This window comes from Choloepus didactylus, chromosome 1, assembly GCF_015220235.1.
Source record: "Choloepus didactylus isolate mChoDid1 chromosome 1, mChoDid1.pri, whole genome shotgun sequence".
In the NCBI taxonomy this organism is placed as follows: Eukaryota; Metazoa; Chordata; class Mammalia; order Pilosa; family Megalonychidae; genus Choloepus; species Choloepus didactylus.
The window spans coordinates 88,626,667-88,770,845 of NC_051307.1; the positions used below are offsets into that span (position 1 = coordinate 88,626,667).

At 40.9% G+C, this 144,179-nt stretch overlaps 2 protein-coding genes across 7 annotated transcripts; one reads left to right on the plus strand and one right to left on the minus strand.

Moving 5' to 3' along the window:
* Positions 1-6,319: 6,319 nt before the first annotated feature.
* ILDR1 (immunoglobulin like domain containing receptor 1) lies at positions 6,320-38,756 on the minus strand. The gene is given in 8 exon segments (XM_037836652.1): positions 6,320-7,254; positions 7,256-7,815; positions 8,028-8,159; positions 15,197-15,343; positions 15,587-15,706; positions 19,390-19,539; positions 20,922-21,092; positions 38,648-38,756. Coding segments are annotated over 8 exon segments (1,734 nt in total). The 5' UTR covers positions 38,742-38,756; the 3' UTR covers positions 6,320-6,894.
* Positions 38,757-56,989: 18,233 nt separating this feature from the next.
* CD86 (CD86 molecule) lies at positions 56,990-121,360 on the plus strand. Of its 6 annotated transcripts, none has more exons than XM_037836671.1 (7): positions 56,990-57,113; positions 92,283-92,332; positions 106,239-106,577; positions 108,861-109,169; positions 111,834-111,998; positions 119,503-119,548; positions 120,923-121,036. In XM_037836671.1, exons 1-7 carry the CDS (start codon positions 57,100-57,102, stop codon positions 120,972-120,974), a joined length of 975 nt encoding a protein of 324 aa, XP_037692599.1. In that variant the 5' UTR covers positions 56,990-57,099; the 3' UTR covers positions 120,975-121,036. The 6 variants fall into 6 exon arrangements, with proteins under 6 accessions (XP_037692599.1, XP_037692617.1, XP_037692636.1 ...); XM_037836689.1 differs by lacking the exon at positions 56,990-57,113 and adding an exon at positions 78,913-79,003; XM_037836681.1 differs by lacking the exon at positions 56,990-57,113 and adding an exon at positions 79,525-79,640 and having other exon boundaries at positions 120,928-121,360.
* Positions 121,361-144,179: the final 22,819 nt, after the last annotated feature.

The window sequence follows — 144,179 nt, forward strand, 5'->3', positions numbered from 1 at the left end:
AGAATATTGAATATGTCAGGTCCCTGGGGAATCTGGTTTTTTTGGTTTTTTTTTTTTTTAGTTATTTTGTCTCTGGTGTTCAGACTGAGTGAATTCTATTCTGTTCTCAAGTTCTCCGATTCTGTCTTCCATCTTCTCCACTACAATTGAGACCAAATTTTTTATTTACTATATTTTTCATCCTATAATTTCCATTTGTTTGTTTTTAAAAATAACTTCTATTTCTTTGCTGAAATTTTCATTTGTTTCAAGAGAAGTAGTAATTGATTATAAAAGCATTTTTATGATAGCTGCTTTAAAATTCTGGCCTGATAATTCTAACATCTGATTCGCCTTGGTATTGGCATTGGTTGATTGTCTTTCATTTAAGTTGTGGTTTTCTTGGGTTTTGGTATGACCAGTGATATTTTTTATTGTATCCTGGACATTTTGTCTATTATGTTAGGAGTCTCTGGGTCCTATTTAAATCTTGTATTTAACAAGGAGTTTTAGGCTTAGCACATGGAGTGTAGCCTACTTTTGTGAACTGTGGTTCCAACATCAGTGTAGTTTTCAGAACTCTTGTGATGTTATTTTGGTCTGCTTGGTGTTTCCCAAGCACTGCTGGGGCTCCCATTGATCATGCTGGTACTTCCTGAGGTGGCAGTAGGAATTTAGCCTTCCTGGGTCACCAGGTATTTCTCAGGGGGAGAGGGTTGTGGTGGAATCCTACTGGTACTTCCCAACCGCCCCAGCATCTCTGAATCTTGGAGGGGAGTCTGGGTCCTCTGGGGACAAAGTGGCTTCCTGGACCTGGGCCCTTTGGTTGTAAATTGTATCCCTCTTGATGTTTCTTGGTGTCTCTGGGGAGTCTCAGGGCACAGGATGAAGAGGTTTCTGAACTGGACAGTCTGCTTTATTTGGGTCTCTCTTACTGGTTCTGCCTGCTCACCTCAGCATCTCTCCATGGGAAAGGGGAGTGTTTGGGCCAGCAGGGAAGGAGAGTGCTTCTCCTGGCAGCTTGTTTTTGAGGGGGTTCCCAATCTGTCTCCCTTGCCAGGAAATGCCAGTCTGGCTGTCCTTCTGTTGATTGAGGGAATCTAAGATGCCCTACCTCACTGTCCTTTTTGTCCTGAGTTTCCAAACCAGTTTGCCTGCTTAGTACCTTTCAGAGTTCTCCTTTGGTTGTGTCTTATGACATATCCCAGGTATATAATTGTGCTTAGTGAGGAAGAGCTGGGAAAAACTGATTTATGCCATATTTTCCAGACAAGAAATTCCTCTTCTAGTGAATATTATGTCCACAATGTTTTGCTAATTTAGACCTAGTCAACCATATGGATATCAAAAATCCCAAAGTAACCTTTGCCCAGTGCAGGTATTTAACCAATTATCTCCACATGTAATTGAATTAATAAGACTGGTGGGAGGGGGCGGTGGATGGATGTGCCAATATGACAGGATCTAAACTGAATTTAAGGCCATACATGTAAGGGTTCTGGTAAGGACTTCACATACACATACATCTCCTTTCAATCTTCTCAAGAAGTGTCTCTATATTAAGCACAAATGGATTTATCAAGCCACCGGGGGGGGGGGGGTAGGGAAAATGGGAGGGGTTAGTGAACCTTTTTATAGGATTGGTGCAGCCCCCTCTCCTGGGGCCTGAGTGGTAAGACCTAGTCTAGAATGCTTCTGCTTGGAAAATCTCAATTCTGAAAGTGGTGCCAGAAGAAAGGTGACTTTAGAACTGCCCAGGATGACCCGGCTCTGCTCTGAGCTTTAGGGGGGCAAAAGGATTAATTTAGGCAGGTGCACCCAAGTAGAAAAGCAGATGTTTATTTGGGGCAGAAGCATCAGCCCAATACATTGTCTTTCTTATTTATGTATATACTGTGTTCTTAAGAAGCATTTTAAGCGGTATTAATGAATACAAAATGTAAATGAGATGTAGGCAAAAAAGATCAAGAAGAAACCAAGGAACAGGAATAAGGCTGGTGCACAGAATGTTTCTCTGATTTTCTACACCTGCAGTAAAATGCTCATGAGAGGGCATATGGCTGGAATTTCAAGAGTGCTCTAGACTTGGCATGGAGGCTGCAAGGTAGACTCCTAACATGGTGATCCCTTGACAAATGGAATAAAGATAAGTTCCCATGGAATATTTCCCTATAATATTCCATAGATTTCTTGTCCTGAAATATGTTTGATTTCTTCTTAAAGGTTCCTGAATTCTCAATTTGAGAATGGCCATGGTCCTGAACAGTGTAGCCTAGTTGAGACGCAGGCTACTAAGTTCTTGAGGGATCACATCCCAGTTAGGATCCTGTGCTGGCTTGAAACTGTTGTGTACCCTAGAAAAGGCCATGTTCTTTTAATCCATTCTTGTAGATGTAGACATTTTGTAGGTGGGACCTTCTGATTAGGTTGTTTCAATTAAGATGTGACCCACCCAATTCAAGATGGGTCTTAATACTTTACTGGAGTCCTTTATGAGAGGATAAAAAGACAGAGAGCTCAGAGACAGAGAAACACCTACAGAAACTGAAAGACCCACTGAAGCCAGAATCTAAAAGTAATGAAACCCAGGAAAGAAGGACCAGCCAGACACGGCCATGTGCCCTATGTGACCGAGATTTCCCAGATGGTCAGCACCCCTTTTTTCACGAGAACGTACTCTCTGTTGATGCCTTACTTTGGACATTTTCATGGCCTTAAAAAGGTAAAACTGTAAGCTAATAAACACCCTTTGTGAATGCCAACCCATTTCTGCTATATTGCATTTCAGCAGCTTTAGCAAACCAAAACAGGTCCATTAGCAGTCAGAGACTATATAAACATGCAGAGAGAGTGCACCAAGGCAAAAACTATAGTCATTAATTCCCCAAACTTTTTTTTTTTTTTTTAATTCTTCTGATTTTTAGACTCTAAGCCAAAGCTGTAGGTACAGACCTGCTGAGTCCCTCCCAAGTTAGCTGGAAATCTGGGTGATGCTGATGGACACACGGAAGCTGACAAGTAGCCTAAAGTGCGTGCAGGGGACTAAATGACCACACTCCTTCCACTATGTGAGCTGTTTTCTCTCCTGGGAAATAAAACACAAAAAAATCCAGTCAGGAGGGGATCTATTATCTATGCAATACAGTGCCTAAAGGTGGGCTTGATTCCAGTGCAAATCCTGGGTAAGTGGCAGCTGCTGCGACAGCAGCTCTGAATCCAGAAATTTTTCCTTGAAACTTTGTAAAGCCAGTGTCTCCCTTGGGCTTAGGTTCCCCCTCTTTCCTTTCTCTCTGGATCTTCCCTCAAATACTTTTAATTCCTGCAACTTTCTTATAATCTCATTCATTCCGTCTCTCGCTCTGGGTTTCAACATCTTCACATCTCCCTTAAACTAAAACCAAAATACCCTGTTCCAATCATCATTCCATCTTCCAATCATCTCTTCATGAAGATATGGCCCAGTTCTCCTTTTCCTAACTATTTATATTCTCCTGATGCACTCCTTCCCAACCCCTTTCTAAAAAGTTTAGCTTCATCTCTTAGTATTTTTCTGAATACATCTCTTAGTATTTTAAAATATCACTAATTACCTCTTCCTGGGTGAACTCAGTGGCCTTTCTTCAGAAATTATTCCTCTTAATCTTTGCGCCTCTTCCACTTTATCCGTGAGGGCAAAAACTATGGTTTAGCTTCTTATTTTTCTTCAAGTATGTAATGTAGGGGCTTGTTATATTTATTTTTTATATATCTACAGCTATAATCCACGAATGTGACCTCTCTCGTTGTATTTGAAATAGGAATATAAGGTATCTGTCCCAAAACATACTGTCCAAAATGTTACATTTATGAATGTACATTCATGCTGCTATAAAAAAAAATTCGGGTGTCAATTTCTCAGGGAAAGTGAGTTCCTGGGTCAGGGATTTAATGAAAATATTGTAGATGAATGCTCTCTGAGACAAATGAAAAGCAATGAATTGGGGCATTGCTAAAGGAAAACCTAGACATGATCAAAGAGCAGACATTTTATTGAAAGTAGAAGATTAAGAATCTTGTCTAAAAATTTTTTTTATTAAGTTAGAGTCAATAAAGGAAAACAAAAGCTGAGATTTTCTACAGAAAGTTCAAATATAGCTTGCAGAGGGAAGAATGCAGTGGTTTCCTCGTGCATTAGAGCAGGTGTGTACAGGCCAACTTTGGAACAAGCCAGAAATGCCTAGTGAAACCCTTTCTGTTAGGGCAAGATTGGAAAGAAGGATAATCCATTTGAAAAATGCCTGAAACACAGGGGTCATTCAGTCTGAAACCACTAGCGTCAAAAACTTGAAGCTACTACTTATATTTCTGAGGCTGTAGCTTTGGTTGGAATGAAAGTCTACCAAGACTGAAGTGAGATCTCTGGCTAGAGTCCTGGTTCCCTGGGGTCAGGTGGAAGATCCTTCAACAGAGCCTCCATTTTCTCATGGGTACTGTGCAGAGAATAGCTCTTACCTATTTTGAGTTCCCAAGAGGGCATCTGCACAAAAGCCCTCATTTGTTGGTACTGACTTGTTTAACATTATTCTTGAGAAAGAAGGTTACATAGGAGCCAAAAGGTTTCTTGTTTAATTGATATCACTTTGAACACTTAATAAAATATTCTTAACTATTTTGTAAAAAGTTACGTAAAGCCGTAACTGCGGAAAGCCTGTTTCAAGGATTACGCAGAAACTTCTAGTTATACACAATCAAAGATTACCATCTAGTGGTCCAGTTGTATTATAACGTCTGAGCTTAGATGCAACTGCCAACGACTTGAGAAGTCAGGCAGAGTGAAGCCTTTGGAACTGGAAACTTTATGCTCTGCTAAACACATTGCAAATTTAAGTTACAAACAAAACACAGTGCCCTTCAAACCAACCAATCTCCTAAATCAAGCTTTGGTCCTGGGCCTCTGGCCACTATCAGAATTTGAGTGGAAAGTTGAATGGGATATAAAGTAGAGTGATAACTCTTTGAGAGATGAGCTCAGAGAGACCCCAAACAATGAAGCCTTTAAAAATCATCTGGAACAAAATCTTTGACTCTCAGAAGCGACTTTGTAATAGAAAATTTGGTTAGCTTGTGGTAGTATTATTGGTCTGTGATACTTTCAGAGAATGAGAAAGAAATAGTCATCAGAGAACATCATTACCTCGTTATGATTGTCTTCTCTCTTTTTAAGGAGGCAGCATGGATTACTGCCAAGAGCGCTGGCTTGAGAGTCAGAGGGCTGTGTACAAACTTTGGCTTCACTCCCTATTAGTTGTATGACTTTGGGCATGTTACTTAACCTCTCTATATACCAGAGGGTTGCAGTGAATATTAAAAGAAATAAAGCTCGGAAAGGGCTTACCACAATGTCTGGAACATAACTGGTATGGAAAAAAAAATTAGGTCTCTTTCTTTCTCTTATTCTCCCCTCACTTACATGCAGCCCCATAACTTAAAGAGTAGAAAAAAACAAAAATAGGATTTAAATTTTTGGCTCCAAAATCACTTTTAAATTACATTTTTTTCTGTTTAAATGAAGATAAGAGATATAGTTTAGTCACATATATGAGTAAAGTAACAGCTGTTCCCCTGGCTTTCACTGATTCTGTTTTCTTTCAGGATATAATTTTCTTATTGATAACATGGAAGAAAGAGTTGTATCATCTGTAAAATGAGAATAGTACAAACTTCACCAGATTGTTGTGGATTAAATGAGATGCGTAAGAATTAGCACCACTTAGCAAAGGATCACTATTTTCAGTATTTCTGGTCTTTGTCTCTCTCAAAGGACATCTGTGAGAATATAATGTAATTGCCATTGATTATTTCAGAAATACTTGCTGGCCTTCACTATTTTTCTCACCCATTGCTCTCTCACCAAGTTTCTGCTCTATAAAGAGCAGTGCTTGGCTCTCCTGAGGTTCCTGTTCCTTTGCACATACCAAGCACATGTCTGGATTTTAAACCTATCACAGCAGAACTTGTACATCAGTGAGTCATATCCTTCAAAGCCTGTTAGTGACTAAAATTCTTGTTCCTGTAATTGCCCTCTACACTGGGAACTTCCTTCACAGTCTGCTGCATATCCCTCTGGTTATCTCAACAGAAGCAAACGAAATAAGGATTTTGGTCAAATAGAGAAACAGGTTTTCATGGGTAGCTTGTAAGTTGGCTTAGAAGGCAGTTCATGAAGGTTTCTGAACAATGGCAGCAAACTGCAAAGCAACAGCATTAAAAGAACACCATCATATGTATTAATTATAAAATGTTTTTCAAAGGTCACATCTAAAAAAAAAAAAAAAAGACAAGGGCCTATCTACAGAGGCCCAAAAGGCCTGCCAACCCTAGTGCTCCCCTTTTAGTCTGGTAAGCTATAACTGGCACCTACAAGCACTGTGTCTGTCCAATCCTTAAATTTTGACCCATATGTGGGATTTTGGGTTTTTAAAATCAGTTTAATTATCCTTTCTAGGAAGTCTCAGAGGGTGTTCTTACAAACACCAGGGCCTTGCAAGCTGGTTTGCAGTACCAGAAGTGGCACAAATGTCCTTTGTCAGGCCACATGCTCTAATTTTGGATATGGAAATATGGTTGCTAAGTAAAGCAAGGTAGCTATGTCAGGAGATAAAGCCCCAGCCTGTTTCTAGTCCTAGCTCCATTTCACAAGTACATAATCATTCTGAGTCTCATTTCCTCACCTGTGAAATGGAGACCCTACTTGGCCTGCCTCACGGGACTACGATGAGGGCTGGAGTGACACTGGGGATGAGAAGGCCCTCTGAAAGTATCGAGCCCTTCCCCTGCACCGACTAGCTCCTTTACCCACTAGGTCCCTTCCAGCTCTAACAAGCAGTGGCTCCCAAGCCCACAGGGAAGTTCATACATCGCAGGGAGGAGGTGGCCTCAACCGTGGTCTGTGAGAGGATCCGTGTCAGCTGCAGCCAAGGCTGGCTGGGGGGCCCTTTCTGCCCCCACCCGACCCTCAGTGGGGGGCCCCAGGCTCACCGAGCGCCTCTCCACACTCCCTTTTTTCCTGCCGTTCTTGCCTGGAATAACATCCAGCGAACGGTAGCTGGGCGGCTTCTCCTCGAGCCAGTTTCGGGAATCAGGGCAGCAGCGGCGGGCTCCCCAGCTCTGGGGGTGTCTCTCCTTCTCCTCCTCAGAGCTCCAGGAACTGAGGCCCGAGGGCAGTGGTGGGGAGTAGCTGCGGTGCCTGCGTCTCCTGTGCCTCTCGATGCTCTCGCGAGAACTGGGCCTGCGGGGGCCTCTCGGGATAGTGGCTTCTGGGACCCCGGCGGCTGGGCCGCCAACGGCCGTTGTTGGACGAGGGGCCATCGCTGAGGCTGTCCCTGTCTGACCAGGGTGTGGGCGAACTGTTTGGCCTGGAGCCGTGGTGTCTTCCACTCCTTGAGTGATCCAGCTCCCCGCGCTCCAACCCCCAGGGCCTTGACCTCCGGTCCTGGGGTGCCTGGTAGAAATCAGAGTAGTGCTGCTGCCTTCTCCCCTCCCTCAGCTCCCAGGGTCCCACGGGAAGCTGGGCGAGCCACTGCTGGTGTGAGGAGTCGCTGGTTCTCCGTGAGGACGGCAGGTCCCTGGTCAGTGGCGGCAGGTGGATGATCCTGCGTTCCACGACCTCGGAGCCCAGGGAAGACAGCATGCTGCATGGATGGCCAGATCTGGCTTTGAAGTCAGGGGTCAAAGGCTGGGCCGGGTTGAGGTTCCGCAGTTCTTTCTCCAAATACTCCAGGACACCACTGGCAACGGGAGGGTAAGCGGCAGCCTGGGACATTGGCATCTGTGGGACGCTGGACTGCAGGGACAAATCTGGATGGAAAGAAGAATAAGAGCATGCAGAACTGCTGGCCCCAAATAATACTCCTGGGAATCAGGGCACTAAAATGTCACACTGTTTAGCTCGACTCCACCCCCTCCCATCCTCAGTCGTAAAAATGCACACCATATTGGTCATGGAGGCCCCACTGCAGTCCATGCTCCTACCCTTGCCTCCCCCAGCCCAAGTCTCTGGCAAGCTTTACCTCGCTGGAGCAGCGGGTGCATTGGGTAAGATGAGACCTGGGAGCTCCTGTCCGCCCCCCAGTACAGGGGTTTTTCCATCATCTGAGGGCCTAGAGCCTGCACCTGCTTCATGTAGCGGTGGCGGGCCAGGGCTGCAGGGGAAGAAGGAGAAATGCAGACCCTTCAGCCAGGGCCAGCCCCACACCTCCCCACTTCACTTTTCTCCACTTAGAGGCCTTGCCAAGAGACCAACTTCTCTCTTCCCAGTCCATTATGACCTATCCAGCATGGGAGTAAAATTTAAGGGAGTAGTGAGTCAAATGTCCCTCTGAAAAGGAGCTTGGAATAAATTCCCTAGACAAGACCAGTTCCTGTACTTTAGGAATATATATTATTAAAACTTGAATTTTAGCCCCCAAAACATTTCATCATCCTGCCCATTCCCAAGGTCATCTAAATGCATAGATAGCCACATGGATACTACAATGAAATTACGGCCATGGGCCAAGAAGGCCCTATGGCACAGGCCAGAAATAGAAGGTACATCTGGGAAGGGCTTAGAGGAGGCTGTGAGTCAGGGGCTTTAGGGGGCTGACAGGGAGGCTCAGGGCTGTCTGCTCAGAGTGGAAGGGCATGGATATGCAGTCGATGTCGATGGGCAGCACTACTGATAAAGACAGGAAGACTGAAGAATGTGTCTCTAGCTGGTACACAAGCCCTGAGTGGGAGAAAATCTGTGGGAAGAAGGCAAAGGAATGCAGAAAGCTGAAGCAAATTCCAGTGGGTCTTTTCTACTTTTCTTCTCACCTATTAAGTGTTAGGGTTTTCCTCAACTGTGGGAATTTTCTATGGGGTGGGGACAGGGAAGTGGGGAGAAAAATACCATTTCCTTTCAGTGTCCAGTCGGGACAATGAAAAGCTTATAAAAAAGCAGCACGAGGGATGGATAGAAATGTCACTTGAGCCCTGTGTAAAAGTGAGAGCAAATTAAACACAATAGCATTTAGTTGTTTTCATTCATGAATTTTTATTTTGAGGTCATTGTGACTGAGTGCCACAAGTCTCCCAAGGTCTCTGCCTATTCATGCATGTAGGAAAGTACTTGCATATTTAAATGCAGGAAGTACCTGCCTTGGTTCTAAATGAGGCCCCAGCCAGGCACTCCCACCGCGTTTGTTCCCCAAGCCCTGTGGCTGCCTCTGACAGCAGGGCTCTGCCTGAGGCTCCCTTCTGATCTAGTAGGAGGGGATGGAAGGCAGGCATTCTGAACCCAGCTATGCAGGGTGGGAGATCTGTAGAGTACAGCAGAAAAGGGGGCATCTGGAGCAAAACACTGCCAGTGCAACAGAAGCAGTTGCAGCAGAGCTTCCAGGTGTTTGGCCCCAATGGTGAGTCAAAGCCCAGCCTTGAGGAAATCAGAGGCAAATTTTGCAGACGCTCACCCAGCTGTCACACCTTCATGCTAACCGACAACCCTCCAGACTCCCTCAAAACAAGTTCTCATGTTCAGCACTTTCTTCTCCCTCTTGCTAACAGATGCTTCTTCCTGGCTCCCTCTACCGGCCGCCATCAATACACGCAATGCCCTGTTTAATATGCACCAGCCAGTCACTTTATTATGATTCCTTATTATGGGAATCAGATGAAGAAGAGATCCCAGGTCCTCCAGTGGTGACTGGCAAAGCCAGGAAGTCGAGCTGCAACTGCCTGATGCCCACAACTGTGCTCTTTCTGCCAAACTACCAAATAGTAGCAACTTCCAGACTCCTTTACTTCTGTGTAATGAAGCTAAAAACCTTTCCCAGGAGTAGTTCCTGATCAGTTTATTTCTCTCCAACTCAGTTCCATATCTTTCAAACCCCACTCCACCCTAGCCCCTGCCTCTAAGGCCTATGGTACATCTGATTCTATTCTGAACAAGCCTATCGCACCCCACTCCCCCTTAATTGAATCCTTGCTTCCCCCAAATGGTGCAATTTCCTTTTGGCCATTTTACCTTCAACTCTCCCAATTCAGTAGGGGAGAAAGGGAAAGTTGAGCTTATTTACTGGTCACCAGTGGACTTTTTTCCTACAAGGGATCTCCTACACAAATAACTCCCTGGAGACTCTTCAGCTCCTATATTAGCTGTCCTGTTAGCTCCCTGCATTTTTTCCCCATGCTCCAGAGATTGATTAACCCATCTGCTCCCTCAGCTGCCACAGCCTTCTCACCAGGGTCCCTCCCTTCCCTGATGCACTAGAACTGATGGGTCAGAGTGGAAGGCACAGTCCACGACTTTCACTTTCACCCTTGCCCCTCCTTTTCTTAAAATAGCCCCCAAAGAGATGTCTAGACCATCTACGGGTTTCTTTTGCTCACATAATGGAGAAAGCAACAAACCTTCAAAAGACTCCCAATAAATTTTATTCAACCCTCAAATGAAATAAAGTCTGCCTTCGTCACCTGTAATGAGCTTGTTAAAAATACAGATTCCTGGGTCCCACTCCCACAGACTCTTCAGTAAGTCTACTGTTAGGTGAGAGAATCTGTGTTTTCAACAAGCTCCCTGATTCTAATGTAGTTGGTCAGCTTGGAATTGACTGTTGAGGATTCTCAACAACACTTTGAGAAATTTGCTCCTCAGGGATAGATGGGTCTTTGTTAAAATACAGGCTTTGAGGGTCAGATAAACTTAAACTTGAATCCTGGCATGTATTAGCTGTGTGACTTTGAGTAAGCTGCCAGAATCTTTGAGCCCTAGGCTCATCGATGAGCTAGGGATAATAATATCTATCTCACAAGGTGGTTGTGGTTAAATGAAGTCATACACATGAATTGCCAAATATATGACAGTCATTCGGTAGTGGATCCCACAGGAGGAGACAAAAGCACACATTTAGAGACTAAACAACAAGAGACACATCTTCATTTTTGAAGAAAACCAGGACCCAGGACATATTCTTTAAGACCTCCCCTTTGTGACAAAAATTATGCTCAACTTCCCACCAGAGGGGTGACAGAGGAACTTCAAAGTCCTTTTAAAAATAACTTCTTTACTGAAGTGAGAGGGAGTCTGAGTTGTCGGTTTCTAGAAAAAACCTCTTAGAGAATTCGGTACCACTTTCACACTCACTGGGCAATAAACTTTCCATTTCCATTTCCCAAGTTGGGAAGGAAGGGGATGGTTCAACTTAGCCATCCCCCTCCTTATTAAGGCAACTACCATCCTCTCAGAGTGACAGTACTTGGAAACTCATGTTCAGATTTTATCTCCAACTCAAACCATTTTGGGAAAAAATGACAGACTGGGACTCTTCAGAAACTGTTTCTGAAAGAAAATGTCCCTCCCTTATCCCCATCCTTAATTCGTAACCTGTCTTATAACAGGCCATCCATTTTTGTAGCAAACTTTTCAAAAACAATTACAACCTTGTCCCATCTTCTAGGGCCTGGATCTGCATACATGGCTGCAAGAACAAAGTCAACTTTTACATAGCCTGGCTAATCATGGAAGTATGTCCAGGTGTCAAATAGCTCGAGTTTTTTTTTTTTTTTTTCTTGGCAGAGTAATGTAAAATTAAAATGGGAAAAGATATTTAACATTTAATACAAAGCTTTAAAAAGAAATCTACTATCATTGCTATGTACCTTGATGAAAAGACCATGATGAAAATTTTAAAAAGTACAGAAAGAAAAAAATAAAAATAGCACTGCAATGGCACCCAGATAATTTCCAGAATGAGGAAAAAAAGAAAAACGCTGAGAAAAAGTTCACAGACATAGGAGCTGCTGAAGAAGTCCTCGCTGATCCAGAAATGAGGAAAAAGTATAATGATGGAGAAGATCTCTGGATGCAGAGAGCCAATAAGGAGGTGGTGGCAGCCTTTTCTACAGAAGCTGGAACACAGGGTAAGGGTCTAATTGCTTTAGCTCAGGCCAACCATTTAGATTTAAATTTCACTATAATTAAACTAATTTTCTGTTCAAAAACTACAAAAAAAAAAAAAAAAAATGATGCTCAACCCCTCTTCACACTCCTCCAGCGCCCTGTGCGTCTCCTCCCCTCCCCTACAGCCAGCATCATCTGTATGCATCACCACGCAGAGCTGGTTGGTACCCTGAAGATCTCCAACTGTGGTTGCCCATACTGGGTTACCCTTCCTTACCATCCCCTCTCCCTCTTTGGGACCATGATCAGTCAGCCCTTCCCCTTTTTCCCATACTCTCAGGCCCCTCTGACTTTACTAGCCAGCCATTTCAATGACAACCTCAGGAGCCCCCTAGAATCCCATGCCCTTTGAACTCCTGCCATGTCTCAGCCTTAGGGAACCACCAGCAGAAACTTCCTCCATGCTGGCTCCAGGCTGACAGGGCTCACTGCATATTCAGACAACCTGCCTCAGATAGCCCTCCTGGCAATAGGGCAGTCCTCCATTGATCTTCTGTTGACCTTGCTTTCCCTCCTCTGCAGCAGCAGGGTAAACATTCCCTACATCTCATGTTCCCCCCCTCCCTGTGAACGTTCAGCTGATGTAATCATCTTTGTGGAGGAAGAGGAACCAGACCTCAGACCTGGACATGGAGTCAAGTGACCTGGGTCCAGTTCAGAATCTACCACTAACCAGCTGTGTAATTGTGAAAAAGTCTCTCTGGGCTGCACTTCCCTCAGTTGTGAGGAGGTGGGGGTTGGAGGAGACCAAAGATTCTCAGTGTAGCTTGAGGTTTATTTAGAATGAATGCATTCTCAGGGTGAGCCTAAAGGAGTCTCTGAGGAGGAGGCCAGTAACCTAGATCTCGGGTTGAAAGCTGTTTCTTCTGTTCTCACGGGAAAATGAGGACAATTTCAAAAAATTCATCTTTAAGTTCCACTGTGGCTTGTTTATTAGATAAGTGAATTATCAAGAGTTACAAAAATTTGGTGTCATTTTCATTTTTCTCCTCTCTAGTCCTTTATTAACTCTCACTGGAAAATGAAAGCAGGTTGGGGAGGTGGGCTGTGGTCAGAGAAGTTCAAGAACCAATGAATATCATTCTTGAAGCTCCTTTCTAGGTCTGGAATTTTGCCTTGCTGAAATCAAGACAGGCTGATATGAGCTCTTCTCAGAGCCTTAATCATTTTCCACATTTTAATGACTTCCTCTCTCTCTTCAGAGGTTAGGCCCCTTTCCCTCTCCTCCCCTCCCCTCCCCTCTTCTTTCCTTTCCTTTCCTTTCCTTTTCAAAACTAGTCCTTTCACTGGGGGCCTGGTGCTACTTCCACTGCTCCCAACACCCCTCTGTGATCACCCCACTTATTTACTAAAGCTTCACTTTACTTGATTCTTACTGACCTTGGTTCTTTCCCTACAAATACGCTTAGGGCTCCCTTGTTCTAAAAAGCAAACCCTCCCTTTTCCTCCCCCACCCCCATAAAAGAGCTTCAACAACTCCTGTCCCTTCCATGCAATCTCTTCTTTTCACCAAGCTTCTTGGGATAATCTGTCCTAGTGACACATTTTGAAAGTGCCTCATCTGCTCAAGTCTTGATATGTGGCTTATATTTCTTTATTTCACTCGTTCTTCTAAATGAACTCTAACCACTTACAAAAACCACTCTCTCCAGACCTTCTGTTTATCAGTTTATGGAGAATGGATGCATTTATTATATGTGCTGACTTTCTACCCAATCCTGCCTATATTTTGTGCCCCACCAACCTAGGGACTCTAAGAAGTCACCCTGAGAAGGTGTTTCTCATTTTATCCTGCATATTACAACTCCAGCAACAGTGAGTTCTCCATGGCACCTTCTCCCTGATGGCCCTGAAAAGTAGGGAGCCCCATGGCACAATATTGAGTTCTCTGGGGTTTTTCCCTTCTTTAAGAAATTCAATGGTATCTCAACCAATTCCACAGTGATCTACACACAGAGGTCATGGCAGCCCCTGTTGTGAGAAATGCAGGTACTCACAAGACAGATGAACATAGATTCAAACCCTGTACTGCTCCTGCTACTTACTAGCTATGTGACTTCTTTGACATTCAGACTCCTCTTCCATTAAGTAGGGATGATACTTGCCTTCAAAGGTTGTTGTGAAGATTCAGTGAGGACATGTGAGTAAGGGCCTACGCACAGTAGACATCTAATAAAACTTAGTTCCTTTTTCCTGTAAGAAAGCAACCTTGGTGCAGAGTCTAAAACGAGACTCAGTTCACTGACCTTCTTGACATTGTAGATTAGATTTGTTTATATCTTAAGAGGTAATTTCTTATTTTTACATAAAAAATTTCCTTCCAGATAGACCAAAATGTTAACAGTGGCTATCTCTGAGTACTCTGATTAGTCTTTACATTCTCCTGTATTTTTCAAATTTTCTACAATGTAGTGCTTTACTTACATCATCAGGAAAAGGAAATATTATATTTTAAAAACATAGAATGTCCTCCATTTAGAGCAGTTGTTTCCATTCCTTTATGTGTTTACTAAGAAAAGATCTTTGTAGAATAATTTAAAAAAAATTTCTTTCCATCACCATGAAATCTGTAGCCAAATTTTTAGGACATATTATAATTCTGTTTTAAGGTGTAAAATTTCAGCCCCAAAAAAGATCATGTTAAGAGCAAGATCTTCTTCTGCTCCCTCTTCCCTTCCTTCCTCTCCTCTCTTTCTTTCCTTCCTCTCACACAAGTGTGGCATCCAGACTGTCAGCATCATGTCACCTGGGAACTTTTGAGAAATGCAAATTCTCAGGCCACACTGCAGACCAACTGAATCAGAAACTCTGGAGATGGGGCCAGCGATTAAGCCATACAGTTTAAGATCTGCTGCTCTAACATGTCTTCTCTGATCTGTTTTTTGCAAGTTACCTTCTCTCTCACTGCTACATTCAAACTGCTCCTTTTAACCACCTCACATCCAAGTAAGGTCAATGGATGAGCCAATACCGGAAAATGGGCATATCAGGGCAGCTGAGGAAATTCCATTGGTAGACAGAGGTATCTGAAAGAGGCCTCATCTGGCAGCCAAGGAAGCAGACAGACAGCCATATTCCATGGGATCTTTGTCTTCCCCAAGCACCATTTTCATGGCTATGCCTAAAGTCCTCTGGGCCTATGATGTGAGAAGGGCATGGAGAAGAACCTGGGAGAACCCAGGATTTTGACCTGGGCATGTGAAGCCAATATATCTGGGGCTCCGGCACTGCCCTATCCCACCACTCATCCCCTCTCACCTTCCTCAGGGCAGCAGCAGCGAGCAGGACAGCAGGGGCAGCGGATGTAGCAACAGCAGTACTGAGGACAGCACTGACACCAGCACACTCCGATCACTAGCAAGAGGAGGAGGGCTCCCAGAATGATGAAGATCACGGTAAGCCAGTCTGCAAAGAAGAAGCCAAGCAGGGCTTGAACTAAATATTCAGGGGATGCTTCCAGTTCTAACATTCTAGAGGTCCAATAAGTACAGCTGTTGACCTACAGGTTGTTGAGCAATAAACTGGCAAACCAACATTAGCCTTAATAAGGCAACTTCAGAGGTTGACAGTACAATGACAATAATTTTGTCTGTTTTGGGGTATTCAGGGTGCTGAGGTGGCTGAATAGAAAATTCCAGAGTCACTTACGCAAGACAATGAGCTTCACCTCCTTATCTGGATCACCAGATGTGTCGCCCGGAGCCTCGATGGTGCAATAGTATACGCCATGGTCCCACCACATCACTTCATTAATCACAAGATCGGCTCCTTTATAGGAAAGGAGAGAGGAAGTACCAGTGGTCAGAGGAGAGGGCACTGGTTTTTAACTCACTGTAGCTTCAAGACACTAGCATTATCTTTCTGTATCCTAAGAGGGCTCCTGGTCATACAGAGAAAAATCATGATTCTGTCCCATGAGACCCTCTTCTTTCTCTAAATACCATAATAATGGTAGAACCAACCATCCATTGATACCTACTAAGCACCTAGAAAGTAATTTGAATACACTGCCTCTTTAATTCTCACAATTCTGTAGGTGGGTGTGGTAGAGATTACTGACGGGTCTCCCAGTGTCTGTTCTCCCCTTCTCCCATGCTCATAGAACTACCACGCAGAATAAAGTCAATATTTCCCATCTTCTATTAAAGATGGACATGTGACTCAGTTCTGGCCAATGAGATATAAACAGGAGGGTCACATGATGGCTCCTGGGAATCCCCCCCCCCCAAAAAAAAAGCTAGTGAACATCTTTGCATTTTTTCCTTCATCTCTTCTTCTGTTCTGTTATCTGGAAAGCAAATGTGATGGATCTTGGACCATAAGGAAGAAGAAGACATGCTTAGTGAGATGGAAGGAGCCTAGGTCCTTGGGGACTTAATGGAACAAAGCCACTGTGGTGACTGAATTATGTACCCCAACTTAGAAATGTTCTTAATCTTAATCCACATTCCTGTAGGTATGAACTCATTATAAATAGGATTTATTAATGTCACTTTTAGTTAAGGTATGGCCCAAGTGAATGAGGGTGGGTCTTAACCTGGGTTACTAGAGACCCTAAAAGAGAACTGGAAAGTCACAGAAGCTAGAAGAAAGGAAATGACATGGTCATGTGACAGGAAGCAGAGCTAAAAGCCAAGGAAACCTTAGGTTTGCCAGCACTCAGCACCAGATTGCTACGGTCTTCAGGGAGAAGGTAAGCCTTGCCAATATCTTCATCTGGGACTTCTTCTAGCCTCAAAACCATGAGCCAATAAATTCCTGATGTTTAAGCCAAACCATTGTGTGGTATTTGCAAGAGCAGTTCTGGCAAACTAAGACAGTCACCACACTCATTCTAGTCTATCTCTGAATTTATACATGAGAGAAAAATAAACTATTTCACTGTTTCAGCCACTAATATTTTGGGCTTTTGTTAATTCATAGGCAAACTTAATCCTAGTTGACATAGTGGGTATGATTATTAGCTGCATTTACAAATGAGGACATCAAGGCTCAAAGAAGCTAAGGAACTGGCCTAACAACATACAGATACCACATAGCAGTAGGTTGAAATCCATGTCTCCCTGCCTCAAAGCTGGTGTTCTTGATCTCTAAGCATCTCTGTCCTCTCTGAACTGGGTATTCAACTCTTGGCCTGGATCCTTTACCAGCCTAAAATGATCAGATACCTCTGGGTCTTGAAGAGACAGGTATGAGTTGAACTTGAATGAGTACTAATGAAATCCCAATGTTTTAAGAATAAATGTTACGTAAGAAAAGAATTTCAATTCTCACATGCACTGAGCACTGTTACCCCATTAAGAGAAATGAATGATAACATATATGTTCAAGTTTAACAAATTCAAAAAATGTTCATGAAAGACCTTCTGTGGGTCTAGAATGATGTCAGGCACTGTGGGAGATGTGAAGAGGAACTAGACTCCTCTCTGTCCTGAAAGGGCTTAAAATCCAATGAGAGACCTTGGAGCAGCCTCCAAGTCTCACTGTGATGGCAATACTCCTATCTTATCCACACTAAGTGCCAGGGAGCCATCTTCAAATTGTTATAGACTTGCTTTTGCTCAATTGAGTATCATATCTGAATTCTTTATTATCTGTATTTCAAGAAATATTTATTGAGGAAATGAAACAAAAATGTGGGGTCACACGACATTGAAGCTAACTCTGACTTCTGTTTCCTTCTCTTTATACGTCAATTCCTACGACTTTTTCCTACCCATGTTTTTCCAGACCCACAACCTTTCTCAGAAGCAAGCTTACCCCAGACTGGGAAGAATGGTGAACATTAACCCTCAAAGGTTAATGCACATTGTAAGTTGGCCCCAATTTTTATTGGAGACATAAATAGTATTTTAGGAATGTCAGGGTAATGAGGGTATTCAGCTCTGCTAATATTCTAAAGTATCTAAATGCTGATTTGACAGGGTCATCTCAAATGATGCAAACACAGGCACAGAAGTGTCAGAAAACATGGGTTCCAGGAAGTTTCCACACACCTGGAAGCAGAAATAAAAAACCAAAGGGAAATATTGCATTCATGTGGGAGTAAGGAGGAGGCAGGATATGATCTAAGGTTGTTGGGGTTTGGGGTTGGTACAGCTCAAAAAGAGAAATGAAGATGGAGAGCAGGAACTATCCCCTATGGGGACTTTCGTCTTTCAGAAACTGGAAGAGAGACTTGCTTAATTAAAGAGTCTTTAAATCTTGAGGGGTAAATCAGAGCTAATTCTGCTGCTCTGGAGAAAGTGAATCAGCCTGAATCCTTGAGCATGCACCAGCGGACTGGAAAAGCAGGGCAAGTGTTCCCTAAGGCTGAGGGTTCAAAAAGTCAGAAGTTGAATGTAAAATGATCAGACTTGAGTATTAGAGCCAAGTTGGAAGCAACTTTCAAGCTGGCTCCCTTTAAATGATCTACCTTTAATAGTCATAGAATATTCATTGCCTGCTGGGTGAATTCTCACCTTTCCCTTTTTCCCTTTTAACCAGCAAATATTTATTTAACACAGGAAATAAAACTCACCAGAATAGTCTCTGAATTCTGTGCCAAAAACCCATTGTGGAAACCCTGGATTATAAGATAAGAATGTGGGGAGCAAGCCTAAACCAATTTGAAAGTCTGCTGAGTGATCATAACTAACATTCACTGCACACTCACTCTTTACTAAGTGCTTTATACATATTACTTCAATCAAACCCCATGAGGTAGGTACTACTGAAGTTCCATTTTATAGAAATTGAGGCTGCAAAAGGTGAAGGGACTGGCCCTTGTTCACACATTCTGTAAGCGCTAAATGGGGCCCAGGGCTCCAACCACAACTCCCTATATCAGGCACAAAGACTAGCTATGCTTTTGACATAGCCCTCAGATATCACATTTGATAATCACTTCAGTGTGGGGAGACAGATACTATTTATTATCCCCATTTTACAGATGAGGAAACAGAGGCCAAAGAAAATAACTGATCAGCCTCTGGTCACTGAGTTAGAGTGGAAGCATCAGGACTCCAGGTGGGATCTTTAGATTCCAAGCCCAATACTCACTCTATCAATGGAAGGCTGTGGTCTCAAGGTGGCCATCTGGGGCAGAACTCCTAATTCCTTGGATATGGGCAACAAGTGGCCAAAGGTAAAATCAAGGGGCCTGGGGTTCCAGTGGACCCTGAGAACAATTAGTGGAAGGGACCAGAAGAGTCTGATCCATACCTCAAACCTGAATCTCAGGGTAGCAAATGAAACCACCCATGCCTGGACCTTTAGCCAAAGCTACAGAACACCTTGTGGTCTAGAGACCAACTTCAGATGTTGGGGCACATCCTAAGAACTGACACTTTTCCCCAAACAATGACAGTGATGAGACCAAGTAGACCATCAAAGAGGGGAAAGAAAGGGAAATTCCTAAGCCGACCCAGCCCACTATGCCTGGTGTCTGCATCTCCCTCCCCCATACTCACGGTTCTGGATGGTGATCTTGCGCTGGCGGTAATCCACCCCCAGGACAGGTTCATTTTGTCCCCGCCTCTGGGCAACGATGCGAACCTCTCGTTGGCTGTCATTGCAGTCATTGGATGGGTCCTGTCCCAGGGATAAAGCTGCCTGGTATGCTGAGGAGAGAGGACACATCTAAGTGGCAGAGCAACAAGGAAATACCTTTAAGAAAAGAGCCCTTCCTGTTCCTGGAGCAGGGTAGCTTCTCAGTTTTTAATGAGCATATTAATTTCCAGAGAATCTTGTTAAACATGCAGATTTTGTTTGGGTAGGTACAGAGTGGAGAGTCTGCATTTCTGATAAGCTCCCAGGTGATGCCAGTGCTATTGGTCCAGGGACCACAGCTGGAGCAGTAAGACTCCAGAACCCCTACTAGGCCATCCCTTCTAAATCGTGGCTGACTCTCCTCGTCTCCCATCCCACCTTTCCCTGACTCGCTTTCAGTTACCCCAGCCTCTGCTCGCATGAGGTTCATCCACCCACCTTACAGTATAAGGTTTAAAAGCTGTTCCAGCTGCCAAAGGTAAATACCTACTACCCTAGCTTCTCTCCTCTTTTCCCTCTTAACCCAGGCATTTTAAGAGTAACCCCCAGGAAACAACACCTCGATTTAGAGAAGGGTCTTTTGGGGACAATGCCAGGCTCAGTGAGAGGCTAAGACAGGCAGGGTTTGTGGTTCTACTCTAATCATATTGTGAAACATTAGCCCCAGGATTTAAAAAAAAAAAGCTGATGCTTTTCCCTTTCTTTTCCTTTTCTCACAAAGCTCACTCCCTTCCTACAAATAGAGTATCTATTTGTATTCTTAACATTTCTAAAAGGTTGTCTCAGCTGGGTGCCTTTCTGACTCGAGAGGGAGAACAGAGGTGAGCAACTGGGGAAAAACTTTGGCTCCAAACAGCAGAGCTGAGATGCGTGGGGCAGTTGTTACCGAGAGGTAGGACTTGACTAAACATAAGGGGGCATTAGATGGCACTAAGAAATATCCAGCAACAAATGGGCTGTGGGTAGGCAGGGAGCTCTCCATCACTGGAAGTGTTTAGTCAGAAGAAGAATGACTATCCACCAGGACAGCTGCCTGTAGAAGGGAACATGGCAGTGGGATCCTATGCATCTTGAGGGGCACTGGAGTCTGTTCTTGGTGGCGTTCTAAGGTGATGGGGTGACGGGTATGCATTATCATCTCACCTGCTAACAGGGAACCTGGAATGGACAAGGAGGTAGGACTTGCTTTGCCTTCCACTTAATGTCTCAGCCACTTCAAAATTTTCTAGAACAAGTCAGGCCATACATTCAAATAAATGAAATAGTATGTGACTGTGAACAAGTCATTTTGTCAGCCTGGGCTCAGTTTGTTTGTCTACAAAATGAGGGGTGATCTTTGAGGTTTCTTCTCACCATAAGGCTCTGTGATCCTAAATAATATCTACACCCTAAAGGCAGTAATTCACAGTGGTGCCTGGGACCCTGGGCGAACGAGATGGGGGAGGGCACTCACACGCAGAGTAGTAGTCAAAGATGGGATCCTTGCAGAAGGACTTGAAGCGCCACGTCACCACCACATCCTGGAGCTGGGCAGAAGTGGTGTAGTCACATTTGAGGATGACTGAGGCAAACAGGGTGACATAGCGCTCTGTATCTTGGACCGTCACCAGCAAGGACAGACACCCTGAAGCCAAGAGCCAGGAGACAATGCTGATGTCAGACCAGGTCTTTGAGGAGTGACCTACTTCTGCCATGGGTAATCAAAGCAATGCAAATAAGAAAAAATACGGTGCACCCTCCTGCCTGATTCTGGTTAGGGAGCTCACCAGGCAGAGCCTGAGTTCTTATTGTCCTAGGAAGTGGGTGGGATGGGGACTTTACTAGGTACCCTGGGAGAGATATAGGAGAAAAAGAATTAAGATGACCCCACTCCAAGCACTTACAGTCTGTTGACAGTGATCACACATCCAGCAAGAAAAATATTACATTTAAGGCTCCTTGTAATTCATTCTCCAAGAGTGAGCTTGCTCATATATTTTTTCCACGTCATAAAATGTTTTCCTATTTCCCTTAGGGTAAAGCTCAAACTCTGAAACGAGGTCCATGAGGCCTGTGAGGTGTGCCTTCATCTCTTTCTGCTGCCTCATCTTGCTTCACTCCCCACCTCACACTCAGGGCTTCGGCTCTTCTGAACTCAGTTCAGTCCTTCCCATGCAAGGCTCTGTCTCTTCTCTGGCTCTTAGTCTGGAATGCACTTTCTTATCACCAGCCACCCACTCCACTCTCTTGACTAATTATATTCATTTTTTAGGTCCTCAGCTCAAATCTCATCTCCCTCGAAAAGCTTCCCATGACCACACAAATCGGGGAGAGGGGCCTCCGCTCTGTGTATGCACCGTGACTCCTACTCACCCAGGCAGTTCTTCACACCCTTCTTGGTGACAGCCTGTTTGCTCCAGACTCTGAGAAGGCTGAATGGACCTAACTCTAGCTCACTGTTCAAACATCTGCACCCATCTGACACCCAACAAATGTTTGTGGAAGAAATGACTGCATGAATGACTAAGAATATATTAACCAGTAGACATTGATGGTACATCAGTGTTGACATAAGCATACGTCATTTGTATGTTATGATATATGTTGACATAAGCATAAAACAATTTTTTTTTTTTTAAAAAGGGTCAGACTGTGGCAACATTTATCAAGAAAGAGTTGAAGAAATTAAGAGATTTTCTTTTCTTTTTTTAAACTCTTCTCTACCCTCCAAACCTACGAATATACCAAGAGCTCCAGGTTTGCCTTGATGAGGAACCTGGTGGTGCAGAAATGTCAGATGGAGCTCTGGCATGGTCAGAGGTCTGCACATAGCTAGCCTAGCATCTTGGAATGTTTCTAGGTAAGTATCATTTCTAGGCCAAATTATAAGGGGATCCTCTTGGGGGGAGGCTTATGGCAGAGCTATAGTACTCAAACTTGAGTGTGCTTTGGAATCACCAGGAAAGCTTGTGAAACCCCAGATCATCGGGTCTCAGCAGGTCTTGGGTAGGTCCTGAGAACTTACATTTCTAACAAATTTCTGGTAGGTGCTGATGCTACTGGTCTAGGGACCATATTTTGAAAACCACTGGTGGAAACTAGATAAAAAAAATCACAGGTTTTGTAGCCAGGCACAATTGGGTTAAAATCAAACTCTGCTACTTACTTTGGCATTAGGCAGGTAATTTAACCTCTGAGCTTCTGTTCCCTCACCTATGAATGGGGATAATAACAGTGCTAACCTCATCAGGTCATTGCAAGAATGCAATGAGATAATCCAATTATGACACTTGGTACACTGCCTGTCAGATAGCGCTACTATATTAGTGTTAGTGTATGAGCGTCTTTCTGTTGTCTCCCTTATTATAATGGCCAATAGGAAAGGGATTCAAGTTGGGGTTCTCCCCAGTGAAGTTTTCAGGTGGAGCCAGCTGCATTTTGATGGAGTTACTTCCCACAAAACACATAAGTAAGTCACTGCCTTACAGAGCCAATGGCTAGGTTCGATGGCTGGAGCCACATGGTCCTGGGTCCTGCCTTACCTTCTGGCCACAGTCCTCATAAATCAGTCCTCTGAGGCCTCTGGATGGACAACTACATCCATTTGCTCACTTCCATGGAGACAGACAATGCTGCTAAAGACAGGCACTGGACCCCAGAGATGACCAACCTGTCTCCAGGGCTGGGTTGTGATGAGGATGCTCCCATAAGAGCCATGCTGAAGGAGCTGCAGAAGTGCAGAGAGAGGCTTCATGGAAGGAAGAAACATAAACTAGACCCTTAAACTCAGGCAGGATTAAGATTACAATGAGAAGGGGTGGAGTAAGGGTGAGGGGAGGGGGCGATGCGGCAGGGGCAGGGAAACTAATTATTCCAGGGAAGAAGAAAGGAATGAGCAAAGGCCCTTATCAGGAAGGGGGAATTGCTTGGGGAACATGGAAGAACCCAACCTAGCTGGAGAATCTGGCTGTACGGGAGACAGACAAGATAAGTAAGGCGAGGCTGATGGCAGGGGTGGGGGGTGGAGTCTAAATCTCAATCCAGTGTCTATTTCTAGTTAATGGATAATTACTGAAGGCTTTTCTGAAGAAGAGTAATAGTGTGAAAGCGGTAATTTTAAGAAAATGGAAAACATCCTTATTCAGCAGTGAATAGAAAAATAACATCATTTTGAGAATAAACCTAGTTTGAGGGGAAAAGAGCTGCTGTCTGTACTATCTGTAGGTTTCTAAGAAATTATGCTGCTCAGAACAGAAGGGCCAGTGACCAGCATCTAATACCTAATATAGATTATTTTGCACTCTGCTTTTTTATTCTTGCTCCCCTTCACTCTCCACTCCTTTGGGGTTTTCTGTTTTTTTGTTTGTGTGTTTGTTTCAGAAGTGACCTGAAATAGACCTTGGAGCTTTCACTTACCACAGCTCTAACTAAACAATGGAGGCAGCCACAGGTAAGATCTTGACAATGAATGGGTGCCATTGATAACACTGGCTTGCTTTGTTCAGTAACTCTGTAAAGATTGGAATAGAGGAGAAAACACTGATCTGTGGTTTAAACAAAATATTTTAAATATGATACACTAAATGTGATCACTGGGAGAAGATAAGCTCCGCCTACTTCATATCCAACAAATCTGAGGCTTGCAAAAATTAAGTGACTTGTCTGTGGTCATTTATTTTCTAAAGAGGTACTGAGTCAAGGTTCTACCCTTCAGTCCTCCAGAGCAGCTAGTAAATAATCAGGAACTCTTTGGAACAACTGCTTGGGGGATATCTATGACCAGACACATTGTATGCCAGTCTGGCATGGGTGGAATGGCTGACATTGCAGCCTAGAACTCTAAGTAAAGTCCCCAAACTGTGGAGCTACTGCCCCTCTGACTGGCATAGCAGGCTGAACTGGAACACTCCCCTTTGGGGAAAAGAAGCAGTCTCTACCAGGAACAAGGGAAGGTAGCTCAACCAAGCTCCAATTGCAGTTTTAACAAATTTGGACTACTGAATACAAGCTATGAGCAAAGATAAATCCAGAAAAAGCAAGAAAGGAACTCAAGAGGTCTCTCTCAGCAGAGAGGAGGTGGGGCTGATAGAAAAAAATAATAAATAAAATTAAATAAATTAAATAAAAAACAGAGGCTTTTGGAGTTGACTGAGCTCAGAATACTGGATAAGGACAGTGCCCCAAGAAAAGGGGTACCTAGATCCAGATATCAACTCTGGCTCCTGACTGGCAAAACTTGGGGGCTACAGACTAGCTCTGAAAGGAGAATTTCTTTTTTCTTTCTTTTTTTAAACTATTCTAAGTAGCTCAGAAAAAGCCTTCGGCATTCTCAATTGTCAATGCTGACCCAGGCAAAGGCGGAGTTAAGATAGGTCTGAGAGACAAAGGAGTCAAGTGAAGGAGATAATTCCCTAAAGGGCTTATCTTCCCCAGGAAAAGTGAAGCATGGGAACCAGCTCAAGTGGCAGCCCTCCTTCAGAGAATTCAGACCCTAGGGGCTGGAAAATAAAAAAGCAGAAACAGCTTAAGCTTGCATTCTACCTCCACCTCTGTCTCAACCACCTCCCTGGCAGAAACAGGGTCTGCTGAGAATTAAAGGCATTGCACTTCTTTACACAGGTGAGGAGCTGCAGGCTGACAAATGCCACCTTCTGGGCAGGATAGGAAAAGCACAGAGTCTAGAGGCATAACAGGAAACTCTGAAAACATGCTGGGTCTCATCCTCAGGGAAACCTGATACTGTTTACACCCTCCTCCTGAGATCTGGGCCTGTCTGGTCTGGGCAAATCTGATTGGGATCAATCATATGCAGGCAAACCATCCTCAAAAAAAAAAAAAAAAAAAAAAAAGAAAAAAGAAAAAAGAAATCCCATGTAGACAGGACAAGAACCAGAATAACAAGAGCCAAAAAATTCTGATCAGTTAAACAGAAACTATGGTAGATGTCTAGAGTAAGTTGAACTGAATGCCAAAGAACAGATAGAGAACAAAGCCAACCAACAAGAAACCCTAGGTAAACCAGTGAAAACAACCTCTAGAATAAACTAATCAAAGAAACCAGATGCCTAGACACACACACACACACACAAAATACAAGTCAGACTAGGAAAAGTGAAGCTATGGCTCAGTCAAAGGAACAAACTAACACTTCAAACAAGATACAGGAGTTGAAACAACTAATTAAAGACGTTCAAACAAACATGCTAAGTCAATTAAAAATATCTAGTCAATGAGTTGAGGGAAGATATGACAAGAGATGAAGGGTATAAAGAAGATATTGGGCAAACATAAGGAAGATCTCAAAAGTTTGAAAAAACAAATGGCAAAACATATGAGAATTAAAGGCACAACAGAAGAGATGAAAAACACAATGAAGATTTACAACATCAGAGTCGAAGAGGCAGAAGAAAGGATTAGTGAACTAGAGGATATGACACCTGAAATCCTACACACAAAAGACTAGATAGGGAAAAGAGTGGAAAAATATGAACAGGGTGCCAGGGAATTGAATGGCAACATGAAGCACATGAATATATGTATCATGGGTGTCCCAGAAGGAGAAGAGAAAAGGGGCAGAGAGAATAATAGAGGAAATAATCACAGAAAATTTCCCAACTCTTATGGAAGACATGAAATTACAGGTCCAAGAAGTGCAGCATATCCCAAACAGAATAGATCTGAATAGACCTATTCCAAGACACTTACTAATCAGATTCTCAAGTTTAAAGACAAAGAGAGAACACTGAAGGCAGCAAGAGAAAAGTGATCCGTTCCATACAAGGGAAGCTCAATAAGACTATGTGCGGATTTCTCAGCAGAAACCACGGAGGCAAGAAAGCAGTGTTATGATATATTTAAGATACTGAAAGACAATTTGCTAGAATTCTATATCTGGCAAAACTGTCCTTCAAAATGAGGGAGAATTTAAAATATTTTCAGACAAACAGACATTGAAAGAGCTTGTGAACAACAGACCTACTCTACGAGAAATACTAAAGGAAGCACTACAGGTGGATAGGAAAAGACAGGAGAGAGAGTTTTGGAGAAGAGTGTAAAAATGAAAACTATCAGTAAGAGTAAAGAGAGGGAGAGACAGAAAAAGAAAAAATAATTTATGACATATAAAATCCAAAAGACAAAATGGTAGACATATTTACATACAAAGGAATATTACGCAGCTGTAAGACAGAATAAAGTTATGAAGCATGTAACAACATGGATGAACCTTGAGGACATTATGTCGAGTGAAATTAGAAACAAAAGGACAAATAATGTGTGGTCACACTAACATGAACTTACATTAATGAGTGAACTTTGAGAGTTAACGTTGAGAACACAGATTATCAGGAGATAGAAAGAGGATAGAGATTAGACATTTGATGCTGAAGGGGTAATGAATGTTCAATGGATTGATTATAAAGATCCAGAAATGGATAGCACAATACTATGTTATGGTAATTCAATATTGTAAGTGCATTGAGCAAAGCTGAGAGTGAGTATGGTTGAAAGAGGAAGTCTAGGTGCATGTATGACACCAGAAGGAAAGAGAGAAGATAAGGACTAGGACTGTATAACTTAGCAAAACCTAGAGTGGTCAATTATGGTGATTAAATGTACAAAGATAAGAATGTTTTTACATGAAGGGGAACAAATGAATGTCAGCATTGCAAGGTGTTGAAAAGGGGATGGTATATGGAAAAGTAAAATCAATGCAAATTAGAGTCTATTGTTAACAGTAGCATTGTAATTTACTGCCATGAAATGTAACAAAGGCAATATACAAAAGCTAAATGTCAATAAGAGGGGGATATTATGGAGGGGTATGGGACTCTTGGTGTTACCATTGTTTCACCTTTTAATTTTATTTTATTTTCATTTTTTTTTCCTCTTCTTCTTTCTTTGTGGAAGAAATGGAAAAATCCTCATCTCGATTGTGGTGGTGAATACATAACTATGTGATTATACCAGGAACCATTGATTGTTTACTTAGGATGAATTGTATGGTGTGTGAATAAAACAGTTTAAAAAATAAACAGAAAGATACAAGTGCTGGAGAAAATATGGAGAGAGGGATATATCTATTCACTATTGGTGGGGAAGTAGACTGATGCAGCCCATCTGGAGGGCAGTGTGGCGGTGCCACAGGAGGCTAAGTATAGGGTTGCCATATGATCCTGCAACCCTGTTTTTAGATATATGCATGGAAGAACTGAAAGCAAGGACACAAATGGACATTTGCATGCTGGTGTTTATGGAAGCAGTAGTCACTATTTGCAGTGGATGGAGGTGGCCTAAGGGTACATTGACTGATGAAAGGAAGGGCAAACTGTGCTGAATACATACAATGGAATGCTGAGTGGCTGCAAGAAGGAATGAAGTTGTGAATGAATCTTGAGGACAGTATGTTGAGTGAAATAAGTCAGAAACAAAAAACAAATATTATTAATACCTCACAAATATGGACTAAATATAATGTGCAAACTCTGAGAATTGAATTCAAGGTTATCAGGGGAAGGCTTATTGTAAAGGATCCTAGATTGTAAGCTCTGACAGCAGTCACATCTATTCCTGAGTAGTTACGGTTATTTCTAAATTCTGAGATGCTGAGCTGTTTGTGTATAAACTGGTTGCTCCCTGGAACTCTGGGTATTTGTGTGATACTTGAGTCTCAGAGCTAGAGTTCTGCAGCTATGGAAGTCAGCATTACCCCATACAGCAACTGTGAAAAAGGCTGAAAAAGAGATCAGACTTCAATTAGAGATATGAATGAAGCTGGTCTGGTTAGGACTAAGGCAAATCAGACTGAAGGGTAAAGGACAATACTGACTGTATGTTTTAAAACTTCAACTTCTGTGTGAGACCAAAGGAAGAGATTTTTATTTGTGCAAAATTTTTATCTTCTGAAGCACACTATCTAATTTAACTTGTATGGTCAGTTTATTTGAACAACATGATTATATGGAACCCTGAATAGGGAGTGAGATCTTGTTGGTTTGTACAAGTTAGTGTGATGCTACAATACATCCCAGAGTAATTCGGGCAGAGAATAAAAAAGTATTTGCAAAGCCCCCTTAAGAGACTGGGGAAAAAAATGTGGAAATATTAAACTTCCCCACATGGGGAATTCCTGATGTTCTCACAAGTATTGAGGACTACCAATTTAATAGGCCAAGCCTTCGATCTTGGGGCTTGCCCTTATAAAACTTATTCCTGTAAAGGAGAGGCTAAGCCTACTTATAATTATGCCTAAGAGTCACCCCCAGAGAACCTCTGGTGTTGTTCAGATGTCGTCTCTCTAAGCCAACTCTTCAGGTAAACTCACTGTCCTCCCCACTACATGGGACATGACTCCCAGGGATGTAAATCTCCCTGGCAACATGAGACATGACTCCCAGGGATGAGCCTGGACCTGGCATCGTGGGATTGAGAAAGCCTTCTTGGACCAAAAGGGGGAAGAAAAATGAAACAAAATAAAGTTTCAGTGGCTGAGAGATTTCAAATGGAGTCAAGAGGTCATTCTGGAAGTTATTCTTATGCATTATACAGATATCCCTTTTTAAATTATAGTGCATTAGAATAGCTAGAAGGAAATACCTGAAACTGTTGAGTGGCAGTCCAGTAGCCTTGATAGTTGAAGATGATTGTATAATTATATAGGATTTACAGTGTGACTGTGTAACTCTGAAAACTTGCAACTGATACTTCTTTTATCCAGTATATGGAGAGATGAGTAAGAAAATAAAGACAAACAAATAAATAAACAATAGGGGGAGAGGGGATAAAGGGTATGGGATGCTTTGAGTGTTCTTTTTAATTTTTTATTCTTATTTTTATTTATTTATTTATTTTGGGGGAGTGATGAAAATGTTCAAAAAGTGATTGTGGTGATGATTGCACAACTATATGATGATACCATAAACCACTGATTATACATTTTGGATGATTGTCTGGTAAGTGAATAAATCTCAAAAAAAATTGCATAAAAAAAACTACATAGAAAGAAATTTTAAAAATTTGGCATTCTAAATAAAATCTTGTGTTAATTCTGGAAAAAAAAAAAAGAATTTACCCCTCAGCAGTTCTCTTGCCAACAAATGTTTGGTATTCATAAGCTTGCAAATAATTGGAGCTTGGGGCCACATTATATGAGCAATAATTAAAATACAACTGGCAGCAGTCACTCCAACAACATGACTAATAACTTGAACATTCTTTATTTGGCTGAATGAATAATTCAACATGTAGCAGCTTATTAAAAGGACTCTAGATAACATTACTTGTATAGAGGTGGAGCATTTGAGGTGGTGGGGGGGAAGGGGGTTGCTATGGGCCAAAAAAGAAAATTTGGTTGGAGCCAGAAGTTTCATGGCAGCTTTGAAGACTGCTGAATCTGACACCCTGAGAGAAGGGAATGAGAACAAGGGCGATCACTTTCACAATCAAATACAGTCAGCTCCCTTACACAAACCATGCTTGGGGTGACCCAATTCAACTTCAACCAATGCCAGCACTGGTTTTGCTACCTGGGTACGATTTTTTTTTTCCTTCTCTCTTCTATTCCATCCATTATGTGAATTTCTTGAACCTTAAAATATGCCAGGTTCCCACATGTTCTGACCATGTAGATGAACTAACTCATATTCTCCCTGGTTATCTGCCAACCCCACAGCATCCTGCACAGCTCTCAGACCTTCACTCCCAAACTCTCACCTGCTGGTAACACACACACACAGGGAGAGTGAAGAAAGGCCCCAGGAGAAGAGATAGTGAACAACCCAGCAAACTCTGCTCCTTCCTTCTCAGTGGTTGCTGTGTATCTCTACTGTGTACCTGGCAATATACTTACATTACCTTTAATCCTCACACAATCCTCTAGGGTAGATATCATCCCTGCTCATCTATGTGGGCCAGAAGTTCAGAGCATAATACCAAGCCCCCATGTGTCCAATCACATACGTAATAAGTCTCTGCATCAGGATTCGAACTCAGGTCTTGCTGGCACCAAAACCCAATTTTTTCCCAAGCAGGCAAGTTAGACTCTCAGAAAGCAGTAGGATTTTCCAGAATGGGAAGGAGAGAAAGGAAGTGGCAAGACATCCCATTTTAAGGCAAAAGTCTCCTGTCATTATTTTCCTTGAATCTCCAACCTTTATGTAAAACTAACCATGTTGGGTATGTACATCACTAAGCAGGTAAAGGTTTAAAGCAGAGATCAAAAGCAGCAGATTCTGGGCTGAAAACATGAATAGGTTCAAAAAGATAAATCCCCTGATTATAAATGTTCTGGTTGCATTTTTGTTCTTTTAAACGGTGCTCAACAAGTTTCCAAATTCTAAAAATCTGTTTTCAATTGCTCAGCCTTCCTTCATCTTGTGACACTTCCTTTTCCCTAGTTATTGCCACCTGATTTCCTGGGGGGACCCTATTGCTTTCTCTTGCAAATTCTAAGTCTGTACCCTGGCATCCTGAATTCAAATTCTGCCTCCACCCCCCATCAGCTAAAAGACCTGACATTATTTCTAAAATACAGTTGTTTCTTCAAATGCAAAATTGGGATGATGATGATACTTGCCTCATATGGCTGTGGTGAGGAGTTAATGAATAATAAATGTCCAGCATTTAGTAGAGTGCCTGGTACATAGTAGATACTCAGAAACATTAGCTATTATCATTTGTACTTATCTTGCATACCTTAAGAGATTGATCTCAACCTAGATCAGCATGTGAAAGCATTTTGAAAGAATAAAAATGATGCAGATACAAATGTAAACTCTTTATCACTGTCTTCTCTTTGCAAAATGGGCTAATGCATTGAGGCTTTAAAATCTGTGTTTAGGTTACCTCCTCTGTCCTTTAGGGGTAGAAAGGTAACTGCAGATGATACATTAAAGCACATGGGAAGAAGGAAAGGGTAAGGGGAATCTCTCTTTCCCACCATAAGGTACTTTCCAAGACTACACTGCAGTGCAGGGTGGGGAGTACCATCTTACATTAAAGCGGAAGGAAAAACATACCCACGAAAGAGTATTTTTACAACTAAATGCCATGTGTTCCCAAATTCATGCATTTCTTTGTACATTTATTTATTCATCTATTTTTCTTATGAGAAAGATGTTTTACAGTTTCTAAGAATATATTAGCCACAAAGCATAGGGATACAGGAGCAAAACTTGTTTTTTAACTAAGATCTGTTTCCAGAGAACTGGATGGCGTTTCCCCTCCCTTTCCACATGAAATGTCCTGCTTGCAAGGTGGCAGCAGGCAGGGAGGTAGAGCATGGCCTGTCCCAGAATGGAGCAGAGGTCTGGGGCTGACAGTGACAGAAGTTTTCGATTCCCAAGTGTTTTTCAAGCACACAACACTCCTGCTCCACTAAGCAGGTTAACAAAGAGTACACAGCTTCAATCCTATCAGAGTTTACCTCTGAGCAAGCTATCTCCCACGGTCTGTTTGCCATCAGTACTTGTAACATTACCTTAGATAACAGTGCAAATATGAGAATCAAGGGGAAGAAGGACTGGCAGTGAGTAGTAATAGAGAAGCAGTAGGGGAGAGAGAGCAGGGAAAGGAAAGGAGATGGAGGAGCGGGGTGGGGGTGGGGGGTGGGTAGGAATCACATCTAGGTATCCCATGCCTAACAAGGGTCTAGCTGAGCATGGTGTTAAGCACGTGGCTACTCTGGGAAGGGAACTGACACATATTGAGACTTACGATGTTTTGGGGCATAGTAGTGTCACTTTATATAAATCGTCTCATTTAAACTTTGCAAAAAAAAAAAGAAATCTGTGAGATAAGCCTTACTTTATCTCAATTTTATAGATGAGTAAGATCCTCAGGAAGATTAAGCAACTTGCTTAAGGTCAGACAGCTAGTAAGTAGTAAAGCTAAATTTAAACTTAGACCTCTAAAATTCCAAAGCCTACCCTGTTTCCACGATACCACAGTGCTTTCTGAATAAGTTTGCTAAATGGTTGAGTTTTAAACTCTTTAAGGGCTATTCACGAATTTAAGGAACACTCACAAATTTATTTTAACTATTTTGGATGGAAACCCTGTTTCTTTTTTCTTTAATATAAAATACATAAAAAGTAAGAAATTTCAAACGATGGAGAAAAGTTGTAAAGTAAAAAGTTCCTCGTCACCAATTCCACTCTCCAGAAATAGCTACGACTGATAAATTGGTGTTCACCCCTCCAAACCTTTTCTTATGCTGCTTTAAAAAAAAAAAAAATCATATCACTGGCCTGCAACTTCGGTTTTTTTCTTCAAACTAATGATATGTTATTATGTTTTATTATCAGTATTTATAGATCTAACTTTCTTAGTGGCTACATGGAAACTCACTGCACAGATAGACCATAATTATTTGTTCATTTTCCTAATGATAAACATTTAGGTTGCTTCTGACATTTCACTATTACAAGCAATACTGAAGTGAATATCTTTATACAAGTATCTCTTCAAATGCATATTTTTATTCCAGTAAGACATATTTCTCAAAATGAGACTGCTAGGCCAAGGGAAATAAGCCTTTTATATTTTAACAGATACTTCAGGAAAGAAATCTTTATTCTAATGAACAATGTGTGACAGTTCCATGTTTCACCACAACTTTTCCAACAGGGGAAAACGTCAATCTTAAAAAAATTTTGACAGTGTACAAGGTGGAAAAAAATTAGCCACTCAGGTGGTTTTAACTGGACATTCCTTTGGTGATTAGGGGGAGAGGACAATAAGACCTGGTTGACATGCAGATGGTCAGGGGTTTCCCAAAGTCAGTCACCCAGGTCAGTGACTCATCTCTGGCCTTATGTACTCATCTCTGAACACGTGCAAATTTGGGTTCACCAGAATGACAAATTTCTTTATGCATGGACCTTCAGGGGTTCGGCATTCATATATTTATTGAGTACCTACTATAAGCCAAGCGCTGTTCTAGATGGTGGGCATACAGCAGTGAACGAGAGATAAAAGCTCCCTGTACTCTTGGAACTTATACTGTCGATGGGAGACTCAGACAAAACACAAGTAAACACAGATAAGTTTTATAGAGTTCCTCAGAAACTGTGAGAACTTCAAATATTAAATTCTACTACAGAACAATAAAGAGACTGGACTGATCTGCATATCCAAATGTTCATGATATCTTTTCTTAGTTGTTTCAAATTCTTAAGCAAGTTCAAAACTGAAATCATCATCCTTCCATACAAGCCTAGTCCTTGCCCACGTTTTCCATCTCAGTGAACAGGCAAGACCGAAAACCAGGAATCATCTCTCCCTCCATCTACATAGACAATTGATCATCAAGTTCAATTAATCATCAAGTTCAGTTTATCTCTCAGATATTTCTGGAATCTCTCTCTCTCTCTCTATCCCTCTCTAGTATGGCCAGACAGAAAGCAATGAAGAAGACAGTGTGTGTTGCGGGGTGGGGGTGGGGGTGGGGGGTGCAACAAGGGCATGGTCCATATCAGTGGGGATAAGGATACCCAAGTTAGTGAGACCAGAATTTGTAAGCTTTAAATTCCAAAGAGCTAGTAGAGGTTCTTGGAGGGAAGAGTAAAGTGATGTTCGGAAAGTTTAACTCAGCTAGGTTAGCCAATCAGCTGGGAGGAGGATGGATGGAAACAGAGAAAGGTAGCAGGCATAGACACAAAGAGCTTAAAGTAGGCCAGTGTGAGTCATCACTGAAATAGAAGGGCAGATCCTGGGACTAAGAAACAGAACTCAGTGGTTAAACGGGCAAGGGCAACGAAGGTGGTATCAAAGCTGCTTTCTTCCGACCCCATCTTACACCAGAATTTGCAGATTGGGAGATCCAGTAATAAGGACTAGAGACAGATATGACTTGGTCAGTCTTCCCAATTCTTAAAACAGACAATTTTATTATCCCCCCTCCCCCAAGGAATTAAAATAATGAAATAAATTATTATGCTGAAAAATCCAAGTGCACTATACATTATTTACCCAGCACCCTCATTCCACTTCACTGTTGTTGGGGCAAGATGTTCAGTAAATTAGTGTTTCTTAGACATCCACGGGGCAGTCCTTCTGTTTCTATTTCTGCATGCCAGGATTCAACTAAACAAAACAAACCTGCTCCACAGTATGAAACAGGGGAAAGAGCAGTGCTCTAAGCATGAGGACATCAGGATTCTGGTGCCAGTTCTCAAACTAAGTTCACTGTGTCAGCCTGAGACACATGACTTCTTGGACCCAGCTTTCCTCATCTGTAAAACTGGCCAGGAGTGATTTTTTCCTGTTTTCAGTTGAGCTCTGGGATTTTAGGCAGGCATCCCAGGGACCACCACTGGGACAAGGGAGAAAAGCTGGGTGGGCCATCTCCCATCTACCACCCCATTACTCTTTTGCCCTGAGAAATTTCACTTTATTGTCTTCTATATCAGGGAGCTTTATCAGGTTTTATTAAGTCTTCAGTATGGTCCCCCACATCCCCATCCCCACCAGCAAGTGGGAATTACTAGTCGAATGCTCTCTAAGAATCCTGTCCTTTATTAAAGGTCAGCTGATTCCCAAAGAATGAAAATACAGCTTGACAGCTGTATGGACTTGAAAGTTAACACCTATGACCTTTAAAAAAATTCACAATGGCACAAATGACACAAAACCTTTTAGAATTTGGGCGAACACAAAACTTTCATTCCAAGAATAAACTTTGAGGTTGAATGAAGGCAACAAGACCTATCAGGCAATAATGCTAAAGAATTGAGGTATGGGGATCTGGTTGGATGGTCAAAACAGACTTTAGCCTCACCTTAAAGTATTGTTTTGTTTAAGGAGCAAGTATGCATGTACTACTTGTGTAATAAAAATTACTTCTTTGTAAAAATTTTAGAGAAAAAAAATAAAAAAACAAACAAAAAACAGCCTGCCAACAACTGATTTCTACACCGCTCAGAGGGTACAGACTGTGATAACATTACAGAACTCTGACCTCAGAGGCTTTATCTGAGGCCCCAAGCCACACCAACTAGCAACTTGTGAGTGCTCAAATCTGAGTTTCACTACAAACCTACACTTTGTAACCAGAAAATTGGGTTGACTTTTCTTTAGAAACAGAAGAGAACAAGGTCATGGAACAAAATGAACACATTCTAATACAGGGTCTTCCAAAGTGCACATCACAATCTGCAGTGGGTTTTGAGGAAATCAATTTACTGGAATATTCCATTTAATATTGCAATTTGGTGATTATTTTCTATGAATTTAAATGTTAATGGAAATCATGGTTGATGTCAATTTTGTTATTTATCAGAACTTTTAAAAGGATTTTTTGTGAACATTTTTTTCTATTTTATAAATGCGTGTGTATGTGTGTGTGTATGTGTGTACTGGGTCACAATGTAAACTATTTCTTACAAGTTGTGAAAAAAAAGTTTGAAAACACTGATGCAATAGATACTGGCAGAGAGAGGAAGCTTGATTTTCAGTCTGGTATTAGATACATTTTGGGAAGTGAAGTTTAAAAATAAAGAGGTGGAGGGAGAGGGGAGGGACCTAGCATTTCCTGAGTGGTGACCATCTTGCAGACACTGAGCAGACATTTCTTGATCTTCATTCAAGAAACAACCCTTGGCCTCAGTGGTGGTAGTGGTGGGCAGGGAGGTGGTAAGCTGGGGAGGGGCTTGTCAGGAATTTTTCCTGTTTTCTAGATGAAAGGAGTTTAAGTAATTTGTCCAAAATCACATCAGTAAGAGGCAGATTCAGGAGGCCAACCTGATAGTCACGTGACAGTTATCTCACAGTTCCTTAGCTGTAGGGGAAGGAGGAGTGAGGGAAGCTTACGTTGTTTCTTTAATGTTAGCTTTAAAAATAAAACCTACTTGGTTCTAAATAATGACTACTATTATCCCAATGGCTAACATTTATTGAGTCCTTCGTTCCAGGCACTAAGTGTTTTAAAACGTTCATTTCATTTAACCCACACAAAAACCTTATGAGATATGTACTACTGTCCTCTCCATTTACTGGAGGCTTTGAGCAGTTAATTTCTTTGCCCAGTGTCACAAAAACAACTTGGATGCAAATCCAAACCAATATTAAACAGTTGAAAAGGCTTTATTTACATTTCCTACCCATATCCAGGGGAAATATCCACTAACATACCTATTTCCCCTCAGTGTTGCAGTGAAAACAGTTAAAATCTCAATTTCTCATCTATGAAATGAAAGAGGGAGGTTAGCTATTCATTTAGGACTTTTTCACTTCAGCATTCTCTGATTCTCAATTGTGTCGTGCAGTTTGGGTTCCATTTAAAGAATGCCAGCCAACACTGCAGTCAGTATTACTGGATTTCTTCAGCATCCTGGCTACTAACACTGTATGGCTGGCTCATGAACATCCAGAGTCTGCTTTCTGAGACCTCTGCCCCTTTAGCAATTTACTTACTGTAAGAAAATACTCTTTGGGTATAATCACAGTACTTGAAAAACGTTCAGTGCTCTATATTCTTTAAAAAATTGGACAGTTTTTAAAGCATTATGATGGTGACCTAAGGATTGTGATTTATATCCTGATGGGATCTTTATGAGTCTTCTTTTTCTTATTCTATTAAGTTAGGTGGCTGCAAAGCCCTAATTCTGGGAATGGAGACCCTGAGGCAGAGGTGAGCAAAGACCTCTATTTTCCTGAAAAGGCAGCTCAAGCAGCCTCGGAAATCCCCAGTTGTTGAGGGTGAGCTGACAATGCAAGACACAGGAGAGAAGGCTGTGCAAGGCTGTGGGCTGCTTTATGAATTTGCTTTCATAGTCTATGCTGGTGACTTCTCTGGTGGAATTTCAGGCACTTCAATTTAGATGAGGTTTAGTCCATTTCTCTGTACATGGAAATGTTGGAGTGCACAACATTTAGACTTGTCAGCTTCATTAAATTTTACAGGACCTACATCCTGCAGAAAACATTGTAATCCAGAGGATCTTGGGGATTCTGATTTTCTTTACCTGCCTTTTGTCAATCCTCCCTCCTTTTTGTTCTCAGCATTAAACTTTTCTTAAGTTATTGTAGAATCCTGGCTGAATGAGATTTGGTTATACCTGAGCAAGTCTCATGTCCTATCAAGATTGTAAAAATAGAATTCTGCCTGCACCTTCATATTACATGGTTTCCATCAGAAAAATACTAAACTCAAATTGATCTGTGAGCAAACTCTGAAAAAGGCAGCTAGTCTTAAAAGAGGGCGAAAAAAAGAGTAAAACAAAATAAATTCTTTACACAGGGCTGACTTTCCAAGAGAACTTAAAAGTTTTTGTTTTAAAGTCACGCCTACACCCTAAGTTAAAATGGCTGAAGGAGCCTGCATATTCCACCACTCAGTCGTCCTTTTCTACCTGGTTTCACTCATGTGGATACACTCCTGACATATTTCCAAGAGACACACTGAGATACCTCACACTTTCCAAAGCAGACAGGGGATTTGGAAGGAGGTTAAGAGGATGAAGGAGAGGGTGGATGGTTGGCATCTGATGGGGAGATAATGAGCAAGGAGCAAAGTTGAGGAAGTGGGTAGATAGAAAGTAGAAAAGTAATACTGGAGAACAAAGAGCCACACATTGCTGGTCTGTAAAATACATTCTGAATCATACTGAACATTCCTTTTTATACCAAGGGTACATAATAAGCACCCAGGAATAAAATAAATGCATTTCTGGGCCTACTTCATCAAGTCTGAATGTCACCATATCTAAAACGTAAAAGCAAGTATCAGATGAAGGGAAAAAATAAAGAGGAATTTCAAGAGTGGCGTTTCTGGCCCTATCAATTCAGCTTTAGAGACCAACAAGTGCCCAACGACTGCAGGAGAGGGAAACTCAGACGTTTTGAGTTGCTTTCTTAGTTGCACCTGTTTCTGAAGGGCCGGGGCTATTAGAGAAAAACAGGTTCCCACAGACAGAAACTCGATCTAGTCCCCGCACCTCCGCACCTGTGCCAAGAGCCGCCTAAGAGCCCAGCCCTCCACTGCCCTGCCTGTGGCCAGTTCTGCAAGGCCCGGGCAACAATGGCTTCCTGTCTGCATGGGCCCAGGGTGAGTCCACTTTTCCCAGGGCTCACCTGCTGGGAGGCAGGTGAGGAATAGCAGCCAAGGTGCAGGCAGCTCGGGGCCCATGTCTCTCGGGCCCCTTTCAGTTTCAGGGGCTTCGGAGCACCGTGTCTTTCTTCATCAGCTGCCGCCCCAGAACGCACCTCTTGTAGAAGAAACCCCTCCGGTTTCCCCTTTCTCGGTGCAGCGCGGCGGGAAGGTACGCTGCGAGCCCCGGGCAGGTAACGCCGGGCTCATCCCCACCTGGTGCGCTCACCGAGGCTCCGCCTCCCGCACGGAGCTGCCGCGGTTTCCTGCTCCGCCCCCGGCTCGCCGAGGACCGCGGCCGCTTTTCCAACCTGGGCCCCGCCCCTTCTGCAGGCCGCCAGGTGCACTCCGCTCTTCTCCGAGACGCTGTCTCCTGCGGACAGTTTCACCTTTTCTTCCAGAAGTTCTCAGGAAATCTCACTCCTTCCACATTTCTCCTCCTCTCCTTGTTGGAATTATCTGGCTACAACTTTGTGTGTGTGTTTGTTGTGGGGGGGGGGGGGTATTGCGTGCGTTAAACTTCCATTCGCTCATGTGTGGGTGGAGAACAATTTGTTTTTCCACTAGAAAGACAATAATCTGAAGTTCACGGGTAATACCTGCTCAGGTTTTCCAGAATCTAAAGATGTAGGCATGTAGGCTATGAACTAAAGAAATAGATTTAATTTTCCCCAATTATAAAAGTAGCAGTTGCTCATTATTGAAAATTTAGAGAAGTATAAATTAATGGAAATAAAAACAAACAAACAAACAAAAAAAAACCCCGCTCCCTTTGCTCATAGATAGGCATTGTTAGTGTTGGTATATGTCTTTTTAGACATTTAAAAAATATATTTGTTTACATAGGTGTGATCATACTGTCTCTTGTTTTTGGACTCTTGAGTTTTCTCAACATTAGAAGATAACATATCCCCTTAGTTCAAAGTTGCCATAAAGATTAATTTAAGATTGTCCATCTTATGAAAGTGTCATACTTCATTTAACCATTCTCCTAACACTGGAAAACAAACAGATTTGAGTCAAATAGTTTGTATCGATAAGCAGTATATATGTTCATACAAAGTAACTTCGTTTCTATATTACAATTTCTACCCAAGTCCTAAAGAACAACTTATAAATAATGAAGTTTCAGGTACTCAACAAAGTAAAGTGACCAGAATCTACCAAAGATACTAGCAGCATTCAAGACCATCCACAATGTCATCCTTACACATCAGGTGCTTTACACACACTACCTCATTTTACTTCTCACCACAGTCCTAAAGCGATAGTTTATAACTCTCACTTCCAGATAAGGAAACCTAGATTCAACAAGGCTGATGAAAGCGGCTCAAGGACACAGGCTTACTGAGCAATGGGGGAGCAGAATTTGAACCCAGGGTTCCCCCCTCCCCAAATATACCCTGGTCTTTGGGTCTTGCATCTTATCTTATTTTTGCTTATGCCACTTTCTCTGCCTGGGAACTCCCCTATCCTTTCCAATCTTCATCTCTCAAAATGTTAGGCTTTAGTAATATGCAGTCATTAAAAAAAGAGCATCTGATATGGAAAGATGTTCTAATATATTATTGAGTGAAGTCATTTACTAACATGACCACAGACATAGGGGACTGGTGGTTTGATGGGTTGAGCCCTCTACCATAAGTTTTACCCTTGGGAAGACGGTTGCTGCAAAGGAGAGGCTAGGCCTCCCTGTATTTGTGCCTAAGAGTCTCCTCCTGAATGCCTCTTTGTTGCTCAGATGTGGCCCTGTCTCTCTGGCTAAGCCAACTTGAAAGGTGAAATCACTGCCCTCCCCCCTACGTGGGATCAGACACCCAGGGAAGTGAATCTCCCTGGCAACGTGGAATATGACTCCCGGGGAGGAATGTAGACCCGGCATCGTGGGATGGAGAACATCTCCTTGACCAAAAGGGGGATGTGAAAGGAAATGAAATAAGCTTCAGTGGCAGAGAGATTCCAAAACGAGCCGAGAGATCACTCTGGTGGGCACTCTTATGCACACTTTAGACAACCTTTTTTAGGTTCTAAAGAATTGGGGTAGCTGGTGGTGGATACCTGAAACTATTAAACTACAACCCAGAACCCATGAATCTCGAAGACAGTTGTATAAAAATGTAGCTTATGAGGGGTGACAGTGGGATTGGGAATGCCATAAGGACCAAACTCCACTTTGTCTAGTTTATGGATGGATGTGTAGAAAAGTAGGGGAAGCAAACAAACAGACAAAGGTACCCAGTGTTCTTTTTTACTTCAATTGCTCTTTTTCACTCTAATTATTATTCTTGTTATTTTTGTGTGTGTGCTAATGAAGGTGTCAGGGATTGATTTAGGTGATGAATGTACAACTATGTAATGGTAATGTAAACAATCGAAAGTACAATTTGTTTTGTATGACTGCGTGGTATGTGAATATATCTCAATAAAATGATGATTAAAAAAATGGTATGAATTATGTTCTCCTATCTATCTATATCTGTCTATCACCTAGTTCTCTATCTGGAGAGAAATGAGAGAAAGGGAGGGAAAGATTGAACTGGGGACTGGAGGAATAAAATATAAAAAGTGATCATTTCCATCTGGTGAGGATCTGTGGATAATTTTTGCTTTATTCTTTGTTTATTTGTATTTTCCAATTTTCTTTAATGGAGGTCAATTACCTTTGTAAGAAAAGGGAAAGAAAGAAAAAGAAACATCATACAGCTTTCCAGGACCAGTTGAAAGCTCTATAGCTTTCAAAGAACTTTCCTAATTATCTCAAAATCAAGTGATAACTTTCTTCTTTTAAATAATTTTTAGTCTCTGAGACTTATTGCATTCTATTTTATCCATCAGTTGAGATTTGCAATGGTAGACACTGTGCATGATTCCTCTTTGAATACTTCACAGCTTCCTAAAAAAATGTCTTACTCCTAGTAAATAAAAAATTGTTTGTGAATGAATGAGTGAATCAGTGAACAAACCAGCAGCACAGTCCTGGGATACTTCTTTGCTGTCTTTCATGCAGCTCACCAGCTCCTCACAGACCTCAGTCATTCCAAGGTTTCAAAGACTCTAGGTCTCTTTGTACCAGGCCACCCAGGCTGTAATCCCAGTCTTTCTTTCTTCTATGGCAGGAGCCCTCAGGGAGGGGTGAAGTGAAGCAGGAGAAGAGGGTATTCTTGCCTTTAGGAACCAGCCAACCAATAATATTACATTGGAAATTCACACATACACTGGTCAATGTAAATAGATGGCAAGCCATTTCATACACCTCTCCCTTATCAGGGATATCTCATTAATGGCCCTCCTTCTTCTATAACAAACAAAACTTCCCTCCCTCCCAGCCATCACCTTTTCCTTCAAGAAAATAACTATAAACATGGATTACAAACAGTTTCTGCCCCTCAGGAAAGACCCACTCTGGTCACTGACCTTGGAAATCGGTATCATTTCTCCTGCACACATCTGCCCTGCTTTGCAGTGAAGGATGCTGCTGCTGGTGTCCCTCAGCTTGCCTCCAGTGATTAACTCCTGCTCTCACACCCAGGTTCCTTGTGCTGGATCTGAGCTGAAGTCTCAGCCGAGTCCCCTCTCCCATTTTCTTCTTTCCCCTCCATCCAGGGTCTGGCCTCCAGTTCCCCTATGGGACTTGTGATGATTAATTTTATGTATCTGCTTGACTGGGATGTGGAGTCCAGTTGTTTGGTCAAGCCCTAGCCTAGATGTTGCTATGAAGATATTTTATAGGTATGATTAGCATCTATAATCAGTTGACTTTAAGTAAAGGAGATCACTGTCCATTAAGTGGGTGGGCTTCATCCAATCAGTTGAAGGTCTTAAGAGCAAAGAACTGAGTTTTCCAGAGGAAGAAGAAATCTTGTCAACTCTTACCAGAATTTTCAGCCTGCCAGTCTACCCTACAGATTTTGGACTTGCCAGCCCCCACAGTTGTGTGAGCCAGTCCCTTAAAATGAACCTCTTCATAATATTATATAACTAATATATATTATATAACTATAATATATATTATATAACTAATATATATTACTCTGTGTGTGTATATATATATATATGAACACACACTTACATATCCTGTTGGTTCTGTTTCTCTGGAGAACCCTGACTGATACAGGCCTCTTCATTACAAATGTTTTTCTTGTAGCCTCTTCTCTTCTAGAAAGTAGGAAGTAAATTCAGGAAGTGATTGGTCAAAGCCACATGAAGTCCTTAGATCTTCTACGGCAGGGATACCAGCACAGCAGTAGCAGCGCCAGGACTTACCCCTCTAATGCAAGTGAGGAGTGCTCCCCAGCCCCCTCCAGACACTCGTGCATGCTCCAAGAAACACTGTGCATGTTTGGGTGTCTATGATTTGTGTGGTTCCTGGCTTTGTGAATTGCCCTAGGTAAATTTTCAGTTCCACTATAAAAAATTGTGAGCTCTCTCTTTCCCATAACTTCCTCCCACGCCCCTCAGTCCTTGGCTTTGGTATAAAGGTCATTTTTAACATTAGTCTAAGCCAGCATTTCTCAATGTTTGTTCCATGGAACAGTAGTTCCACAGAATGTCAATAAATGGTATATGAAAACAGGGCTCTATGATCAAATAAGTTTAAGAAATGTTGGATTAAACGAAATGAAACTCTTCTTCAGAACTTGTCAACCCCTAGGGTACTACTATACATTGGAATCTCCACGAAATATGATATGTAGCATTCCCCCAAATGATTCAACCACAAATCTCTTTTTTGCTTACATATATCTTAGGGCAGATGTTGATGGAACATCTTTTGGGAAAATCCTGGTGGTTTAAATGAGACATAATTGGGGGGATAAGTTGGAGACTTCTATAGAAACAAAAATTGAGTTTAACAGAAGTTATTCCAAGTACAGTAGAATGAGAAGTTCCATATTTTCTCTAGAAAATCATTCATTAGATTGACCATCTGTCTTTGTTGTTTCACTTGTAATGAATATTTCAGTTAATTTTATTTATATCTGCTTCTCTGTCTACTACCTGTATCCCTTTTTCTCCATCATTTATTATGTACCATGTACCAGGCAATGTTCTAAGTGCCCTACATGGATTATCCCCACAGTAGCTGTATGACAAAGGTGCTATTATTATCAATCCCATTTTACAGATGTGGTAGCTGAGATAAAGAGGTAGCCTGCCCAGTATCACAAAGCTTGTATGTGGTGGCTCTATGAGACCAATTAAGGCAGTCTGATTCCAGAACTTGTGCTTTTAGCTATTATACCATAGATCTTCACTTAGCTGACGCTGTCAATGTGCGCTAATGCAGTTTCTTTCTACATGTGTCATTTAGCACTGCATACAGGAAAATTCCATTCGTCAGCCATGGGCTCTTGTGGGTCATGGCAGCATGTCATTGGTTGAATAACGGTTAGATAAAAGAGTATATATTTAACTCAGAACAACAGTCCTTTTCACCATTATGGAATTAGACAAACATGTCTTCATATATAAAGTAATAATAATAGCTACCATTTATTAAATATTAAATTGTGCCAGACACTGTTTTAAGCACTTTTGGTACTAACTTCAAGAATTCTTTCAACAACACTAAGAGGCAGGGACTATTACTGTCTCCATTTTACAGATGAAGAACTTCAAGGCACAAGTTCAGTAACTTATGCAAGGTCACCAAAGTTGTAAGCAGCAGAACCAAGATGCAAACCTAGACAATTCACAGTCAGATCATATGCCCTTAATCACTACCCTAGCCGTGTTGTACCTTTGTGTGTTAATTTGTCCAAGATCTGACCACAAAGTACTGGGCTTGTGATTTCATCTTTATAATCACCTTTCCTAGTTGAACCCATGTCCATGAATATACTTGAATAGTGTGTCTGTATATACACGTCCGCCTGTATTTGAAATCATGTAATGTTTGTTCGTCTACATGGCTATTTGTCAAGAATGGAGGAGAGCTTTTTGATCCACAGAAAAGAAAATGCAGAAACGTGCAAGTAAAAATCATACACCAGTCACTGAGAGCTCAAAGGAGGCAAGAAGTAAAAGTAGCTAACTGATGCTCACAGATTAGGACTGTATCTTAGTCATCTTTGTATACCCAGCATCTAGCATAGCTCCTAGCACATAAATAGTTTTCAATAAATATTTGCTGAGCTCTTTATCAATAGTTCTTGAAGTAAATTACATTTGAGTGGGATGTGAAAAATGAGTAAGACTTTGCTACAGCAACCCAAGCAGAAAGGCCAGCACGTGTCGAAAGCATGGGACCAGGGAATGGCATAGCTTATCTATAAGCACTTCAGTTTTGATAGACTACAGGGCAAGGTGGCGAGTGGTAGGAAAGAATGCTAGAGAGCTGGCCAGGGTTAATAAAGAACCTTGTATGACCAGCTGGAGAACAAAGACTGGACAACTAACAATGGACAATGGAGCACCAGTGTACGGTTATAAGTAGCAGAGAGGCATGATCAGACCTGCATTTTAGAAAGATAAACTTGGCAATAGTGAGAATGATGGTAGGCAGGAACTGAGACGAAGGGAAGGGAGACCACTTAGGAGACTGTTACAATAGTCAAGGTGAGAGATTAGTACTAAAGTCCCAAGCCAATCAGTGGTGTTGGAAGTGGATAGGAGAAAATGCTTTGGCAGATTTTTAGAACAGAATTGACAAGATTAATGATTAATTAGATGTGGGGATTGAGAGAAGAATATAGGTTTTGTACTATGGAGTCTGGGTGGACAGTGATACCTTTAATGAACATAGATATATAGAAAGGGAAACAGGTTTCAAATCATTTCAGATATGTTGCCTATGAGGGAATAGTGGAACATTCATATGAAACTCCCATGGATGGTTGTACACCTTAATAAGTGCAACTGACTGAATGAGACTGACAGGAGCTATATACCCGTACTGGGAAGTGTGGGTCAAGAGGGGCAAGGAACCTCATGGTTAGTGGGATTTAGAAGTACAGTTCATCTTGGAGTAGGGCCAAAGCAGGAGGTGGAGGAATCTATTGAAAAGAGTTGTGGAACAGGAATGTTCATTTGGCACTCCTATTCAATATTGTACTGCATACTCTAACCAGCACACTAAGAAGACAAAAATAAAAGGCTGAGAAGAAGAACAAAGATGTGATGTTCACAATGTTATGATTATCTACACAGAATATCACAGAGAATCTATACACTAAGTATAAGGACTAAGAAAAAAGTTTGCAGGAAACAGGGTCAATATATAAATGTAACTGGCATTTATATATACCCAGTTAAATCTGAATGGTGTTAAGATAGGTGGTATCTATTATACTATTTTATGTACATTCCTGTATTTTTGGAATATTCTATCATTTGTATTCAATAAATATTATAATTATAATATTATAATTATATTATAATTGATATTTAATTATATTAATTGATATTGATTGTGTTTTATTATAATTAACATTATAATTAATTTTTATAATTAAAAATAGTTTTGAAACCAAAAAGAGTGAACACTGGGTATAGAATCAGATGAAGTGTGTTTGTACTCTGGCATTTCCACTGACATCCTGTGTGACTTTGTGTGTCATTTTTGCCGAGAGTGTTTTTAATCTATAAAGTGAGAAACTGGATTAGGCAGTCTCCTTGGATTATATAATTCCATCTCTGGCATTCTACAGTTCAAAGGTGAGAAGGACCCAGGTTAGGAAGATGCCAGCCTCCTTTGGCAGAACAGAGGAATGCAGAACCAAAGCATTTCCTTCTCTAAAGTTCACTCATTCTAAACAGAGGTGTAAACTCCATGGTCTGCCACGGGCCACGTGTGAAATCAGGGAATTTTAATTGCGCTTACCATGTGACTCCTAAGAATCTGGTTTTCTCAACATTTATTTTAAGGAGAGAAACCAGAAATTAATGGAGGGCTGCATTTCTGAAGCTAAAGCCACAGAGAAGAGTTCAAGTACTCAGATCACAGCAACAAAGCTAGAACACCTGTAGTTTTGTCACCAAGAAGCTTTGACAGCATGAAGTTTCAAACTTTGACAGCATGAAGTTCATTAGGGGAAAACATAAGAGGAAATCAATAATACAGTGGAAAAATAGAAACACCATTTACCTAATAAGTGCTTCTTCCACTCCCTGCCTTGCTGATTGCCCTCACCTCTTCATATCCTCTTCTTGACCAAAATGCAAGAGGCTGTTTGGTGGAAATTAATTCCTTCTGCTGAATGTCACCATCCAGTTTCTCACTGAATGGGTTGACTTCAGTGATTTTCCCTTTCATTATCTCTGTGAGTACAGCCTCAGTACAAGGAGGTAGGGGGAATTTTTTTTTCTGGTGCTTCTGCCTCTCTTGCAAGACCTAGTTTGCTGTTCAGACTGGGAGCTCCTCTGAGTTGATGATCTCATTCCACAAATTTCTTGGTTGTACTCAGTAAGAGACAGAATATCCTGTTCTTTCCAGCTCACCCCAAAGAGTCTGAATCAATTATTCTATTGGAAGGCCCCGGAAGCAGTATTTTTAAAAAAGTTCCCAGGTGGTTCTAATGTGCAGTCAGAGTTCAGAACTATTAGCTGAAGGGTAAGCTGAATGAGAAAATGTCCTGCAATGACCACACAGGGAATTCCCCAGGGCAGTCCCGTAATGGGACACTTTCCAACACATTTTCTCTCTCAGCTTCTTTTGGGTAACTTCGCTATCATCTCAAATGACAAAAAGGGAGCGTTTCTGCGCCAAAGACCATGGCCCTGAGATATGTAACTTTTCTCCTTTCTTGCTTCTCCACCGGGACAGCATAGCCTACTTACAGTACATTCAGATGGGAGTGAATCTCAGGACACTGCACCAAATAGCTGTGTGACCCTAAATAAGCAACACAGCCTCTTTGAGCCTCAGTTATTTCTTGTAAAACAAGGGAGTTAGGTTTTATCAGTGGTTTTCATACTGTGTTCTTAGATGCTCTGGCATTCTAAGGAGGTACTTTGGGAGTTGCTTCTGCCAAGGAGGTACATTTGAAAAATCACTGGGCCAAATTATCTAGATGGTCTTTTCCAACATTCTACAATTATAGAATCTATATGAATAGACTGATGCAATCACCAATGTCTACCATAACCTCTATGCTTCAAGGCCTGCCAAAGATCAAATTTGTCAACCCTGGTCTAAAGCAGATATTACAAATTGACAACTTGAAGGCCAAATCCAGCACACAGACCTGTTTTATTTTTCCTGCAGAAGGTTTTTTTTTCTTTCCTTGATCTCTTTTTTAAACTTTAAAAAATTGAAACATAAAACAAGTCTGAAATATGCACAAATCAAAGGTGTATGGCCCAATGAAACATCACAATGTAAACACAACCGTGTAACCACCACTCAGAGCAAGATATAAAACAGAGTATTCCAGAAGATCCTCCTCCTCATCCCCTCAATAATTTCCTCCTTTCTCCTCCCCAAAGGTAACTACCATCTTGCTTGCTTACATTAGAGATTGATCTTTGCCTCCTTAAAAAATTTATATAAAGAAAAAAATGTAGTAAATGTTTTGTGGTGTTTGTCTCTTTTGCTCAATATTATGTCGGTGAGATTCAGCTATATTTTCACATATAGCTATGTCTATTAATTTTCACTGCTAAATAGTATTTCACTGTATGAATATACCTAAATATACCACAATTTATTTATCCATTCTATTGTTGATATATATTTGATTTGTTTCTACTATTTGGCTATTACTAATGATTATGCTATAGACATTCTTGTATATGTTGTGGGGTTTTTCTCTATAAAAACCCACTCATTATTGCTTCTGTAACTCTGGGGTGAAATTGTTTGGTTATAAAGTGTGTGTGGTGATTTTAAAAATATGTCCACAAATTCTTTGACTCTGTTCCCTTCAAAAGGAAGAACCTAAATCCATGGCCCTCATGTGTGGGCTAGACTTGATGACTTACTTCTAACGAGTAGAATGGCAGAAGTGAAGCTATGTTACCTCCAAGACTGGGTCATACAAAGCATTACAGCTTCTTCTTTGCCTACTCTGGGGGAAGTCAGCCACCATGTCATGAGAACATGTAAGCATTCCTCTGGAGAGGTCCACACGGTAAGGAACAAAGCCTCCTGCCAATAGTCATGTGAGCAAGCCATCTTGGAACCAAATTTTCCAGCTGCAGTCAAGCTTTCAGAAGGGCTGACATCTTGAATGAAAGCTATTGAGAGACCTGAGATAAGCTGCTGCCAAATTCCTGACCCAAGGAAAACAGTGAGACAATTATGTATTTATTGTTTTAGGCTCCTAAGTCTTGGGGTAATTCATTATGCACCAAGAGATAACCAACATAGCTATATATGTTCAACCTTAGTAAAAAATGCCTAAGATTTTTCCAAATTTACCTACACACCAGCAGTGGAGGAGAGTTTTAGTTGTTCTGCATCCTTGGAAAACACTTGGAAGTGTTTCAATTACAGGTCTGCTGATGGATGAGTAATGGTATTTTATTATGGTTTAATTTGCATTTTACTAATGACTAATGAAGTTGAGCACTTTTTCATATGTTTATTGGGCTTTTGGCTTTTTGGGTTTTCTTTTTTGGCCTCTGGTGTAGACTTTTGCTTATTTTTTTATTCAGTTTTCTGTCTTTTTCTTATTGATTTGTAGAAGCTTCTAACTGGGGAAGATGCCACCGTACAGTATACGTCAGTATCAAAAATCAGCTAGAAAATGTAAATAAATTTCTAAAGACTGAGTGTGGGCTAGTGTGAGACAGTGAGGCCCTTGGGGGTTCATACTTTCTTGGAGGTTTCCTTGCAGAAAACTGGAGAGAATTCTGAGAAATCTTTCCTGGCTTCCTGGGTGTGGTTGAACAGCAGTCACTGCCAAAACCCTGCCCAGATCCACCTACCCTATCTCCCCTGAGCAAAAAAAGCTTCACCTGTAGGAATAATGGAAACAAAAACCGTATCCCTAGGGTATGGTGGAAACTCAGTGTGGCCAGAGAAGGAAAATAATAGAGAAAAAAAAAAAAAAAAGTCTACCCCTGGGAGAGAGGTAGGAAGAGGTTCTAGGTACAACATTAGAACTGGAGAAGGGGCAGGGACACTAATGAAGGCTATATCCCCATAAACCAGGTTCATAATGACTGACTAAAATATAAACTTAATTGGAAATCACTTCCACAGCCACTATAATAAGGATTGAGTAAAAATAAGAGTGGTATACTTATTGGCTGCAAGAGACACATTTTCTGTGGAGAGCAGTGCAAAGGGAAGACCCAAAACCAAGCAGGGAAACCAAGCAGGGAGCAGATGTTCAAAAAAACACTCTGGCTAAATACCTATACCCTAATACAAGATATCACTCAAGAAATTTGAAGCCTATGGTACACTGAAGTTAGCTACAGCAACAACAAAATTCAAGCCCAACTCAATTCCTAACTAAATTAGTACAACCCCCCACACTAAGGACCTAGCAGAAGGCAAGGCATACTTACAACTAAGAATAAAATGTATTTACCTCAGTATCTATTATCCTCTACAACACATCTGACTTTCAACAAAAATTAGGAGACATGCAAATGGCAAGAGAACGCAAAATCTGAAGAAACAAAGCAATAATTAGAATCAGGCACAGATATGACACAGATGTTGGAATCATCTTACAGGGAATTTCAAATAGTAATTAATATGTGTTCTAGTTTGCTAATGCTGCTGGAATGCAAAACACCAGAGATGGATTGGCTTTTATAAAAGGGGGTATATTTGGCTACACGGTTACAGTCTTAAGGCCATAAAGTGTCCAAGGTAACACATCAGCAATTGGGTACCTTCACTGGAGGATGGCCAATGGTGTCTGGAAAACCTTGGTTAGCTGGGAAGGCATGTGGCTGGCATCTGCTCCAAAGTTCTGGTTTCAAAATGGCTTTCTCCCAGGACGTTCCTCTCTAGGTTTCAGCTTCTCTCCAAAATGTCACTCTCAATTGCTCTTGGGGCGTTTGTCCTCTCTTAGCTTCTCTGGAGTGAAAGTTGGCTTTCAAAGGCCATCTCCAAAATGTCTCTGTACACTGAAGCTCTTCTCTCGGTTCCAGTGCATTCTTCAAAGTGTCCCTCTTGGCTGTAACTCCTCTTCAAAACACCACTTACAGATGCACTGAGTTCCTTCTGTTATGTCAGCTCATTTATATGGCTCCAGTGATCAACTTAGACCCACCCCCAAATGGGCGGAGCAACACCTCCATGGAAATTATCCAATCAGAGTCATCACCCACAGCTGGGTGGGGTGCATTCCAAAGAAGCACTCAAAGAATTACAATCTAATCAACACTGAAAACTTCTACCCACATAAGATTACATCAAAGATAATGGCATTTGGGGGACACAATATATTCAAACTGGCACAATATGTTAAAGAATCTAAGGGAAAATGTAGACAAATTGCAAGTTCAGACAGGTAATTTCAGCAAAGAATTGGAAACTATAAGAAAGGATCAAATGGAAATGCTAGAAATTGAAAATACAATAAAAGAGATGAAGAATGCCGTGAACAGGCCCATCAGTAAGACTTGACACAGCAAAAGAAAGAATCAGTGAACTTGAAAATAGGTCAAAAGCAATTATACAAACTGACAGGCAAAGAGAAACAAAGAGTGAGGAAAAGAAAAGAACAGAAAACCCAAGAACTGTAGGAAAATATCAAATGCCATAACATACATGTAATTGGAGTCCCAGAGGAAGCAGAGAGAGAGATTGAGAGAGAGAGAGAGAGAGGGAGGGAGGGAGGGAGAGAATATGGGACAGAAGAAATATTTAAAGAAACAATGACCAGAAATTTCCTAAAATTATAGGCTAAGTTAAAAACAAACAAACAACAAAACAGAAAAGCACTCTGAGGCATATCATATTCAAACTCCTGCAAAGCAAAGACAAGAAGAAAATCTTGAAACTAGCCAAAGGAAAAAAGATATATTACCCTACAGAAGAACAAAAAATAAGAATTACAGCAGACTTTTTCCAGAAGCCATGCAAGAAAGAAGATAATGGAGTGACGTAGTTATAATTTTAAGTGCTAAAATTAAAAAAAAGTTAGCCCCAAATTCTTTACCCAGAGAAAATATTCTTCATAAATGAATGGGAAGTAGACTTTTTCAGACAAATACTAATGAAATTCATCGCAGTAGACATATTCTGCAAGAAATGTGACAAAAAAAGCTTTTCAGCCAGAAGAAACATGATGTAGGTCAGAAAATTGGATCTATAAAAAGAAATGAAGAGCATTGGAAATGGAATAATGAATGGTTTTGTTATTTAAGTAAAATAATAAAAAATATTTTTCCTTAGATTTAAATGTCCTGAAAGATAACTGATTGTTTAAAGCAAAATAGTAACAAAGTGTTATGTGTTCATAACATACGTAAGAGTAAAGTAGATGACAACAATAGCAGAATTATAAAGTTTACTGCTAGGTTTACAAAAGACTCAACTAAATAATGACTCCATTTAAAAATACAACAACGTTATTCTAGAGTGTAAATATAAAGAATAATAATCATGATTTTGAAGCAAATTTTGAAAAAAAAAATGAAGAGATAACCTTAACAGATACTGAAAGTATTATAAAGTTATTTTAATTAAAGAATATGGGATATAACTGCCAAACTGTATCTTAATTCACACACATATAAAATTTTACTATATTATTAAGGGAACATCACAAATCAGAATTAAACAAATGGCATTGTAAAAGCTGGTTCAAAGTCTTGAAAGGAGTTTATTTAGATTTGTACCCCACATTGCTAAGAGAAGTCAATTCTACATGAATGAAGTTGCATGTAAAACTACAATCAAGGAAACTAGAAATAGATAGAATAGAAAAGTTATATATCTAGTGGGAAACAGACTTTCTCAACTTAAGAGGAGTAGAAGAAATCACATGAACAAATATCCATAGTTTTCACTACAAAAGGTGTTAAACATATGTATTTAAAAACTGTCTTTAATACAAACATGTGAGAAAAGAAAATACAAAAATTAGCATCTTAATATGTAAAGAGCATATAAAAGTTAACAAGAAACATCAAGAGACATAAAGCTCAGAATAGGCAATTCACAAAAGAGAAAAGTCCACTGACTGTGTTGAAATTGATTGTTTCTTCTTTAGCTCATGAAAGCATACTTGACACAATCTTTTTGAATATCATTTGGGAAAAATGTATGAAGAGGTTTAAATAAATTTATGGCTATATTTCTCAGTAATTCTAGTTTGAGAAATCTATCTACTCTTGTGGTTGTTTTAAAATATCTTCACACTGCATCAAAGGACTTTATCATGAAAGAAAAAAGCCTACAGAATGGGAGAAAATATTTGGAAACCATATATCAGATAAAATTTTAATATGCAGAATATGTAAAGAATTCCTAAAATCCAACAATGAAAACAAAAACAACCCAACTAAAAAATGTACCAAGAATTTGGATTAAAATTTCTCCTAAAGAGATATACAATTTGATAATGGATGGAGCAGATGGTACCACAACATTGTGAATGCAATTAACACCACTGAATTGAATATTTGAAAGTGGTTAAAATGGAAATTCTATGTTGTATATGTTACCACAATTTTTTTTTTAAAAAAGAAGGTAAACAAGTGGTCAATAAGAACATGAAAAGATGCTCAACTTCATTAGCCATTAGGGAAATGCAAATCAAAACCACAATGAGCACTTCACATCCACTGGAATGGCTAATAGTAATTAAAAAAAAAAAACTGGAAAATAGCAAGTGTTGGCAAGTATGCAGAGAAATAGAAATCCTTGTGCATTGTGGGCAGGAATGTAAAATGGTGTAGCCACTGTGGAAAACAGTTTGGCAATTCCTCAGAAAGTTGCATATAGAATTAGTTTATGACCCACTAATCCACTTGTAGGTATATTCCCCAAAGAATTGAAAGCAGGGACTCAAACAGGTATCTGTATACTGATGTTCATAGCAGCATTATTCACAACTGTCGAAAGGTGGAAAACACGCAAGTATCCATCAACAGATGAATGGATAAGCAAAATATGGTCTACATATAATAGAATATTATTAAGCCATAAAAAGAAATGAAGTTCTGATACATGCAACAATATGGATAGACATCGATGACAACATTTTGAATGAAATAAGCCAGACACAAAAGGACAAATATTGTATGATCTCACTTATATGAAATTACAATAATATGTGAATTCATATAGACAGAAAGTAGATTACAGGTTACCAGGGGCCAGGTAGGGGTGGGCTATGGGGAGTTAATACTTAATGGGCACAGAGTCTCTGATTGGGTTGATGGAAAAATTTTGGTAATAGATGGTGGTGATGGTGCACAATATTGTGAATATAATTAACACCACTGAAAAAAATTGTATACTTGAAAGTGGATAAAATGGGAAATTTTATGTTATATATATGTTACCACAGTAAAAATTAAATGTGTGTGTGTGTATATATATATATATACACACACACATATATATATATCACACTTTTTTCCATACTTCTCCCTTTAAAAGATGGAGTCTATTTCCCCTCACCTTGAGAATGGTCTGTACTTAATGACTTGCTTCCAATGAATAAGGTATAGTAGAATGTGGAATTACCAGTATGTGACTTTTGAGAGTAAGTCATAAAAGGCATTGAAGTTTCCTCTTTACTCTCTCTTTCTTGGATTATTTTGGGGTATGGGGGGAGAATCCAGCTGCCACGTTGTGAGGAGAGGTACACAGGGTAGAGAACTGAGGCTTTCTGCCAATAGCCAGAAAAGAACTATAGCCTCCAGCCAACAGCCACATGAGTGAACCATCTTGAAAGCAGATCCTTTGGCCCCAGTCAAGCCTTCAGATGACTGCAGCCCCTGATGCTGTCCTGGCTGCAACCTCATGAGAGACCTTGACTCAGAACTACCAGCTAAGCCTCCCAGAATTCCTGATCCACAGAAAATGTGAAATAATAAATGTTTGTTGTTTTAAACCACTAAGTTTGCTTTTTTAATCATTTTATTGAGATATATTCACATACCATGCAGTCATACAAAACAAAGCATACATTCAATTGTTCACAGTACCACCACATAGTTGTGCATTCATCACCAAAATCAATCCCTGACACCTTCGTTACCACACACACAAAAATAACAAGAATAAAAATTAAAGTGAAGAAGAGCAATTAAAGTAAAAAAGAATACTGGGTGCCTTTTTGTTTGTTTGTTTGTTTGTTTGTTTGTTTCCTTCCCCTATTTTTCTACTCATCCATCCGTAAACTTGACAAAGGGGAGTGTGGTCCTTATGGCTTTCCCAATCACATTGCCACCCCTCATAAGCTACATTTTTATACAATCGTCTTCAAGATTCATGGGTACTGGGTTGTAGTTTGATAGTTTCAGGTATTTACTGCTAGCTACTCCAATTAACAAGAACCTAAAAAGGGTTGTCTAGATCGTGCATAAGAGTGCCCACCCGAGTGACCTCTCGGCTCCTTTTGGAATCTCTCTGCCACTGAAGCTTATATCATTTCCTTTCACGTCCCCCTTTTGGTCAAGAATATGTTCTCCATCCCATGATGCCAGGTCTAGATTCCTCCCCGGGAGTCATATTCCACGTTACCAGGGAGATTCACTCCCCTGGGTGTCTGATCCCACGTAGGGAGGAGAAAGCGGCTAAGTTTTGGGATAATTTGTTGTGCAGCAGTGGCGTCCTAATGAATACTAAAAATTCATGTTACAAATATTAATTGCAAAGCTGTTTATAAAAAGAAATACTAAAACCTACACTTTGTCCAACACCAGGAAAACAATTTTACCATAATGTATCTTCTTGATGTACTATTAACTTATTATTTCATGACTACTAAAGTTTATAACAATATGAGAAAATGCTTATGCTATCTTAACTAAAAATTAGAGTATACATCAATACCAAAAAACTGAATAATGGTTTTCTGTACCTTTAAAATTGCTAAAAAATGGAGTTTACATGGATTTGTTTTTGTTCTTGTTACCACATTTTATTTCTAGTGTGTTATCTATTTTATTTACACTCCTCTTTTACAATAATTTGAAAGGTAAAGGGTCTATTTTAAATTTTATTATTGCTTATCTTCATGTTTTTCACAAAAATATCTCAAACCTAGATGAAATCATTAAAGTTGACAAAATAGTCATTGCTCCACCCTTTTTAATGAAGATTAACAATGTGTTGCTTTTGCTTCCTTGCTCCAGTTAGCTGTGATATCATATTATTTTTAAACCTCATTAAAATAATTAAAATTTTTATTTCTAATGCTTTTTTTCTTATTTAGTATTCTGATATTCTAAACTAATTTACAACAATTATTTAGACTTGTCTTCAATATGCTTAATTGGTTTTAAATCAGCCCTGGTTCTTTCCAGCCGTGGGTTCTCCATTCTTAGGCTTTCAATCTGAATTCATTTAGTACTATTCTGGAACACATCTTTAAGTAATTTATTTAGGAGAGGTATCTTCCTGGTAGGGTTTTTGTTGTTTTTACATATCTGCTTGGTAATATATTTCCATTAACTTCATACAACTGGCAACTTAGCTGGGTAGAGAACGCTAGCTCAAAACTCTGTACATATGGTTGTGTTGTTTTCTGCCATTTAGAGTAGAGTAAGAGGCCAAACTGGATTTGGGGATTTTTTGCACTTATCCCACTTTTCCATTTTATTTGTTTTAGCTTTCTTTGTCTTTGAAACTTAAAATGTTAACAATGATTTGTCTGGATGAGAAATCATTTTCATAAAGTTTGCTTTGGCATACTGAACCCTTTCCTCTCTAGACTGTGCCCCTTTTAGCTCAGGGGAGGAAATTTCTTTTCCTCAGGTTTACTTTCTGCTCGATAAATTTTATGTTTCTCTCTCAGATACATTGATTAATTTCAGGGTGCTGCTCTTTATCCAGGCCTCTATTTCAGGAACATTATCTTTCACCAAGTTAATCTTTGGCAGTAATAGGAATGAAAAAATAAAAGCAGTTAACTGTGTTTGCCCTCCCTGGTTGTGCAGCCTTCACAGGAGGACCCCATCCTCCACCCCAAGCTCTGTGAAATCCTACATCATTTCTGTGGTGGAAATCACAGGGCAGGCTACTCACTCCCAATGCACATCCCTGGTAAATCACACTTTTTATTGTCTTACCAAAATCTATAGAATGTCCTTTCATTCTATCTTGTAGATGCAGAGATTTTTTTTTTCCTTTTAATCATTTATTTTCTAGGTTTTTTAAGGGAATTTCAAGAGGGGGGATTTTTATTCTACCTCTTCTTACATGTCTGGAACTCAAGACACTGGATTATTTTTTAAAATATATATATTTAGACTATGGTCCATGAATTTAAAAGGCATAGAAAGGGTTAAACATCTTCTACAAGTGTGGCAAAATCTGTAGAATAAAAGAGGAACACCCTTTTTTTTCTGTTACAGGATATATAGTCAGTGGAAGACTTTCAGATAAGGGGAAGGGTTGCTCCTCCTTTCTTCTGTAACACGGACGGACTAGCACAGCTGAGTGGGGTCATTCCCAGACATCAGCCCACAGCCGGAGGCAGCCAAGATGGATGCCCAACAGTAAGTGACCATTCTCTTAATTCTTTGGAAGGTAGTTATGGGATAAGTGACCTCAGGCGCAGGTTGAGGTTGACGGTGATGCTGTGATTTCTGTCCTTCCTGTCTAAGACAATGCATGTCTGGGCAAAAGCCCAGAGCAGTGGCACCTGGGAGGGAGAAGAATCTGTGCTAAGAAAGGAGAGCTGAGCTGTGAGCAGTTCTCTTTCTAGAGCAACCACTCCAGGTTGATTCCATAGCTCTAAGGCGGGGAAGCTGGGTAATTTCTTTACTTACAAAAGACTTTTGACCACCATATGTAGGTAAGATTTATTTGCTGTGCCCCAAATAGTTTATTGGTTATTTTTTTTAAGTAATTGATTTTGGTTTTATAGGTTTGCTTTTCAAATATTAAATGTTGCAGATATTGATTTTAAGTTAAGAATCAGGAAATTTAAAAATGTTTGGATAAGTATGACAAATGAGAGAGAGTATAGCATGATCAATTTGGCCTGAGGGTGAGGGACAGCAGAGATTGGGGGGATTGAAATAGAGAGGGACAGAGGCTTAGGATCAGGACATATAAGCAGAAAATATAGAACGCTGACAATGATTCACAAACAGGCCGTGGGAGATTCTGGGCAGGGTGTTACTTCACTTAAATTTTCACGTCACTCTTAGACACTGATATTATCATCATCCTGTTTATAGATGAGGTAACTGTGGCTTTGAAGAGGCTAATAAACAATTTGCCCAAAGTCACACTACTCCTAAGAGGTAGAGCTAAAAGATAAAGATCAGTGTCTTCCTTGAATGCCTTCTTTGCACAAGGTTTCTCCCTAAGGTGACAAGTACCCATGGCAGGGACTTATTGGAAGAAGTCACACCACTATCTCTCAAAGGTGGCCAGTGGATTCAGTCATTATGTGTTATTGTGGCTCTTTGAAAAGCTAAGTAATCCTCATCTACCCAGCGTTTTCTGGCTTGGGAAACAGCTTTGCAGCTTTTGTTTCAGAAGATCACAATTTAATTTCCAAGTAAAGTTTCCTTTTTACTCCAGTGAAATTTTGAAAGGTTACACATGTATGAAAAGAGAATTTCAGAATTAAAAATTATTGTGGAACTGTGGAGGTGGTGCTGTTTAATTATATAGCACTGTCTGCAAAAGACTACAGAAATAACTACATGCCATTGTCTATATTGTTCTCTATTAAGATTCCTTTTGTTTCTCAGTGCTTGAAAATTGGTCATGAACAGGAAATTTTAAAATATTAATGGTCAATAGATAATGCTTATTCTCCCAAGAAATAAAAGCAATGTAATTTAAAGCAATGAAATATTATTTTTCCTCTATCAAAGTGGCAAATATTAAATTTATCTTTTTCAAAAGAAAGAATCCTCCATGTTGCTAAGGAGAGAGGACTATTTATAGCCTTATCTGCTGATGGTAGTACAATCTTTCTGGATGGTAATCTGGTGATATATACCAAAAGACTTTAAAATGTATTTGCCAGTTCAACTTTTAGGAATTTATTCCAAGGACATAATCATATATGTTTGTAAAGATTTAAGTGATGTGGATATTTTTCTTATTGTTTCTAATAGAGAAAATCTTAGAAACAAGTTAAATGTTTAAAAATTGAGCATTAATTATGGTACATCTTTAATGGAATACCATGGAATCATTAAAAATTCTGTTGTAGAACCATTCAAAATGTGTTTAGCTTCAGAAAGAAAAAGCAGAATGTACAGTGCTACCATTTTTTATAAATAGTACATGTACACACAATGGTAATCGGGAATATAGCTGATTTTTATTTTCTACTTTGTGCTTTTGAAATTGAATCACAATTGCAGGCAAAAAAAAAAAAACTAGCTATTTGAGAAAAAGAAATCAATAGCTGGCTTTTCTCAGAAAAGCCTGTTTTCATAGAATGTTAGATACGGAAGGGTGCTGGGCGCCCATTTCCTTATTTTACTGATGGAATTGAGTAGCGTATCTGGAAGGAAGACAGTGTAGTGGCTCAATGGTGGGGCTTTGAAACCAGCCTGCTGGTTTAAACCCAGTTTCCTCACTTTCTGGCTGTGTAACCTTGGGCAAATCACTTAACCTTTGTAATCCTGTTTCTATAATGGGGAGAATAGTGATACGTCTTAAGGTGGCTGTGAGACTTTAATGAGATATTCCTTGTAAAATGCTGAGACCCTTACTCTAATAAGTACTCAGTAATTATTATTAGTTGGTTTTATAGCTATTACCATCAGGGTTAAGAAATGGAGGGGTAACATTTTGTCCAAGATTACACAATTATTTAATGGCATTGCTAGGACTAGAATGCAGGAAGGTTGTTTCTGGCAGTGTTCAGTACCCTGTGACCCTGGTAGGACAACCCCTGAGTGGGATTCCAGGGTGGCTGGTGTGAAACAGGTGGAGCCCAAGGACAAGGTCAGACACTTCCAGGGAGTGACTGATCACAAGGAAACCAAAAGCTGAGAGTCAGGTTAAAGGCAGGTTTGGGGAGAAGAGGTAACTCAGGGACCTTGCTGAGAATGGGGCTTTTCTAGGCCAACATAGGGGAACTGCAGATATAACTGTGAGAAGGTGCCTGACGGGTGGTAAATAGAAGATGAGGTGGAGGAAGCTGAGTGAGGCTGGGATAAGGAGCCCCAAGGAGCCAGGCATTTTCCTAAAGTCACAGCCTAAGTTTGAAGAATTGTAAACAAGCAGAGACATAAATACCCAATAAATACCGAGAGAGAATACGTGTGACAAGGAGATCATTTAGGAAAAGACTGGAATAATCCAAGGAGAGGTGATGAGGACATGAAACCAGGGCAGACACAGTAAGAACAGAAAGGAGAGATGCATTTCAGAGATGTGTAAGCACTAGAATTGACAGCATTTGGTTTTTGACAAATGTGGATCTTGGTGGAGAAGGAGAGATCTAAGTGCACAGTGGTCATCCTTCACAAAATGGGGAATATAGGAAGTGTAGTGAGTTTGGGTTGGGGTAGAAAGAGAACAGATGGTGAATTCATTTTGTAACATGTTGAATTTGAGATGCCTGTGGGGCAGCGGGATGGAGATGTCCAAGTAGACAGTTGGATACACAGGCACAAAGCCCAAGAAAGAAGTCAGGGCTGGAGAGAGACACTTAAGAGTTTTCAGCATCAGGACAGCTGATATCAGGACAGTTAAGTGTGTGTTGTAACCCCAAACTGTGTATCATGATGCAGTCTGTTGGCTACCATAGTTGCATAAGTTTTACGGCAATATCAGAGATCAAAGAGTCAATCAAATATGGTTCAGCTGCTGCAGTTGTGAAAAAAAAAATCATTTTAATCAGACCAAATTTCCATTGCCAAAACCCTCAAGGCCACTATTTGTGTTCTGTCTCAGGTTGGGTTAAATTTGCGCTTTTAATCATATGGGTAATTTGAAGATTTTTTTCTTTATACTTTGCTTTATTAATAAAGGATGTTTTAGGAAAAAAAAAAAAAGAATTCTCAGGGGGGTGGGACTGCTATGGAGAGGGTATGGTGGATTGAGAAGAAGCCATGGAAGGAAGCTGGGGAGACGTGACATTTAAGGAAAGGGTGAGGAAGAAGAGTCTACAATAGACACTGAGAAGGGGCTAGAGAGATTGGATCACACTGGGTGAAAGATGGTGTCATAGAAACCAAGGAAGGAGTGGGACGCAAGAATGAGACCACATCCACAGAAAAACACTGCACATTTACCAAACTCCTGCATTCTGCCAAGAAGTCACGTGAGGTACAACAGAAAGTTGGCTTTAGTAGCTAAGAAGTCATTCTTTACCTTGGTGAGAGTGCACATAGCCAGAGAAAGAAACCATGAATAAGCATACCAGAGAGGTGGGAGGAAAATCAAAAAAGGATTAGGTCACCTAAACCAAGAGGAGAAAAATATTTTGCAAAGCAGAGGATAGTCATGGTGTCAAATTCTGCAAAAGGCGAAGTAGAATGACGGAAACTGTCAGTCCAGAAGTCATCAGTGGCCTTTGCAGAGCACCACCCCCCCACCCCACCCCCACCCCCACCCCCGTTGAGTAGAGGGAGTGCAGCTTAGGGAGCTGAGTGCACAGAGACAGCTCTTAAGGCCCACTCCTGCAATAAGTTCGGTTTATGAAAGGAAACCTTGTCACTGGATCAAATCCACCTCCTCTGTTCATAAAGAGCCACATGGAAATAACCTTGAGTCAGGTCACCTAGTCCCCAACATCGTCCCTTACTACTTTAATAGTTAAGCAAAAGACAGAAAAGTCAATACTTCTGTTTCCACACAAAACTGTTTTTGAAAAGATATCAGAAAAAAAAAAAAAAAGGATTTTTGCAGATGAAATTTTACATGTTGGATTTTTTGCTACTGGAACAGATTCCATTCTGTATTGCTATAATAAAAAGTTTTTATTTGAGGCTTCTTAGTAATGAAACCTCTGGTGACTCTAGTGATATAAAGAAGAAAAGAAACCCAAGTGCAATTTCAGGGATCACTTAGAATTTACAGCAGTAAACAGAAAGACCACGGTAGAATTAGAATAGAGAAGTATTAAAGTATTTTCTTAGAAAGCCTTGAAAGTAAAAATAAATCTAAAATTTGCTTTTTGTGGTGTCAAGGATATTATAAGCCAAAACAACCCAAATGTCACAGTTCTAAATTATCAGTGATCAAATTAAATTTAACTGTACTAACAGATCTAATAGAAATAAAAAGTAATGAACATTCAGTTAAATAAACCAATTAGTTAATACTAGCCAGATGCTAACCACTAGCTAAAGCCTGAAATAAACAGCTCTCCTGAAGATACACCTAGGCCATCACCGCATCTTATAAATACTTTCAACCCACCTCAACAATAAATCTTTATGAGGAGCCTGATACAGTTTTAAGGTACTGTGGTTAATACAGAAGAAACAGCTAACATGTTATTTTTATAGCCTAACTGGGAATAAAAACTAACAATTATGAATTGACAGAAAGTAATCAAATGCAGTTAATAATTAAGTGATTTTAAAAGAAGATATAAACAATGAAAAATAAAAAACATTCATTCTCACAAAATAGTAAAGAAATGCCAATTTAAGCACTAATGAGATATTTTCATTTGTCAAATTAAACAGTAAAAATACAAACAATCCAATTAGAAAATGGGCAAAAGACATTTCACCAAACAGGATATATAGTTGGCAAATGAGCACACGACAAAATGTTCTACATCAATAACCATTATGGAAATGAAAATTTAAAATCACAGTGAGATCTCACTACATATCTCTCACATATCTTTCCAAACTGGAAGAAACCCAAATGTCCTTCAGAGAGTAAATGTTTACAAAAATCGCATTTTCCGCAAGTGAAACCTGAATCTTAGAGACAGATGTTAAGTAACTTGCCCAGGTCACACAGCTGGAGCCAGGATTCAAACGCCAATCTCATTCCAGACCCCAGCTTTGAACAGCCATGCTTCAGATCATGGGAGAGCACAGGGGAGAGTGGGGGGGACTCCACTGATAGTAGTCTTTAAAAAAGAAAAATGAAACTTAATGATAATTTAGTTGCCAGTATTTCAGATATCTGGAGAATTCACCCAAGTTTGGATTTTCAGTTCTTCTGGAAAATCAGAATACCTAGTAACACTGGGTCCACATTTCCACATGGCAACAACTGGTGGATCTAGCAGAGATTGCCCAACTTTCCTCTTCCCATGTGACTGTTTTTCATGTATTTGTTTGTTTTTTAATTAGAGAATTTGTAGGTTTGCAGGAAATACAGTTTCCATACCCCCCGCCCCCCCCACACATAATTTTCCCTATATTAACACTTTGCTTTAGTGTGGCAGCTTTGTTACAATTGATGAAACAATATTATTATAATTATACTATTAACTATAGTCCATAGTTTACATTAGGGTTCACTGTGTTGTACAGACCTATGATTTTTTAAAATTTTTATTCCAGTAACATACATGCAACCTAAAATTTCCCTTGTTAATCACAAATACATAATTCAGTGATTTTAATTACATTCACAAAGTTGTGCTACCATCATCACCACCCAAAACTTTTCCATCACCCCAAAACAGACCAGGTGGCTGTTTTGCTCAATTATATTACCTGCCTGGACCCTGCAGACACTTGTCTCAAAAGACCCTTGGTCTAGGAAGTGAGGCATCAGCAGGTGGGAAGGAATAACCCAATGCAACAGGGCCGATGAGAGCTAAGGTTGTTTGAAAGTCTAAATCCAGCAACCCAATTCCCCAAGGAAGCCAGATTTAAGCCAAAGGGTTTTTGCTTTCTCCCATCCAGACTGGGTTGGAAATGGCCCCACGATCTCTGCTTGGGGGGTTGGAAGGAAGTGGATTGGGAGGAAGGGGGACACTTGATTGAGAGCTCAAAGGAGAAGGTGGAAATTTAAGGGACACGGAGAATTTAGACAGGAGGCAGATAGAAATTTGATGAGTCTGTGAAGTGACGACCCAAGATTCTATTTGCAAGAGAATTCTGTGGCTTGTAAGTTCCATGGTTGCCATAAACAAAGGGAAAACAAACCAAAATACAGCCTCTTTAATCCCTGTAGTTGTGGGTTTTCACATGTACAGGCCAAGTGGTCCCTTTAGACACCACTCAGGTAGTGATTTGAGGGTCCCATTCAGTTCTGTGGGTCCTCAGGAAAAATCTTTTATAAACTAAAGGAACTTTTTGGGCAGGTTACTAACTTCTCTGTGCCTCAGTTTCTTCATCTGTTAGAAGATTTAACAGTTCCAGCCTTTCAGAGGGTAAAGACTAAGTGAGCAATGTGAAGGAATGTGATATTCAGGGCAGAATAGGAAGGAATAAATGGTTGTTGTGACCAGAGACCTGGCCAAGAACTTGACAAGGGTGTTTCTTGAATCCCCACAATAACCGTGTGGGTTAGGTATCATTTTCCACTTGCAGAAAATGAGGAAACTGAGGTTCAGAGAAGTTTACTAACTTACTCAAGTTACACAATTAGTAAGGGGTAGGGTGGGGAGACTCACAAAGTACCAAATCACACCCACGGCTTTCAGACCAGAAAAAGTACGCTGACATCCATCTCACATGCTAATGATATCCAATAACGTTAGCAGCTAGAAATTAAAACAGATTTAATTCTATCTTCTGCTAAAATCTTGAGGTTACTAGCTGTGTGACCCTGGTCAAGTGGCCTAACCTCTCTGAAACTCAGTTTCCTCATCTGTAAATCTTGTATGTTTATTGTGAAGATTAAATGAAGTAATGCATTTAAAGTACTTAGCAGAGGGCCTGGCTTGTAACAATTGGCTAACAGATATTAACTTTAATTAATAGAGATTTACTGTGCTCCCACTCTGAACCTGTTAACCATGTTAGGCACCAGGAATGCAAAGGGGGCATGAAACACAATCCCTGCCCTTGTGGAATCCAGGACAGGAAAGCCATAGGAGCAGTGAAATTTTAACACAATAAGGAAACTTGTAACAGAAGAATAAATAATGTGATTTTGGGATTGAGGAAGATAGAGACATGGTTAAGAGAAGGAAGGTGAGTCAGGGAAGCTTCAACTGTGGGGTGATCTGGAGCTCAAAGGAAGAGTGGAATTTTGCAGTCAGAGAAGGCAGGATAGGCATTCCAGGCCGAGGGAACAGCTTATGCAAAGGTAAAGAAGGCAGAAGTCTTGAAAGTGCCTGTTGGATTCAGGAAATAATGAGAGGTTCCAACATGACTAGAGGGTAAGTTGTATAGGTGAGTGACAAAAGCAAGAGAGAAAACTTGGATTCAGGCCATGGCCTTGTGGATCTTGCTAAGAAGTGTGACTACCAGCCTCTGAGGAACAGGAGCAGGTCTTCAAGCGAGGAATTTTCATAATCAGATTGTTTTCAGGGAAAGGATAAGGTGGAGGACTGTGAGAGGGAACCACTCGTAATAGTCTAGACAAGAGATGATGAAGACCCTACACTGGCCACTAATGAGTTGGAAGTGAGTGGTGAGGAAGAGGGGGCCTCGACGTAAACACAATGTGTGAAATCCAAGCTATGAAAATGAGTTGGTCCTTCCTTACCACGGTCATCCCAAGGGACCAAAACAAAAACACAGAAAACCCTTTTAAAAATAATCTCTTTTGTTTGTATGCAAATAGGCCATGCACAGTGAAAGTACCACTCCAGTGTGATGACAAATGCAATATTTTGTTTCCGATCGATGAGACACAAAGATCAAGTTGGCTTATCAACGCTGTCCTTCCTTAAAATCCCAAGTCCTTACCTTAGAACTGTAGCTGACAAGTGCAAGGCTTATTTAAGATTGTTTTTCATCTTCAACCAGATTTGAGTAATGCTATTTAAGGTACTTTTCAAAGAAGCCATTCCTTACTCACATTGCTGAATAGTAGGAAAAGCAGCATATTATTTTATTGGGAATGTTCTCTTTCAAGTAGCAACTGCTCTGTGTCATGATGGACATTTAGAACCTTCCAGAAGAGGTGTGTGAAGGGAGTAGGAGGGAACTGCAAAGCTACACCTCTATGGATCTGCATCACTAACTTGAAGATTTCAAATCCAAGCTGATAAACGCACATTTTAAGCATTCACACAAGTCCTATGTGCATTGCTTTCATTTACAAAGATAGACACGGGGAAGTGAGCCTCTGAGTATGTAATGCTCCCCCACCCCTGTTATGAAACACAAGCTTTAAAAAATCCAAAGTTTTCCTTTTTTTTTTTTTCTATAAGCTTAGTCATATTGGTTGTGTTCTGTATGCCCCAATCTATTTTATCTTACTTTGTGGCGCACATTTTATTTATATTCTTATATAAATATTTTGCATTATAAGGTGCTTTCACAGGTCTTCATGCTTCCCTAACTTTGAAATATGCTGCCATTTGCTAAAATGTGTTAGTTTTGTTATGTATTATACCCTCACCTCTGCACACGTAGGGAAAAAATGTATGGGCTTAACTCGTCAAGCAACTTTTACATTTAGAATATAACTTTATTTTATTTCTTCTAACTGAGGTTGTGAAGGAAACGACAAATGCCAGTTGCTTTGGGAAAGAAATGAGTTTCTCAGAATGCTTATCCATAAGCAATTGGGCCCCTTTAAGTATACAATCTTCTGCATGTGGGTTTAATGTTCCCACTGAAGAATGAAAGGACAGTCAGTTTGGTATCAGATATTTACTTTGTTGGATTCTGAATAGCAATGCCTCAAATGTTGGTAGCTTATTGGTATCATCTTTGTAAACTTGCGTCTGTATACATTCATTCATCTCGTAAAGACTCTATTTAATTTTGTTACGTGTTGAATAATAGGTCATCTTTTGGGCAGACTATCAGAGGAAATCCTGAGATTGTAAGATTGTATTGTAAGCCCTACTGAATAGCTAGGATCACAGAATTATTCAACTGAAAGGGAAGTTAAGGATCACTTAGTCCACATGTCCCGAGTGGGTTCTCCCTACCACGCCACCCGTGACTGCTGACCACGCAGCCACCACAGCCACTGAACATGTGAAGTGAAGGAAAACGATACCTCCTGAAGCATTCTATTCCTGAGACGGAGGGCCTGGGCAAAGTTTTCCCAGTCGTGACCTACACAACATAGTTAGAATCTGTGTCAGGCTCTTAAGAGAGTATTTACTCATAAAGATGTCGTACATAGTGAAGTTGTGAAGGAAAATCACTTGATGGAAAGACCTCAAGATTATTAGGTCAGCATCGGTGTCCTCCACTCACTGCAGCTCCCCGAGGGCAGGACCACATGCTGCTTTTGCCTCCCCTGGGATCCCAGGACTAACCAGACCTGAGCTCAGTCGGGGCAGGGATAAACAAGTGTTGAATGAATGAAAGCACACTGAAAAGCAGAAATTCCACATGGTAGAATTATATCTGTGGATTTTTACATGTTATTGGGAAATGGAAAATATTTAGGAGGTACAAAGATAAGTAGGAACAAAGGGAAACATAAAAATGTGTGCTTTTTTACGTCACTAGACCCTACAGTTAACTACCAGCTCCCTTGGAAGCCCAGGCATCACCCTGAGGCTCTTCACAGCTGGAGGCGTTTGTATATGTGGCAGGCAAGCAAGCTGGGAGGGGTGCTCTGGACGTGATTTGGCAGCTATAATCATGGTCTCTAGTGTCCATGGAAGAATCGTGAGCACTATCAGCTCCCCGAACTGCAGTCCTTCTTTGGCTTGGCCTTGTTTTTCCCAATCTGTGGTCTGACCGCTACTCACCCCCCACCCCCACCCCCATGATGGGCTGACGCCTTGTTGGAAATGCATAAATTATTCAAATGTCTCCTCCCACCACACTATAGATAGCACACTTCCCGGGAAGTCCTGTTTCTGTGTGTGCCCGTGCGCATCCCCGCCCCACCTCTGCCAAGTCTCCACCAGATCGGAGACCCTGGTTCCCCAGGTGCTAGGGTTGATGACCCTAGCCTCAGCTCCACCTTTTCTTATCTTCCTCCCCAGCCATACCACTCAAGTAACAGCACATCTCAAGCCTGAACCCGTCCTTGGTACAACAGTACTTTTTGTAAAAATGCGTGCATCCTGATGCTTACCCTTTTGCCAATTTTTTCCTTAACCTTTTATTATATGGAAATGTAATTTTCAATCCCAATAAATGTATTTTTCTACTGAAGTTTGGATTTGTTTTATTAAGCCACCATATGCTTTGGAGAGAAAAGGCGGACAAATCTTTTGCAGTTATCCATTCTATCCATAGGACGGAATCCTGAAAATACTTGTGTCCTTTGCCTTTATGACTTCCCCTTTGAGGACACTTAATGCAAACGTCTGTCATGCAGTCCTGGTTGCCGCATTCAGAAATTGATCGAATTCGTTAAGGAACAATCTGCTTTGCCTCTTTCTTAGCATGCATGAATGATGGGTGTGAATTTGCATCATGAGAAAGCAAATAAAAGAAGATACCCCAGGGCAGCTAGGGAAACAGAAAAAGCCAGCTTGGGACAAGAGTAGAGCCTGTGATAGAAGTTGTTAGTGTGGGGTTCTGCCCCACCCGGTCACTCACTTGTATGATATAAATATCGAGCTGCAAAATTTTGGCTCAGAGAAAAAGACAACCTCTAATGCTTAACAACATGAAATTTGCTCTGAAGGGTAAGTGAAGAATGTATCCCCCCTCAAAGAAAAAAGAAATCTACATTTCTAAGAATGTTCCTCCAGAAACATGGAACCGAAAACTGTTTTTTTAAATTGATCTGGCCCTTAGAAAACAGTGGGACTTTTTCTTTATTTTACCTAAGGAATTGACATAAAAATCTGTGATTCTGCACCAGAAAGATGCAGAGAATGTCAAAATAGAGGGCAGAAATGCAAAATTGGAAATTTTTCACAGTGATGTTGTTTGTATGGCATTTGCTTACAAGCGTGAAACATGAAGTGAACCTTTGGACTATGAAATTGATGCTAATTTTCTTTCCCACTAGCTAGAAGTTCTCTAAATGTCACCTCATGAATTTAGCTGCTTTACCAGTAATCAGTGCATGTGATTAGTGGGTGTGTGGTGTGTTTTTAAATAAATAGTCTTTATTTTTTAGAAGAGTTTTAGACTTACAGATAATATGAAGTTACCAAATACCCTCTCCCCTGCACACAATTTCTCTCATTGTTAACATCTCGCATTAGTGTGGCACATTTGTTACAATTAATGAACCAATACTGATATATTACTGTGTTAGTTTGTGGGGCTGCCTTGACAAATGCCACACCATGGATTAAACAACAAGCATTTTTTTGGCTCACAGTTTCAGAGGCCAGAAATCCAACACTGAGCTATCTGCAAGGCTTGCTTTCTCTTCGTAGACTGTAATGTTCTAGTGTTGGCTGTTGACAATCTTATAGATCCCTTGGCTTTCCTGTCACCTGGCGATATCCTATCCTTTCTTTTCCTCTTCCAGTTTTCCGCTGACTTCTGGCTTCTGGCTTTTTACAAGGCCTCTCATAATCTGGATTAAGACCCACTCTCAGTCAGTTGGGCCGCAACTTAACTAAAAATAACATCTTCAAGAGGTCCCATTTACAATGGGTTCACACTCACAGGAATGTGGGTTAAGATTAAGAACATGTCTAAACGGGGGTACATTATTTAATCTACCATAGTGATTATTAACTAAAATCCATAGTTTACATTAAGATTCACTCTTTGTGTTGTACATACAGTTCTGTGGATTTGGACAATAGTATAACGTCATGTATCCACCATTACAGTATACAAAATAGTTTCACCACCCTAAAAATCCCCTGTGCTTCACCTATGAATTCCTTCCCTTTCCTCTCTGGCAACCACTGATCTTTGACTATCTCTATAGTTTTGTCTTTTCCAGAATGTCATATAGTTAGAATCATGCAGTACATAGCTTTTTCAGAGTGATTTCTTTCACTTAGCAATATGCATTTAAGGTTCCCTGATGTCTTTTCTTGGCTTGATAACTCATTTCTTTTTATCGCTGAATAACATCTAATTGTATGGATGTACCACATTTTCTTTATCCATTCACCTATTGAAGGACATCTTAGTAGCTTCCAATTTTTGGCAATTGTGAATAAAGCTGCTTATAAACATTTGTGTCCAGGTTTTTGTGTGGACGTAAGTTTTCAACTCGATTGGGTAGATACCTAGGAGTACAATTGCTAGATCGTATGGAAAGACTATGTTTAGCTTGGCAAGAAACTGCCAAAGAGTCTACACCAATTGGCCTTCCTACCAGCAATGACTGTTGTTTCATAGCCTTGTCAGCATTTTGGTATTGTAGTTTGGATTTTAGGCATTCTAATAAGTGTGTAGTTGGTATCTCATTGTTGTTTTAATTTTCAATTCCCTAATGACATATGACATGAGCATCTTTTCATGTGGTTATTTGCCATCTGCATATCTCCTTTGGTGAGGTGTTTGTTCAGATCTTTTGCTCTTTTTTTAAAAAAATTGTGTTGTTCATTTCCTTATTGTTGAGTTTTAAGAGTCCTTTGCATGGTTCAGATATAAGTCCTTCATCAGATATGTGTTCTGCAAATATTTGCTCCCAATCTGTGGCTTGTCTTTTCATTCTCTTAACAGTTGCTGTGGTTTTATGCTTTAAGGAGGGAGGGTTCTAAAAATACACTTTTACAGCAGCAGTAAAAAAAAAAAAAATTTGTAGCAGATGCCTTATGCTCTCTCTCAGGTGGTTTCAGGGAACTGCCTTTGAACCCAGCATGGTTTCATTAAGAGGGGAGAGTCAGGGTGCCCAGGGCCCAAGGTCCTCCCCTCCCTTGGCTCTGATGACCTTGGGTAAGGCCTCCTAATCGGATCTGGGAGTGACACAAGGCATGGGGGGATAGCTAATACAGTGGATGACATACGTGGGATTCAGAGTAATTTTGATTGGCTGAACACAAACTCCATGCACTATTGGAGGCTGAGCAGCAGGGCTGGGAATAAGAGCAAGACCCAGCCCTGAGGGGCATCACTTCTGCAGATTGGAGACAGGGTCTCCTCCTTGTGAAACAGACATGAAGTCTACCCAGGTTGGCCTCCTTCACTTCAGACGTTTTCCCAGGAAAGGTTTCAACTAAATTAATAACAATTCAGGAATTGTGTCTGCAGTCAAATCTTGGTCACTCTTGCATGAATTATATTATGCGTAAGATCTGAATTTCTGCATCCAGGTATGTAAAAGATAATCACTCTCCATATTTCCTTTAACTCAAACTAATCTGACCTCTGAATCTCATTCTGCCAGTTGGACAAGAGGCTCCACCCTGGTCAAACAAGGATCCCCATCCCCTGCTGCAATGTAGTCAGAACTCAGGAATCTGACCTGGTGCCTGAAGAGTCTCTCAAGCCACTAACCTGTCCTGGTTGTCATTGGCAAGTCACTGCCTGAGCCCACAGTGGTCTCCTGAACTCTGGCAGCTCTCTGCTCCCATGCGACGGTGGGAAAGGAGAATCTCTGCTGACGCTGGGCCTGGGAGAAAAGTGCATACCCTCTAGGCATGAACCATCACCCCAGGAGGGCATGCCTGGGTTCCCACAGTTCACAGGACCCTACACCTCTCCCTTTCCCCCTCTTCTTGCATCTCAAAAGCACTATCTCTCTCCTCTCACCCTCCAGATCACCTGTATCATCTCTTCCATGGACTTTTACAAAAAAACCAGAAGAGCCTCTGACTTTAGATCGCTTCTGCTTTCTCAGGAAAGCTCAGAAAACTAACACTAACATTTCAATGAACAAGGCTGCTACAATTATTCATGGAAACTATTTTATCCTATTTCAAAACCGCCACCACCACCTAGAATACTCTTCGACTGCCTCTAGACCACTAGCAACAGGAGGACACTTATATAGAGCAACAGACAGATGGTGGAAAACTGGAAAATACAGCTGAGTATTTGAATGTTTCCAAATGCCCATGGGCTTCTGGCTTTGCCACACAGAGTAGAGCCTATGTGATCCCCAGGGGAATATCTCTTGGGCAAGTTACGTGAGGGCATTGGAAAGGTATCTGTTTCCCCGCCCCACCCCCACAGGGTCCCTCTATAGCCACTCCCTCCCTGCTGCTTCATCTTTCAGCCTTGGCCTCTTAGACCAGAGAACATCCGGGAGTGGGGCAGTGGAGGAAGCAGCCCCAAGCAGAAAGCAGCTTTCTGAAGTCACCAGTAACTTCCTCCTGACCAAACGCAAGGGACTGATCTTCCTCATTCTGCTCACTGCTCTCAGCATTTGACCCTGTTGGTCACCATCACTGTTGAGCCCTCCCCTCCCTTGGCTCTGATGACCTTGGGTAAGGCCTCCTAATCGGATCTGGGAGTGGCACAAGGCGTGGGGGGATGGCTAATGCAGTGGATGACATACGTGGGATTCAGAGTAATTTTGATTGGCTGAACAAGAACTCCAAAGTCTGACTCACGAAACAGGATGGGGATGGGGGACAGCAATCTGACTTGACATGTGAAAAAAAAATCGTGATCAGCAACCTCTCAATGCAGCCTCCTAAAGGCTAATTTGATCTTTGACTCATTAACAAAAGCAATCTTGCCACTGCCGGTGCAGCCCTCAAGCTATTCTGCAAGCCTTTTCTGCTAAGAAGAATGTCACCTAACTCAGGGAATGGGCAGGGGGGAGAGCCACCAAGTTGTCTTGGGTCCTAGACACCATGTCATATGAGGAACAGTTAAGGATACTGACAATGTTTAGCTGAGAAAGGAGACTGTTAAGGAAATGAATAATAGATTTTTAATAAAAGGGTAAATTATATATATATGTATATTCAGGATATATGTATTCTGGTAGTTCTAGAAAACAGAACAGGAACAACTAGATAATGCTTATAGGACTGGGAATTGAGGGATGGGAGATTTGGGATTATTGTAAAGAAAACCTTTTTCTTATAACTGCCTTATCAGATAGTGAGTTTCCTAACATGAGAAGTAAAAATGCAAAGGCTGGACATGCATCCACCAGAGAAGTTATCAAGAGAGTTCTTACTTGAGTGAGAGACTGAATGGTTACTTCTGAGGTTCCTTACAACCTTCTGATTCTAAATACATCGTAGAGTATGAGGATTCCATGACACCATATCGTTCCTTATTTCTGCTGCCTGCCAGACCACTCTTCTTCCTTGACTTCTATTACAGCTTTGAAGAAGGCTGCTCTAAGCAAGGACTGAAATAAGAGGATGAGAGAAGGGATCTAGAAAAGTGAAAACAACAACTCTGTGAAGAGTTAATGCTTTATTTTCTGACAGGGACATTGCCAAGCTGGAATTATTAAGAGGAGGAGCACCAGGATGGTAGGGGTGATGAATGTCTAGAAAACATGTATTTTGTAATATTTAACTCAGAGCCCAATACACATAGCACCTAGCTCCCAGAATCTGGGCAGAAAGTTTCTCTGAGAACTGAATGGAATGGGTTGTACTTAAGAAACCAGACATCTGTGTTAAGTTGGAAATTGTGTTCTGCCGACCCGTCTGCCATCCAGACACAATCTAGCTGTTTTTTCATTCTAAGTGATTGATAAAGATTGTGACTGGCTGGGAAACGAATGTGGGCGCGTGAGGTGGAGAAAGGAAGGTGGAGTCAGATGAAGGACTACACAGATTTCTTCTGCCTGGATCTAGTGGCACATTGGCTGGTGTTTATAAACCATTATTAATATACAGCATATTTGAAAGCCCAGGACAGTAACATTTTCCAGTCTCCTAAAGACTGATTTTACAAGAGACCATAGCATTCAATTAGCATAAAAGGGTTCACTTTCCTGATTTTACTTAACCCTGTGCATATTGGTTTTCCTTCCACTTTTAAGTTAGAAGCTATCAAAATGAGCTAAAATAGGACAGGTTAGCCTTGTAAGATTCGTCAGAAAGGCTTATATTCAGGGATATATCCTCCGAAGATTCAGGACCCAAAAAATTGTCCTGTAGCTTTGTAGGTTTTGCCTCGGCTCTGTCTCGCGTCCCTCCAAAATCTTGGAGGTGTTTGGCATTCTGAGGTTCTGCTGGAGAGGCCCTGTGACTTGGTGAACTGCAGCAGACACGGGACACCCTTTACCTCTGCCCTCAGCTTCTCTCACAGCTCCCAGATAGGAAAAGCTGCTGATGTACTTCTTGGCCTCAAAGGCTTCACCTGATTCATGATATCCAGAGGCGCTGATCAACTGTGTTTTCTGAGCCTTACTCTCATATTGTATGGATGGCATAAGCTTCCAGAGTTTCACTGGCCTTGCATTTTCAAATCACATGTCAACACAGACTTTCATTTTCTCCTTTAAGGATATCAGGTGAAATATGATCAAATTTGGCAGAGAGCATGGGTTCTGTGCCTGTCTCAAGAGGAGAGTGGGCCCATGTCCCCGTGCTTCTGTGATACATCTTGGACTGTTCTGTTCTGTGTGGATCAGCCATCATAATCAGATGGGTCTGTCTTTTCTAAAGCTACCAGAATATTAGTGGTCGTTTCAGGCAGGGTCCACATGGTTATCTATACCTAAAGGGGTCTCTAATCCAGACTTCATGAAGTTAACACAAAAAGATTAAACCCTACAATTTGTTGTGCATAACGACATAGCCATATACTATAAAGAGTAGACAAAGGAATTCTGGTTTAATTCACCTGGTCCACTCTGGCTTTCTCTTGGTGCTTTTAATAGGTTTTCAGTAGTTTCTATTGTTGTTGTGATTTTTGGTCATAGACTAGCTTAAAATTTCCTTTAAACACTATATCTTCATTACAAAATTGTTATGGGGGGTTTACTGGCTGCTTATTTTACCAAAGGCCTCAAGAACAACTTCTCTGAACAAGGCTGCAACCCTGTATTTGTGGGGACTGGGGAAGGCTGTTCATTCGACTCCTTGTGGCATTAATTTTCTCATTCTGATCTGAGCAGTTAATGAATTACCCCATTACCCAGAGATAAGGGTGCAGTAACTCTTTTTGTTTTATAGCATTAAAATCTGCTCCTACAGTAGCCATTCTGGAGGAGGTTCCAGGTGAACTGTATAGGCCTCAGAACTCGACTGATTGTGCATTAATTTGTAGCTGTCCTACAGGGATGATGTGTCCTGAACACAGTGATGACTGTAGTTAGAATTTATTGAGTGTGTTTTCCATGTCAGGCGCTAGTCTAAATGCCTCCTGTATATTAGCTCATTTGATCCTTATAAAAGCACTAGCGATGAGATAGTTCTGAATATGTCAAAGAAAAGACTAAGGCACAGATGGACTAAAGTCATTTCCAAGTTTTCACAGCTGGTACCTGTCAGAGCGATGAATTGTACCAAGTCCTTGCGCCTAAGCTAAGCCTCCTGAGGACCAGGAACAGGAAAGGCTCCCAGTCTGCCAACCATCATCTTGGGAAGACAAGCCTGTGTCTCTCCAGATAATAGAGTAAACACAACAATGCCAAGCACATTTGGGGCCATTTCAGTCTTTAGCTTTTATGTTGCGAAGAGAAAATATATATGAAGTCCCCATTTAGAAAGACAGTGCCTGCCACATAGCAGATGCCCAGTTAATGTCATCTAGATAAAGATTGCAAGAAAGACCAGGAAAATTAAAAAAAAAAAAAAAAAAAAAAAGCATGCCCTCTTCCATAAATGAGATAATACTTTTTTCGAAGTGGATATAAAGTACAGCCAAGTTCCTGATGCTTTAGGAATTACTAATGCTCCCATGGCAACAGAGTGTGAAGCAGAGCAAATTAAACGGTCATTTGGCAAGAATTTTTCACACTCTGCTCTTATTTTTTACTTTCTGTATTTTTACTTTGTGGACCCTGTCCTACCTTTAGTAATATTTTGAGTTTTCCCTAATGATTCATGTTTTTGTGAAAAATTATTTTCTTTCAAATACATGACCTTTAAATTGTTGTCTCCTTGAGCATAATATTTATTACATTAAAAGTAGATAAAAATTTTTAGCACTCCTTTAATTTTATAAATGATTTTAAAAATAATATTCATTAAAAGAAAATTAACTTTACAAAAAGATCTCCTGGAGTTCAAGTACTAGGTGACATGAGAACACGTACACCGTGGCTGGGGACTGATAATTTATATCATGCAACATACATCCAATTTGAAAGAGGAAGCATTTGAAAGGTTAAATAATTGCTGCATGTATCCTTGTAGGAAAACCTGACTAGCAGAGAGGGAAGTGAGAGGCAAAAATCTGACTTCATAAAGTAGTATGATTCATAGAATATTTTGAAAAAGAGGTCATTTTATTTTCAAATATATGTGTATTATAAACCATGTACCTGGATAAGTTATCACAAAAATCTCCCCCTGCAAATATTAGCTGTCTTTGTTGCATAATTAGTGAGTGTCCTAATCATTAAGGATTCATGATTAAAAGGTAATAACAACAGACCCATGGGGAAGGAGGCTTTTGGGACAATACAGAGACAGAGAAAAAGGAAAACATGCTTTTAATTCACCCTCAATCTTTTGGATACCCAAGACTAGCTTATTGGGCAAGCACAAGAATACAGCTTGCACCAGAAGTGGTGGAGGATTACCAGGGATTAGAGAGCCTTGTGGAGAAGTGAAGAGGAAAGCCTGCACAGAGTAATAGGGAGAAAAAAGCAGATAAATGCAGATAAGTAATATCTTACCTGATGTACTTTGGGATTCTCCCCAGCATAGTGCCCGCCACATAGTCGAAGCTCAGTCTATTTAGTTGAATAAATTAATGAATGGGGACCTTGGATAAATCACCACAGCTTTCCTTATCCTAAAAATGCAGATAACATTTTATTTACTTTATGGTTTTATTATGAAGATTAAAAATGCATAAGATATGTAAAAGTATTTTAAATTAGAATAGTTTCATTGATGCCCTGACAGGCTGGATTTGGGTGCCTAGGGAGAGAGACCTTGACTGAGAGAGGTCACCAGCAGAAACCACCTCCAAAGTCATGTTGCAATATAATCTGTGCCCTATGATCCCCAGCTCCTGCCCTCCTTCTTTGGCTAAGATACATCCTTTCAGTTCCAGCAATTATTTGTGAAATGAGACAATTTCATGAAATGATTTCTAAAGCTTTTAAGTACCAATGATACATAATTTTCCTTGTTGAATTCTTACTGTTTTAAATCACATTTCTATTCCAAAGAATTACATGATTTTATTGAGATGTATGTTACATATCAGATATCTGACTCATTTCGAACTACAATTCAATGATTTTTAGTAAATTTACTGAGTTGTGCAACTATCACCACAAATCAGTTTTGGAATATTTTCAACACCCTGATTAGATCTATCACACCCATTTACTGTAAATCCTTCCCTGTTCCTACCCACTGCCCCAGGCAATCACTAATCTACTTTCTGCCTCTATGGATTTGCTTTTTCTGGACATTTCATATAATGGAATCATATAATATATGGTCTCTTATATATGGCATCTTTCACTTAGCATACTGTTTTCCTAGTTTCATATATGCTGTAACATATATCTAAAGTATGTGCTTTTATTTACTTCTTTTTAGAGAAAAATAAAACTCAAGTCATCATTGCCTCTTACTGAAATTCAACAGGTTTCTTATTGAACTTGTAGGACTATTGGCTGAGGATTCAAAAATTGTATTGATTATTTATTCATCCATTGATTGATCCACTTTCATTCATTCCAGAAGCATTTATCATGGCCCAGGCAGTATCCTAGGCTTTGGGAATACAAAAATGAATAAGATGCAGCCCCTGCTTGAGAGAAGCCCTCGTCCTGAGGGGGCGACAGACATAGAAACAATAGTGAGTCAGTGTGACAAGTGCCATCACTGAGGCACTACAGAATCTTCTGGAAATGCCAAGGATGGACTGACCAGCTGCCTGAAGGAAGGTAGAAAGAGGAGAGGCACTTGAATTGAGCCTTAGAAGTTGAATTGGATCTCTCTAGGTTGGCCAGGTTCAACTGGTGATACAAGAAATAGTTTCAGGGGAGTCCGTGAGGATTTGGCATGACACAGGCAAGGCATGAATGAACAGTGAGTCACATAGTGAGAAAGTTATTGCAATTTTAATTTTTTATTCAGTTTTTTTTATTGTATTAAGTAGTTCAACACTAATATCTGTATGATCTAGCATTTACTAACCTCTCTTTTCCACAAAGAGGAAACAAGTCTCTGTCTCCAGAGACTTTCCAGGTCAAATTTAATAACATTGTATATATTTTACTCACCTTTTATTTATGGCAAATGATACTGCTCTTTAGTAGTGACATGAAGATTCCTTTAAACATAAATTTACTTACAGTGAGTTGAGAAAAATACCAATAAAAAATAGTATAGATTGTGCATGGATGTGAGGTAGGACTAGTAGCCAGAATGACTGAAGTTTGGGAAATACTGCTCCAAACATTTTGAAAACATTGTTTCACTGTGCTCTGATAGGTGGGTAATTTTATGTGTTACAATAAAGAAACCAGGTGGACCCTTTCAAACAACAACAACAAAAAACTATGTGATTGTAAAATCCAGAGGAAAACCCCACGTGGGGCCTATCCAATAAAGAATGAAGTTTCCAAGGGATGCTCCTAGAGCCGGCTGCTGAAGGGAAGTGATGACCCTGTGAGTCAGGGCCCAGGACCCAGGCAGGAACCATGTGGGTCAGAGAGGCCCTGGATGGAAGGTGAAGAGGTTTACGGATCTGTTTGGGGAAGAATGATCATCATCTCACTAATCACAGAAGGAAGGGTCTTTGTGGAAAGGTCAAAGTAAGAAGTGGGAAAGTCTGGAAGGAAGATAGGAAAGTAATAATGAAAAGAAGACTAAATTGCTACTACTGTGTACCAGGTGGTTTACAAGCAAGCTCTTATTTGGTGCTTTTTGTTTTTCACTACAGTACAGCAAGGAAGCTATCATTAATCACATTTCATAGATGAGAAGACCAAGGTTCAGAGATATTTGATAGCTTGTCCAGGATCCAGTGGTCAAGCCAGGATTTTACTTCAGACCACCAGTTCCAAACCCATGGTCCTCCTCCTGCATCATATATCTTTGCTTGGGGAACCTCCTCCATTGGGTCAACAACAAACAGCTTTCTCTTTGTTGCTTTTACATATCTCCCGTCCTGCCGGGCACATCTAGCCTTGAAGAGAGGAGAGGCATGCTGAGTCGGGGGCTGCCTTTCGCCTTCTGAGCTCACGTGCTCCAGGCCTCAGAGGCATAAATATTACCCACACTGAGCAAGAGTTTCACAGGGTCTGATCAGGTCAGAAAAAGGAGACTTGCATCTAGGGCAGGGTTATATAAGCAAAGCCTGGCCCCGCTGAAGCACTAGCTTTGGAGAAATCCTCTTGGAGTCCACAGACCTTTCATACTTCTGCTTGCAACTTGTTCCCAGACTTGAGCACCACCCACTTCCAGGAATAGTGGACCAAGGTAATAGAAACATTCTAGATTAGGAAAATCTGAAATTGGAGGCTGCATATGCTGATTGCCTCTGAGCAGGAGCCTTAGAAAGTTACCTAATAAATGATTTGTAGGGGGTGAGAAGTGAAGCGTCCTGGCTCTCTGCTCTCTGGGGTTAAGCACTGACTCCAGACACGGTGTCTGGCACTTGGGCCCCCGGTAAAGCATTTGTTGAATGCAGCTGAGTCTTTATCTAGGGTCCTCAAAGGCTGCACCCCTGGATTTCTGTGAATCTGTGAGGGAAAGTGTCTTTATAATTAATGTTTGTGATGGGGGTTTCCTCAGGGTTTTACACTCACTCTCTGAGGTGCATTTGTAGTCATTCTCATCAGTGGAAATGCCCACCTGTCAGAAGTTATCTGGAGCTAAGCAAGAAGTCAACCCTAGTCTGCGGTGCTGCTTCTCTCAAGTCAGTTCCCCTTTCTCTGAGTCCTTGCCTCAGTCCTGAGAGATTCTCTCTCTCTACAAAGAGCCTGCGGAGGTATGGGGAGCTCTCAGCGGCTCCTCCTGGTTTATTCTTAGCACCTTGCTTCTGTGTGACTCGGGAATGCCACGGGGCTTGTATGCCTGGTCTCTGGGATCTGCAGTGGATGGGCATTTGTGACAGGTATGTTCTCACGAAGCTCATAAGCCTGGGGAGCATGAGCTGGGTGGGTGTTCAGAACTGGGGATGATGACTGGCAAGGGAATGGGCAAGAGGGATAGAGTACCTGTTTAAAACCCTTGACCATCAGGCTTGATTCTCGGACTAAGTTGGAGGTGGAACATTATAAAAATGGGTCTCTTTCAGCCAGATCCCTTCATCTGCTGTGACGAGGTAAGAGACAGGACAGGCAAGAAATAGGAGGTGCTACTTACCAAAAACCAGACAGTTTCTTTTGGCCTGGGTGCTGGGGGCTCTAAGCAACTCTGCTCCAGGAGAAGCTGTCCAAAGATGCCGCCCTGCCTGAGCCCCTTGTGACAGGAGCAAGTCCAAAGGTTGGGGCAAAACATGCAGGCTCCCTGCAATGTCCTCTGCTGTCTTGTTTGGCCTTTCCCTTCTCCCATCCAGAAACCTTTCCCCATCCCTTCTTCCCACCCAAATGCCCTGTCCAAAAGATTAGTCCCTCTTGGCACCAGAGACCGATAGCTCATTTGGAAAGTAGTTTAGATCCAAAAAGAGCCCAACGGTGATTTCGTGTTTTCTGCATGCGGTGAAAATATTTGCATTTTGCAAATAAACTTAAAATAGTGCCTCCATTAATAGTAATTTAATTTTGTGGCCAAGGGACCTTCCCACCCCTCTCAAACCATAATAACTAAGGACATGGCCTATTCCTCTGACATGTAACCTCAATCTTGGGACTCAGGCTCTGAACGAAAATGAATCTATTTAATTATGCACTCAAGGTCACAGTTTCATATGTATATATGAAAGTGAGTTTTACGTCTGCTGTTTGCTGTTGCAGATGCCATTAATGCTATTTGTGTGAGATATCTTTTGTATAATGGAAGCTTTCATGTATACTGAACGTATTTATTGAGTGCTTACTATGTCCAGGTACTGGATTCTTAATGGGGAACATAAAAGACGTGGTTCCTGTACTCTCAAAGCTTCTGGACTAGTGGGAAAACAATATTAATCAAATAATCACACAAAAGAATGATTGTATAGTGTGAGTGCTCTGACAGGAAGGAAAATGGTTTTATGTGACTGTGCTAACTCATTTAATAACCATGTCTTTGAGTTTTACATTTTGGTTACTCTGTTATCCCTGGTTGTCTGGTGTCCCTTCCTGGGTGGAGGTGGGCGTGTTGAGGATTGGATTTTATAGGAGCCAGGAGGGGGAGTGGGAAAGAAAAAAAAATGAAAGCTGAAAAGATGAGCCAAGGGCCAGATTCTTTAGGAGAAAATCAAGGTTCAAATACCATGTTTCAAATATCAGACAGAAGTGGGAGTTGTGGCTGGAGGTCTCGGCCATGGGATTGAAGCTGTGAGGAGATAGAACTAGAGCAAAACCAGGTCTGAAACAAGCTGGGAGGCTGGCGGAGAGGTTCCCGGGCAGTTTTCCCAAGTCCGGGCGAGTGCCAATCACCCGCCTTGCATGACCAGGCAGGCAGGAGAGGGAGAGTGTGTGTGTAGACGGGGAGGGGAGGAGGGCCAGAGGCTGGGCATGGTGCCCTTTATCGAACCCATATCCTCCTCTCTATCCTAACACAGAGTTGTTTCTGAACTGTACGTTGGCGAATACTCAGACAGATCTGGAGAACAGTTGCCATTTTCAATGTATGTAGAGGAAGAGAAGTGTGTCTTCTGCACTTTCCGTCTCCCAGTCAAGGCCTTGAGACCGCCACACTGGGAACTCCCATTCCCTATCTTCTCCTTCCTTTCATAGGCATGATTCCTTTCCACTTTCCATCTCCTATTTAGACAGATTAACTTGCAGTTAACTCTTAATGGCTCAAAATAAAAAGTGTTTCTCCCTTCCCACTACATTTGCATCTCAACAGGGGTTTTCAAAAAAAACATGTCTTGACCCAAGCAGTGAGTAATGTGGGAATTCCAAGCTGCAGGGCAGGACCAGTGTGTGGGACTGGGGGAGGGAAACGTCCCTCCAAGGGTGCCCTTGCAACGTTGACTTTTTTCTCTTTGATCATCTCTGGTTCTGCAAGAACAAGGAAGAGGCTCTGTCAGGGGCCAGGATGGGCATGGCTGCCTTTCGGTGGGTTCTCTGGGCGTCACCCCTGGTAGACAGAGCTCTTGCTCAGATGTGCACAGACTCAGGGAGATACCTTCTGATCCCTGAAAAACAGCATGATGCTCACCCTGAGGTATTTTTTGGCCAAACCCATTGATAATTTGTAAAGGGGTATTCCTTGACTCAGAAAGATCGGATCTTAGACATGACTAGGAGAACTGGCTATTTGTCTTGTACGCAATCTTGCTTCTGGAGGACCGAAAAGGCTGAATGCTATCCCCAGGCTAAACTCCTTCTTCCTAGGCCAGGAGAAGAATGGATTCTTAATTTTTATACTTTAGTTACCTACAATGTTAGAGGGTAAATAAAAGCATCCTTTTGTTCCTTATGAATCTGCATAGACATTTCTTCTTTGTATGTATGCACCTTTGACGCTATTCTCCTCGTATCTGTTCTCCCAACGGGGTGAGATAAAGGATAGCTAATGAAAGGAAGCCAAGGATTGGGTAGGAACATTCTCTACCGCCTGGTGATAAGGGGCATTTGCTCCATGGAGGGGCTGGAAACTAGTTAGACATGTGGTCCAGCCTAAGCTAGAAAGGGACATGGCTGGTGAAAGGAGCTCAAAGAAAACAGCTTGGAATGGGTGACTCACACCCAAAGCCAATCCTCTCCTTTGTCCACCCAGTCACCAGGGAGTGCTAATGTTTTTGTCAAGGCATCACTCATGTTCATCTCTTCCTTGTCATTTCCTCTGCATCCCAGCCCCACGGGCCCAACCTCCTCACCTCAGGTCTGTGAACCTTCAATATTGTCTTTCTTGACTACCCACATATCAGCCCTCACCTCCATCCCCAAGCCATTGACGGGCTTATTTTCTTAATACTTTCATTACATCATTTTTCTGCTCCTAAACTGTTAAACCAAATCTCCGTATTTTCTATCAAATCAAGCATAAACTCCTTACCTGACTTCCCAGGCCCTACTCCACAGAAACTAATTTCCCATTATTTGTCCAAAGTCAGCCTCTCTTCCAGTCCAGTCAGGTTTTCTTGTTGTCCTATAAAAAGGCCTTGACCATTCCCTCTTTCCCATGTATGCTTTTATTCTTGATTGTGGCCCAGAAAGTTGTCAAGCAACATTATACCAATAGGAAACACTGAAGGAAGGAAATGCATCTTGTGCATCTAAGTGCACATATGTGTGTATCAAGATGATGGCTAAAATAGTTATCCAGTTAAACTCAATGAGGCATTTAAACCTGACTCATCAGGAGGTAGTAGCTCTTTGAGACACATTAAATGGATGCCTAGGTTTGTACCTTATCTCTTTGTACCTCTCTCTCCATGGCACTGTCAAGGGAAGGATCATTAGAGCAGGCAAAGCCGTTCAAGGACAAAGGCCGTTGGTCACCACACTGAGTTCTAGGAAACTAGTGATTACTAATGTGAAATAAAGGCAGCAGTTCTCTGAAGATGACTCTGAGGAAGACTCCGTTAATCAATGCAGCGGTCCAGGCTGACAGCTCTTGTGTTTGGGAGTATCAGAATGAATGTACTTCATTAGGGCCCAAACTGGGTAAAGCCTCATCTGTCTAACAGAAATTGGCTTTCTCAAGCATGCCTGGAAATCTTTGTTCCTGTCACCAGGGTACAGTTCTGAGACCTTCCAAGTTTGACCCACCTTTCTCAGTCCAATTCAAGCATCACAATCTCCACACAACCCTTCAGAGCTATAGCATTGCTTGCTGTTCTCCATCTCTTTTGCAACCCTGGATCACTTGCAGTCAGCACAGAAAACCCTCCACAAACAAGGGGACCCTCTAACTGCACAAACAGAAACATATTACAACTACCATACTGTGTATTATGCAAAAAATAAGATGAAACTACTGGGAGGAGCAGGGGAGGTAGTGAGTCCTGGTTTCCTCCTTTGTTTTTCCTTCTTCCTGGGAATGTAATAAGAATCTGAGAGGAGTTATATGTTTCAACAGTGACTCCAATTGAAGTATCCCTCCTAAAATGTCTCCTCTGCATTATTAACCAACTTTTGTTTGAACAGTTCTGATGATGAGGAGCTCATTTCCTTGCACAGTAGTCCAGTTCATTGTTGGAGTGCTCTGTTAAAAGTTCTTCATCATCTGGAGCTGAAATCTGGCTCCCTCTAAGTTCCAATTTTTGGAACTGCTTGCCCTTCAGCAATAGTACAAGGCCTTTAAATATTTGCAGATGACCATTATGTACTCGCAACCTTCTCTTCTCCAGGTTCATTATCCCCAATTCTTTTAACTGTTCCTCATTTGACATAATTTTATTATTCCTTAGTGGATCTTGCTGCTTCTTCTCTTGATAAAATCTAATTTGTCAGTGTTTTTCAAGTATAACTGACCTCACTGAATGTGATGCTACTACGAGGTTGGTCTGACCAACTATTAACTACCTGGCTCATTTTTATGTGATTTGCGTATTTGAAAACAAAAATATGCTTTCTGTGCTTTCATTCATAGTTTTACTAAATATGTGAAATGGAAAAAGTTAAAAACAAAACACAGCTCCACAGTACTCTCTGTGACATTAATCTGTTAAGCAAGAATGATTCCCAGCACTCAGTTGTTAAATGAATGAATGAATGAATGAATACTTTGTCTTCAGTCCCCACATTCAATCCTTCACCATGCCCTGTTGATTTTAATGCCAAATATTTCTGGAATCTATCAACTTCTCTCTACTTCTGCTGCTATCACCTTAGACCAAATAGCCATCTTCTCTTACCTCAACTACTGCAGCAGTCAACCAATTGGCATCTGCTCTGGCTTCCCCACTAGTCATTTGCTACAGAGTAGCCAGAGTCAGCTTTTCAAAGTATAAAGCTGATTATAAAATTCTGCTTTAACTCCTTCAGTGGCTCACACTGCTGTCAGAATAAAGACCAAAATCCTTAAGTCACCCATTAGACAAGCATGATCTGGACCCTGCTGGCCACTCCAGCCTTGTCTCCCACCTCTCTCGGTCACATTGACCGTCTTGCACTCCCTTTCATGCACCTTCCTGCCTCAGTGCCTTTGCACATACTCTTCCCTTTGCCTGGAATCCCTCCTAGCCCCCTCAACCCTTTACTCAGCACTTTTCCAATCAATTTTGTTTATCTATCGGAGCATAACAAACTGCCCCCAAATTTAGCAGCTTAAAACAACAAATATTTTATTCTATCTTACAATGTTGTGGGTCAGGAATTTGGATAGGGCTCTGGGTGTTCTTCTTTTCCTCATGACATCAACTAAGGTTGGTTGGCATTAAGCTGGTGAATAGGCTTATCTAGATCTGTGCTGTCCAATTCAGTAGCCACTACCCACATGTAGCTTCTGAGCCCTTGAAATGTAACTAGTCTGAATTGAGATGTGCTATAAGTATAAAACACCCTTCAGATTTTTTTCTTTTTTTAAAAAACTTTATTTATCAATAAAAATTTTTAAAATACACATTTCAAACAAGACAAAACAAAGGAATAAAAAAACAAATATCTTAAAATAACTACATTGCTTCCAATCTGCTCCTACCATACACCAAGAAAATTAATGAACCATAGTCATTCCTGAGCATTCCCATATCATTAAGATTACCCTCAAAATCTTGTCTATTCTTATTAGATTATTGTTCCCCTGTCACTAGTTTCTGTCTATCTCTAGGTCCCCTATATTCTACAATTTTTCACAAACCAAAAAATAACAATGATATTTATTTAGCTTTTGGGAAATGGAAATAACACAATAAATGTTTAAAAAAAAACCAAACCAATAAAAACAAAAACAAAAAACCTGACATTTTATATGATTGATCATCCTCCAGCACAGCTTTTATTAGCAAATACAAAAAAATTAATTTTATTGTTTTGATCTGCTTGTCCCCAGCTTTTGACTGTATAGATTCTTTCTAGGAAGCTTGAGTCCTTAAGAAAATTCCACAGTTATACCAGCTCCTACAATGCAAATGAGTAAGGCTGAAGTCCCACTTTATAGGGAAATAAATATCTGTCCTTGGGATTCTGAGTAATTAGACCCTCAGGAACTCATAAAATAGGTGCTTTCATTAGGATCCTTCTAACATGGGGAAAATGCAGCCATTGTCCATTAAAACACAATCAAACTTGGGTACCAGTACTCTTTAGGCTTTCTAAGTTCTCAAAATAACTACCAAATTAGGCCAGTCTTTTCTGGCAGCACAGCCTGGAGCCAGTTGCCATCTTCCTTATCAGAAGCCTCCCAAGCTGCACCAAAAGTGGGAGTAACAAAACCAAGTATAAAGCGTTTTGAAGGGTTTCGTACAAAAAAAAAAAAAAAGAATGCAAAATATCTCAATAATTTTTATATTAATTACATGTTGAAATGATAATATTTTAGATATATTGGATTAAATAAAATTTATTATTAAAATAAATTTCACCTTTTTTTAGTATTTTAATTTGGCTACTAGAAATTTTCAAACTGTATATGTAGATTGCATTTGTGACTGCATTATATTTCTATTGGACAGTGCTCATCTATAGCAGGGGTTGGCAACTCTTTCTGTACAGGGCCAGGTAGAAAATATTTTTGGCTTTGTAGGCATTATGTTCTCTGTCACAGGTCCTCAACTCTGCATTATAGTGTGAACAATAGACAATAAGTACTCAAATGGGTGTGGCTGTGCTCCAATAAAACTTTATTTATAAAAACAGGCAGTGGGCCAGATTTGTTCTGCAGGCCATAGTTTGGTGACCCCTGATCTGGAAGATCGAAGATTTTACTCACATGTCTGATAGCTTGGCAGAGAAGGCTGGAAGGCTGGGCTCGGCTATGACTGTTGACCCAAACAACTACACGTGGCATCTCTGGCATGATGGACTGAGAGCCCCAGAAGCTGCAAGGCTTCTTATGAGCTAACATCAAAAGTCCCAGAGTATCCCTTCTACTACATTCTATTGGTCAAACAAGTCACTAGGGTCAGCCCAGATTCAAGGAGAGGAGAATTAGACTCTACCTTTTCTTGGAAGGAGCAGCAAAGTATCTGTGGCCATCTTTAATCTACATCACTCTTCAAATCTCAGTTTAGGCTGCATCTATTATAGGCTTTTGAAATAATTTTACATTTATTTGATTATTATCTTGCTCTTCCACTAAACTGTAAGAAACCACATGAAGAGGAACTGTTTCTGGGTTTGACCATTATTACATTCCCAGCACCTAGCACAGCCTGACTCAATTAATATTTATAAAACAGATGAAAGAATGGAAGAATGAACACTTACGGAACAGCTTTTCAGGCAAGTAACTGTGTTAATATTGATCCCTTGTTTTTCCACATTGCCCTCAAGAATATCAGGAGATACTCTGTCAGAAACCTTGTTAAAATTCAGATATACAGTCAACTTTCTTATTTTGCAGTTCAGAAACCTTATAAAAAAAGGAAATGAGCATTCCCCCTTCCAACCAGTACCTCAAGGGTAATAGTAGCTTCTCTAAAAATACAGCTGCAGGTTCTGGTGCTCTGAGAAGTAATTCAGTGCACGATGTCACTCCCAGGCAGCTTGTCCTCCTCCTAGACCTCAACTCTTGCCTCACCCAGCTGGGAGTGCCTGTCCTGCAATCGCTGAACAAGTGTGAGCTGGCAGAAGGCATTGGGCTGGGATCCAAGTGCTGGACTGAGGCAGACCCAGCCCTTCCTTCACGGAGATTGTGGTGTCTTCTGCTTTGCTTGGATCTTATTGTTTTTTTTTAAGCACCACCTTCCACAGTGGTCCTGCAACTTGAATTGTAGTTATTTGTGGACCTTTACTATCTTTCCCTTTAGCATTGGATGAGGGACCAAGGCCTACACATCTTTATATCTCTGACAACCTAGAGAACAAGCCTGACACTGTGTAAATTCAATAAATGTTTGCCAAAGAGACTTTCAATGAATAACCTTCCTCAGACACCAGCAAACTTAACAGCATTTTTCCTGGCACCTTAAGTACCATTAAAATTCTAGACAAAGTTGTGAAGTAGGGAACATTTTTCTTTGTTGCTCTCCAACCTCCACCTTGAAACCTTCTCTCACTGTCTTGAGAGCTCTACATTCACCTCCCCACCCCATTTCTGGCCGCCCATACCCCTTCATACTGCCTTTTACCTGTAGTACATCCCATGTGCTCTTTTCAGACTTGATCCTCAAATAATATCCCTATTCACCCCCTCTCTTTTTGCTCAAATGCTCACATGTCCCAGAGCTCACCTAGGTTTGGTTGAGATGAAATGCCATTCTGTGCACCTGAGGCTAAGCCCACTCTAGAAACTGATACCTCCAGGGTTAGGCAGAGAAGTGCTCTCTCCGCCTGACACATGGGAAGTGCCCAAGCAGTATTTGTAGAATGAATGGCAGCTCAGGAAAAAGACTCTTCTGACAGGGGCATTGTGGGCCTCTCCCACATTCATCCCACCCTATCTCCCTGAGTGTGCCCCACTTTGATTCCAGGAGTTACCACTGTACCTGGCCCTGGGGATGTGCTGCTCTCCGCTTACACAGAAAGGGTAGAATTAGAATCTTTTCTGCTTGTTCCCAGTTGAAACTGGCTGTAATTTTTAACGGAGCTACACTAAAATACTAAAGAGAACACTGTGAGGATGCATGGATTTAAATTTCAACTCTTTTGTTTACTAGCTAGGTGACCTGGGGTAAGTTCCTTAAACTCGCTGAGACTCCATTTCTTCATCTGTGACATGGGGGACACCATCCCACCATGGTGAGAGGAATGACGTTCTGCTGGTCCTTACTCGTGTCTTGTGATTTTCCAGGCATACAAAGTAGATGAAAGTGGAGAATAGAGCCCCATCCATGGCGGTTACCCTTCTTCAGTTTCTAAACCTCTAAAAGGTCTCCAGTTCACCCACCTGACAGCCCTTACTCTGCTCACAGCTGACAGAAATCGCCTCTCAGAGAATCCCCCCACAAATTCTTAGGTTCTTTCCTCTTCCATTCCCCTTTTTGCTCTCTCCCTGCCAACGCAAGGGTTTCCACTTGACGAACATTCTAGAGAGAGCAGTGTCTTGCAGTTGTGGCTGGGGGCTCGTTCCTGAGGGAGCAGTGCCATTTCTGCTTCTCTCCAGAGCCAGCAACACTGGAGAAGCTTCCTCACCACCCCCACCCCCACCACACACCATGGCTGGAGCTGAGAGAGAATTCTTCACATAGGGTGTTACATTTCATAAAAGAGGATCATGTCAATCTTGAGCATTTTGTACGCCATATTTTAAGAGAATCGTTTACAAGCTAGAAGTTTCTAAAGTATTGTCCAGGATGGTGGGCTGTGACGTTTACTAGAAGGACTGGAGCTGCTCAGCCAGGATGTTCAGGAAGGATGTGATTGCTATCCTCAGATCCTCAGAGGGCATGGACAGAAAGTGGTTGCACTCACTTGGTAGTTCCAGAGGACAAAACCAGCACCAATTACAGGAAGTTAAGGTGAAGTAGCTTCTAATGCAAGGGTAGGAAAGAGTTTCTAAATAGAGAAGTAAAAAATGGTATTGACTTCCTTGTGAGATCGTAAGTGCCCCGTCACTAGGGATATTTCGGAAAAGGGTGGTTGATTATCTGTCAGGGATGTTAACACCATGTGCCAGGAATCAGGCTGTATTGACCTCATTGGATGTTCACAAGAACCTGAAGTAGGTAAATTTTATTATCCCCATTTTACAGATGAGGAGAGTGAGGCACAGGAAAGTCAGGTAACTTGCCCAAGGTTTCATAGCTAGTAAGTGCAGAGCTGGGATTTGAACCCATGAGCTCTACATCCAAATCGGCATTCTTCACCACTGTGTGAAATTACAGAGACCATTTGTCCAAGGGCCATACTAATTTTATATAATTACTTGACTCAAAGGTGATTTGTTAAATTTATAGCAAAATACAATTTGATTATGTGCCTGTTTGACACACCGCCCAAAAACGCAAATCAGAAGAAAATATTGTCTTTGGTTGAGTCAAGCATACTGATTTCTGGCTTGTAAACAAAGGGAGATTTCTATATTAGGTGGGAGTTCACACTCAAGGCACTTCCAGTTCTCATATTCTACAATAAATAGGATATGGATGGTGATTTACTATGAAAAAGCACATGGGAATTGCTCTGTTCCCAGGCTCTATCCTTGAATGGTGAGAGGTTTGGCCCAACTGATGATATGCATACTCTGAAACGTATTGAAATTACCTATTGAAATATATTACCGAATGTATTTACAACCTGTCACAAAGTGCTGATTTCCTCTCTCTCTCTCTCTCTCTCTCTCTCTCTCTCTCTATATATATATATATATATATATATATATATATATTGGCTCTTACAAATCAATAAGAAAAATAAAAAAGAGAAACATCACAAACTAAAACGAGCAAATTAGATGTACAGAATGTATATAGAACAAGAAATACTATCTTTTATATTTTTGAAAAGATGCTTGTACTCATTCATAACAAGGGAAATTTATTTTAATATTACAATGAGATGCTATTTTCACCTTTCCTATTGGCAAAAATCACAAATTGGATAATCAACTATGTTGGCAAAAGGTGTCCAAAAATAAGCACTCTTATATTTTGTTGGTGGAGTATAAACTGATATGATCTTAGGGGAGAGCAATTTGTCAATATCTGTGAAAGTTAAACTTGCAAATACCCTTTGACCCATTGGTCAAGCAATTTTACTTCTAGGAATATTGCCTCCTCAAACACATGTGATATGACACATGTTCAAGATTATTCATTTCAGCAAAAGATTGGAAACAACCTAAATGTCCATCAACAGAGTGGTAAAATAAATTATTGTCATCTGTACAATAGAATAATATGCAGCTGTTAGAATGAGGATATACATTATGTGCTGATACTGAACTATCGCCAAGATGGTGGTAAGTATGCAAAACAGTATGTATAGTATGCTTCCATTGATGTTTAAAAATAATAAGAATATGGGTGCATTTTTTAATTTTAAAATTCTTTTATTTTGCTTTGCCTAGAATAACTGCAAGTAGAGGCAAGAAACTGGTGACAAATAGCAATGCCCACTGCTAGTTACATCTATGGAGGAGAATTAGATCACTAGGGAATAGAATTGGGAGACAGACTTGCTTTCCAGTATTTATCTCCTTTACCTTTTAAATTTAGTGCCATGAGCTGGTATGATCTATTTAAAAATATTTAATTTAGAAAAAAATAGAGATTATAGTCCAGAAGGGGAGAAACGTAACAGATGCGTTTAGCCCAATACCCTGTACTGGGTCCTATAGGAGCATAGAAGAAGGGTGTCTAGCACAGCCCAAAGGGATCAGGGATGGCTACTAGAGAAACCATTTCCCCAAACCCCAAATGAAGAAATTCCTTTCTGTTCTCAGAAATAGTTGCGCGTCTTCTCCTGAGCATTGCTTTGTTTGTATCTTATGGACAGACCCATAGATTAATTCACTGATCAGGTTCCCTTTTCACATTTTGCTATTATAAGCTACTGGCCCAACTGGTGACCAGCCTTATACCAGGTGAGCAGATTTCTATTGTGAGCCTTCATATTGGCCTTGTACCTGGCTTTGTTTTATATGCATGACTTTGGCTGACTTTTTCACCCATTTATAATGTTGATCATCTTTCTTTAATAAATGCTTTCCTATAAGAAATTCTACATCCTTTTGTTATGAGTTGTGGCGAGTGGGTAGAGATGAGGGAGGGAGAGAGAGTAAGAGAGAGGATAGAGATGAAGATGCTAAGCATGTCATTTTCTGGTTCCGTCAGGCAGATTAAGTGAATACTCGAGCCTAGTGGTTCTTGATCTGTTAGCAGCAGCAGCAGCAACTGTGAGCTTATTAGAAATAAAAATTCCATCCCAACCTTCTAAATCAGGATCTCGGGGGATGGGGACCAGGAAACATTTACCATGCCCACCAGGTGACTCTTATGCACATTAAAGTTTGAGAACCAAAACTTTAAGAAGCAAACCAAAGGACGGTTGGTTTCTAAGCATCCACTCCATTTGCCCTCTCATACCTATTGTATTGGCCAAGATAATAATGGGAGCAGCTGAAGAAGACAGCGCCCCAAATCTCAATGGCTGAACAAAACAAAAGTTTAGTTTTTGGTCATGTTACAGTCTGAGGTGGATCAGCGAGGGGTGGAGCAGTCTGTTTTATTAATTTATTCAGCGAACCAGGTGCCTTCCGTAATGGGGCTTTGTCATCTTCTAGGCCCTTGGACTCTTCTGGATCCTCTGTCTCCAAGAAAGCAGGGGAGGAAGGAGAGGGAGGAATTTTTCCGGGCCAGAAGTAACGTCCTTCTCTCTGCCCCCATCCCATGGATTGGAACCCAGTCACGTGCCCTGTCTAATTGCAGAGGAGGCTAGAAAACATGGTCCATCCGTGGGGCTGGGAGGAAAAGGAAATGGGTGTGATGAGCATGTGGTATTGTCTGCCACATCCGTAAACCTAAGTGAATCCCAAACTCCTCTTGTCATGTTTTGGTGAAGACTGGTTTTCGGTTTCATCTAATCAAGTTTTATCTTTTCTTTCTTAACTCTAGCACCATGGGACTGAATAGCACTCTCCTTGTGATGGCCCTCCTGCTCTCGGGTAAGAACTCTTTGGCTTTCTAAGGCCCCAGAATCCCTCCACTGACTCCTGGTGAGTCTGAACACTGCAAGTCTTGGCCTGAGACTTGGTGGGTTTTACTCACTGTCTACCCAGGGTTGCACAATACCACATGCAAAAAGGCTTTCCTGGAGAAGAAGAAAGCATTGTGCCCGAGAGCAGATGTCTCAGCGGATGGCAGGCAGGGCCAACCTGGGACGAAAGCCCACCCCGTGTGTGCCTACTGCTCCTTGGCCTACTCACACCTGGGGTGCTGGATGTGCACAGAGCAGGGGAGGCAGTGGTCTGTCTAGCAGTGCCCAGAGAGCCAGGGGAAACTTCCTGGACTGATGCCACTGAGGCTTAACCCTTTTCCTCCACATATCCTGCCTTCTGGGCTTCTCTTTCTCCATTTCTTTGGAAACAGAGGACGGGCTTCCAAAGATCTCCTTTCATTAGGGAGCATTGGTCTGCACATGCCCTGTTTTCCCTCTCCCTCTCCACTTACCTTACCTTCTCTACCAACTTACGCTCGCAGTGCAGACTGTAGTTGCCACAGCTAACTGGGAGGATCAAGAGCTCCAGCTCTGCCACTACCTACTTCAGTCTTCAGTGACTTTCAGCTAGTCATGTCAGCAGATATACTGAGAAGCTTTAACTTCAGGCTCCCCAGCTTGCACAGGTCCTTCCCAAAGCCCCTTCTACGACCCCTTGAGGGGCCCTAGCAGTGTATGTCATAGGCTGTGGTAAAATTTGCATAAGTAAAATATTTTAACCACAATAAGTTAAGCTTACTTACCTCTTTTCACAGGGACTTTCCCCTCCATCACATACATCCTCCGTTGTTGTGGCTACGCCATTTTGTATTTGTAACTTTGTCTTCTTTTTCTTAAACTTCCCCCCAAATTTTATAAGCTTCAGGCCTCACAAAACTTGGATCTTCCCTGTTTGTGGCTCCTCTCTGAGTTTCAGTTTCATCATCTGTAAAATGGCGTTGCCCGAGGTCCCCACCACGCATCCCATGACTCTGCGCCTTTCAGTTTCCCCTGGCCCACCCCTTCCTGCTGCTCCTTTTCCTCACTCTCAGCTTGGAGAGGAAGCGGCCCTGGTCCAGGTGGTGGCAGACAAGGAAGGCGAACTGAGCCTGCAGTTTGGCTACAGCAGTGCGCAGGCCACCCCAACCAACCAAGCCGACCACGGGACACCTCCCCCAGATCATCCCACAGAGGCCCCTGTCCGCCTGCTGTCACGGGGAAGGGGGAGATGCTTCCTCAGAACAGCGCTGGCTGGGACAGGCCTTTTTGCTCAGAACCTAGGAACTTGTTGAATCCACAAGTGTGAGGCCATAGATGCATTCCTATAACCTGGGAGAAGAAAAAGAAAAATGCCCTGGGAACAAATTTTCAGACAAGTCTGAATTGAGACACCATTTTCCCCCAAACTCTCCAACTCTGCACACTGGAAATGAGAAAGTAGAACTGAGAAATTCTGTCAAAACTAGGTCCAAGTGTCACTTTTGCCCTTGCCTTGCCTTTGAAACTGCTTGGAAAGTTCTTAGCTCCTGTAAAGAGAGTTATCAATACTGAAACCTTGAAAGTAACTCCCCCAAATGGTCACTATTTATGTTTTATGGGGGTGAAAGAATAAACAATTATATTTTTGGCAGTACAAATTAAAATTGGGATAAGAAGATGGCGGCACATGAGTAGAAAAAACATTGCCAATGCATCATGCACTATCTAAACACACACACACACACACACACACACACACACACATACACTCTCACACACACAGAAACAGATGCTATTCTTTTTTAAAGAATGAAAAGGGTCAGTTAGAGTTCTAGTTATCTTTCTTCTCAGGGCACAGGCCTGCTTACCAGGCTGGTGACTAGGGAGAAAGGAAATGCAATTGGCCCAGATAGTCCACAGCAAAAACACAGGACTGAACAATTCATTTGAGGGCAGATGAAACAATAGAGTGAAACAAGTCTCTCTCTCTCGCTTTCTCCCGGTATCTTTTGTGTCCTCCCCTTAGTCACAGAAATTAGACATTGTAGTTTCCTGCCACAGCTCTTGAGCCTAAAATTGGATGATAGTTTGACTGAAAAGAGTGGGAGGGCAGCTGTGGCCTTGCGGAATTAGATTACAATCGTGCTTTGTGTTTATAAAACTAAAGGAATTTTTCTGAGTGCTACTTGCAGAGGCAGCTCTGTCAACTTCGATTTGCTGCTATTCTGGCTCTTCTACCGTGCTTTAAGACTGGAATGGTTCTTGGAAAATCGGTAGCTCATACATCAGGAGGAAGTATCCATTCAGTTTGACTTTTGAATGTTGTTCCCTTTTTGCCTGAGGGTTCTCTGGGTCCTAGGACTTCTCATTTCTCTTGAACTGTACCTCTGGTTCAATCATTGTACCCAGAGCAGTAGTTGGGGTTCTTTCTTCACCTTCAGATTTACATGGGGATTATGTTTATATAGTTAATTTTGGCTTAGTCGGGTGTCTTTCTTTACCTTAAGATTTACATGGGGATTATGTTTATATAGTTAATTTTGGCTTCCATTTCCTGTTGCTGTTATAATAGTCACTAAACTCACCACCTGGAGGTAAATAGACAGTTCAGACCTATTGTTTCCCAAAATTGTCGTGGAGCCTGATAGCTGGGCATTGGAGTATTGCTTTGTGTTAAGCCAGCTTCAGGGTCTTCTTGACATACGTGTGTATTATTCATTAGGGAGTATCTTATCCCCAAATTAGTTGATAATTTTCATAGAACGTAGGTGCCAGAGTGAATGGACTGTCAGATAAGTGAATTTAATGGAAGATGCTCGCTAAATAAGATGAGCATAGGGTTGTTGGGGAGCAAGCGTGAAATTGGGAGGGAACGGAGAGTCTGCAAAGACAGGAGGAGTCCTTTGGGGAGGAGCAAGAGTTTGAGAAGCTGTGGTTTATCCTTCCTTTGTAAGAAAGGATCTTAATATCATTTCCTGAATATGAAAACTTGGATTTTGGTCAATATGGTTGAAATTTATTTAAACAAACACACTGGTAGTTCTTTCTTTATAGCCTAGAATACACCTCTAGAGCTGAGCTATTCCACAGGGGTGACCCCTCTTCCATTACCAGGACTGAGAGCCAGGACCAGAGCCTCAGATACAAACACCGTTAACACTCTCCTAGGTTATTGATCCACTCATGGTTTCATTTTCACTATTTCTTTCGTTCTCTCTCACTGCAGATGTTTCTATTCAAAAGTGCCTAACTCGTTCTGCCCTGCCCCCTTTAAAAGTCACTTTCTGGTCCTTACTACAAAGAAACAGGCAAGAGAGTAAAATAGTTTATGTATAGTTGTGATCAAAATATCTATGCAATCTCCTATATGTTTTATTCAATATTGTTTTGTAAAACTTTCCCACATTTCTAAATGCTCTTCATTTTTATGCTAGTTCACAGAATCAAAATACTATAATTGGCTTTATTTGTCTTTTTTGCATCTTATTCATTTGGAAGATATTCTCTCATTGTCTTCTTTGGTTTATGGTTGCTGTCAGTCTGATTGTCATTGTTTTATAGGTAATCTTTTTTTCATGGTATGTTTGTAAAAACACATTTTTTAAATACTTTGTTTATCAGCATCACCTCAAAGTTTCTGAATGTGGATTTTATTTATCTTACTTGGCACTTAAAATGAACTTTTGATCCCAGTACTCATGCCTTTCTTCAATTCTGGAGATACTCTGCTCTTGTCTTTTCTTTTTTTTTTTTTTTTTTTTTTTTTGTTATTGTTGTTGTTTGTTTGTTTGTTAGTTTTTTTTAATCTTCATTTTATTGAGATATATTCATATACCACGGAGTCATACATAACAAATCGTACTTTCGGTTGTTCACAGTACCATTACATAGTTGTACATTCATCACCCAAATCAATCCCTGTCACCTTCATTAGCACACACACAAGAATAACAAGAATAATAATTAGAGTGAAAAGGAGCAATTGAAGTAAAAAAGAACACTGGGTACCTTTGTCTGTTTGTTTCCTTCCCCTATTTTTCTACTCATCCATCCATAAACTAGACAAAGTGGAGTGTGGTCCTTATGGCTTTCCCAATCCCCTTGTCACCCCTCATAAGCTACATTTTTATACAACTGTCTTTGAGATTCATGGGTTCTGGGTTGTAGTTTGATAGTTTCAGGTATCCACCACCAGCTACCCCAATTCTTTAGAACCTAAAAAGGGTTGTCTAAAGTGTGCGTAAGAGTGCCCACCAGAGTGACCTCTCAGCTCCTTTTGGATTCTCTCTGCCACTGAAGCTTATTTCATTTCCTTTCACATCCCCCTTTTGGTCAAGAAGATGTTCTCCGTCCCACGATGCCAGGTCTACATTCCTCCCCGGGAGTCATATTCCACGTTGCCAGGGAGATTCACTCCCCTGGGTGTCTGATCCCACATAGGGGGGAGGGCAGTGATTTCACCTTTCAAGTTGGCTTAGCTAGAGAGACAGGGCCACATCTGAGCAACAAAGAGGCATTCGGGAGGAGGCTCTTAGGCACAACCATAGGGAGGCCTAGCCTCTCCTTTGCAGCAACCGTCTTCCCAAGGGTAAAACCTGTGGTAGAGGGCTCAACCCATCAAACCACCAGTCCTGTCTTTTCAAATATTGCTTATTCACCGTTCCCTCCATTCGCTTCTGGAAACTACTAGAATCTCTTAGAGTAATTCTTTGTGACTTTTAATCTGCTCTTCCACATTTTTATTTCTTTCGCTTTTAGTGCTGCCTTCTGGAAAAATTTCTCAGTGTTATCTTCCAACTCATAATTCTCTCTTTGTGACTTTATTGCACATATTTGTTTTTTTTTTTTTTATCACTGGTTTTAATTTCCAAAATTTCAAACACATTCATAAACATATTGTTATATTTTCTCTGTTTTTATGTTTATGTATTTTTAAATATTTTTATATTCAATAAAGTAAGTATTTCTTCAAATATCTTTTTGAAGTTCCTATGTATGTGTTTTAAAATCTTTTATGGTGAGGCAGAGTAAATTTATCTACAAATTATTGAAATTTCTTGCCTATTTTCCATGTGCCTGGTATTTTGTTTTGTAGCCTCATTTTGAATGGTTTCTCTCCTTCTCCACGTTCACTTTTCTCTGCTGCTCCCTATCTAATAGTTTTGTAGCTACCTCTACTTAGCCTTTTAAGCTCCCACATCAAAACCAGATCTTGTTGTGATTAAGCTCCCTACCCCCATAGTGATATATGTGGTAGATACCAAGCTAGTGGGTGCTTGAGTTGTTTCTAATCATTGGACCATGATGGTGTCCTCCTGTGTCTTGGCAAGCAATGGCGTATACATCATAGCCCAGGCAGAAGCTGGCAATAGCTTTTCTGGGGGTTTTTTTTTTTTTTTTCAGTATTTTTTTCACTAATTTAAGAATCATGTCCTAGCCCCAGGTTTTAGGCATTATTCTTTTCTCATATTTCTCAAGGGGCACTTTTCATTCTCATTTCCTCCTACTTCCCCACCCCTGCTGGAGCTGAGCTCTGACTTCCTCTGCCTGCTTTCAGACCTGAAGGCCAGGGGCTCAAGGCTTTAACCCCCATTCTTTGCATGATGTTTGTGTTCCATTACTTACTCACAGAAAAGACTATCTTGTTTCTAAATCCATCTATGTCCTTTAATTTCCCCCTTTTTGATTTTACCCAGTTGTTCTAGTTTGCTAATGCTACAGGAATACAAAATACCAGAGATGGATTGGCTTTTATAAAGGGGGTTTATTTGGTTACACAGTTACCATCTTAAGGCCACAAAGTGTCCAGGTAACGCATCAACAATTGGGTACCTTCGCTGGAGGATGGCCAATGGCTTCCGGAAAACCTCTGTTAGCTGGTAAGGCACATGGCTGGCATCTGCTCCGGAGTTCTGGTTTCAAAATGGCTTTCTCCCAGGACATTCCTCCCTAGGCTTCAGCTCCTCAAAAATGACACTCTTAGTTGCTCTTGGGGCATGTGTCCTCTCTTAACTTCTCTGGAGCAAAAGTCTGCTTTCAACAGCCATCTTCAAACTGTCTCTCATTTGCAGCTCCTCTCTCAGCGTCTTTGTGTTCTTCAAATTGTCCCTTTTGGCTGTAGCAAGCTCACTCCTTCTGTTTGAGCTATTATAGGGCTCCAGTGAACTAATCAAGGCCCACGCTGAATGGGTGGGGCCACACCGCCATGGAAATTATCTAATCAGAGTTATCACCTACAGTTGGGTGGGTCACATCTCCATGGAAACACTCAATCAGAGAATTACAGTCTAATCAACACTAATACATCTACCCATACAAGATTGCATCAAAGATAATGGTGTTTTGGGGGACATAACACATCCAAACCAACACACCAGTGTTTCTATGTGTTTGAAGTAGAAGTGATGCCTTGAAGAATGAACTTATACTACCTAATTGACCCAAGGCTTTTAGCTGACCCCTTAAGTGTGTTTTTCAGATCTTTATAGTTGCCTTCTATGACAATTTTTGTCAATTTCTCCTGAAATTTTACCAATTTTTCTATTTTAAAAAATTATAATTGTAAAATAAAACACAGATACAGAAAAACTGCTGAAAACAAATATATTGCTTGATGATCCCTTCAGAGGTGGTGCTGTGTTCTTCCATAGGAAGCACATAGTGCCAGCTTGTCTCTTGTTTTTTGATGTGAGCAGCCATTGATGCTCAGGTTCCAGATCCCTTGACTGATGAGGGTTGCAAAATGGTGATGTTCTCATTCAATTGTTCTTTTCAGTTATTAGCTAGACTATTTCTATAAAGAGAAATTGCACCCTTATTATCTATTTTTTCTTTGTATATTTGGTTGCTCTGATATTTTTACATATTTTACGTTTTATATTTATACCATGACTTCATTTCATTTCAAATTTTACCCCATTAAATATACCTGTTAACTCTGGTTTCCTTGAACGTGTATGTGATGAATGTATCTTCTTCACTCAGCCTTTTACTTTTGATCTATACATATTTGTACCTGAAAGCAGGATTCCTTTAAGTTCTGGTGTTTAATGTAGTGTGAGATTTGTTTGCATATGGTAAATTTAATTCATTTGTATTTATTTAGTCACAAAGTGGTTGTATTTTATTCATTTCCTTCATCCTGTTTCTATGCCTGAAACTCAGATGCTAAATATCTGTGTTACATTTTATTATAATCTAATTAAACCCAACTTGAGCCCCAATCTGTCGGGCTGGAGGGAAATTTAATCACTGACATTATTTGGGCCCCCTTCCCTCCCTGGTGTCATGCCAAAATCCTGCAGGTTTAAGTGATCATCAGCTCCCCAGTAGCCAAACTGAAGCCTTTGTACAAATTAGAAAAGACCACCCCTTCCTTTGCCCATACACCCTCACCAAAAGCATAGCCTTGTTAATAGAGTTGGTTTGGGTAGTGAAAAACCTGCATAACTATATTCAGTGACCCTGCCCGGAAAATGAGGCAGCACCTTTAGTGACAGCCTATCATAGAGCAACAGACTCTGTGAGGCTGCTGTAATCTGACTCATGCAAGCCCAGGAAGCCTGGCTCTCACAGATATTGAGTATCACCAATAGTTTTTAATATTTGCCAATCTGATGGGCAAAAAAAAAAGGGGGGGGCATCTCATTGATGCTTTAATTTACACCTCTCTAATTATTGAGATTATTTCATTCATTTCTTCCACAGATATTTACCAAGCACTAAATGAGTATTTAAGGAACAGCTGTAGGTACTGGGAATGCCACAGTTAAGAGACAAAACCCCTACTCTCAAGGATCTTATAGTCTAGTGAGAGAGACAGATAATAACCAAGCATACCTCATAATGTGAGGTCATGATAAGTACTATGATCAAAAATAAGTTATGGTAAGGGATAGAGAGTGATGAGGATGCTATCTTCAATAGGGTGGTCAGGGAAAGCTCCCTGAGAGGTAGCATTTGATCAGGGCTCTCCAAGAAGTGAAGGAGCAATCGTGAGAATATCTGGAGGAAGTGCCTTCCAAGCAGAGGAAAAAATGTGAGAAAAGGCCCTGAGGTAGAATGCACCTGACCTATTGGGGGAACAGAAAGGAAGCCAGTGTGGCTGGGCAGAGGTGAGGGAAAGAAGCCTGACAGGTAACACGGACCAGATTACATGAGGCGTCATAGGCTATGGGAAGGACTCAGGATATAGTTCTCCGTGTGATGGAAATGAATTGGAGGCTTTGGAACAGGGAAAATACATGATCAGATATATATGTCATATCTGTTATATTATGTATGTGTGGTTTGTTTATGAGCAAGCAGTTTTGTCATCTTTGTTTCAAGATCAACAATAACTAGGGAGACAGACTTACTTTTTATGACTGAACTGGGCAGAAACTTCAAGACCTGTTTTAAAAGGCCCACTGAAACTGGAATTAAGATATATTTTTAAAAGGATTATTTGGGGTATTGAGGAACTAGATTGGTGGCAAGAATGGAAGCAGGGAAATCAGTTGGGAGGCAATTGCAATTGTTGAATCAATACATTGTGGTGGCTTGGCCTAGTGTAGGACCTGCAGATATGATGAGAAATGTTGCGACTCAGAAGATATCCCAGGGGGACAGAAGAATTGATGGCGAGGTGGTAGTAGAAGGAATGAAATGAAAAGACAGGCAATGGTGGCCACAAGGTGAGATGCTTGAAACTGAAAGCTTTGAGGGGGTTTGATGGTAACAGTAGGGCCTGGGGGCTGGTCCAGAGAGGAGATGGCTGGGTCAGAGTAGGAGACAAGATCACTGGAGAGGAGGGGGACAAGAGAGTGAGAGCCAGGGTATTGTGTACAGGAATGTTGAAATCACCTAGAATAATGACAAGGGCAGCGGTAGAAAAGATGACAGCAGCAAGCCAGATGTTGAAGTCTTCAGTAAATCAGGAGGTCGCCTAGGAGGAGGATGGATAACGACAGCAATGAGGGGTCATGGGTGGTATAGTCTGATGGCATGTACGTCAAAGGAACTGGGTTTTAAACATATTGAGGTGTTTTACATAATCTAATATGCTTCATATATTTTAATAGATCATATTTCCTATGTAGCGTATGTGGTGTTTTATAAAATATATACAGATATTATACATCTACAATATATACACATATTATATATGTGTGTGTGTGTGTGTGTGTGTGTGTATACATATATATATATCAGATATATATAATAGGTTGCAAGGTGAGCATGGAATCAAAGCAAAGCTAGTCTTAATAGAAATATCCAAGCCTTCAAAACTCCTGGAGAACCATCTCTGCCTTATAACAGAGAATCTGTCTTTAGTATCCTAAAAGATAAAGTCCCCAAGATTTCTGGATAAATATATAATTCTTTTTTTCTGATTGCCCTTTTTCTTTGCTTTATACTGACCCCAACCCCTTCTCTTAACATATCGGAGTTCAGCCCTGGTTGTAGTAATTATAGATCGCCTCAGTCACACCTGTGCAGACCATCTCTTGGGTACTTTCTGTAGCTGAGTCAGTGGATTTTTGATAGCCATGCATATGGGAGCCATTCATTGAGATAGAGGAGAGGAAGGCTTAAAGGGGAGGGAGAGAGAATCTGTTGCATATCTCAATGGAGGCATCCAGCCAGCAGTTGGATATGGGTGTCTGTAACTCTACCGAAAATTATGGGCTGGAGATAAGCATCTGTAAATTATTAGCTTATATTTGGATATTGAACCCATGGGGTTGAGGAGAAAAACTAGGGAGAGTGTGGAGCATGTGTAGAGTGAGAGAGGACTGAGAACAGGCAATGGAGATTATCAACATGTAAGGAGTGATCAGGGAACGCTGAAAAGGAGGTAAGAGATTGAGAAAGGATAGAGAGTTTCAAGAAGGAGAGATGGTCAACAGTGTTAAATTTGCCAAAGCAGCCAAATAAGATGAGGTCTGAAAGGAGCTTCAGATTTGACAATGGTGAAAGGTCACCAATGACATATGCCAGAGGAGTTTTAGTAGAGATGTTAGTGGAAGGCTGAGAGTGGAAGTGGCAGTTTAAGGGAAAGAAACTAAAAGCAGTAGCAGAGGGGATGAGTTTGAAGTAACAGTTGTGATTTAGGGAAAGTTCAGTGAGCAGGGACTGAGGCCAAGTTCAGTAAGGTAGGAGACTAATATTTGTAATGTCACCAGTCTGCACAATTAAATCATTTCCTCTAGGAGTGCTCAACCATTCAGTTATAAGAACAGATGTGTAGGTAGAAAGTAGGATGTTCTCAGGATGAATCCTACAGAGAAATAAAAGGGCAAGTTTTTTTGAAGTTGCTGCAATAGAATATTAAAAAGATATGCTATTACTGTGCTGTACAATATGATGTCACTAGCCACATATTACTATCTAAATTTAGATTCATTGAAATAAATAAAATCAAAAATTCAGTTCCTCAGTGACACTAGCTACATTTCAAGTGCTCAATAGCTAGAGAGTTCTATATGGAAAGTGCAGTACTATAGGGTCTAGACTAGATAGGGACGAGATCTTGAGGTCAAACAACAGAGGTAGGGAAGTAAGAAGTATGAAACCTGGAGGAACAGGAGGTTGAGGATAGAGATAGGTACATTGGGGTTTAGATTCTGGAGGCAGAGCTGTTCTCAGTGATAATGTTCAGAGTTTTGTCATGAGAGGCAGGCTGCTAAAACAGCATGTGAATGAAGATCTTTGGAGTTGAAAGGTATGAAGAATTTTGAAGCGAGGTTGTTGATGAACTCATCCATGATGAAATCACCAAAATTGGTGGCATAATAGGTTGGAAAGAAAGACATGGCATCTGATGTCAGAATCCTCAGGGAGCAAGGGGGAAGTGATAAATGATTAGTAGCTAACAGCAGTGAGAATGGGGGGCAACTCAGAAAAGGGAGGATGTTGCTCAAGGTCCTTGAAGTATGAACCCAAGCAGTGACTGGAGGGTAAGCAGCTCCCTTTGGGTAGGAACAGATTTCAATTCAAGTACAACCTTAAAGGAAACATCTGATGAAGAGGTCGAGGACATAGAAGAGTTTGTTACAATTATCAGAGGCATGATAAGGCTTTGGAGGAAGTGTAGTAAAAGAAGGAAAATTCATCAGCAAAGATGAATATAGTAACATGAGGAAGAGATGGTCCTTGAATATATAAGACATATATTTGAAATAGTGGCCAGGGAAGACTGGAGTCCCAGGTGGGGTCAGAGGTCTGGCAAGATTAGCAGACTATAGCTTTTGCGTGGCATTCAGTTTGCTGAGGAAGTTCTCAAGTATCCTTTGGAACAAACTCTTCCAGTTGATTAGGGAAGTATCAAACTGGATTCCGGAGCTCCCAGCTCCTGACATTATCACAACAGCCAGTCATGACCAGGCCCAGATCACTGCTCTTAACCAAGTGCTGGCGAGGGATTTCTTCTCAATGCTTATCCACCAATGTGGGTCCCGAAATTCGGAGAAAACAGACCTTGGGCTAAATCTTCCCCTTTGTGTCAGAGAGGGCATTAGCAGGATCCCGCATGCCGAGCTCTGAGTGATGTCATGGAAGCCAGTGGTTGGTGAAAAGCTACAGAGTGTTAGTTGTGAAATACTTTCAGTTCCACTCACGATGGCCTTCAGAGTGATTTCCACCCAGTGTGGGAGAGAAAGTCTGGGGAGGAGTGGATAGACACAAATTTTTCCTATCATTATCTCTTATGCCCTACTCTGGGGACAGAGGCAGAGGGCCACTAGAGTGGCTCCCCTCTAACTTGTGTGTGCACCTGGAGCTTTTGTTAAAATGCAGATTCAGATTCAGTGGCTCTGGGATGGGGCCTGATTCTTCATTTCTCATCAGCCCCCAACTGATGGCGATGCTGTTGGTCCACAGACCACAGATTCACTTGGTAGGTGAGGAGGGAGGCAGATGGGTGGGCAGAAGAGAAAGCCCTTGTAATCTTTTGGGATAAAGGGCCTGGGTCAGAGAGGGTGGACTAGTCTGGAAGTGGACAGAGTGGGTGGGAAGGAGTGAAGTTGCCGTGAGGCTCTCCAGAGAACCAACCGTAAACCAAGAAGACAGAAGCCAAAGGTGAAGTCATTTCCAGGTCCAGAAGGCGTGGAGTAATAACACAACACTGACTATTAACTAGCAGGATTTTCAACTGTGTGTTTGGTTTCTCCATTATGTCATCTGCCCTATATCATAAAGCAAATTAGGGATAAAACCAGATTAGTTTCCCCCAAGATAGCTGCTAGAAGCTTTTACAGCAGGTGGCACGCTTGCATTAGCATTAAGAGCCTAGGAACCCAGGTTTGCCTTGTAAGATAATTGCTAAATACAGGTGAATCTTCTTTAGGTCCCCCTTTCACTGGTCTGGGCACCCAGTTAGATTTCCCTTCTTCCTCCAATATAGGAACACCTCGTACAGATGCTACATTTTTTCAAGTGCTTCACAGCATTCTAGTGAGTGTAATGCAATACAATAGGGATTCAGTTTATGCCTGGAGCCCTTTTCCCTTAGAGCTCAAGACCACCATCAACCACCTGGCTTATGTGTTCTCAGTGGGCCAGTCTGTTCACAATCCAGTTTTACAAAGGTCACATCGCTGGTGTTTGTCCTTCTGTTCCCTCTTAGAAGAAATTGGTCAGATCAATTCAATTTCTCACTCACCCAAAGAACACCTCAAATCTCTCACCAACCCAACCCTCTTTCCTCCTTTATGTCAACATCCCTTCGCTGAAATCCTGAAAGATGACGCTTCATTTAGAATCCACCCTAACTTTCTCCCCAACGGGGTATCTGATGTCATATTAATTAAGAAACATTTTTCCCTCAGCCTGCTCTTCTCACCCACCACTGCTTAATTTCTTGGCCAAGTCTCAAGTAATTGTGACCCAGGAAAGATCCCACACAAACCCCGTAATTGCCTAAGGAGTTGGATGGTCCAAATCCCTCCCACAACCTCCCACAACCTCCAATTATGTATGCCCCCAGGAAATAAAGCCATTCTCTGAATTATTCCAGCATGTTTCTCATGGGTTGTCAGAATTTCCAGGGAGAGTGCATACTATGAAAAGCAGGTTTTTAGTTCCTGGGGTTTCCCCAGTACTCCCAAAGCACATACTCACCTTCCCATCTATGTTTCATTTCCAGCATTTCATTCATGTGCCTTAAATGGGCTCTGACCACCACAATCCCAAAAACAATCATTGTACTTGCCCAGTTCTCTTTCTGATCTCTAAAAGAGATGGAGCTTAGAAAGGTCACTGAAAATAGAGGCTTTGGTTGACTTTCAAGTCATTTCCAAATGTTTTTGCATTCTTGGGAGAGCTGACCATGGGAGTAGCAGCCATGGGGCAAACTCTAAAAGAGAACTATTTGAATTACGAGGATATTACCAATATGATCTCCAAATAATGAGGCATAACGAGAGGGGGATATCAAATTTATTATCATTATCAGCAATCTCTTCACCACAGTCAGGCCAAGGAATAAGGAGGTAGGAGAGGGGAGGGGAAGGGCTTTGGTGATGGTCACAGAAGTAATGGAGCCTGAAACTGCTACAGTGATGAGAATCAATATTCAGGTAATAGGTGAGTGATTGAGTTGTCTAACACTGCCTGTTTTCCTGGTCTTGGGACTTAAGTTCAAGGGACCATAGTTCACCCCTTCATTAAACAGATGAGGAAAGCTGAGGCTTAGAGAAGTTGCAATTTGCACAAGTTCACGTATTTGATAAGCAGAGGAGCCAGTACGAAAGTCCCACTCTCCAGATGCCGACTACGTACGCACAGTTCCACAGTTTAATATCTAGTTCATTTAGTATCATTACTGATAAGACAGCATCTAGGTATTATATAAATAGAAAATGGATGGGTTTTTTTTCTTCTTCTTCCCCAATCTCCACGTTTCCCTTTTTTAGGAGCTGCTGCTGCCCTAAAGAGACGGGCTTACTTCAATGAGACTGCAGACCTGCCGTGTCAATTTACAAACCCTCGAAATATAAGCCTGAGTGAGCTGGTAGTGTTTTGGCAGGACCAGGAAAAGTTGGTTCTGTATGAGCTATACTTAGGCAAAGAGAAACCTGACAATGTTGATCCCAAATATGTGAGCCGTACAAGCTTTGACCGGGAGAATTGGATCCTGCATCTCCACAGCATTCAGATCAAGGACCAGGGCTCGTACCAATGTTTCATCCATCATAAAAGACCCCAAGGACTAGTGCCCATCTACCAGAAGGATTGCGACCTCTCCGTGTTCGGTATGTGGTCAACAGCACGTTCATTCAGATCTCTGACCTTCTCAGAAGACACTGCTAATGAGTAGCGAAACTTTGGGTGGGACCTTTGGAGAGAAGGCAGAAAACAGCCATTTCTGGGAAATCCGTTTGAAGGGAATGCAGGGTCTGGGAGTAGGGAACTGAAAGTCCTTTGTACTTTTTATAGTTTGCTTCTGAAGAATCATTAAGAATCATCTTTGGGAGCAAAATCAAGTCAACTGAACAAAGGTAATGTGGCTAAGTGAAAACCTCAGGTAATTTGGGCATTACTAAATTTTATATAACCATATAGGCCTCAAATCTCTTTTACATCCCTTTTCTCTGTTGGTCCAAGATTTCTAAGAGCTCCTAGCAAGGATTGCAGTTGACTGATTTGGGTTTTCCCTCCAACCTTCCTGTAGGTTGCTTATGAGTTTTTTGCTGCCCCAACCATAAACCATAGACAGAAGGGAAATAACCCAGTATAATCCAGAAACAGAGAAACAAGTCTTCTCTGCTTCACTAGGCTTTGAAGAGCCTAAATGTCACTACAGAATTTTTTTTAAACTATCATACAGCAAAACTTTTTTAGTATCTTTTGCTACACAGGTCTATGAATTTTAACACATGTATGGATTTATGTAACTGCCTCCATAAACAAAATACAAAACTTCCATCATCCCAAAAAGCTCTCTCATGCTAACCCTTTATAATCACACCCACCCCAAACCCCTGTTCTCCATTCTATAGTTTTGTCTCTTGGAGAATGTCACACAAACGGAGTCATACAGTATGGAAGCTTTTTAAGACTGGCTTCTTTTACTCAACACAATGCCTTAGAGATTCATCCAAGTTGCTGAATGAATCAAAAGCTTGTTCCTTTTTATTGCTCAGTAGCATTCTATTGTCTATCCATTCATCCACTGAAGGACATTTGGGTTGTTTCCAGTTTGGGGCTATTATGAATAGAGATACTATAAACATTCACGTGTAGGTTTTTGTGTGAGCATAAGTTTTATTTCTCTAGGGTTGATACCCAGAAGTGAGATTTAGATTTATTTTTGATGAAACTGGAAAAGGTAGATCAACACCCAACCTGAAACCACAGAGTAAAGCAGAGGCAAAAGCAAAAATGGAATGGGAAGTTACTCCCTTTGAGCCAAGTGAGTCACAGTAGGCTACAGGGCTTTTGGAACATTTAACCAAGTGTTAAGTCGATGTTTTCAAAAGTGTGACCAGGTACCAATGGGAGAACATGGTATGTTTTAGGCGGGACACAGACAAAAGCATTTTTAAAAGAAAATGTTAGCAATTTTGTATTTATTTTAATTCATATTAGAAAAATTAGAACTCATCTAACATGTGGTTTCACAAATATTGCTTAAGATGAGGCTAAATTAGGTACACCATGGCAATCTACCTTCTAGAGACCACATGAAGTTACAAGCAGGTTGCCCAAGTAGTATGTTGATAGAGCAAAATACATAAAGTTGGCATGCAAATGACTGAAGTTTTAGAATCAGGGAACTAAATTATAAATTATTATGTAGAAATGTCTAATTATCTGGTAACCATAGAAGGAGAGCAAGGGATTTATTTGGCTGGCAGAAGACACATGAGACAGTTCTAGAGGACAGATGCCAGTGATCCTCAATAGCCATGAAAACTTGAATGGTAAACAAAGCCAAGAGAAGGACTGTATTTATCAGGCTCAGGTATTTTCCCTAAAAAGGTTGGATTTGGTCTTCATCTGATAGTATGTGATGAAGACACCTTGATAGTCATGCCCAAATTCAAAAGCCCCAACTATTCACTTACCACCTTCATGGCTGAGTTTCTGGAAAATAAGGCACAGAGCATTCCAGCCCCATGAAGTCTCTTCATTCTGGGGAGGAATTCAGCCTCAACCCTTTCTGCTTTTAATTCTGGTGAGCTGGAATGGGACACTTGGGTCCTAGAGTCAGATCACTTCTCCTTCCAAAGGCTCCACTCCCTGGAATAATGACCCCATTGTGAATCTTTAGTGACACAGTTTCAACCCTGCTATCTCTCAGAGAGAATCCCCTTGATTTGGGTAAGCAGAATGCAAGTATAGCCCCAAATGCCAATCCTTGAAAATAAATGTGGGGTCATTATGTGGCTCTCACCATGGGTTGAGGCCCACACATTAGAGCCCAGGTTTGTCCCCAATGAATTCCCAGATCAGGTATCTAGTTATTTGTTGACCTCTTTGAGATACATCTAAATTTAGACTGATTTTCTTTTATATCTCTATTCTGCTTTCAGCTAACTTCAGTCAACCTGACATAAGGCAAATTTCTAATATAACAGGAAGATCTGACATAAATTTGACCTGCTCTTCTGTACAAGGTTACCCAGAACCTAAGGAGATGTATTTTTTGCATGAAACTGAGAATTTAACAACCAAGCATGTTGTTCTCATGCAGAAATCTCAAGATAATGACACGGAACTGTACAATGTTTCCATCAGCTTCTCTTTTTTGGTCCCACATGATACAAACAACGTGAGCGTGATCTGTGTCCTGCAGCCGGAACCACCTGAGACAGAGCTTCACTCCAAACCTTTCTCTATAGGTAAAACTGCTTCCCAAGACCATTTCTTTCAACATGCTTTATACATCATGCTTTATAAGGTGAATGGTCTGCCTTAACCCAATGATTAAGGCAGATCATTCACAATGCCCCCTGCTTGCTAGAAAACCTCCGATTTGGCCTTTAATGGTACTGTCAGGAAGGGAAGGATCTAGATGGAGAGCTTCTGCTTCATCTGAGTGATGCAGGTTCCAAGAGGCTGTGAACCTGTGTTGCATGCAAGGAAACATGTTCTGAGCCCTGAAACTGACCTAGTCTTTTGAGCTACATTTGGATGAAGATTCAGAAGTTTAGGTCAGAAAATCCAGGATTCCTCCAGGCTAGAATTCTTCCATTTATTAAAACATATGCACAAACACACACATATATATCATGCATATATAAATACATACATATATGTAACACTTACGTGAGTATAGAACCATTCTAGACTTTGTTAGTTGTGAGAATAAAAACTAAAAGGTATAAGACATGGTCTCTGCTCTTGAGAACCTTCCAACAGAATCAGAAAACCATGGTGTACACATATAGAAAACTGGATTTTAAGAAGGTTGAACCAGATTCTAAATGATATCCCATGGAAATATGTGACTATAGTTAAAACAAGAAGGACTAATAATCAGTCTTACAGGCATTCAGAGAGAGGCAAGATCCTTGACGTTCAGGGAAGGCTTCCCTGAAGGAAGTGGGACCTCATAACACCATAAAAGAAATTGGCGGGCTTAATAAGTGTGGTGAAGAGAGGGTAGGGCATTTTAGATGGCAGGTACTCATATCGGCAGTGATTTCCCAAACAGAAGAATTCTGAGACAGCATCCAGGCTGCGAGTGAGAGAAGCCCAATGAATTAGCAGGATCTGACATGGGCACAGGAGGTAGTGATGGGCATCAGTGCACATGTGGCAAGGAGAGACTCAAGGGTAGAAATGCTTCAGATTTGTTCACTTTGTAGTGTAGGGATCATTCCAGCTGGAGGAGAGGTGTCCACTAAAAAGATTCTGCCATTTTGAAGTCCCAGCTTTGCCCTGCAGGAAATGTGTCCACATTAGAGACTCTACTTTTGAGGGCCATTAACTGCAAGATTCTGTCCTGGAATTAAGGCACTCTGCATCCACACAGCCAACATCACTACTTGTTCTGATCCTGACCGTACCCCCACCCATCTGGCCTTCTACTTGCCTTGGCCCCTTGGCTTGCCCCCTCCTGTGGCATCCATCCAGCTCCTCTCTCCATCACCTAGCTTTGCTTGCCTCCTTTCTCCTGGTGTCTCATTGTTTGGACATAATTTGGCCTATGGACACACTCTTATGAACAGCCCCTGGGGCTAACCCCCCACCAGCCAGCTCTACACCTGGGTCAAGCCCCTCTCCTGGTACTGAGTTCCTTCCTCTCTGAGACCATCAGCCTCTTAAGAGTCCAATAGATGGTGAGGCTTCCCAACCTGTCTTAGTTGCTTCTGCTAGTCTTTCTTGGCCTGACTAGATGCCTCTCCCAAACTATCCCTGAAGTTTACACCAACTTCACATATGATATGCCTTGGGGCCCTCTGCCTTGGCTCCTACCATCTGTAACTTCATCAGGGCTCACCTTTCTGCTGCTTCTCAACCATTGCCCTAACCACCCCAGCTATCACCAATCATCAGAAATATTTCAGCACTAGCTGCCTCAGGAAGATGGGGCTTGCTCTCAGTGTCCCTGTTGTATGGGTGATCAGAGATAGAGTAGATCCTAAGTCAGGGCACCATTTTGGGTGTCAAAAGGCAGCGAGCCACTTTCATGTTAACAATGCCAAATGGCTCATGTAGGATAAGTCCTTTTATGGGAATGCCAAACAGGCTCAGGTGGGATAAGCTGGGACAGACTCAAAGGGTGGTGAATATGGTCTGCAATGCCCAGGAACAAGGCCTGTGTCCACAAACTGCAGCTAACTTAATGGGAGTTCAGTCGATCCTGATTTCCTGTAATTTGAGATTAACTATCAGAACTGTTCCCATAAATGTCCATAAAGTGGGGCACTCAGTTCAAAGTTTTTCCCTCACAGCCTGTTTTCAACTTCTCAGAAACAGGAGTCCCTAAGTTCTGAGTTCCTGGAAGCATCTGAGATAGGGAGGCCTTCTGGGATGATTCTGACCCTGTTTCCTCAGGACATGAGTATATCAGAGGTTCTCTAGTATGGGGAGATAATGGAAAGTCATACACTTGAGGGAGCCCACTGTGACCTTGGTGAGAAAGTAGTTGGAGTTTCTGGGGAGACTGTTACAGTTGTCTGGGTGAGACATGTCTGGGGCCCAATCTAGAGAGGATGATGGATGGATGAGTCATTATAAGGGAAACTTCAGGACCTGGGGAGTGACGACATATGGAGAAGCAGGAGGTTGCACAGATGACTGTACTTTCAGAGCTCCAGCATGGATACTTTACCCAGATCCCAGAACCCAGGGCCTGGATAGTCAATATCACCCCAATCTCTGGGAAGGGAAAGCAGCTTAGCACACGCATTTGGCCAGAAGCACTTGCTTGGTTCTTAGTTAGCTGCTGAGGCTCTTCTGGCCTTCCACCCTGGCCAGCAAATAAAGAGAATAGCAGCAAAGATACACCTTTTATAAACAATCTTCCTGGCTGATTGAAAACTTGTGGTCATTTCTAGGTCCAAAGAAAAGTGTTAGTCCCAAGAATGATAAAAACTACATCCTGCAGATTGTTGGATTAATACTTCTACCGTTGATCCTTGTATGTTGGATAGTGCTCTTTCTAATAAAACTGAGGAGACAGAAGCGGCAGCCGAAACGCTCTCATGAAGGTCATGAATGTGGTGAGTCAGTCCTTGTCGTCTCTGCAGCTGCTACTCTGTAGCTCCTTTCCCATCGGCTGCCTTCTAGAGCTAGTTGGCTACCGTATCAGGAGCCCAGGCTGGCAAAAAATCAGCAAGTTAATGGAGGAAAAGGTTTTCCCTCAGGGTTCAGAACCGACATGGATTGGACCTAGCAGCTTTGAACTTTCAGGCAAGGCAACATTTCTAATCTGAGGTTCACAGGGTGTACTTCTGGTTTCCAGACAAAGCTGATTATTACTTGTGTTACCCACATCACTTCATGAGGTTATTGTGAGAATTCAATAAGGTAAGATAGTGAAAACATTTCTAAACGCTATGTGTTAAAGCAGGGATGTCTAGTTAGGGGGAGGAGCCTCACCCTCCATCTCTAAGAGTCTAGGTTTCCTGTGAAATAAATTGTTTCCCACTGCCTTTTAAAAAATAATATTAACTTCTACTTATTAGAAAGTCATACATATTCATCACTAACTATACACTAAATAAAAATCACCTATAATTCTATTAAGAAAAAATGATTATACAGACAACATACATATATGCTATTTTCCATAATTGGGACAATGTTTTAAGGCCAGGACTATTTTCCACAATTTGGATAATATCATAGCTAATGTTTTCTAATGTAGCAAAAAAATTTTCAATGTCATTAAACATCATTCTACAGCATTATTTTAAATGGCTGCAAGTTTTCCGTTATGTGGATACCCTTAATTTATTTAACCAACATCATACAGTTGGACACTTAGGTTGCCCCATGGTTTTGCAGCATGGCATTGAACACCTCCTCATTGGCTTCTGTTGTACAAGTGGCAGTGTATTTAACAAAGGTCAGATTCTAAAATAAGTTTAGATATCGTCTCAATAATTACTTCCAGTAGTAGTTGGCTTGGTAACCTTCTGTATTCATTTCCTAAGGCTGCTGTGAAAAAGTACCACAAACCAGTGGCTTAAAACAAAACTTTATTGTCTCACAGTTTCTGAAGGCTAGAAATCTAAAATCAAGGTGTCAGCACCTTTGAAACTTATAGAAGAAAAGAGATTTTATGATAAGGAATTGGTTCACATAATTGTGGGGGCTAGGAAGTCTGATTTGCATTTGGATGGAAGGTTGGGGTAACCTAGAAATTCTAGGCAGAATGATGTTGAAGTCTGTAGGGGAGGAGTAGAGGGTGGAGTCTAGAGGCAGAATTCCTTCTGATTCCTGAAGCCCTCTCCCTTTTAAGACCTCCAATTGATTAGATGAAGCCCATCTGTATCGCTGAGGGTAATCTCCTTTACTTAAAGTCAACTGCTTATAGATGCTAATCCCATCTGTGGAATACCTTCACAGAAACAACCAGGCCCCAGAATTTGACCAAACAACTGGACACCATAACTCATCCAAATTAACACATAAAAGTAACCATCACATGGTGTTTGCTGGCAATGTTTGTCATTCCTTGTCTTATAGATGCATCACTACAATCTCTGCCTCCATCTTCACATGGTCTTCTCCTCTCTACATCTGTCTCTGTGTCCAAATTTCCCTCTTCTTATAAGGACACAAGTTATATTGGATTAGGGCCTATACTAACTCAGTTTGGCCTCATCTTAACTGATTACATCTTCAAAGACCCTTTTTCTAAATAAGGTCACACTCACAGGACTGGGGCTTAGGACTTGACATGTTTCTGGGAGACACAATTCAACCCATAGCACCTTCTTACTCACTCGTGGTAAAAAGCACAAGATGGTCAGCATCTCACTTAAGCATTCAGTGTACTGATTTTACGATCAGTCCACAAAATAGGTGGACCTTAGCAGTCATTCATTTTATCCTGCTGTACTTTGAAAATAGGGACCTGGGGAATGATTATCAAATTTCAATAAATTAATACAAAGCATATAGCAGGGTCATTCAAACTGCCAAACTACAGGGTGTGCTGAAAGATTTTTGTGATATAAAAGCATAAAATTCAGAGCACAGGGTCAGAGGTACAGACATACATATCATGCTTGTCCAAGGTTTGACTTTTCAAGGCAAGAGTTTTAAGCTTTTCTTTCTTTCAATCTCATGCCATTTAGAATTAGTCAAACATGCAAAAGCAACCTTTATCTTGTGAATAAGCTGTTTCCTAAATTTGCTTTCACCTTGGCACAAATAGCTTACAAATGAAACAAAGAAGAAGAGATGGAGAAGACAGTAGGTGTGTTTCTTCCCCCAAGAGGCAATCAGGAAATTTTAGGAGACGAGGTACAGGAGTTAAATGGGATGCGTGTATACATACGAGAAATGTGGGAAGGGGGTTAAAGAAGCTGTGTGTGCAAATGAGATGGTCAGATTCAGCTATGAGCGGCAAAAGGCGTAAGACAATGAGATCATAGCACATATATGATCCCCAAGAATGTGATAAAGAATGTTGGAAGACAAAAGTTGTTTGGTCAGACAGGGCCAGTGAGTTTGGTCAAAGAGAGGAGCCTCAGTTTCACTGAAGCAAGGGATATGTACCATGTAACCATCTGTCATAGAGGTGAGATGTTTATAAATTTGGGATCTATAACTTCAGCAATATCTGCACTTTCTTTGTGGATACTTCTGGCATTGTCTGTGGCAGGGAGAGTAATGACTACCCCCTCCAAAGATGATGATATCCTAATCTCCAAAATTTATGGATATGTTATCTTACATCGGCAAAGGGACTTTGCAGAAGAAATTGAGGGTATGACTTTGAGATGGTGAGATTAGCCTGGATTATCCAGTTGGGTCCAATCTAATCACATGAGTCAGAGAACCGTATCCAGGTGGGTTATAGAGATGAGACAGAAGGAGGAGAGAGCCAAAGTTTGAGAGAGATTCACTCAACCATGGCTGGCTTTGAAGATAAAGGAAGGGGACCGGGAGCCAAGGAATATGAGCAGCACCTGGAAGCTGGGAATGACTTTGAGCTGACAGTCAGCAAGGAAATGAGGATCTCAGTCCGACATCCTCAAGGAACTGGATTCTGCCAACAGACAGACATGGAAACAGTCATGATCGATCCTTGGAGGCACAAGCTACCAATAGCCAGCAGGACTTTCTCCCAAAATGGGGCTTCCTCCTAATCCAACATTAATCGTTTTCCTGGAGGAGACAGCCCTCAAACTAAGCCGGCATCGGATGTCCTTTCCTGTGTTTGTTAATTAATTATAGATTTTCTATGCCTAAATCATACAGTTACCCTGTTCAGTCTGTTAGCATGAATAAAAGGGAAATGCCATGTTATTCTATTGGGCTTCTAATCTCTCTTCTCCTTTTTGTTTTGCCAAATAGGGCAGATAGGACATGAGAAATTGTGACTATAAATTACTGTCTTTTCCCCATCAGAAGTTACCCTATCACTTTACCCACGGGGAAGAAAGACCAAAATAACTCTTACCTCCTGAATTTTTACTTCCTCATTTGCATCTTGTGTTACTGAAATCTGTATGTAGTAATGCCCTAGCAACCAACAATTTTCAAAACTTGCCTCCCTCGAATAAACCTAGAAGAGTCTCAGCATTTCTCAGGAACAGTTCCTAAAAGGACAGCATCTTTTCCAGAATAAATCATTTTTAAGCAACATTTAAACAGAAACCTTTTCAGGGTTTAAAAACTGAAAGTTCGTGATATCATCAAACTGCCCTTCAATGTGCTAAATTTGGAATCCAAAAGTTTAGAATCTGTCCTTTTGTTGTCTGCTTTCATTCTTAAATAAAGGCTTTTTTTTTTTAATGATGATGATTTTGTCACGAGTGGGAAAGGGTAATTTAATTATTCTGTGTTGGTCTACAGACATCTGAAGTACCATATTCACTATAAGCACCATAAATTTAGAAAGGAACTTTGACAAAATTGGAGCCTAATCATATTTATAAAGTCTCTGAAAGCTCAGTCAAATGAGAAATAGATCAAGTAACTGAGGGTGCTTAGCCTGAAAAGAAGCCTTGGGGAGGACACATATTTTTTATCTTCAAGTATCAGAAGAGCTGCCACAAGGTGCAGAGATTGTACTTTTCCTATGTGGCACCAAAGGGCATAGCAATGGATGAAGCTTATAAGAAGCTATAAGGAAATGAGAAAGAATTTTTGAGCAATTAAAGCTCTTTTAATATTATATAGAAGAAACAGACTTTTGCTTCTACCCATGAGGGATTAACTACTACGGGAATTGCCTTCCTGCCGGAAACACTAGAAACCAGACGAAATACATGAAACGACTGTAGACATTGGACGACAGGTGGCAGGAAGATTGTGGTCCCTGAGAGAAGAGAAAAGATTAGGTGAACCCTGTAACTACCCCCCAACTTACTGTCTGGAGTCAGCTTCCAGGCTCTGCAGGGAGGGGGAGCTCTGACACCAAAACTAGGAAAAGACATTACAAGAAAAGAAAACTGTAAACATCCATTGTCAGCATCGATGCCAAAATCTTTAACAAAATTAAAAGTTCAATCTAGGAATATGTTAAAAGTATAAAATACATCAGGATCAAGTGGGTTTTATCCCAGGAATAGAAGGTACATTGCACATTCAAAAATCAAGCAATAAAATTCATCCTGTTGACAGACTAAAAAAGAAAAACCATGTGATCATTTCAATAGCTACAGAAAAGCATTTGACAAAATTAATGCCCAATCATAATAAGAAAGAAAGAAAGAAAAACCCTTAGAGAACTAAGAATACAGGGATCTTCCTCAGCTATATAAGGACAAAAATCCTACAGTTAACATCATGTTTAATAATAAATGGCTGATGCTTTCCCCCAAGATCAGGAATAAGGCAAGGCTGTCCACTCTCACTGCATTTGTTCAGCATTGAACAAGGAGGTCCTAGCCAGCTTTAAAAGGGTAGAAAAAGAAATAAAAGATAGACAGATTAGAAAGGAAGAAAAAAACTTTTATTTTCCCACAGATGACATGATAGTGCTTGTAGAAAAGCCTAAGAAATCTATAACAGACCAATTAGAATTAATGAGTAAGTGTAGCAAAATCACAGGGAATAACATCAATAGAAAAACCCAAATCAATCATATTTCTATATCATAGCAGCAAAAAATTGGACATTAAAAACTTAAGTACCATTTACAATAGCATCAAATAATATGATAATATTAAAGGCTTAAGAATAATTTAACAAAATAAGTGCAGGTCCTGTATACCAAAAACTACAAAACATTACTGACAAAAATTAAAGTAAACCTAAACAAATGGAGATATATGCTATGGTCATGAATCAAGAGACTCAATATTGTTAAAATATAAATCCTCTCCAAATTGATCTATGAATTCAGTGCAATCCCAATTGAAATCCTAGCAGGCTCTTTAGTAGAAATTAAAAAGATGACTCTAAAAGTTTTATGGGAATGCAAAGCACCTAAATTTGCCAAAACAATTCTGAAAAAGAAGAATAAAGATGGAAGACTTACAATATCTAATTTCAAGAATTACTATAAAATTACAGTAATCAAGACAGTGTGATATGGTGAAAGGACAGACATATGGATCAACAGAACAAAACAGAGACTCAAAAACTAAACTCACATGTATATGGTCAATTGATTTTCAACAAAGGTGCCAAGGTTATTCCATGTAGAAAAGACAGTTCTTTGGACAAATGGTATTGGGACAATTAGATATCATGTGGGAAAAAAATGAAAGTATACCCTTACTTCAGCCACAAAATATAATTTGAAGAGGATAATAGACCTGAATATGAGCTAAAATTTAAAGACTTCTGAAAGAAAACATAGGAGAAAATATTTGTGACATTAGTTTAGGCAAAAACTTCTTAGCTAGAACACAAAATGAACAAACCATTTAAAAAGGTAAAATTGATAATCTGTACTTCATCAAAATAAAAAATGCTTGCTCTTCAAAAGACTTTGTTAAGAAAATGAAAAGTCAAGCCACAGAGTGGGAGAAAATTTTTGCAAATCATGCACCTGATAACAGACTTGTATCTAGAATAGACAAAAAACACTACTCCATCATAAAAAGACAATCCATTTAACAGGGGACAAAATATTTGAACAGATACTTCACAAAAGAAGATATACAAATGGCAAATAAGCAGAGTCACAATGTCATGGGTCATTAGGGAAATGCAAATTAGAACTACAATGAGTTATCACTATACACCCACTAGAACGGCTAAAATTAAAAAGACTTATGATATCAAGTACTGGCAAGAATGTGAAGCTACTGAAACTGTCACAAACTGCTGTACAACCCAGGAATTCTCTTATTTACCCAAGAGAAATAAAAACATGTCTACACAAATGTTCATAGTGACTTTTTTCACAAATACCCAAAAGGGAGCAAACTACATTTTTGCCAACTGGTGTATGGATAAACAAATAGTGGTATATGCTTGCAATGAAATTCTCTTGAAAGGAATGAACTACAGGTAACATGCAACAAGATGGATGAATCTCAAAAGCATTATACTGAGTGAAACAAGCCAGGCTCAAAAAGACTATCAACTATATGATTACATTCATGTAAAATTCTAGAAGAGGCAAAACTATTGTGGTATTAAACAGATCAGTGGTTTCCCATTAGGGAATGGGATGGGGGAGGGATTGTTATTTTGGGGGTGATATTAATATTCTGTATCTTGAGTTTGTTGGTGGTTTCATGACTGTATACATTCATTACACTCATCAAACACTATACTGAAAATGACTGAATTTTTTATATTGATCATACCTCAGCACATGTATGTATGTATACACACATACATGCACACACACACATAAAAGAGAATCACCAATGATAAAAAGTGTTCAAGAAGATTCTATTTAGTATACACGGAATCACAAAACCATCAGGGGTTTTGCTGGGAGGACTTCTGCAGTCCCTAAATTCCAACTTGGACACCCAGGTTAACAACCCCTGCTATGAGGCTCTGAGTGGGTTAGTGACACCATCACAACAGTCAGCCTAGAGGAATTTATACCCCAAGCCACGTTAGTGGTAAGTCCATACCAAGAGCAACTCAGGCTTTGAGAGGTCTAGCCAGCTAGATTTCCCACTTGGGCGTGTCCCATGCAACATTGTACAGTACTTGATAGCACCAGCAGGCCAATCCATTTAGGCAATCAGCATCTTCAAGATATTCTTTTCCTCCTCCTTCTAAGCCTTGCTTTCAGAAAAGGATTGGAAACTCTTTCCTGATTGCTAAATGATGGCTAAAACTAAATGTGTGATCCCTCCCAGTGGTATTTTATTTTCACAAAGGATAGAGCTTTAAGTGAAAAACATATTTCCAACATTAGAACTTAAGGCACAATGAGCAGGGGATGGCATTTACTTTTTTGAAAGCAAGAGTCTCCTTCCCAGTTCCCCTGAAATTGTATCATTTGAGTAACCATCTAGTTCACCTATAAGGCCATGATGACTTTTCTCTCCAGTGCTAGGATGTTGGAGTCCTTTCAAACTTAGCAATATGGGCAATACGTTTCCTGAGGTTGTTTTTATTCTCTTTCAGAAACTGTCAGAGTGGAAGGAGAAAAGAGCCAACAGAGTGAGGAGAGGTGAGTGCTGCACCATTGTTGAAAGAGGGTGCACAATTTGGATAGGCTTGAGCCTGAGGCATGCTGAAACCTTAGCAAACATGAGCTAATGAAGGAGAAACGTGAGGCTAGTTAGGACCTGAAGGGAAACGTCTTGTCTATAAATGGAGGGCAGGGTGCCCAATACACGATTCCCCGGGGGGCATAGCGAGCTCAGTTATGATCAAGTAAAATTCAACACTCAAGGGATCCAATGTGGTGAGCGTGGGCTCACCAGAGCTGGGCTATAGGCTCCTGGGAGTCCCTGGAGGACAATGGCTGCATCTCATTCACAATAGTAATCCCTGTAACTAGTACAGTGCCTGGACTAGTGGGTATCCTATATATGCACAACAGGTACATGAAAGAGCGAGAAGCAATAACATGTTCCCTCCAGCCTCATGACTTTGCATCTGCTATGTCCTCTGCTTGGGATGTTTTTCCACCACCTTTTCATCTAGTTAATTTCTACTCATTCTTCAGATCCCAGCTTAAGCAGCACTTTCTCAAAAACCCTCCCCAGACTAGATCATGTCCCCCTGTTTCAGTGTTATGTGGATCCCTGTGCTTTTTCTTCACAAGACTAACAGATTATACTTACCTATTTGTGTAATTATTTTATTAAACTCTGTAAATTGGACTAAACTAAGCTCTATAGAGGGCAGAAACCATATCAGTTTAGTTGATTATTGTGCTGCCAGCACCTAGCACAGTACTTGGCATATAGTAGGTGCTCAATAAATATTGGTTGAAAGAATGCATGCATGAAAGAATACATGAAAGTTAATGGTGATCTGCTTTTGCAACACAATGTGATCAAATGGTGTGTACCTCCATCCCCTCCGAGGAATTGGGCTTTCAAAACTATGAAGGCCCTGGCTGCATGATCAAGGGGTCAGAGCACTCCTCAATCAGAAGCCTGGTCAGAGAGACAGGGTAGTGATCCCACGGTGCAGGGCCACCAGCAGGCCAGGCACTCCTTGGATAAACCAGCCTCTGTGACTTACCCCAGGTGCCCTTGAGGGTGAGCCAGGATGCTGTGACCCTGCCTGCCCCAGTCAGACTCAGCTCAGAAATGGTTTGGAACATTCTGCAGAGGGAAGGCAGCAGGGAATTAGCATAGAGCAAGGCGGGCAGGGCCAGACCCCCCCCAAAAAGGGTAGTTGTTAAAGGAAGCATGGAAGACAGTGTGGACCAGGGTTCTTTTCTACTGCCTTCTCCACCTCTCTCTTCAGTAGCTTCTTTCTCCTCTTTGTTATTGCAATGGCAGCCCTATATTCTGCCCTATCATTATAAACTGGAGAAAGGAAGTGACTGTGAAATCTCACTCAGTTATTTGATTTTTATTTTTTCCAGAGTAGAAGACCAGGCACTTGAAAGATCTGATGAAGAACCCAGTACACTTTGAAGACATCCTCAGGGGACAAAAATGCTACACGTTTTTAATTAAAATATAAATATCAATTTGTATACTCTTTTCCTATCAAGTTTTTAGCCAACTTTTTGTTGTCTCTCTAACTGTTCTCAAAAGACAAGAAAATACTATTGTTCATAGGAGGTATGGGCTCTAGGACTCCCTCTAGGTAAAATAGTCTCCCTGTCATGCCAGGAGCAGATTTTAATTCTCTAACTGCTTCTTTTCCATTTCAGAGCACCCTGTGGGCAAGCCCAGCCAAATAGCTCCTGGCCTGGGGATAATCTTTAAGACCAACGCTTTTGTTTCAGATCCAGCCTTCTGTCCTAGTTTTATAAATTGTGATTTTACGTAAAACACCCAGTTCCTGGAATCCTGGCTTTTTTTTTTTTTTTTTTTTTTTTTGCCTTGAATTCTAAAGTGATATCTAACTTCTTCATCTTGTACATCTGTGACTGTCATTACCTCTTCAGTCTGGGTGGAATGTATATATGTTATGACTTCATAGTTTTAATATTAATATTTTTAAATATGAAGAACCATAACTGTAATAATGTAATTACTATTCCCTGGAGAAAAATTTGCCCTTTGCTGAGGAGTGCTCATCCCTCTCTCAGGGGCAGTAAGAAAAATAATGGCCAAGTGTGCTGGCAACAGTGAGCCAGCTAAAAAATTTGGGAAATCAGAAGAGACAGAGATGGAACCAGCTCTGGATCCTGGAGCCATTTGCATCAGAGCCATTGCTAATTCAGGGGGATAAGCTTTAGCAGAGAGGACTGAATACAACAGGAAAGGGCTGTGAACCCTATTTCTCTTCTTAAGAAATGGCTGATTTGATGACCTGGGGCAACTGTGCAAGAGCCAATAGAGAGATCACGATACTCACAGAGAGAGAGAAGGGAAGATCTTGACTGACAGAGATGCCGTGGAGATGGCCAGTCCTTTGACAAGACTTGAAACAGGCAACGGATGGACAGCCTGTGCAAATGGACTTAAGCCTGGCTTAAGTTTTTGATGATCTGCAAATGATCATGATGTTTCATCTGGCCAGAAGTGGAGCTGAGTGAGACAGCTATGGCTTTGATAATGGGATGAATGGGGGGCTTATAACTGTCAGCTAATGACTGCAAAAGAGCTGGAGTATTACCCAGCAGCTTGCTTAGCCTACAGATGTCCTAAGGGGATATCAGCTGGCCCAGAGTAGGGCTAGTGAACTTGGCGTCGGAGCACTGTTTCTGCTCAAATTAATGACAGTAAAACTGGGTACAGGACAGGAATGCCCTAGCCCAATAGAAAGGAGCTAAGAAGGTATCACCAAGGGAGTGTATAGCTTCAGTTCAAGCCTAAAGAGAACTTTGTGAGGCCCAAGCCCAGTGAGGCTGGGGAAATTGATCCGTTCTACCAGGGGAACACCCCATGATCCTGCACATACCAGAAGGCTTCAGGAAACAGAGAAATCTTGTATGTTCAAGGAAAAGTAAAGCAAAATAAAGAAATGTCTTAGGATATGGGGACCCAAAAACATGGAGAGGATGGAAGGACAGAAGGAGGGGGAGGAGCTGTTCTAAAAGAGGTGTCGTCTCCTTTCCTTTCTGGGAGAGAGAAACAAATGACTTTTGTTCAAAATACGGAAAGGGGAAGAGAAACTGCTTGTTTCCCAGGGCAAAGAGTCTCTTATTAGGGTTACGATAAAAGCGTCAGCAGATTCTTTGCGAGCTTGGCAAGGACGGAAACACTGACCATCCTGTTTGATTGACAGGTAGGGAGAAAAACACCTTGGGCTGAGAATTTGACCTAGAAGTAAAATATCACTCAGCCTCAGAGATTTGGGAAACTTCATTTGAACAACAAATGTAGAAAACCTAAATTAAAACTTTGAAGGTTAGAACAAGGAGCATTATGAGCCTGGGCCTTGAATTCTGCCCAGTATTCAAGTCCTAAATAAAAATTTCTCTTCCATGAAGCCTTCTGGGGTCACCCTGATAGAAATGATAACTCCTTCTTTCTCTCTTTTGAATTTATATAAAATGGGAAAACCAGTTAAGTAAAGAAATGTCTTTAGTCTATGTAAACTGCTTTGCCAGCCAAGCTTATCCTTGTAATATCACCATCTCTGTGCCCTGCACCTGCTTTCATTAGAATCTAAGCATCTTGAGTCGATTTTGTACAGTACGTTCTCAATAAATTTTTATTAAAATGATTTTAAAGCCTGCATTTTCTCCTTCCACTTCAAACAGTACTCCTCAACCTTGTAGTCTGATGTTACCTCTCTCTGTCCTCCTAATGTTACATCTTTCAGTGGCCCGGGCTTGAAGCCTCTGAACTATCCCAAAACTCCTCCTTCTCACCCTTCACCATCATATAAGAAAGGGGGACATATATGCTTCTGTATGTTTATCTCAGTAATGAGACATCATTTAAAAATCAGATAAGAACAGTTGTCTCTTAGAAAAACTGGGAACATCAGAGTTAAGAAGAAATACATGCTTTTAGTTTGTAACCTTTTGTATGATTCAGTTTTAAAATTATGTACATGTCTTATGTTTACCAATGTCTACTGTAAAAGTACTTCTTGGAAATATATCCTTTATAAAAGAAAAACTTTTCATGCAATTTAGGATCTCACAGCTTTATTGCATGATGCATGAATCTCCAAGGGAGTGGAAAAGAGAAGGTCATATAGGGTGAACATGGAAGCAAGTAAGGAAATGTTCTGATGGATATTTTACATGGTGGGGGCAGGGTGTCTTACAAAGTGGGGAGCATAAGTACATTGATTAGAATGCTGTGCTTGTCCATTCTAGTAAGCTGTCTCCACTGGACCAAAACCAGTTTATTACCCAGTGTTGCTTTTCTGCAGTTTTGTAGGGTGTGTTCCATTTTCTTGGAAAGCCCCTGCAGGTCAATTGTTCTTGTCTTCTGGAAAAGCCCTTCTCAGAAAGGGGTCCTGCCTGGCAATGCCCAATGCAGGCAGCCATTTTATTTTACTTAACACCCAGATTATAAAATAAATGCATACATGCATTTATAATACTTACAGCATGTGAATATATCCAGGAAAATTTTTTTTTTCTTTTGTTACATTTCTTAAAAATTTCCTCAATTTTATCATCCGAACTTTCTACTGTATGTTTCATTTCTGCTATCATGTTTTTAATTTCCAAGAGCTCATTTTTGCTTTCTGAACGTTTCTTTTTGCAAGGAGTCTGTTTCACTTAACCCTCTGAGGATACTAATGATAGGATGTTTGTTTGTTCTTAAGTTATTTTTCCTGTATTGTCTCTGAATCCTCCAAGTTAGTGTTTTCCTGTTTGTTCGCTTTGGTCTATTTCATCCATGTTGGAGGATTTCCTCAGATGTCTGGTGATCCTTGATTGTCTTTTCAAGATTAAGAGTGAGAAACAAAACATAACCTCCATTTTTGGGGGAGAGTCTATGGATTGCCTATGGATTATCAACTTTAGTGTTAATGTAAAGGAATATGGGCAGGTCTTTGTTGGGAAACCATCCGTAAGTCTTTTCTCTTGGGCTGGTTGTTTTCTAGTATCTTACTTGGAAGGTAGAAGGCTAGCTGCCAGAATTTTGGGGGCCCAGTGAGAGAAGATCATTGGGTGTGCATGTGGAGGAGAAGGGGTGGTATCTGCAGTCTCAACTCTGTATGCATAAATTTACTTAATCCATGTGTTTTCAGTATGGTAGCCCCATCCTCAAATTTAAGTGATGTATCCCAATTCAAATGCTCTCTGTTTTACACCCCCCACCCCCAGTAAATTAGACTCCAGCCTCTGGCAGGATAGGAGAGGAAGTTACTTAGTTGTGTGGATTGGGAAAGGAGAATTCAACTATTCAAACAACTGTCACACCTAATCCTCATGTTGGCTCTCATCCTTCCCCCAACCTGCACCTTTAAGTAGTTCCTGGTCCTGCCAGTTCCTGAGGCCCTTGAGGATCCTGAGGTATAAATTGGGTTGTTTCTTAGGTTCCCCATTGACTGCCAGGATTTGGATGTCCTGGCTTACCAGTCATCCATATACTTTTCCAATTCCAAAATTTTGTCACTGTCATCTCCTTTCCTATTCTTTCTGTGCTTGTTGACTTTTTGCTGTTAAAATTTAAAACTTCATTTTTCCTTAGTTTTAGTGGAATTTCAGGAAGTAATGGAATTAGATGTGAGTATTTAATCTATCATCTCACCTGGAAGTCCACTATTCAAAATATTCAAAGATTGTATTGACTGCTCTAAATCTAAAATCCAAAGTCATCAACAATGTGACGTGAAACTAACTCAACTGCTTATCAGCTTTACTTCTGTCTCTTCATGTTGGAAAACCATGCTCTTGCCAAAATAGCTAGTGTTTTCCGGGCTGTCTTCACTTATGCTATTCTGTATCTCTGAATATTTCTCCCCACTACTTCTGTCTATTGGAATCTCACCCATCCTTAAAATTCAGCTTGACTACTTCTACCTCCAAGGCAGTATATAATTTACACCATATCCTTGAATCACAGAACACTCCTTCCAGCAATAATTAGTGTCTGTCCAACACTCTCCTCTCCCACCTAGCACTATGATCCTGGCCATTGGTCCACAAATAGAGAAAATCCAAGTTTCCTGGGGGAAACCTGAAACCACTGGATAAGCAAGTGTTCTTGCATTGTGCACAGCCTTATTCCTAAACTTCTTAGTCTGGACACTTTCATGCTCTCCATTCCAACTTTCCCTCAACTCTCTTGACTTCCAACCACCAAGGACCACATATCCTTGCCTCGCCACTTTTAGGTCTGACAAGCAGCTCCTCTTTCCCAACCTAAGGATGATTTGGATTCACTCCCTAACAAAGCTGCATCTAGCCACCCAAGATAATCATCTGTCCACCCATCTTAGCCCCCCAGGACCCATTATTTCAGGGCATTCATACAAGACTAGCTCTCCCAGTCAGCAGGAGCTAGGATTATAGAGCACATGGGCTCCACACAGGAGGTAAAGGTGTATTATCTATTTACTCCTCAATTTTAGTAGGTATCCTTCTTAACTAAAAACAAAAAAACCCCTCATTTCATGAGATCATATAATTTTAGAGCTTAAAAGAAATCAAACAGTCTTTAGCCCTGTTGGGAGATGGGGGCTGGGTACCACAAGTATTAGGAAGAAGGGTCCGGAAAGATGGGAAATAAAAAATGAAGGCTCAGAAATGGGAGTGTTAGCAAGGTTAAATCAAAAGAAAAAAGAAAAAAATGCCCATTACAGCTAAAGTTTTCAACCTTTCTAATGTGTAACAAAATTCTTCTAATTATATCTGTTTCTTTTTTTCTTTTTTTTTATTGTGAAATTTAACATATGTACATAACAGTGATAACTTTCACAATAGTTGGAGAGCAAATTTCAAAGAATTGTGAGTCACAGTTCCACAACTTCAGCCATTTTCATTACTGTAAAATATAACATTCATACAGAAATGTGTCATCTCTCGATGTACAGATCAACAAGTAGTTATATAGGTAATTTCAAAAATTGTTATGAGTTACAGTTCCACAGTCTCAGTCCCTTCCCTATTATGCAATACAAGGTATATACAGAAAGGCAAAGACCTTCAAGGCACAATTCAATGAGCAGCTATAGAGCAAATCCCAAAGGATGCTATAGGCTACAGTTCCACCATGTCATTTACCTCCTTCCAGCCATCCCAACACCCCAACATCCAAAAATATATATAATTATATAAAGTTTCAGTGTTCATAGACCTTTGTTCAATCTTGTTTGTCGCTACCACTTCCTCTCAAAATCTCGGAAAAGAGATGAGAATCAGCAGTTTTCAAATGTTATGAGAAGTGCATAAGATTTCCCACTTCTCAAGTTATTCTCTATTAATTTGTACTTGAAAGTATTGTGATTAATAAATTCTCTTTCATGGATGAGGAAAGGGAAACACATCTCAGTATTTGTAGAACCCTATACCTGTAGGGTCTAAATCAGAATCACAGAGTTGGGGAACCAGAAACATTGTGTTTGGGGTCAAGGCTGTCTACTAGCAATGTTTGCAGAAAAACTGAGTACCCTCTTCCTTTATCCTGGCACCACTTATGTTGTTCTCTATTTATACATACACAAGCAAAGTGAAGTAGGTTTATAAAGACATGAAACTTGACAAAGATTACAGTGTTCAGTATTTTTTTTTTTACTGTTTTTATTGTGAAAAAAAAAAGCTTTTTAAAAATATACATGATCGCTTATGGAAGACGGCAATTAGGAGAGACAGGGCGAAAAAAAACACCTCTGTGAAAAATACTAGATAAAAGCCAGAAAGTGACCCAGAACACCAGTTCCAGCAAAGCACCACTGGACAAGTTCTGCTTAATCCACAGGGACTGTGCACTTGGTGAAACTGGGAGTCTGCATTCTGAAACAAGTAAGCCTGCTGAATATCCAGCAGCCATGCTGTGGTGTGGGGAAACTGTGGGTTGGTGTTTGGAGTCAGACTAGTTCTTTTTTAAAAAACCCACAAGTGGCTGTGGATACAGCAGCGAGAACCGCACAGTGAAGCGCAGCAGGAACAGGCTGTGGGTACACCTCAATATCTGGCGTGGACGATAGCCTTTTGCGCACCCGCTGCTAATGGTCTCAGAGCAAGGCAAGCAGAGATGAGCCAAAAGGGGAAAATAACCACACCCCTTGCAGCCATCTTCCCGGCGGGCTGGGAACGCTCCTTCCGGGAGCCAGCACCACAGCCCAGAGCCGCACCAAAAAACCAAGTGTGACGGGAAGTGTTTCCAGCCTCACGGGCACTCGCCACAATGTCAGGTGTGGACAGTAGCCTTTCGCTCACCCATAGCTAATTGTCCCAGAGCTAGGAAGGTGGAGCTGTGTGAAAAGGGGTAAATTAACACACCCCATACAGCCATCCTTTCAACAGGCTGGGAATGCCCCTAAACGGCCCAGTGGCCCAGAACTTCCCTTCAGGGATGGCTCACACTTGTGATGTAGCACGGCCTTCCCTCAGCAGAGGCTCTGAGAGGGCACGGCTTGGAAGAGGGACCCACTCGGAAATCCCAGGGACCCTAAGCCAATACCAAGGACTTGTGGGTCAGTGGCAGAGACAATCTGTGGCAAGACTGAACTGAAGGTTTTTGACTCTTGCGACAGCCTTAAATCTCCAGGAACACGTGGGAGGTTTGATTATTAAAGCCGCCCTCCCCCCCTAACTGCTCAGACACATGCCCCACATTCAAGTCGGACAGCACCAAAAAACATACCCAAACTTGGTGCACCAATTTGACCCGCATAAGAATCAGACCCCCACACACCAGAAAGACAAACTTGGGAAGAACTGGCTTGAGGGGAATAAGTGGCTCATGGATGTCACCTTCTGGTTAGTTAGAGAAAGTGTATGCCACAAAGCTGTAGATCTGATAAATTAGAGATTAGACTTTGAATTAGCTTACATATCCTAAAAGAACCCTATCAAGTTAAGCAAATGCCAAGAGGCCAAAAAAAAAAAAAAAAAACAGAAAATTTTAAAGCATATGAAAAAAACAGGCGATATGGATAACCCAAACCCAAACACGCAAATGAAAAGATCAGAGGAGACGCAGTACTTGGAGCACTTAATCAAAGATCTAAAGACAAACAATGAGAGCATGGCACAGGATATAAAGGACATGAAGAAGAACCTAGAAGAACATAAAGAAGAAATTGCAAGAGTAAATAAAAAAAATAGATGATCTTATAGAAATAAAAGAAACTCTCAACCAAATTAAAAAAATTCTGGATACTCAGTACAAGACTAGAGGAAGCTGAACAATGAATCAGTGACCTGGAGGATGAAAAAATGGAAAATGAAAGAACAAGAGAAAGAATGGGGAAAAAATTTGAAAAAATCAAAATGGACCTCAGGGATATGATAGATAAAATAAAAGTTTCAAATATAAGACTCATTGCTGTCCCAGAAGGGGAAGAGAAGGACAAAGGTCTAGAAAGTGTATTCAAAGAAATTGTTGGGGAAAACTTCCCAAACTTTCTACACACATAAATACTCAAAGCATAAATGCCCAGTGAACTCCAAGTAGAAAAAATCCAAATAAACCCACTCCAAGACATATTCTGATCAGACTGTCAAATACGAGAAGGAGCAAGTTCTGAAAGCAGCAAGAGAAAAGCAATTCATGACATACAAAGGAAACAACATAAGAATAAGTAGTGACTACTCAGCAGCCACCATGGAGGCAAGAAGGCAGTGGCACAACATATTTAAAATTCTGAGAGAGAAAAATTGCCAACCAAGAGTTCTTTATCCAGCAAAGCTCTCCTTCAAATTTGAGGGAGAGCTTAAATTTTTCACAGACAAACAAATGCTGAAAGATTTTGCTAATAAAAGACCTGCCCTACTTCAGACACTAAAGGAATCCCTACCAACAGAGAAGCAAAGAAAGGAGAGAGAGATATGGAGAAAGGTTCAGTATTAAAGAGATTCAATGTTGTTTCATTAAAGGACAGTAAGAGAGAGAGGGACAAAATATATCTGACAAACATAAACCAAAGGATAGGATGGCTGATTCAAGAAATGCCTTCACAGTAATAACATTGAATGTAAATGGATTAAACTCACCAATTAAAAGATATAGATTGGCAGAATGGATCAAAAAAATATGAATCATCAGTATGTTGCATACAAGAGACTCATTGTTCTAGTTTGCTAATGCTGCCAGAATGCAAAATGCCAGAGATGGATTAGCTTTTACAAAATGGGGTTTATTTGGTTACACAGTTACAGTCTTAAGGCCATAAAGTGTCCAAGGTAACAAATCAGCAATCAGGTACCTTCACTGGAGGATGGCCAATGGTGTCCGGAAAACCTCTGTTAGCTGGGAAGGCATGTGGTTGGTCTCTGCTCCAAAGTTCTGGTTTCAAAATGCCTTTCTCCCAGGATATTCCTCTCTAGATCACAGCTCCTCTTCAAAATGTGACTCTCCGTTGCTCTTGAGGCATTTGTCCTCTCTTAGTTTCTCCAGAGCAAGAGTCTGCTTTCAATGGCTGTCTTCAAACTGTCTCTGTAAGCTGAAGCTCCACTCTCAGTTCCAGTGCATTCTTCAAAGTGTGCCTCTTGGCTGTAGCTCCTCTTCAAAATGTCACTCTTCAGCTGCACTGCGTTCCTTCTATTTGTCAGCTCATTTATATGGCTCCACCGATCAAGGCCCACCCTGAATGGGTGGAGCCACACCTCCATGGAAATATCTCATCAGAGTTATCACGTACAGTTGGGTAGGGCACATTTCCATACAAACAACCTAATCCAAACGTTCCAACTTAATCCCCACTAATATGTCTGCCCCCACAGGATTGCATCAAAGAGCTTGGCTTTTTCTGGGGGACATAATACATTCAAACCAGCACATTCATCTCACACACAGGGACACAAAGAAATTGAAAGTGAAAGGATGGAAAAAAATACTTAATACAAGCTACCACCAAAAGAAAGCGGGAGTAGCAATATTAATCTCAGATAAAATAGACTTTAAATACAAGGATGTTATGAGAGACAAAGAAGGCCACTACATACTAATAAAACAGGCAATTCAACAAGAAGAAATAACAATCACAAATGTTTATGCACCCAATCAAGGTGCCACAAAATACATGGGACAAACACTGGCAAAACTAAAGGAAGCAATTGATATTTCCACAACAATTGTGGGAGACCTCAACACACCACTGTCTCCTATAGATAGATCAACCAGACAGAAGACCAATAAGGAAATTGAAAACCTAAAGAATCTGATAAATGAATTGGATTTAACAGACATATATAGAACATTACATCCCAAATCACCAGCATACACATTCTTCTCTAGTACTCATGGAACTGTCTCCAGAATAAACCATATGCTGGGACCTAAAACAAGCCTCAATAAATTAAAAAAAAAAATGAAATTATTCAAAGCACATTCTCTGACTACAATGGAATGCAATTAGAAGTCAATAACCATCAGAGACTTTAAAAATTCGCAATACCTGGAGGTTAAACAACACACTCCTAAACAATCAGTGGGTTCAAGAAGAAATAGCAAGAGAAATTGCTAAATATATAGAAATGAATGAAAATGAGAACACAACATATCAAAACCTATGGGATGCAGCAAAAGTGGTACTGAGGGGGGAGTTTATACCACTAAATGCATACAACAAAAAGGAAGAAAGAGCTAAAATCACAGAACTAATGGATCAACTGAAGAAGCTAGAAAATAACAGCAAACTAATCCTAAGAAAAGAAATAACAAGGATTAAAGCAGAAATAAATGACATAGAGAACAAAAAAAAAAAATAGAGAGAATAAATAACACCAAAAGTTCATTCTTTGAGAAGATCAACAAGATTGACAAGCCCCTAGCTAGACTGACAAAATCAAAAAGAGAGAAGACCCATATAAATAAAATACTGAATTAGAAAGGTGACATAACCACAGATCCCAAAGAAATTTAAAAAATTATAAAAGCATACTATGAACAACTGTATGCCAACAAACTGGATAAGGTAGAGAAAATGGACAATTTTCTGGAAACATATGAACAACGTAGACTGACCAGAGAAGAAATAGAAGACCTCAACCAACCCATCACAAGCAAAGAGATCCAATCAGTCATCAAAAAGCTTCCCACAAATAAATGCCCAGGGCCAGATGGCGTCACAGGGGAATTCTACCAAACTTTCCAAAAAGAACTGACACCAATCTTACATAAACTCTTTCAAAACATTGAAGAAAATGGAACACTACCTAACACATTTTATGAAGCTAACTTCACTCTAATACCAAAACCAGGCAAAGATACTACAAAAAAGGAAAACTATAGGCCAATCTCCCTAATGAATATGGATGCAAAAATTCTCAACAAAATACTTGCAAATCAAATCCAAAGACACATTAAAAAAATCATACACCATGACCGAGTGGGGTTCATTCCAGGCATGCAAGGATGGTTCAACATAAGAAAATCAATCAATGTAAAACAACACATTAACAAATCAAAAGAGAAAAATCAAATGATCATCTCAATAGATGCTGAAAAAACATTAGACAAAATCCAACATCCCTTTTTGATAAAAACACTTCAAGAGGTAGGAATTGAAGGAAACTTCCTCAATATGATAAAGAGCATATTGGAAAAACCCACAGCCAGCATAGTACTCAATGGTGAGTGTTCCAGTTTGCTAACACTGCCAGAATGCAAAATACCAGAGATGGATCAGCTTTTATAAAAGGGGGTTTATTTGGTTACACAGTTACAGTCTTAAGGCCATAAAATGTCCAAGGTAACACAACAGCAATTGGGTACCTTCACTGGCGGATGGCCAATGGTGTCCAGAAAACCTCTGTCAGCCAGGAAGGCATGTGGCTGGCATCTTCTCCTAAGTTCTGGTTTCAAAATGGCTTTCTCCCAGGATGTTCCTCTCTAGGCTGCAGCTCCTCGAAAATGTCACTATTAGTTGCACTTGGGATATTTGTCCTCTCTCAGCTTCTCCAGAGCAAGAGTCTGCTTTCAACAGCCGTGTTCAAAATGTCTCTCATCTGCAGCTCTTGTGCTTTCTTCAAAGTGTCCCTCTTAGCTGTAGCTCCTCTTCAAAACATCACTCACAGCTGCACTGAGTTGCCTCTGCCCATCAGCTCATTTATATGGTTCCACTGATCAAGGCCCACCCTAAATGGGTGGGGCCATGCCTTCATGGAAATTATCTCATCAGAGTTATCACCTACAGTTGGGTGGGGCTCATCTCCAAAGAAACACTTAAAGAAATCTAATCAAAACTGATAATGTCTGCCCACACAAGATTACATCAAAGATAATGGCATTTGGAGGACACAATACATTCAAACTGGCACAGTGAGAGACTGAAAGCCTTCCCTCTAAGATCAGGAATGAGACAAGGATGCCTGCTGTCACCACTGTTATTCAACATTGTGCTAGAAGTGCTAGCCATGGCAATCAGGCAAGACAAAGAAATAAAATGCATCAAAATTGGAAAGGAAGAAGTAAAACTGTCATTATTTGCAGAAGATGTGATCTTATATCTGGAAAACCTGAGAAATTGACAATACCATTACTGGACCTAATAAACAAATTTAGCAAAGTAGCAGGATACAAGATTAATGCACATAAGTCAGTAATGTTTCTATATGCTAGAAATGAAAGAAGTGAAGAGACACTCAGAAAAAGATACCATTTTCAATAGCAACTAAAAAAATCAAGTACCTAGGAATAAACTTAACCAAAGATGTAAAAGACCTATACAAAAAAAACTACATAACTCTACCAAAAGAAATAGAAAGGGACCTTAAAAGATGGAAAAATATCCCATGCTCATGGATACGAGGGCTAAATGTCATTAAGATGTCAATTCCACCCAAACTCATCTACAGATTCAATGCAATCCCAATCAAAATTCCAAGAACCTACTTTGCAGACTTGGAAAAGCTAGTTATCAAATTAATTTGGGAAGGAAAGATGCCTCAAATTGCTAAAAATACTCTAAAAAAGAAAAATAAAGTCGGAGAACTTACACTTCCTGACTTTGAAGCTTACAATAAAGCCACAGTAGTCAAAACAGCATGGTACTGGCACAAAGATAGATATATCAATCAATGGAATCAAATTGAGAATTCGGAGATAGACCCTCAGATCTATGGCTGACTGATCTTTGATAAGGCCCCCAAAGCCACTGAACTGGGACATAAAAGTCTTTTCAACAAATGGGGCTGGGAGAGTTGGATATCCATATCCAAAAGAATGAAAGAGGACCCCTACCTCACACCCTATACAAAAATTAACTCAAAGTGGATCAAAGACCTCAATATAAAAGAAAGTACCATAAAACTCCTAGAAGATAATGTAGGGAGACATCTTCAAGACCTTGTATTTGGAGGTCACTTCCTAGACCTTACACCCAAAGCACAAACAACAAAGGAAAAAATAGATAAATGGGAACTCCTCAAGCTTAGAAATTTCTGTGCCTCAAAGGAATTTGTCAAAAAGGTGAAGAGGCAGCCAATTCACTGGGAAAAAATTTTGGGGAACCATGTATCTGACGAAAGACTGACATCTTGCATATATAAAGAAATCCTGCAACTCAATGACAATAGTATAGGCAGCCCAATTATAAAATGGGCAAAAGATATGAAGAGACAGTTCTCTGAAGGGGAAATACAAATGGCCAAGAAACACATGAAAAAATGTTCAGCTTCACTAGCTATTAGAGAGATGCAAATTAAGACCACGATGAGATACCATCTCACACCAATTAGAATGGCTGCCATTAAACAAACAGGAAACTGCAAATGCTGGAGAGGCTGTGGAGAGGTTGGAACTCTTGTTCATTGTTGGTGGGACTGTATAATGGTTCAGCCACTCTGGAAGACAGTCTGGCACTTCCTTAGAAAACTAGATATAGAGTTACCCTTCAATCCAGCAATTGCACTTCTCGGTATATACCCAGAAGATCTGAAAACAGTGACGCAAACAGGTATCTGCATGCCAATGTTCATAGCAGCATTATTCACAATTGCCAAGAGACGGAAACAACCCAAATGTCCTTCAACAGATGAATGGATAAATAAAATATGTTATATACACAGAATGGAATACTATGCAGCAGTAAGAAGGAACGATGTCATGAAACATATGACAACTTGGATGAACTTTGAAGACATAATGCTGAACGAAATAAGCCAGGCACAAAAAGAGAAATATTATATGCTACCACTAATGTGAACATTGCTGGGGGAGAAGGCATGGGGTGTTGGGCTTCCCCACCTCGACGGTTGCTGATGTACTTGCAGACATTGGGGTCTGGTGGTTTGATGGATTGAGCCCTCAAACATGGGACTTGCCCTTGGGAAGACTGTTACTGCAAAGGAGAGGCTAGGCCTGCTTATAATTGTGCCTAAGTATCTCCTCCTGAGTGCTCTTTGTTGCTCAGATGTGGCCCAATTTGGCAGATGAAATCACTGCCTTCCCCCCTACGTGGGATCTGACACCCAGGTGTGTAAATACCCCTGGCAACATGGAATATGACTCCCAGGGAAGAATCTGGACCCAGTATCGTGGGATGGAGAACATCTTCTTGACCAAAAGAGGGATGTGAAGTGAAATGAAATAAGTTTCAGCGGCTGAGAGATTCCAAAATGAGCCGAGAGGTCACTCTGGTGGGCACTCTTATGCACAATATAGACAACCCTTTTTAGGTTCTAATGAATTGGAATAGCTAGCAATAAATACCTGAAACTATCAAACTACAACCCAGAACCCTTGAATCTTGAAGAAGATTGTATAAAAATGTAGCTTATGAGGGGTAACAATGTGATTGGGAAAGCCATGTGGATCAGACTCCCCTTTGTCCAGTGTATGGATGGATGAGTAGAAAAATGGGGGCAAAAAAAAAAAAAAAAAGGCACCCAGTGATCTTTTTTACTTTAATTGTTCTTTTCCACTTTAATTTTTATTCTTATTACTTTTGTGTGTGTGGTAATGAAAATGTTCAAAAATTAATTTTGGTGATACATGCACAACTATGTGGTGGTACTGTGAACAACTGATTGTATGCTCTGTATGACTGTATGGTATATGAATATATCTCAATAAAATTGAATTATTAAAAAAAATATATACATGATCTTATTCAGAAAGTGACTCTCCTCCCTGGCAGCTATGCCAGCTTGGCACTACTCACAGCCCATGGCAGAGTGGTTTCTCTTCCCAGATACCACTTCATCTGGATTAAACCCTGTGAACTCATGGGTTTCCTCAATTGGTAGGGTAAAAAAATCACCAGATTATTCCAACAGTCTATAAGGAATGGAAGAAATGTAGAAAGCATCCAGTAGAGCACCCCCCCCCCCCCCACGCCCCATTGTATGTGGCAGATGAGGGCAGAGAGGAGATGGAGACACCAAACATCAGGGAGCCATACCAGAAGTCAGGTTCCTGACTCTGGGTCCAGGGTACCTCCCAGCTCATCGTGCCTCCATGCTTCCTGTTAGTTGGCAGAGCCGCAAAACGGGCGTCAACAGAGTGTAGTGGCAGCGAGAGCACAGACTTTGGATCAGATGAGCCTGACACAGCTACATGTGGCTCTGGGACCTTGAGCAAATTAATCTTTCTGATTCTCAGTTTCCCTATATGTAAACTAATACCTATCTACCTCGTGGGATCAAATGGTATGAGGATTAAGTAGTTTAAAAAAAGAAAAACAAAACAAAAAGGAACCCTAGCAAACAAGCTATGGGCAGCTTGTTGCAGCAGGGTGGAGGTGGGGGTAGCGAGTGAGCCTTGGGAACAGGAAGCCGCCAGGGAGTAATAGAGGTGGGTATGGATTCTTTCATCTAACACTCAGCCAAGAAGTACTCCACACCTGCCCTAAGCCAGAAATACGCCTACAACCTCTCCCACATCTGCCTCACCTGAAGTCCCTCTCTTAGCATCTCAACCCAGGAACTGAGAAAGATTCATGCACTCTCTTTATGCAGGTCTCCATCATTACTGCCTGAAGCCAAAGTCATCTTCCTAGGACCTCCTTTTTCTTCCCTTTGTCAAATTTAGTCCCAGATATTCAATAATATCTATTTCCCCACCAAGGTGGCAGGATTCTCTGTCCTTACTAACATAACAGGAAATTTTAAGCAGTTAGTCTGGAAGAAAAGGGGAAGAGCCAGGGCCCTTGACCAATATTTCAGTAGACATCTGTCTTAGAGATAAGCCATGCACAGGATGGTTTTAAGGGGATCAAAACTAGAGGTGAGAAAGCCAGTTAAGAAACTGGTACAATTAACCCCAACAAGTTTGGGTAGTTCTAAGAGCTGAACTGGAGGAGGCTTCATGACATTTTCCAGAATGGATCCCCATGCTCATCAGACAGGCAGGGCCAAAGTCCAGTGGACTCCACTACAGAAGCAAACCCAAATGAGAGGAAAATAGAAACTTAAGGGGCTGGATTAAGAGAGATGGGTTACAGGAGCTTTCTGTGCTCAATCAGAATGTAAGAAAAGAAAATGTAAAATATGATATGTTAGAAAGGCTGGATTATCCAGGCACGGCTAGGAGACTGGAACCAGTATTAGAAAATCAATCTTTGATTTAATCACCAAGGTGACTGGATCATTTTCAATAACATAGACCCTGCACAGGGTCAGGGCAGAGGTTAATTTCAGGCACGAAAGACCAGAGACACAGGACATGGAACAGAAAGCAAGGGTTCTTTGCTCTCAGATCACTGGCTGCCAAATAATTAAAACCGTTTCTTAAATTCATGTTTTGCAACCCAGAGTATACTCCTGAAGCTGATTATGAGAACATGCCAGGATATGGTGACAGTGCTGACTGGTAACACAAACTAGTTACATGCTGTTTCCACCAGTCCACCTGCCACTTTTTAATTGCTTACATCAAGTATTTGCCCTCAGGCTTCAGGCCTCACAACCTCTCTAAGAACAGTTGAGCTGTGTCCACTTGATGGAGAAACATTCTGTTAAAAAAAAAAAAAATCCAGCCCAAACAATCAAATCAGTTCTTACTGATTTACTAACCATTTTCCTCCCTTTTCAATGGATTTGTTGAACTCTCGTGGAGACACAGTCTTCAAGTTATATTTGAGATTCCCATTGCCAATTAAAAAAGAATGGAAAAAAAAGGAAATTTTTTTAATGTTAAAAATAAATCCTGTCCTTTTGTCCAAACCAGCCATGCATAGTAACATGTGTGAATGACCTCAGGGTTTAAAGAGTCCTGATCGGAAAAAAATGTTGCAGTAAGACTTAAAGAAACAAGATGATCAGTCAATGAGAATTTTAATTTTAAGCAGTCTCATTCTCCCTGAGTAATTGCTTATATCCAGACCTTACTAGAAATGGTTTATTTGCAGTAGGAAATATAGGTAATATATAGAGAACATCTTGATCATTAAGGTGTTAAACATTGGAGACAATTATCAAATCTTCCCAAGCCTGTAAGGGAGTGGTGCATCATCATCATCACCAATCAGTGCTATTTATTGAGCCCACCATGTGTCAGGAACTTTGTTAAGCACTTATATTGTCTTGGTAAAAAGGAAGAAAGAGTGCATGCAGCATCTTGCAAACATTTTGAAAGTTGTTTTAAGAAGAGAAAGAGACAAATATAATGTTTTAAGAAGACAAAAGGCAAATATAATGAAGTAAGAGATTATGAGAATTTAAGAAGAAGAAAAAACTATGAGAACAGCAGAACCAAACTGAGAGAGCATTTTGCTATATTGGGGCAGGTAAGAAGGTGAATTTGAACCCAAGATTTCCTCTACTAAGCTCAGGTATAAGTGATTGTTCTAGTTTCCTTAGATGCTCAAGAAAATACCATGCGATGAGTCAGCGTAGACAATGGGAATTTATTTGTCCATCGTTTTGAGGCTAAGAGAAAGTCCAAATCATGGTTGTACTTTCTTCTTGAAGACTGGAATTCTGGGGCTGGCTGCTGGTCCTTAGCTTATCACACAGCAAGGCACATGTCGGCATCTCCTGGTCTCTCTCTTCTCTTTCAGATTCCACTGATGTTCAGCTTCTGGCTACTCCTTCTATGGCTTTCTCTCCCTCTGTCTGAATTTCATTCTACTTATAAATGACTCCAGTAATAGGGGTAAGACCTGTCCTGACTGGGCTGGGCCACACCTTAACTGAAGAAACCTAATCAAAAGGTCTTACTTACAATGAGTTCACACCCACAGGAATGGATTAAGTTTAAGAACCTGTTTTTCTGGGGTACATACAGCTCTGACCACCACAGTGATCATAAGAGAGAACTGAAGGGGAAAAGGAGGGTACTAGGAAATAATTCATCCTAAAGAAAGAGAGAATCCAGGCATAATGGCACCACTGTCAAAAGAACTAAGTAGATTTTGAGGAAACCAGGGTATCTGTCACTCAGCTTATCTTCTGATTCATGTTTAACCTGAAGTTGGAGCCGAAGGTAGATCCTGGTGACATCACACAGACCCTGTTTCCAACCACATCCAAAACAAATCTTCTCCTGGACTCTTCAGTTATGTGAGACAATTTTTTTTTCTCTCTCTCCTTCTCTACCCTCACCCCTTTTTATTTCTTAAGTCAGACTTTCTGTTCCATACAACAGAAATAATCTTAATTGATATACCACAGAACTGAAAAGTTTGTCTCAGCTGCTTCTAAAGGCAAATCAATATTTTCAGGCTATTCTCTCTCTCGTTTGGTTTCTTGGCTCTTATTCTATTTGTATGTCTACCTCCTCATCTCCTATCACAGGCAAATTCTTCCATACAGCTGGGAAAGACAGCCATGAGATCTTCAGCTTATGTTTTCCAGATAGCTCCAGCACAAAAATCCTTGAGAAGATGCTGATTGGCCTTGCTTAGGTCATAAATTCATCCCTGAAGCAAAAACCATGACCAGGGATTTTTTATCGTATTGAAGAAGCCTAGGTTTTAGTTCTCCCTGTTCCCTCCCCAGAGTCCTAGGGAAATGGAGTCAGCCCAGACTTAAATACTTTGAAGGTGGGAAAGGTGGTGTAATGGATGTTGTTGGTGCCTGTACTGGTTTGTATATATTATGTCCTCCAGAAAAAGCCATGTTCTTTGAAGCACTCTTGTGGGGGCAGTGTTGATTAAGTTGGAATCTTTGGCTTAGGTTGTTTCCATGGAGATGTGACCCACCCAGCTGCAGGTGATAACTCTGATGAGATAATTTCCATTGAGGCATGGCCCCATCCATTTAGCATGGGCCTTGATTAGTTTACTAGAGCCCTATATAAGAGCTCAAACAGAAGGAGCTTGCTGCTGCAACTTACAGAGACATTTTGAAGATGGCTGTTGAAAGCAGAGTTTTGCTGTAGCTTTGGAGGTAACAGCCCAGAGTTTGCTCCAAGAAGCTGCAGCTTAGAGACATTTTGGAGAACAGCATTTTGAAACACAACCTATGAGCAAGCAGACGCCAGCCACGTGAGTTCCCAGCTAACAGAGGTTTCCCGGATGCCAATGGCCTTTCTCCAGTGAAGGTACCCTATTGTTTGATGCCTTACTTTGAACACTTTATGGCCTTAAGACTGTAACTTTGTAACCAAATAAACCCCCTTTATAAAAGCCAGTCCATTTCTGGTAAATTTTGCAAAATGGCAGCATTAGCAAACCGGAACAGTGCCCCACTCAGAACCCCTTTACCTAACTGGTACACCCACCCCCCAGGTGCTGTGAATGTTGACTGATGACAACCCACAGCTGCCCCTTCTCTGAAAATTGCACATGGCCAAACAGGAGCCTCCTTGTTGAACTGATCCTGCCTTTATTTAAAATTTTGATATTTTGTTCATCATGGATTTTTTTGGATTAATTTTGATTTTTGGCACCCCCTCAAATCTTCCATCTGAGGCTGAATGCCTCACTCACCTCACCCACCTCACCCTAGTCATGGCCCTGCCTAGGAAGCTTCACTCCACCTCTTTCACATCCCCTCTGGGGGCAGACTTCAGCCAATGATGAACCCACATAGAAGTAGAAAGACAGTTCTCTTTGCCCCAAGGCAGGGCTAACTCTGGGGTACAATTTGTGTTCCAGAACTCCCTATGGGATCAGGTGTAAAGCTGGCCTCCAGCTAGGACCACATTCTTTCTGGGTTTTATCGTCTGCCCTATCCTGCCTTCTCCACTTTAAGAGCATTCTCCACAAACCACTTGGAGAAGATTTCCTGTCTTAAGTTCTGCTTCTAAGGAATGAATCCAAGGTGGGTATTACCAGGACGGCTCCTAGGAGTAAGACACCAAGGGTGAGATTTTGTAGTTGGATTACTCACGGGCTAGATGGCGATGAAGGTTCCTTCACTGGTGGGGGGTAAATTATCGCTACTGCCTGGATGCTTTAGTGATGAATTTTAAAGACTTTTTACCTATAATGGGAAAATGAGCTATATGGAATACAAGTGCTATAAGTGCATGGGGATGCACTAGCTTACATCTTAGGCCAGTTGTTCCCATACTTGTCTACATTAAAGTCACCTGGGAATATCTTAAAACTTTCTAAGCCCAGATCATACCCACAACTAAATAAATCAGTCTCTGGGGATAGGATCTCAGTATTTTTAGATGCTCCCAAGTGATCCCAATATGTGGACAAGTTTAGGAGCTACTGTCTCAGGCAGTTGAAGATATGAGACCATAGTAACTGTAAGTAAGGACTGTGGAATTAGATGGCTGTTGGTAATCACTGTTGACTTTTTGCAGAGAGAAAGTCACGGGCACAGACTATTAATCAATAATTTTAAGCAGTATGAGAGAGTAGCCCCTTGATAGCATTTAAACAAATGCTCATTTCCTGCAGCCAGAGGCAGGCACAGCTGAAGATCAGACTGAGGATTTAATGAGAAGCTTGAATCCCCTGAACCCTCTGAGCCTGCTGAAGTGACCAACTCTGCCTTGCTGGAAGATAGAGACCTTGCATTGATTGACGCCTATAAAGAAGTCTTAAGCAAAAGAGTACTTTACAAGTAGGTTTGCCAGATAAAACACAGGATGGCATTATATTTGAAATTCAGATAAATTCTGAATAAAGTTTTAGGATAAGTATGTCCTAAATATTGCATGGGACATACTTATACTAAAAGAAAAATTTCTTTGTTGTTTATCTGAAATTCAAATGTAGCTGTGTATCGGGTATTTTTTATTTGCTAAGTCTGGCAACCCTATTTAGGAGGCAATACTTGCCCTTTACAGGATCTGCCCCCATTTCCCATCCTGGTCACTTAACCAATAGTTGAGATCAAGTCTCAGCAGAAGCAGGCTGGGGGAGTACTGGGCTTGCTAAGGGAAGAGAGAAGAAACACGCCAAAGTTGCTGGAGGCCCTGGCCAACATGCAGTGGCAGGAACTGGGAGAGTCTGCTGAGGAGTGGATCCTGAGGGTGCTGGATCAAGGGAGGCAGAATAAAAATCTAAATAAGAGATTTAACACCTGGCAAGTGACAGTTCTAATATTCTGTTCAAAGTTCAGAAAGCAGTTCTAATATTCTGCTGGGATGGCTCTTGGAAGACCAGAAAAGAATGTGGTCCACAGCAAATGAAATAGGGATGCTAGAACTAGAGGGAAGGCTCAAAAGACATAGAGAAGTTGGAACACTGGAATGCTAGAATGTGTCTACTATATAAAACTGGAAAAACCATCCATTGTCTGTGCTTCACAGGAGAGCCTGGAAGATACCTCATTAACCAAGGATGAGAGGGAGTAAGACTTGTTGAAAGTCCAGTAATGCTGTTCTCTGTCGGCCAGGGCAACAGTAGAAGATGCTATTACGTAAGTGGGCTTTTCTGTAGCAATGGAGATGATAAGATCCTGGAACCCCAGAGGTCATGACAGCATTTACTCCTCAGAGGTAATGGGTATAATTAATGTGATGGGCAGCAAGCTTGGAATGGCAGCCAGTGTGTTCTCACCCACAGGTAGTCCTAGGGGCAAGGAGATGGACAGGCAACAGGAGTCCTGCTTAACATATATATAATCCAAGAGAATCAAGAATGGATGGGAAGAAAACTGAAGCCACGAGCCTACCCTGCCCCACCCCCCAGAGGTAATCTTTAGCCTGGCTTTTGTGATAATCCTTTTCTTATTTGATTTATTGTTTTACAACCTATGTGTGCATCCTAAACAATATAATTTGTCCCAGTTTCCGAATTTTGTATAAATAGAATTGTACTATATGTTTTCTTTTGTGACTAATTTCCTTTACTCAATATTATATTGAAGAACTTGACTCCCATTGTCTGTGCCTATAGCGTCTTCATTTCCATTGCTCTATACTATCCCATTGTGTGAATATCCTATACAGGCCTAGATGCATGGGCTTGTGACCAGAGCAGTTGCACAGAGCCCCATGCTCAGAAGGACCCATGCTTGGTTTAATAATTTTATCTCTGAATTTGTGTTTTGTAAATGAAGGCCGATGGAACAATGAGGCAGGTGCTGAGGGTTTGGAGTCTCAGCTCACCAGCGATCTCTCATCCTATCACCTCCCCTGGACAGGTTCTGAGGCAAACACTCCCTGCTTCTCGCACCCCTGACTCTGCCTCCCTGCACTATCTGGCAACCACTGCCACCCAACACACCCACTGGGGCCTGGGCAAGGGTGGATGCCTCACACCCCACAGGTGAGGTATGATGGTGGCTGTCCCTGCCCCAGGTTAGTAGCATCATGGCACATTTGGGGGGGGCTTGGTGGGACCAAGCCTCTCATCCACCACTGCTCAGGTACCTAGCCTGTCATGACACAGAGGCTGCAATACTCTTGGGGGTTGCCTGTCTCCTGTGGTTGGAGTGGCTTTTTTTTTAATAGAGTAGTTATTTTTGAGCATTTTATGTAATTGAAATCATGCAATATGTATTCCTCTGTGACTAGCTTCTTTCGCTCAACATAATGATTTAAGAATCTGTTTATTCTTTTTTTATTGTGGCAAAATATATATACCATAAATTTTGTCATTTTAACCATTCCCAAGCATACAATTCAGTGGCATTAATTACATTCACAGTATTGTGCTACCGTCACCACCATACATTTCAAAATTTTTCATTACCCCAAACAGATGCTCCGTACCCATAAAGCAATGATTCCCTATTCCTTCCCTCCCCCTGCATCTGCTGATTCCTAATCTACTTTCAGTCTCTATGAGTTTCCCTAGCCTAGATATTTCATATAAGTGGAGTCATACAATATTCTTCCTCCTGCATCTGGATTATTTTACTCAACATAATTGTTTCCTAGGTTTATCCATTTTGTAACACGTATCAGAACTACATTCTGTTTTTTTTTTCTTTTCATACAATTTTATTGAGATATATTCACACACCATACAATCCATCCACAGTATGCAGTCAATGGCTCACATATCATCACAGAGTTGTGCATTCATCACCACAATCAATTTTAGAACATTTTCATTACTCAAAAAAAAGGAAAACCCAAAACACTGCTTTCCCCCTAACCTCCCCTATCCTTGACCCCCTAGCATTGGTATGGTACATGTTTTACTGTTAATGAAAGAATATTAAGATATTATTGTTAACTATAGTCCATGGTTTTCAATAGGTACATTTTCTCCCATATACACTCTATTATTAACTCCTGTACATTTGTTCTAGTTCATGAAAGAACTTTTTCATTTTCGTACTGTTAATCACA

Bases quoted from the DNA above. Each gene is read 5' to 3' on its own strand.
- CD86 (XM_037836662.1), top strand. From the start codon at position 79,597: ATGCCTGGTCTCTGGGATCTGCAGTGGATGGGCATTTGTGACAG. The intron at 109,170-111,833 runs GTAAAACTGCTT...GGTCATTTCTAG, and splicing joins CTCCAAACCTTTCTCTATAG to GTCCAAAGAAAAGTGTTAGT. The intron at 111,999-119,502 runs GTGAGTCAGTCC...ATTCTCTTTCAG, and splicing joins TCATGAAGGTCATGAATGTG to AAACTGTCAGAGTGGAAGGA.